This window comes from Alosa sapidissima, chromosome 7 (assembly GCF_018492685.1).
Source record: "Alosa sapidissima isolate fAloSap1 chromosome 7, fAloSap1.pri, whole genome shotgun sequence".
In the NCBI taxonomy this organism is placed as follows: domain Eukaryota; kingdom Metazoa; phylum Chordata; class Actinopteri; order Clupeiformes; family Clupeidae; genus Alosa; species Alosa sapidissima.
In genome coordinates, this window is record NC_055963.1 from 19,083,607 (window position 1) to 19,227,785 (window position 144,179).

The 144,179-nt window shown below is 43.1% G+C and overlaps 6 protein-coding genes across 22 annotated transcripts in view; 3 read left to right on the forward strand and 3 right to left on the reverse strand.

Annotated features, from left to right (window-relative positions):
* Positions 1-6,305, reverse strand: part of eif4g3b (eukaryotic translation initiation factor 4 gamma, 3b) — a 44,908-nt gene extending 38,603 nt beyond the window's left edge. For 13 of the 14 annotated variants that reach the window (XM_042096692.1, XM_042096685.1, XM_042096693.1 and 10 more), the window contains exon 1: positions 5,515-6,304. In XM_042096692.1, coding sequence (XP_041952626.1) covers positions 5,515-5,675 — 161 coding nt within the window. In that variant the 5' untranslated portion in view covers positions 5,676-6,304. Of the gene's footprint in view, positions 1-5,514 lie in introns of all 14 variants that reach the window. The other variant, XM_042096683.1, reaches the window with a different exon arrangement.
* A 23,756-nt stretch (positions 6,306-30,061) lies between these two features.
* Positions 30,062-31,085, reverse strand: LOC121712757 (guanylin-like). 2 transcript variants are annotated; one of them, XM_042096703.1, is made up of 3 exons: positions 30,985-31,085; positions 30,676-30,868; positions 30,062-30,392 (listed from the first exon to the last, which is right to left on the reverse strand). In XM_042096703.1, the coding sequence occupies exons 1-3, from the start codon at positions 31,054-31,056 to the stop codon at positions 30,385-30,387; spliced, it is 273 nt and encodes a 90-aa protein (XP_041952637.1). In that variant the 5' UTR covers positions 31,057-31,085; the 3' UTR covers positions 30,062-30,384. The 2 variants fall into 2 exon arrangements, with proteins under 2 accessions (XP_041952637.1, XP_041952636.1); XM_042096702.1 differs by having other exon boundaries at positions 30,062-30,449.
* Positions 31,086-38,267: 7,182 nt separating this feature from the next.
* lactbl1a (lactamase, beta-like 1a) lies at positions 38,268-43,876 on the reverse strand. Its single transcript, XM_042097876.1, has 7 exons — positions 43,820-43,876; positions 42,687-42,828; positions 41,768-41,877; positions 41,394-41,551; positions 40,816-41,057; positions 39,583-39,688; positions 38,268-39,246 (listed from the first exon to the last, which is right to left on the reverse strand). Exons 1-7 carry the CDS (start codon positions 43,820-43,822, stop codon positions 38,268-38,270), a joined length of 1,740 nt encoding a protein of 579 aa, XP_041953810.1. The 5' UTR covers positions 43,823-43,876.
* Positions 43,877-50,553: 6,677 nt separating this feature from the next.
* On the forward strand, positions 50,554-103,515 carry ephb2a (eph receptor B2a). Of its 2 annotated transcripts, none has more exons than XM_042099124.1 (16): positions 50,554-50,684; positions 63,092-63,156; positions 63,432-64,116; positions 85,709-85,864; positions 87,680-88,015; positions 91,389-91,513; positions 91,729-91,891; positions 93,266-93,374; positions 93,724-93,788; positions 94,893-95,015; positions 95,379-95,626; positions 96,833-97,048; positions 97,256-97,405; positions 97,765-97,958; positions 99,165-99,320; positions 103,357-103,515. In XM_042099124.1, the coding sequence occupies exons 1-16, from the start codon at positions 50,585-50,587 to the stop codon at positions 103,463-103,465; spliced, it is 3,000 nt and encodes a 999-aa protein (XP_041955058.1). In that variant the 5' UTR covers positions 50,554-50,584; the 3' UTR covers positions 103,466-103,515. The 2 variants fall into 2 exon arrangements, with proteins under 2 accessions (XP_041955058.1, XP_041955059.1); XM_042099125.1 differs by having other exon boundaries at positions 94,902-95,015.
* An 8,648-nt stretch (positions 103,516-112,163) lies between these two features.
* Positions 112,164-123,220, forward strand: lrrc38a (leucine rich repeat containing 38a). Of its 2 annotated transcripts, XR_006032825.1 has the most exons (3): positions 112,164-113,166; positions 120,692-121,149; positions 122,553-123,220. XR_006032825.1 is itself a non-coding variant. In XM_042098033.1 (2 exons), the coding sequence occupies exons 1-2, from the start codon at positions 112,533-112,535 to the stop codon at positions 120,937-120,939; spliced, it is 882 nt and encodes a 293-aa protein (XP_041953967.1). In that variant the 5' UTR covers positions 112,164-112,532; the 3' UTR covers positions 120,940-123,220. The 2 variants fall into 2 exon arrangements, 1 of the variants encoding a protein (XP_041953967.1); XM_042098033.1 differs by having other exon boundaries at positions 120,692-123,220.
* Positions 123,221-126,927: 3,707 nt separating this feature from the next.
* Positions 126,928-144,179, forward strand: part of vps13d (vacuolar protein sorting 13 homolog D) — a gene marked incomplete at its 3' end in the record, with an annotated part of 60,594 nt that continues 43,342 nt past the window's right edge. Inside the window, 26 exon segments of the mRNA XM_042097882.1 lie at positions 126,928-127,566; positions 128,468-128,633; positions 128,727-128,804; positions 129,271-129,461; positions 129,831-129,911; positions 130,324-130,440; positions 130,560-130,664; positions 131,243-131,413; positions 131,551-131,651; positions 131,864-132,032; positions 132,544-132,645; positions 133,279-133,492; positions 133,877-134,059; positions 134,158-134,288; positions 134,463-134,520; positions 134,753-134,932; positions 135,032-135,162; positions 135,271-135,403; positions 135,525-137,801; positions 138,011-138,162; positions 138,276-139,370; positions 139,530-139,620; positions 139,842-139,968; positions 140,262-140,442; positions 142,738-142,962; positions 143,567-143,614. Of these exon segments, the coding sequence (XP_041953816.1) occupies positions 128,537-128,633; positions 128,727-128,804; positions 129,271-129,461; positions 129,831-129,911; positions 130,324-130,440; positions 130,560-130,664; positions 131,243-131,413; positions 131,551-131,651; positions 131,864-132,032; positions 132,544-132,645; positions 133,279-133,492; positions 133,877-134,059; positions 134,158-134,288; positions 134,463-134,520; positions 134,753-134,932; positions 135,032-135,162; positions 135,271-135,403; positions 135,525-137,801; positions 138,011-138,162; positions 138,276-139,370; positions 139,530-139,620; positions 139,842-139,968; positions 140,262-140,442; positions 142,738-142,962; positions 143,567-143,614 (6,438 nt within the window).

A 144,179-nucleotide genomic window follows, 5' to 3' on the forward strand; every position in this document is an offset into this window, starting at 1 on the left:
TTCCTTCCTCAGCTCCAACAACAAAACATCCCCGTCAGCTAATACTGTATTCCACCGGTGATCCAATCCATGTGCAGTACTTGAAAATGAGTCCTAAAAGCCCCCTTACTCACCAAATAACTGCTAGACTACTACTGACCCAGAGCAGAATGGAGAGGAAGGAAACATAACATGTTGATTGTCACTATATGAGAATCAATACATTATCAGCACTTGCCGGATTTCACCTTGTATTTCCTGAACATAGTGCAGCATGCCTGTTATCAAGCTGGACCTGTTAATGTCTAGAGGAAATTGTTGCACAGTGAAATGTTCCTGTTTCTGTAACACATCATCAGTCTACCTGACATGAACATGTTGCCCTAAAGCAAAGCCTGCCAGGCACTACCCAGCTTTGTTTCCTGGTCTCATAGGAAACAGCAAAGACTTCTGTGCCCAGTGTCAAGAATGGCAAACATTAGGGGTTCACTTCACAGCAAATATTGGAATGTACTTCCGCGGTTCATTTAAAGACAATAGTGGCTGCCGCATTAGGCTGTCTACCTAAGCAAACAGACCGGGAGAAGGAAAAGCTGGAACCACTGCACACAGGCATCAACACCGAGGGGTCAAGGAGCACTGGAGTGCTTAAGTCATCAACCCTCAAAAGTGGAAACTTTGGCTTTTCTCTTCGCCACTTTTTCCACATGGCCTTTCTCTGACTCCATCACTCACCCCAGTCTCCTACACACACACTCTCTCTCTCGCTCTCTCTCACACACACACCGTCTCACATACACACACACACACACAAAGCTGCAGCAATGATGGAGGCAGCTGTGTGTGCTGAATGGGCAGGAATTCACAATGTTGTCAAGACATGCCTGCTCCCATTAATACATATAAACTGGGCCAAACCACAGCACTGGCTACAGCCACAGTACACCAAAATGGAATGCTTCTGCAGTGGGCATCATTCTTCTTCAATTCCCCTTTAAGTCAGGATTTAGTTCATAGGTATATATACACCTATATATCGGCCCAACATCAGCATTGGTTGATATCGGCCTTGTTGACTTATATCGGCCATTGGCCAAATTTTTTATGACATAGGCAACGGCTGATGCTTATCTGTTAAGCATCAATTCTGCACTAGGTAAACATTGTGTAATGTGTAAACTGGTACATCCAGAAATGATGCTATGGAGGCCTGAAAGACTTGAAAATGAATATACTGAAGTTATTTTTAATGGATATTTTTGTTTCCATGCTACCACAGGGTATAATTAACAACAAAAAAATAAGTAAACCAAAAACAAAAGAAAGAAAATATTTTGGTATCTGCATTGGTTATAGGCCAAATTGTTATTTTAAACATTATTTCCACATCTGCCCTGAACTTCACAGTTGGTGCATCCCTAGTAGTTAATTATGATTGGATAAAGGGCGAAGTCATCTAGAAAGCAGGTTTCACCTCATGAGCACCCATTCTGCCACGCCAGTGCAAGTGTTTATCTATCAAATTATCTATCTCTTGCCAAAGGTGAACTGTTAGTAAATGGATAAACTGAAATGGCCAATATTATCCCACTCAGTTTTGGGCTGCTAACTTTCCTTGTCACCGCAGAGGGCAGAGGGGAACAGGAGATGCCTCTGCCATCTCCAATTGAGGGTGCGCCTGGTCCTCCACCCCCTCAGTCTTCAGGACAGACCAGCCTTCACAACCGGGTCATTGTTGTGCAGGGAGAAAGCAGAAACCCTTCCTTCCCTGCGGGACTAGCATTCCTGACTCCTGGGGAACACTGTGAACTGAGGAGAAGGAGGAACGAATGAACGTACGTACAGTGCGTATGGCACAGCTGAGCTTGGACCAAGGCCAGAAATAAGAACCGAGATTATTGGATTTGGGATTTGCATTTTTTTTAGCACAGGTTGCTGAGCTATGACTCTCCCTACCTCTCTCTCTCTCTCTCTCTCTCTCTCTTACTCGCCTTCACTCGGTCACTCACTCACTCTTCCTCCCTCTGCCATTTAAGACTGAGCCAAAGATAGGTATATGGGTTAATGGTTCAGATATACTTAGGCCATACAAGCACACTGTGTCTATCAGAATATGATCTCTATCTACACAGAGGCTGCGGCATGACGCAGCACCAAGCAGTTAGATAAGATCAGGTGAGGAGGCTATCATTCCTTGATTGTGTACAGAGCTTCCACACTTTTGCCATATATTTATCTGCACAATACAGGCTTACATTATCCAACTGCCTCCATTACCAATTCAATGTACCTGGATTACAAATAGATTGAAATTAACTGGAATAGATATGGAATGATCACATGGAAAGACACACTTGTGTGAGTATCAAACTTGCAATGTTTCTAGCAACTTCCTCATGTTCCCACACACGCAAGCTGTTCAAGTCACGGTCTTGGAGTCCAAATCTGAACTGAAACTTTCAGCGGTGGCCCCGGCCACTGAAAGATGGCATTCGACAAAAAAAATCGCTCCCAAATCTCAGCCCTGCATGCAAAGAGGCCCAGCCTTTTGTCTCGCACACACACACAGACTGCCGGATGCAGAGGAGCTCACCACTGACGCAGTGAAAAAAGGCAAGACTCCCAACCAACACACTGTACACTTCAACTAACCTTCTCACACATAGCTAGTAGCTACTGAAGAGAAACACACAGCTAAGAAACGCCAAAGGCTAAATAGTCATTTTCCAACTATTAGCCGCAGCTTATACATTGATTTTGCTAAATTTCTTCAGCTATGAGGTTAATACACAGGTTAATACGGTATTAATATGGTTTCATTTTTTTAACATAAAACACTGTCCTACGGTTTATACAAAATGCGGCTAATACACAGGAAATGACTGTAGTAATTTCCCCCCAATTCTAATTACTCTAATTCTTCAAAGGTTCGTGACTTGTGTTTTTTACCTAACGGGCTCCTGATGTGCATGATGGGAACCATTCACATTATTCCTGATAAACTTGCTCAGTTCTAACTCCACTGACAGAGCAAGGTGCCAACAAATGTCTGACTCCTTGGAAGTGATACATACATTATGCAAATATCATATACCTGGTCTGTAAATGGCTTTGGATAAATGCCTCTGCTATAACGATGATTACGTTTAAGCATGTACATCTGACACTTAATAAGATAATTTGAACCTTCTCACCAACCAAGAATACAATGGTTAAGGATTAGTTCTGCCAGATCCAGTGTTTTAAAATCATTCATCTAGAGCAGTGTTTCTCAAACTTTTTTAGATGAAGGACCACTAAACGCACGGACCACCTAGCTAAAAAAAAAAAAGATTAGACCTACTTCAACAGTATATTAGCCTACACAATAGGCCTACTTGCTTATTGTCTTTGCACTTTGCTTATTGTGTCAGAGGATTCATATGATTTAAACTGGCATATCTTATAGACAGTGTTGCAGAACTGTTTGGATTTACATACAAGTTGGTTCAATATGCAAACAACTCATCTATATTATATTGTACCACGTCTGCTCGCGGACCACTTGGGATAGCTTGCGGACCATCAGTGGTCCCCGGACCACACTTTGAGAAACACTGATCTAGAGCCACAGGTACGTCAGTGGTAAACTGACATGGCTTGGGACAACATTCAACTTCCTCTAACAAGTACAGAGCTTCCCAGGAAAACGAAAAACAGACGCAGCACAAGTTCAGTGCCAGTTAACAGAAAGCTTTAAGGTGCTCAAATATTACCAGTAAGACTAAAGGGGAATCCCCTGCAGTTGCCAAGGAGAAAAGGCACATACACAGGGACTAACTCAGACAGATCGTTGCCTTCCATAAAACAGCTGGTGCACTCACTACTCGCACCCCTTTCCGCTGAGTCTGAAATAAAAGTTCCAAGTTCCAATACAAGTTCCAAGTTTCAAACGACTTCTCTTCACTATGAAAACAATTTAGTATTTCCCCCCTAATATTGCTGTATATTTGACAAGTATGTATATTCCTCTATACTTGTTTCTCAATCCTAGATTGCTTTTGAATCCTTTCCAAATCATTGTAAACATCTTACAAAGCTGCTTGAGGCAAATGCCACTGAATGTCACTAATCTGCTTTCCCCACTCATGAAACTTGCCAATAAAGGTTGCAGGTCAAGTTAAATTCTTTTGTGCAATTCGATCTCTGATAGGGATTTATCTTTGTCTGGAAAGGGAGCCATTTGCATCACAGGTTCAAGATGCCAGCCACCTTCTCTACCTGAATGTAATGGCATCAGCTCTGTTCAGTTTATGTGAGACCCTACTGAATAATTAAAAGAGATTTAGGATAGTAGTTGGTTTCATGTTAAGGCATCTAAACTAATAACTACTTGATGAGGCTTAAACACAAGAGATAGATGTAGGATCAACACATTTGTATGATTGCACATTTTCTATGAAAGTGTTTAAGACAGACACCTTAATGTCACATTCTCAATGCATAGATGTTATAGAAAAATACTGAAGACCACTGATTGCATAACTGCTTAATTACTGCAGAGCCAATCGCAACGTGAGTGCTGAACTGACTTAATTGTAAGTGTCAAGGTACAATTTGGCGACGAATCTGTAGAAACATTACAGCCACATCATGCCCTAAAATGTAGAGCTTTACGCGTTGTGTGTTGACAGGGTCGCAGCCGGACAACATTATTTTAACACAGGCGGGGGGTGGGTGGCTGTTGCGTTTATGGCAGCTAGCATTCAACCATACCGGCGAAAAAAACAAACTACTTGTTTATTTAAAAATGTAAATGTAGAAAACGCCAAGCTAAACCTACACGTTTGTTGAGTTTAATCACAGTATTAGGCATTAAGTATCTTTGCTCACCGAACGCTACTTTCGCTTGCACATGCCTGTCTGAAACAACGTAGCTAGTGAGCTCCCAGGATAGCTAGCGGATAGTTCTATTTAGCAAGGTGGATTTTCACCGCAATGATTGGCAGCCGGCTAATCATGCCTCAATGACAGACTCCACGTAGACTAGCAAACTGCCAGGCGCAAGCCTGCATCTTTTTCCTTACCACTGCCCCAAAGCAAAGATCCATTGCAATACTGTGGCCAGATTGAAAATGTTAGTTGAACTGACACAGAGGGTAACGTTACAGTAGTTGTGTGCAGTGTTGTGAAGCAAGACTTATTGAGGCTATCCTGGCTTAACCTATTGCCAGCAAGTTAACCAACGCTCCCCTCCACAACTGACGGGCATCTTAAAACATAGGTATTATGATCACTTAGTCAAGTGTGACAGCTCCTTATGCTGCGCCAAGTCTAAATGTTCACACAACAGTCTGCTAGCCAACATCAAAGACATGTGATGTATTAGAGAGAACGCCGTAGCTAACGCTCACTGGCTAACCAACAGTAAGCTCAAAACACATCCAACACTTCCCTTCATTCCTGTGAGTTATCCCTCTGATTTCGTATCCAAAAAGTGAAATAGACAGCTTCTCCATTTTCAATAGAGGGGGGGGTGTTGTCACTGAAGGATACTGCGTCGGTGGTACTGCAGGCGGCTGCTGAGCGACCGGGGGCCCTGGAAGCGGTACGGTGGTCAGGGTAGCCCGCAGCTGACTCGAGGGAGACGGCCCGGTTCCAGGTCCACTTCCTACAGCAGCGGCTGATTTCGGTACCGCTTTCGGCGGCAAACTCATTGCAAATCGTTACAAAATAAAAAAAAATACAGTAATAAATAGCTAACTAGTTACTTATCTAGTTTAAAAATAATACACATAAAAACTAGCTAGCGAGTTACGCCAATGCCGGGCCTTTTCTTGTACAAGCAGGTTGCCGGTGGCTAAATGGGATAGAAAAAGCCTTGAAAACTAGCTTAGCTATAGTTTAGCGAGCAAATGCTAGCTAGCGAGCGATTATTGTGGTTTATCTTCATTTCGGATGGTAGGGGGCTGTTCCCCCTCCCCGGTCGGGGTTCCCGAGGATCCAGTTCGTTTCCCTTTGCCAGGGTATTCTTGACGGTTTCCTTTATGAAAACTGAGCAGAAACGTTTTCCCCGAATGTTATTTTACGAGCCCCTTTCCACTGTTAAGGGAGATTTCGTTCAACATGGCGCTGTGGCCGCCTCCAGCAGTCCGACAGGACAGACCATTCGTATAATATCGTGCCGTTTCGGAAGAGCTCGGTCAACGAACGTATGTGACCCCAAGCTATGATGTTTTTTGCTGAGATTAAATACGATATCAAATAAATTTGTATAAGCACACATCCAGTTCAAAACGACTCAATTGAAATATATTGCATGTTTGCATGTTATATGTTTCTTTTTTCAATCGCCACGGGGCGGAGGATGTAGCCTAGCCCGCTGTCTTGGCTAAAAAGAAAAGTGAAAGAGCTGACATCTAGTGGATATATAGGCCTACTAGAACTACTCCTGATGTTGGTGCTTGGACTGAATATTGAGTTTGAATAGCCTCCTATCAACATGACTGGACTATGTTGCCTATGTGGATTGCTGGATGAAATGACAACATTTTAGGAGGATCAGCCAATCCACTTGGATGACTTTTTATGACCATCCATAATGTGGCACCTAATAGACCTCTCACACCTTTTACCTATGGGGAAAGATTAGATTAGAGGTCTTTATTGTCCACTACTGTGGAAATTCGTCTTTGGCCCCACCAAACATGTAACACACTCAAGCAAGACTACACAACAGGTACAACATAAAGCAGACACAAACAAAGACTACACAGCAGGTACAACAATAACAACATAATGCAAACACACACAAAGACTATACAGCAGATACAACATATAGCAAGCACAAACAAGACTACACAGCAGGTACAACATATGGAGACATGGAAATGTGCAAAAGAAGTTGATGTCAATAAAATGCAGTAAATAATATAAGTTAATCTGTTAATCATAAAACTCCTAAATTATATTGATTTAGCAAATTAATAGATGATGGTATAAAATATTTCTTAAAAATGTTTCTGCTTGATGTAGGTGTAGGTAGCATGGGGTTTTTGAATAATCGCACACTCTCGCAGTGATGAAGTCTGAAATGCAGACATTTTGCCCTACTCACTTTTGTCATCTGACTTTGAGTGGGTTTTGTGACCTTCTGGTGAACTTTAATTTTTGCTATATGGGAGCTAACTGAAGCTAACTATATGCAAGCAGAGACTTTATAATGAGGAGAGACAACACTCAAAGAAACCTTCAAATGTATGTGGTTAGTTTGCAATGCCAATAGATCTCACCTACAAAAAGGACCCAAAGCTGTCATCTTTGACCACATAAGGAGTTCGGATCATCTTATTAGGGGTTTGCAAAGACGTCACGTTCTGGGCGGTAACCCAGCTGCATGGCCATGTTGGAGGCACTCGGCGTAAATAACTGAATGAAGTACAATGGAGTATGCACTTTGGATACCTTAAGTAAGGGATAATGGACGACACTCCATTAGATTATCCGAAAATAAACACACGTTCGAGGTTGTAATGCTGCCACTAAGCGCAGCGGTGTAGTGCGTTTATTTTTCGGATAATCTAATGAAGTGAAGTCCATTACCCCGCTTATTCTACTGTTAACAACATGTTAAATATTAAGTTAATTTTACATTTTTTGTTATCTCATTTGGATAGTTAAAGCTGTTAAATAAGTATTTATTTCAAACTGTTACTTTAGTCCCGCATGAATAGTTGCTACGCTGGAACACTAACCAGCGGGTCTACCACCTAGGCTACATATAAAACAGTCAAAACATTGATGGAATAAAAATAAGGCATTTTTATTTTTGTAAATTGAACTGCACGTTCCCATTGATGGTGAAGTTTGATCTGCCGGCTCTCCAGTCCAGCCTCGGACAAGTATCTCCAATATGGCCGATCTGATGGCACGCCGTGCAAACCCATAATATGTGTAAAGATGGGAGCTTGTGAGAGTTGTCTAGTGTCTACATATATCCTGCCCCTTCCTGTAATGTAAATAGACCTCTGAAGTTTGCATACAATAAAGAACCAAAGCTTCCATCTTTGCCCATATATGGAGATCCAGGTGTTAATTGAGGGTAAGTTGCATTGCAAGTTAGCTCTGGGGTAGCAAAAATCAAGTTTTCTGTCTTAATGTACAGAAGATACCACTTGAATGCAGAGCAACAAAAGTGTGTTGAGCAGAACGTCTCCATTTCAGACTTCTTTGTCCCTGTGAGACTTTAACATGTGCAAACCCCCATGTTGTGAAAAATCGCAAGATACCGGATCTCAAAGATGGCATCTTTTTTTGTAGGCGAACTTCTGAGGTCTATACGTAGTGGGAGCCTGGTGGAGGACTTTGTGCAATGGTGCAAACTCAATCATCTCCAACTCAACACTTCAAAGACCAAGGAGATGGTGGTGGATTTCCGCAGGTCTAAGCCCACTCTGCTACCAGTCTCTACTGATGGGGTCAATGTCGATGTGGTAAGCACCTGGGTCTCCACTTGGACAATAAACTGGACTGGTCAGCCAACACTGACACACTCTACAAGAAAGGGCAGAGCAGGCTGTACTTCGTGAGGAGGCTGCGCTCCTTCAATGTGTGCAGCAAGCTCCTCAGGATGTTCTACCAGTCTGTTGTTGCCAGCGTCCTCTTCTATGCAGTGGTATGTTGGGGAGGAAGCACAAAGAAGAAGGATGCGGGGCGACTTGACAGGCTGGTAAGGAAAGCTGGCTCTGTAGTGGGAGCTGAAGGGAATAATTTTATATGACCGTTTCTTGCCCCAGACTAGGTGGAGGCTTAGCCACATTTACATTTAGAGGATATTCTCTTTCTCCCTTTGATCTATTAAATGCAGATGTAGGTGTGAAATGCTCCCCACTGGCTCCTACCAGCTGTCACAATCTCCTCTTTGGGTTAAACAAAGACCTGGGTTAAACTTTAGCTGAATTATATGTTTGTGTCATTAACTGTAAATGTATTCATGTTTGGTATCATTTTTATAGTCTCAGTACAAGGAGTACAATGAATTAAGTGTAAGAATCTTTAGAACATCCTGTATAACATTTCTACCTGAGGAGCCTTCCTAATATGTTAAATAGTAAGTGGGTGTGTGTAGGTGAAACGGCGGGAAGAGAAAGCCAATCAGAGGACGTTGTACCTATGATCACCACGTGAACCACACCCTTGCAAATTGAGCATAAAAGGCCAGCCTCTTCCGGTAGTCTTTAGAAGAGAATATTGAGAATCTGGTGAAATCCATGATGGGCTGACACAAACATGTACTTTTCTCCCTTGAGGGGCACTGGCCCCTCATTGAAAAGAATAAAGCCTGGATCCTGATCTTGCATCGTCCTGATTGAGTCTCAAGAGAAATATGGTAGTAAAAATATACTATCAGAGCTGAACTGGAGTGCATCACGGGACCCTGAACAAGGACCCTGAACAAACTGATCAACATCTTGGACAATGAGTGTCATCCACTCCACAGCACTATTGTTAAGCAGAAGAGCCTGATCAGCTGGAGACTTCGCTTACTGCCTTGCACAACAGACAGACTGAGGAAGTCATTCATCCCCAGGGCCATTGAACTGTTCAATGCATCACTTAAGGGAAGAGGAGAAATAGACTTCTCCACATAGTCTGGCTGCCTCTTCACCACCTCCATGTCTTGAACTGTCTGTCCACTAGCCACTTTACCATTGTCTTCTGCCTCACTGTTTGCGTGCTTTATTAGCACATATGCACAACCCCTCCCTCCATGCCACAGCCGAACTGTGACCACACTTATACCTTTCTTAATATAGTTATTTATGGGGCGCTGCTGAGCATGGATAGCGAGTAGACGTGTCCCAAACCAGCTCCTGAAACATTCGACAATAATGTAATGTAAACTTGATAGTTAGCAGCTGTAAACCTGCCAATATAAACCTCAGTGACACATTTTACTATCAAAATGTCAGGAAGGGGAAAGACCAAGGGAAAAAGCCAAGCTTCGACTCCAAACAGGGACGAAACGGCTGACAACGTGAACGCTAATGGCACTGAGCCGACATTGGCTAACGTGATGAGTCTTTTGTAAAAGTTCAGGGAAGAAACGCATACCTCGATTGCAGCGGTACAAACAACTGTAATGTCTTTTGGGGACGCTTGACGGATGTCGAAAACTCATTACAACTGGAGAGTCTGTGTGCTCAGCTAGCTAAAGAAAATGCTGCCCTTAGCGTTAGGCTAGAGGACCTGGAATCTCGCAGTCGCCGTCAAAACTTAAGAGTGATAGGCATCCCGGAGGATACGGAGGGACCAAGGATCACAGAGTTTATGGAGGAATTTTTCAGCGAGACTTTAGACATGCCCAAGCAACAAAATCAGTTGCCTATCTGTGACAGGGCGCACAGAAGCCTCGTAGCGAAAAGACCCCAAACGCCCCCCTCGACCGATCATTGTACGGGTGCATCACGACCAGGTGAGACAAGAAATACTTCGGCGATCAAGGGAGAAGGGTGTGCTGACTTTCCGAGACAACAGAGTTCACATCTTCCCGGATTGGCCCCCAGACGTTGCGAAAAAGAGAGCTGCATTCAAGGATGTGAAAGCCAAGATGAAAGATCTCCCTGGTTTGCGGTATAGTCTGATTTCCCCAGCAAAGTTGCAGATCACCTTCCGAGGTAAGCGACAAGTGTTTGTCAAACCAGAGGAGGCGGAGATTTGCTTTGCCAGCACTATCACCCCTGCCCTAGAGACAATTATGAATGAAGCAGCTGGGACCGACCATGACAGTGAAACTACTGACTGATGCATAATCAAAACAATAGTGTTACGCACGTCATGTCGGCTGCTGTCTAAGATGTGTCAAGGGAAGATTTAAAAAAAATACCACTTTTGGGCACTAGATGTCACGTTGTTACTGTGGTTTGGCAGGGCTCCAGGTGTTTGCAGATCAATAATGCTGTGTTAAGGAGCAATGGTTTTAGTGCTAAATGCACCAACTTGTGCACTTCGACGGGGAGAATGGAAGTGTCGGGGGGGAGGTGGGTTTTGTTTCTAAGGGTTTAGTTTGTGTTTGTTTATTGATTTTTTTTTTTTTTTTTTTTCTTGTTTGGACAGAACAATTTCATGTTATGTATATCTACAGTAGAAATGGCAGATTACAGGGTACAAATGCTTCTTTTCAGTGCACCACAAGTATTTACTACTTACATTTCAATACATCAGTATTGCTATAACAGCCCTTAAAGTGTGCTCATGGAATGTACATGGCATTCATAACCCAATTAAACGAAAAAAAATCTTAAGTTATCTCAAAAAAGAAAAGATTCAGATAGCTATGTTACAGTAAACACATTTAACTGACTCAGAACACCTCAAATAAAAAAAAAGACTGGGTAGGTCAAGTATATCATGCATCTTTTAACAGTAGGAGTAGAGGTGTTGCCATTCTGATACACAAGTCCCTTCCACTAACTGAAGTGGAGATTAGGACAGATAAATGGGGTCGATATTTAATCAAAGGCCTTTTGTATGGAGAATATACATCTTTTTTGAATATTTATGCACCTCCAAACCATCCAATAACATTCCAAACGCATGTATTCTCTATTCTCTCAGACTGGTTGTTTCCCTCCTCAGTGGTGGGTGGAGATTTCAACTGCTGTCTACATCGCCTAGATAAGTCCCATAAGCTGCAACTTAATTCTAGCTTCAGTCAATCTATCTTGCAATGCCTTTCTGAATTAGGTCTGCTTGACACCTGGAGAACATTACACCCCAATGCTAAAGAGTATACATTTTATTCAAATTTACACAAGACCTCCTCTAGAATTGATTATTTCTTTACACCCAAAGTGTCAATGGGGAATGTTATTTCATGCTCAATTGGAAATATTTTGATATCTGACCATGCACCAATATTTCTTGAAATTTCATGTTCTGCTGAGAGACAATATGGCGGATGGAGATTTAAAAATTATCTGTTGAAAAACCCTTATTTCAAAATATTTGTCAGGGCACAGTTCCAATATTTTATGGCAGTCAATAAAACACCTGAGGTAAGACCTCAACTGTTATGGGACACAGCTAAAGCGTTCATACGAGGGGGCATTATCTCATACATGGCACACCAAAAAAAGACTCAAGCCAATAAGCGACTAGAGCTGGAAAATCAGTTATCAGATTTACAGAGAAAGTTCAATGTCAGTCCATCACCTGAAATACGGTTACAGCTTGACGCAACTAAAACAGCCCTTGAGACTATTCTTACTTCAGAAGCTGAGAAATCTTTACTTTTTTGTAAGCAGAGGATGTATGAGCATGGGAACAAGCCTAGTAGATACCTTGCAAACTTAGTACGAGAAAAAAGACAAACACAGGCTATACCAGCTATAAAAGACAAACACGGCAATAGACAATATCATAACAAGGACATTAATGCTATCTTTTACGAGAATTTATATAAATCTGAGACAACACACGAGTCCAGACAACATATGCTGCGCTTTCTGTCTACCATTGAGTTGCCCTGTCTTTCCTCAGACGAGAGCAAATCACTCAACGACCCAATTAGTAAGGAAGAACTCCTTATTGCAATAGGCCAGCTCAGTAATAATAAGGCTCCAGGGCCTGATGGCCTAACAGCAAATAAAATTCGGCAAGCAGAATTTTATAAAGAAGACTGCTTGGTAGAGCCACTACTCTCTGCACTGGGACAGTCCTTTGAAGATGGTACTTTACCAAGCTCTGCATATGAGGCTTGCATCTCTCTGATTCACAAGAAGGGTAGACCAGCAGATGAATGTGCATCTTTCCGCCCAATTTCCCTGCTAAATTTAGATAGGAAACTGTTAGCTAAAATATTAGCAATGCGACTTGAGACTGTGATGCCACAGCTAGTGTCTGCTGACCAGACAGGGTTTATAAAGGGTCGCAACTCTTGTAATAATGTGAGGAGGCTTTTAAATTTAATACAGTATGGTAGTAGGATGACGGACAAAGCATTGGTAGTGTCACTAGACGCAGAAAAGGCCTTCGACAGAATAGAAATGCCTTATTTATTTCATATTCTAGAGAGTTTTGGGCTTGGGAATAATTTTCTACAATGGGTAAAAGTATATACCAAAAAAAAGTATCTGTATGCTGCGCCAAAAGCATGTGTGCTAACTAACGGCAAACGTTTTAATGTCTTTCCACTTGGGCGGGGTACTACTCAAGGATGCCAATTGTCTCCCCTCCTCTTCGCACTAGCCATAGAGCCATTAGCAGAGGCTATCCGCACAGACGATTGCATTAAAGGTATCCAGACACAAATGAAACAGCATAAAATTTCACTCTATGCTGATGACATTTTATTATATATAAGCAAACCTGTAAACTCCATCCGTCGCATTATTGAACTCATCGATTTGTTTTCTACATTTTCTGGATATAAGATCAACTACCTCAAATCAGAGGCAATGTCTCTTTCCAAGCAGAATCCCTGTGTATCTGCTGATGCCTCCCCGTTTAGACTGTAGAGTCTGAGAAGACATCCCCTATACCTTTAAAGAACATTCTATACACGTCAAAGAAATGGGCAAGTTCAGCTGTAAAGGGAGATTTTCTTTTACAAAACACACTTAAAGTTTGGAGGTTGATAAGGAAAATAGAAGGCCAGGATAAAGTCACATCTTTACTGACCCCACTGCATTTCAATCCAGGTTTCCCTCCCAGTCTTGTTTTTTATATACTTTTAATTACTTTTTCTGCTGTTAGTGAATGTGTGTGTGTATGTCTGTATGCTACTGTGACCTTGAATTTCCCCTAGGGATCAATAAAGTATCTATCTATCTATCTATCTATCTAGTGAATAAGTAGTAAAATAGCTGCCCAAAATAACTGGTCAAAGCCGTTACCAAGGTGGCCACTGTGGTATTATGGAATAATGGTGTAAGGAATGCTTTTATTTTGAAGCAACTGGAGGTGATGTCAGTACCGGGGTTAAGGGAAACTTTGTTCATGCACTGGAGGTCGGTTGCTGTACTGAATTGCTAAATAAAGACAGACTCGTCAGACACGTCATGGTGCGAACTTCTTTATGGGAATAACTTGACATGGTGTCAGAAGTGAGCGACTTGTAAGCGGAGAAAGGGAAAAAAAGTGTGTCGTTTTGGCGGAGGAATGGGAGACTAGGCAGAGATGGCTGTACCAACTGCTATGTTCACAATACAACCTCCAGAGCCATTAGATTTCTCCAAACCTCAAGACTGGGAGCGTTGGATTAGGAGATTCGACCGCTTTCGGCTTGCAAGCAATTTAAATGCAACGTCGGAAGAAAACTAGGTAAACACGTTAGTGTATTGCATGGCCGATGAAGCCGAAGATGTATTAAAGGGGCTAACGCTAACTGCAGATGAAAGGAAGAAGTACACGGATGCTAAGGCGGGCTTTGATGCATTTTTTGTGCCTAAAAAGAATGTAATCTATGAAAGAGCCAAGTTCAATCAGCGTGTGCAACTGCTGGGAGAAACGGTGGATTCCTTTATCACTGCTCTATACGGATTAGCTGAATATTGTAACTATGGACAATTACAGAAGGAGGTGATACAGACTGGTTAGTGGTCGGACTGAGAAACGTCTCATTATCTGAAAAGCTACAGCTAGACAGAGACCTAACCCTTGAAACTGCTATAACAAAGACAAGGCAGTCTGAAGAAGTTAGACGACAGCAGTGTGACTTAAGAGGAGAAAATGGCGGTGCTAGCAAGTGCTCCAATGTTGATGCTGTACGCTAAAAGCTACAGAAAACCCAGATTTCCCTCAAAGCCTCAGCCACAAGCACAAACACCAGGCAAATATAAACCTAATGTACGGCCGCAGCAAGGTTCAAAGGCCTGTTATAGATGTGGGAAAATGCCCTCACATGGAAAATCAGAATGCCCTGCTACAGATGCTGTGTGTCACAACTGTGGCAAAATGGGACATTATGGCAAAGTGTGCAGAAACAGTGCAAAATCTCTGAATGCTGTCACTACAGAAGAATAGAGCTTTTTCCTGGGAGCCGTGGATGCTGGAAAACACCCATGGACAGTGCAGCTACAAGTGAGACAAAAAAAAGTGTGTTTTAAAATGGCGTTTTACAAACGTTAGTTCGGGAGGAGCGTGACGGAATTTGCCACGCCTCCTTCTTCAATCAGTCAGGTTATTTATTCGCAGTCTACCTGCCGAAGTTGCAGCATCGGTGTTACTCCGCTCGCAACCCACCACCTCCCCTTACGTCTCCCGTCTTCCATAAATTAAAGAATAAGGGGGTGTATGGCGGAATCCTGCCTGCGCAGTCGACTCCGGCACGATTCCGCGAAGCCCTTCAGGACCATGGCCAGAGACCTCGCCAAACATGCTTTTCTATTATGCTTTCATGTATTATGCTTTTATGTCTTTATGCAAATTCAGGAATGTGAACTAGTGAAATAGACACTGGTGCTGATGTCACCGCCCTGCCAGCCAAGGTGTACCATGACATTACAGGGGGATCTGATGTGAAGCGCCTGGCAGTGGCGACACGCCCATTGTTTGGGCCAGGTGGCAATGTACTCTCTGTCCTAAGTGTAGCCAGAGAAACACTGCACAGAGGCAAAAAGAGAACCACAGAGGACTCATTTCACAAGAATGAATGAATCAGTTTGCAGAGAAAAGTTTATCCTGCCTTCTGTTGAGCACACTCTGGGCATGCTAGCCGGTGCAACAGTATTCAGCAAATTAGATGCCAATATGGGCTTTTGGCAGGTACCATTAACAAAAGATTCTGCCAAATACACCACCTTCATCACGCCTTTTGGGCGCTACTATTTTAACCGGCTACCATTTGGCATAGCTTCCGCCCCCGAACACTTTCAAAGGATGATGATAACGGAGGTGACTGGTGGCCTGGAGTGGGGTACTGTGCCACATGGATGACATCCTGGTCTGGGGACAGATGCAGGATGAGCATGATATGCGGCTACAGGGTTTCCCGCAGGAAATGTGTTAGTCAAGGCGGTATGTCGAAGGTGGTCCCGGGGGGTGGGGGGTCTGGTATCGGTTGCCATCCTCAAAATAACAGTTAACAAAGAACAAAGTAACAACACCAAACAAACTATACAACAGTATACAAATATTTCAAAATATTTATGTAATTTGTGCAATTTTAACAAGGACTATTACAAACTATAGAACAAGTGCAAAAGAAAGTGCAAAACAACCAAATGTGCAAATGTGATCAGTCACTACTTATGGCAGAGCTGACAACTAGCATTGTTACAAGCCATCCTCCTTGGCTTTAAAAAGATAATTTCAAGGGCCCTTTGGTAATTGCACTGTTTTACTACTGGACCATTAATGCTTATCTTCATGCAGGCTGTCAGACTGTTGACCTGCAGCCTGTTCCGCAAGTCTGTCCTGATCTATACACCGAGAGTGAATAAAGTTTAGATCATTTTATAGTTTTGTGTAATATGGATGGAATTTGAGCGTGGAGCGCTTTTTAATTTAGAGGCCGGAGTGGCCGCTCTGTTCCGCTCCCATACCGCTCACACCACAAGTCTGAGGCATGCCCACTAATAAAACCAAGACCGTTAAATTTCAGAGATATTGGCCATATAGCCTAAGTTCGTTAATGGGGATGGAGTTAGCTAAATAATTTAGAAAGCATACGCGTAGGCACTATTGTCAGTCTTGCGCGTCCGATTAGACGCACAAGTCAACACTGTGCTGAGAGCAGGTGGCTGTTTACTCGGCCGCTTCTCTGGTCAAATTCGCGTCAGGTCAATTTAGCTCCCCGGTCCCAAAGAACTAAGAGCAACGGCAATATATTTCACTCAGAACATTTATTTTAAAAGACTGCAACACTGATAGTGCAACAACAAACAAGCTTGGCAGTAAATTCATACTTAGGTTAGATATATTTGTCATTTTTTCTTTTTTTTTTTTTCTTTTTCGCATGCCCAAATTTCCGTCAATGATTCCCGGGACACTGAAAGACCGGGGTACACGAAACTTGGTGGACATGTAACCCCACATGGATAGCATGGAACCATCGTTTTTCGTTTTGATCTGTAGCCCCCCCGCTGAATTGGACCCCCCGAAAGGAGGGTAGGGCAGACACAGTTTTCTGTGAATATCTCGAAAACCGTAGGGTTTAGGAGGACCATTCTTTTTTTGTATGTTGATCTCAAGGGGCCATGTCAACCCATTCCATAACCACTCATTTCATGTATAGCGCCACCTAGTTAAACACAAAAAAGTAAAAATGAGGTGGTGTAATTGAAGGTATCTGTGACCTAACATAGTCAAAACTACACGAAATTGGAAGTGTAGGATCATTATGACACCCTCTGTATGCACGCCAAGTTTTGTGGAATTCCGTTCATGGAGGGCCACACAATAAATTAATTTATGTTACTATACACCAACTGGCCTGTAGGTGGCCGGAGACAGTTTTCTGTGAATATCTCGAGAACCGTAGGGCCTAGGAGGTCCACCTTTTTTTTGTATGTTGGTCTTAAGGGGGCATGTCAACCCATCCCATTACCACTTATTTCATGTATAGCGCCACCTAGTTAAAAATTAAAAAGCAAAAAATTAGGTGTTTTCATCTCAATATCTCTGGCTGACAAGGTCAAAACTGCACGAAATTAAAAGTGTAGGATCATTATGACACCCTCTGAATGCATGCCAAGTTTTGTGTACTTTCGTTCATGGGGGGCCTTACAATAAAATAATTTATGTGTACATTTAGTGACGTACACCAACAAGGATTCCCGGGACACTGAAAGACCGGGGTACACAAAACTTGGTGGGCATGTACCCCCACATGGATAGCATGGAACCGTCATTTTTCGTTTTCATCTGCAGCCCCCCCGCTGGACTGGACCCCCCGAAAGGAGGGTAGGGCAGACACAGTTCTCTGTGAATCTTTTATGGTATGTTGGTCTCAAGGGCCCACATCAACCTGGCTCATAATCACTCATTTGTGATTTGCCGCCCCCCGGTAAAAAATGAAAATGCAATATTATTCTGCTTTAATCGCCCCTATCTTCAGTTAAGATGTTCAGAACTGCACCAAATTTTATGTGTATGATTGACCTGGCATTCTCTGGGGGTATGCCAAGTTTCGTAGAATTTCATCCATGGGGGGGGGGGCTAAAAAAATTAGGTTATGTGTACATTTAGTGACTGTACACTCATTGGCCTGTAAATGGCAGTGCACACATATAAACATGCACACATATAAACATGCACACACACAGGCACCCACATACTATCGGTATTAGAACGGCCGATACATAATTACAAATTCAATAGGATCAAAAGAAAGCCAAAATATTCATCATCATCATCATGGCTGCATTTTCAGTATTGGCGATAAGTAGTCGTTTGTCCACTAGATGGCGCATCGTTGCAGTGAGACGTAATTTTGTTGGAAGTTAAAAGTGGGTTGAAAAAATAATGGACACTTCCTACAAGGACTGTAATTTACCGCAGCGAACATCTAATAAGGACAGGACGATGTTCACATGAAGTGTAAGTGAGGATGAAGTGAGGATGTTTATCGGACATGCTTGGTTTTTACTGCAGGTACGTTAATCTTGTAATATCAATAAGGACCTAGGTAATGTTACCGTTAGCGTTGGTTGAGTGATGGAGGCCCATTTGATTGATTGCATTTGTAGAAAACTATAAATGCGGTTATACCAAGCAAATTGATAGCAGCACTGTTTGTATCTTTCGACTGTCATTTATTGCACGTGCTACAAAATCATTCTGTGCAATGGAAGATTTACCAACGTTACACCGGTCTGATACAGTTTTGCCTATACATGCGTGAGACTGAGACGCCTGTTTATTTTGTTTTAAGTGCGTGCAGGGTGTGAGAGGGGAATCGATGTGCTTTGATTCCAGCTTGGTAGTTGTAGTCTGTGAAATTAAAAAGCACGTGTGTGTGAAGTATCCAAACAATGACACCTTCATTTCATTATGGCTGCTTTAGCAACACACCATAAGCTACTGTGTAGTGGGTCCCATTTAGAAGTGGCTACTTCATTCGCGCTTTCCTTGACTCATGGAGCTGCGTGAATGTTATTACAACTTTTCGCCACGATATGGCAGTTTAAGTCCGCTTGATACTGTAAATCGTAAGCCATTGGTTTCCAAAGGAGATTTTATTTGTGTCGCCAGCATAGCCTATTGACAATTTATGTTGTAAATAGGCCTACCTTATAATCCTACCTGTAGCTTAGGGAAGCTAACAGCTTTCTATTAGGATCTAGTTTGTTAGTTACAGTTTTGTCATAACTCCCTAATGCATTTTTGCATTTAGAATAGCCAGAGCGTGTATATCTCAATCTGAAAATTAAACAATATCGGGTGCCTATGGACTAGGCTGGGTGAACCCAGCCTGATCTGCCCGCTATTTATTTTTTGATTTCTTAAAAGATTGAGCTTGGTCTGATGAAAGCCAGACTAGCCATGGACCTCAGTTACACAATGCAAGGGAACATGAATCAGCCTATATTTGCACGAACAATAACGGACAAAAGCTCTTCAACTTTGGCCCGTTAAAATGTGTATGAACAGTCTAGCGACGCATTTCATCAAGGCCCATTTGGACATGTCAGTTATTTGCACCACTGGTTAGATGTAAAACAGAATTTCGTTTCAGACTACTGTTTGTGCATTGACAATAAAGTATTACATGAACTAAAGATGACTAAAATCTTATGTAGAAGAAGAAACATTCACAAAAAATCCATCCATCCAAAAATGACCTTTGTTTTTGATAGCTGTTGAAAACGGCATGGAACTGACAGAGATGTTTTTGTTTAAAAATACATAAAAAAATAAATAAATAAATAAATAACATTATGCTGATACCTTTTGCTTTTCCCAAATACAATGTAGCCTACAGGTGTAAGTGACCTTTCATCAATCCAGTTGCAATGGATGAACTGTGATGACCTGCCCTACTTGTGATTGTTTAGAGATTTTAAAGGTTTTATAACAATGCTACATCTTCTTTGGCTATTCTACAATCTATTCACCTTTTCAGCACCAGTAGGCTACTTTCTGTGCAGCCGCACACACACACTCAGGCATGCCAAACAAGCATACACAAAAGTTTCAAGAGTGGGGGATGGAGTAAAAGATGGAGACAAATTGAAGTGTGATTTATTTTCGCGGAATGGATGTACAGGACCGAGCGGCGGTCATATTTTGTACCGCTATGCGGTACATCTAGTTATACAATGCATGAACAAAACTGGCATGAACTTTGCATGGTAGTTTGTGATAATTCCAGGATGTAAAGGTCCTTTTTTGGTCTATCAAAAGTTTATTGATGTTTATTGATGCAAATAAATCCCTGAAGTTGTTTGAAACCGAAAGTTGACAGACAGGAGGGAACCTTTCACCTTGGCAGCTTGGACCAATGATCGCACAATTCCGACTGAAAGCGCTCCCGCGTAGGGTACTCTTGTGTTTCCTCGCATATCGGACCTTCCACCTCCCTCCTCCTCAGTCTTGCCTCCTCTGGTAGCAATTAGATGAATGAGATGTCCTTGATGACGTCGGGCTTTGAACAATTTGCGAGGGTCAAGCTGGAGAGGTTTGAAAAAAAAACCATTGTTTTCTAGCCTGGATGCCAGCCGAACTTAGCCCTGCCCACAACATTTGAGGTCGGGAAAGTTCAGTCTGCACTTGTTCTGTTGTGGAGCAATTACCGGTATGCCCAAACCAGAGCTGTTCGGAGTCACGGTTCGAACCAGAACTCCTGAACGGTTTTGTTCAGAGCTGAAAATGCAACTGTATTTGACAGAAGACAGATGTAGGTTGCTAGTGACAAAATTAGCTTTCAGTATGGTCTTTGTAAGTGGTGAGGGAGTCACCGGAGGATCAGCCTACAGAGATTCTTGAGGCTGACCGGAGTACACCTCTCCACCAGGAGTTAAGGGAGCCTGGCGGCTGCGCTCCCACCGCAGCTACCCCACTCCCCCGCGCACTCCTGGAGCAGCACGCCACGAGGTTGCAGTGGAGTTGCCTCCAGAATTCTCCGACCAGCCGTTGCCAGATTTGGACTTCGGGCTGGATTCGGGTAGCCTACCAGATGTCTACAGTGACGGGGAGGTGTCGGAGCTAGACACCGACCCAGATGTTGACATGGAAGAACCGCGGGCACCCTCTCCCCCGGTGTCTTCCAGAACCTTGGGCACACAGCTACACGAGGTAGCCCTGAGGGCGGCTAGCAAGCTAGGCCTTCCCCTCCCCACCCACCACAGAGAGCTCGCTGCTGGATGGGGAGTACTACAGTGGGCCCAAGGTGCCTCCTCCCAGCCCCATTCCCCTCTTCCCAGAGGTTCATAGGGAGCTGGTAAAATCATGGACCAACCCCTTCTCAGCCCGCTCTCCAGTCCCGGGCTTCGCAGCCTACATGCACCTGGACCAGGCGAAGGAGGTTGGATACCTCTCCTTCCCACCGGTGGAGGATGCTGTAGCGGGCTACCTGTCCCCATCTTCACCCACTATGCGCCTGGGCCGTAGGCCCCTCCTCCCCACCCCGTTGGGAAGACACCAAGCCGCCCTGGCGGAGAAGGGCTACCTGGCGGCTGGGCAGGCAGCATGCTCCATCAACACAGCGGCACTGCTGCAGAGATACCAGGCAAAACTGCTCACTGAGCTGTCATCTGCCCTGGGCGATGACAGTGAAGTGGTGGTGGAGCTGCGCAGGGCAACGGACCTCTCTCTTCGGCTCACCCGCTGCTCCTCACAGGCTGTGGGGCGTGCAATGGCAGCATCAGTGGCGACACAGCACTTGCTGTGGCTCTCACTGGCTCAGCTCTCAGATTGAGAGAAGACCCCACTCCTTGATGCCCCGGTGAGTGTGGATGGGGTGTTTAGGGACGCAGTCGGGATGATGACTGCGAAGTTTGAGGCAGAACAGAAAAGCCGTGTGGCCTTTCAAGCCTGGATGCCACGCAGCGGCAAGGCCAAACCCCGTGGCTCAGCAGGGTCGACAGCGACGGGGGGCATGAAAAGGGGGAGTGGTTTTCGCTCTCCGACCCCACCGGCGAAGTTCCAGGCACGTAGGGGGTGGCAGAGGCATCCCTTCAGACCGCCGGCACAGCCGCAACCTCAGCCTCAGCAGCCGGCAGCTCAGAGCCAGAGCACGCCCCTGGCTCCACACCACACGGTGGCCCGCCGCGGGGGTATGAATAGGCCTCAGCGGACCTGATGGCAGAGGCCTGAAGAGAGGGGGCGGGGAGGAGAAATCCCCACCGCGAAAAAAGACAGCCTGTTGCTCACATGCAAAAATAATGTCAAGCACGTTGTGCCAGTCTACACAAGCACTACACACTCATGTTCAAAACACTGTCCCTGTTGGCGCAGAAATAAATCATGTTTGTGCAATGTCCCCCTCTATACATCCACTAGTAGTTCAGCAGCCAGTCACCCATGTTTATCTAGACAATGTGAGGAGCTGCCCTCTGAGCTCGGGTGGGGATGAGGTTGAAAACAGACATATTGGCCATGAGCGGGCTAGCCCCCGACCAAATATTCAGCAGCTGGCAATGCAGGAGACCCACTTAGTGTTGTCACATCTGCATCGCCTGGGCTTTCAGTCAACATGAAAAAGAGTGTTCTCAGACCCAGTCAGACGTCACGCTATCTGGGCATGGTGTTGAGCTCTGTGACCATGACCGCCACCCTCTCTCAGGAGAGGAGGAAAGCATAATGTTGTGCGCTGCCCAATTCAGGCTTGGTCAGAGGGTCACTTCTCTTCTCTGCCAGAGGCTTTTGGGCATGATGGCGTCCGCAGCTGCACAGGCCAAATTGCACATAAATGTATTAGAGCTACAGACGATTTTGCTGGCGCTGCGCCATTTTCTTCCCATGTTGAGGGGTCACCATGTGCTGTTCAGGACAGACAACACAACGGCCATGGGATATATAAATCGCCAGGGAGGTGTGCGCTCCCTGTCTCTACATCTCCTAGCGAACCGCTTACTGTTATGGGCTGCGGAACCTCTCTCTCAGGGCGGTGCATGTGCCAGGCCATCTCAACTATGGCGCGGACCTGACATTGGGTGTCATATTAGAATTTCTACAGCAGATATTTAATGAGGGCAAAGCCGCTTTGACCCTTAAGGTTTATCTGGCGGCCATTTCCACATGCCACGTGGGCATTGATGGGAAAACCCCGGGGAGCCATCCGTTGGCATCACGCTGGCTGGTGTGAGGCGCCTTAGGGTGCCTCATAAATCTCTGGTGCCCATGTGGGATCTGTTGGTGGTGTTGCGTGCGCTTACAGGGCCTCCCTTTGAGCCCCTGGGAGAGGTAGACATAAAATGTGTTTCATTAAAAGCAGCGCTCCTACTGGCGCTGGTGTCAGCAAAGCGTGTAAGTGACATGCAAGCCCTGTCTATCAGCCCTTCATGTCTTCAGTTCTCTGGGGATGGAGATAGGGTGATTTTGCGCCCCAATGCTGCTTATACACCTAAGGTGATCACGACACCTTTCCATAATCAGGTGATTGAGCTTTCAGCTTTCTCACCGCCCCCCTTTGCATCAGCGGAAGATGAGCAGATGAGTAAACCGTGCCCTGTGTGTGCCATCCGGTTTTACATGGAGCGCACAAAGGGGTTCAGACAGTCAGATCAGCTGTTTGTGTGCTTTGGCTCGCAGGCTAAAGGCAGAGCTTTGACCAAACCAAGTCTATCGTGTTGGATTGTTGAAGCTATTGTATTATCCTACAGGAGTCTGTCTTTAGAACCTCCTGAGGGGCTACGTGCTCACTCTACTCGGGGGGTGTCTTCCTCCTGGGCTCTCTTAAAGGGAGTCACAGTGGAAAAAAATTGCTGTTCTGCATGCTGGAATTCTCACCACACATTCATTCGTTATTACATGTTGGATGTGGCTGGGCCTAGTTTTTTACAGGAGGTATTGGGGGTGGGGACTCAAACGTCACCTTCAAAAAAAGGGAGGGACACTGTGCATAAGCGAACCACACTGTGTATAATAATCTCGCCAGGCATGCTGCCGGAGGAGGGCTAGCCCTGTGGGTTAGTGCTCTTGATCTCCACTGTAATCCACACGTGAGGGAATACGGTCCCATGTGTTAGATCGCAGTCTCTGCGATAGGAAACGTCTGGGTTACATATGTAACCTCGGTTCCCTTAGCAGGGACCAGATCTAACACAACGTGGGGTTTACAGTGTCTTCCTGAGCTTCTGCGCTCAGTATTGTAAGAGGCGGAGGCGGCGTCCGTCATTTATATTTGTAGCCCTGGGGGCGGGCTCAGGGATTGACTGACGCCTTCTCAGCCTATCGGCGTGAGTGAAAAGTGCTTCGATTGGATCCGTGCCTACGTCACGTCCTATGTGTTCTGGTCCCTGCTAAGGGAACCGAGGTTACATATGTAACCCAGACGATTTCTAGGCTAGCTGTTCATTGGAACAAATGCGTCAATCGAGACGCCATCTTGCCGTGGTGATCCACTCCTCTATAATGGATTAGCGTCAATCTAGGCAAAGATCTAACGAAAATAAAATCACCAAAAATCGTCAAAATCTCAAGCAATTATCTAGTTTTTTGGGTTGTTCCAACTGACAGGCATGTATTTATGGTCGAGTCTAGAGAAAACTAAGCTTTTGACGATTTGACGCTTTTAAAGATACATTTTACCCGTCTAGCCCCATAGAGTCCCATTCATTCTGCACTAGCTAGCGGCGGCCCCTAGAAGAACAATGAGTGAACTGCAACCAGGTTCGATACAATGAAAGCATACAGGCTCTCCGTAGACAGGCTCTAGTTGAGGCCACATACCTCTCGTCTCGTTGACTCATGTAAATTGTGATCTCACCAGACGTTGCTGTAGATCTGTAGAACATTTACTTCCGTGCTTTAACATGGTCTGCTACTACATACGCCAGTCGTTACTTTTATAATCATGGGTCAATGCTTTGGGCAAACGAGATGTAGCTTAATTCACAAATGAAAAAGCCATGAGAAAGGTGATTCGAAACCGAGTTTGCCAACATTTTGAGAAGTTCCCAAATTTGTCGCTAATTGCTAAAAAGGTTTTCTATCGCTGGGGATGGCCAAACGTCGCTAAATAGGTAACACTGACAATACGGGAGACCTAGTTTAGAGCTTCAGATCCCCGCTCCAAGATGGCGGCGGTGCTGACGCATGCTTTTCCAAGACACAAATTGTCCTGGTTTTTGGTGGAAATTAACTTATTCTTGGTTGTGTTTTACGGACCTATTCTGATGATTGGCAGCAGAAATACGGTTTACCAATTACCAGCAACTGCTGCGCAACCAAACCTACCCTGACCGCAATTAGATCTGAACCGGACCAGCACCGGATGCACTCCGAAATCCGATCTGAATACAGCAAACAGATCAGTCCCATATAACTTTTGCTCTCCGCCCCCTATCCGGACTAGATCCCCTTAATGGCTCTCCGAAATCCGGTCTGAATACAGCAAACGGATCAGTCCCATAGTCGCCCTAGTCCAGAGTGTAACTCCCAAAAGTATGTGTTGACGTCAGCTGATGTATGCCCGCGAGGAAATAAAACCTGCATGAAATGAAGTTGGTCGTCAGCCTTTGTTATAAGTAATATTAGGCCAGAGGGCAAAACATTACAACAATAAGTTGTTGTTGCTGTTTATGTTTAAGGCATTTCAGTATTTGGAGCAAATGTCCAAATGCTGAAATGAAGACATAAATAAACAAACTTCAACACTTATTTTCTGTAAAGTTATCCTATGTAAACTGAAATGACATGTTTGTAAAAAGCATCCAATCTCAAATCAACCAATATAGGGACAAGGTCTGCTCAGCTCTCTTAAGACAGGCCTGTACCAAATAAATACTTCAGACACGTTGAAAAAGAACATTAGGCTACAACTAAGACTAAATTAATTGTTAACCGTAGCCTATTTCGCCTTGGAGTTTTCCTGCCTGGTAGAACTAGTGGGATATGAGGTAGCCTGTTTAGACTACTTCACGAGTGTTGTAGCCTACCATCATCCTATGGAGAAAGAAAACTCACTCGGCTCGTCAGCTGTGTTGTGTAGCCTACAGGATCACTAGCACACGCAAACTCAAGCAAAAGATAATGTTGACTAACAAGTTAAACGAGAATAGGCCTCCTGGTAAACACAAAGGCTAGCCTAGCCCATGGACGAATTATGAACTTTCAGGCCCCTGGGCCCAGATGTTTTAATGGCCCCCCACTAATTGTCGCATATGTGGGAGGGGGTCCTCCCCCAGAATTTGTTTAATTTGTTTGATGTGATTTCCTAGCCTAGAAATCTAGACGCACCCTAGCGGCAGCAAATTACATTTGCTTCCAGGGCTAGTCTAGCAACTCTCCGTTGGCTTGTGAGCTCGAAAAATTAAACTTCAGGCCAATCAAATCGTGTATAGAGTCGTTAGGCGGGCTTAACATAATGATTGATGGCAGAGTTGCAACGGTTTGGCTTGAATTCCCTGCTACTTGAAAACAAAGAAGATGGATGTTGCTGTTGGCCAACTGTGTGACACGAGTTAAGCTTGTTTTAAGATGGCAAAAGTTTGAACTAGCCAACTAGCTCCGCTGGTGGGAAAACGCATGGGACTAAGCGCTGTCCTATTGCGTGCAGAGGGAATTTGAAAGACAACCGATTATCCCGCCCCTCGGACTGAGCACTGTGAACGGTGAGTGCCCAGACCCTACATTTTAATGTGGGTCTGGCTCGTCAGGCTAGTGATTTCCTGTATTCTGGTGCGTTTTGGGGATGGCCAATACTAAATTCAATCAGATTCATAGCCTACATTCTGATTTGTTTCAAAGGCTTGGGCTTCAGGGGCCCCTGACCTGGGCCCGGTAGGCCCGTGCAGTAATCCATCCCTGGCCTAGCCTGCTGCTAAACCATACCAACCTCAACAACAACAAACACTGCTAGCCAACTGCTAGCCATACCAGCTGGCGTGCGTGCTAGGAGTGTGATGCGAGTTATGAATAAATGTTCCCTGCAACATTAGGACCTACCTCAAAACGAAGTACCAAAACAAAGGTGAATGCAAGTCAAAAGGCATTTCTTCACAATGGAAAATTATTGAAACCTCAATTCATGTAAAAAGTAGCCTAGGCCTTAGTCTTAGGTGTGCCTTAGTTCAGCCACCACCACCTGGATAACAGTGTAGCCTACTCCGTTAGCTGCCACACCTCCTAGTTGGAAGAGCACAATAACGTTAGAGCCTGTCAAGGCCTACGCTACGCCTACTCAGAACAGGTTGCTATTGGAGTAGCTAAAGCAAAATAGCGATGCTGCTAGGCCTGCCCCAAAACGCTACTTTAGCCTGTTTTCTTCTAGCAACACTTTCATTTACTATGTTAGTCATGCCGTTATCTCAATGAGCAGTGCAGTCCTACTGTAATAGGCTACTTATCATAGGCCTATCATATCGTAACATAACATATCATAACATAAAATAACGTATCATAGGCTAATATATAATATATTATAACATAAAAAACAAAACGTGTCTAAAACCAAAATCACTTACCAAGACATCCGCTGTGCAGATCTTTTTCCTCTGTGTGTGAGAGACTCCGAAGCGATGAAGTTGCACGAGACTTGAAAAGAGCGTGTTTGGCCTGCAGTCCGCAATGCGTGTGTTCTTAAAGGGGTGGTTCAGGATTTTGGACATAGGACCTCATTTCCAAGTAAGCAAGTGTGATATTTATCAGTGGAGACTGTTTTCAACACGTTTCATCCAGTCGTTCTAATTGCAGAGTTTGCAAGTGCTAGGCTAGCGCAAGTCAACGGTATGTGCTAGCCTGCCACTAAAAACAGTCTTACCTACTCCAAAGGACACTCGAGGCAAATTCCAGACAATCGATGTAAATGTCTGTGTTGATAGAATAGTGTAAGAAATACAACTACCCTCGCATCGCGTTGCAATAGTTATACTTTGTTCCCTGAAGTTGGTAGTAGTCATTTTGCATCTCAGCGGCGGACTGATATTACCAAGGCTACTACTAGGTATCCCCATTGGAGTGCGCTTTACTGTTTACTTTTTGGCGCAGTACTACTAACTGGAGCAAGTATAATTCCGCCGCTACTAAGACACTAGTGTAATGCGATCGTTGAAATGCAAGGATAGAATAATGTTAGAAATAAAACTATCAATACAGACATTTACATCGATAGTCTGGCGTTATAATTTATTTGCCTGTTTTTAGTGGCAGGCTAGCACATACCGTTGACTTGCGCTAGCCTAGCACCTGCGAACTCTGCAATTAGAAGGACTGGATGAAACGTGTTGAAAATGGTCTCCACTGATAAATATCACACTTGCTTACTTGGAAATGAGGTCCTATGTCCAAAATCCTGAACCACCCCTTTAACCTATCTGTGTGAGTATCAATCTTTATGATGCTCCACGCACCTGGCGCAGATAGGGGAACAGGTATATCCACCATACGGAAAACCAAATATTCATCATCATTTGGCTGCATTTCCAGTTCCAGATGTTACGTAGTCGTTTGTCCACCAGATGGCGCATCGTTGCAGTGAGACTGTAGGATGATTTTCGTTGCAGAATTTTGTAGGATGATTTTCACATGAAATGTAATTCCCCTTTCTTCTTGAAGCCGAAATAAATCTGAGAATGTTTATCGGACATGCTTGGTTTTAACTGCAGGTACGTTAATCTTATACAAGTTGTATAGGCCTACCTACGACCTAGGTAAAATAATGTTAGGCCTACCGTTAGCATTGGTTGAGTGATGGAGGCCAATTTGATTATTGACCAGTGTATTTGTAGAAAACCATAAATGCGGTTACCAAGCACATGATATCAGCGCTGTAATGTATCTTTTGCCTGTCATCTTCTTTTCTGACCATTATAGCCAGTCACAACGCGTTTGCTAACGTGGTTTTCTAATGGAAAATATAGGCCTAGCCTACCTGAAAGATAACCTGTCTATGAAGCATCCTAAACAGGCTGGGACATTTCTGCTTGCTAAATAGGTTTTTCTGCCGTTGATTCGCTCACAGTCCTTGGTGACCCTGTCAGTGCTTTGTGAAATGTTGCATTAGCCTATAGTAAGACCACAAAAAGTCTCAAAAAGCATCTGAGCTAACGTTCATTCCCAAACAATCCTCTATTTTCAAAGGTGTTTCAAGTCTTCAAGTGTTACAAGTCAAATTTGTGTCAACTCGTCACAATGTAGATGTATTAACGCACCAGTGATGATCTAGACAATGGCATATTATTTGCAGATAATAATTAATTTGTTTTCAAAAAATATTTTTAGACCAATTAGGTGAAAATGGATAATTTTCCACGGCACACCTGACGATCACTCACGGCACACTGGTTGAAAAACACTGTTTTAAGGCCATGAAGAGATTTTTTTCATGAAAAACTTGAATATGTAGGCTATCTTTCAGATACTAAGATGAGTCTTCAGGGGTTAATCAGTGACTGCAGTGCATCTTTAACAAGAGAGCTTTTGACATTTTGACAGTTATTTTGAATTTAGGACAATCTATGCCATCCTAATTTAGGATTCCTCACTTGGGAAATACCTTAATGGATGGTTTTGCCCCCCCCATATGTTTTGTAATACCAACAATCCTGAAGATAAGATTTCAGATTTAGGGTATTTCTGTAATGAGCCCCCTTTACATGCGCATCCTCCATGCACATTTTTCAGCCCAAGATATCACCAGCACCAATGATAACCTCTGGTGTGGCGTGATTCTAAATTGCATGTGGAAATCATATAGGCTATTTATAACAACATATCTGCTTCAAATGCTTCCTCAGTGTTCAATGACAGAGACAGGTTAGCAGCAGTTAAGGACATGAAAACATTTTTTTGTCATAGTGAATGTTGAATTATAAATTGCTTCATTGAAAATCATTTTAAAATTTCCTAATTTGCCTTATCTAAACAATCAATATGCTGTAAATCTTAATTGCTTCTAGACATCCCCATTCCTGGGAAACAGTGAGTCATAGAGTCATATACATCTATTGTTTAACGGTTCATTAAAGGGCAGTCTTAGTTCACATTTGCTTAGTTTTTATTTTTTTAAGAGACAAAAAAAAACACGTACAACTAAAATGATAGAAAACAAAAGGTGACAATATCAAGTTTCACATAGATATTTACACACAGAATAGGGAATGGGAATGGAGAACAGGAGGAAATAAAACACATATTTAAATGATTACTCCTTTAAGGAGTAATCAAGGGATCAGATAAATATACTTAACACTTGGTAAGAACCATATAGTAACCATAATATGTAAGGAAGTTAGCAATACTTTGCAGTTTGGCAAAAGGTAAATGGAAGGATTTTATAAGAGATCAAAACAGCAGTCTGTAGACATGTCCAGTGTCAGCCAATCAGCAGCCTGTGCAGGCAACATAAGCACAAATCTCACAGATATCCATGTGGGTTGTGACCAGTGCTGTCAACAAACAATCAGTCAAATTAATCAGTGAAAGTAATAGTCAGTCACCCTGTTTTTAGAGTGTTGCAGTACTCTTGAGTTCCTTGCACACTATCGTTATATGGACAGGTTTATAAGCAGATGATGATTAGCTATGGACTTTCATTAGTTTTATATCTTTCCCGATAAAAACAGGTAAACTTCCCAGAGCGGCCCAATAGATTTTCGATATGGTGTGTCTTACCCAGTCTGGTGAGGGAAGCCTTTGCGTCTTTGCTTTGGCACAAGGGTTTGAATTCTTCGGGGAAGCCAGGGCTGTTACACATGGTTGCTGTGTTGATAAGGCCGATACGGGATTTCTGTTTAACTGCTGGCTCCTGGTCCAGAAAATCCTTCAGTTTCTTTACCACTTCCAGGGGAAAAGAGAATCCGCCCTCCTAAATATTGTAAATGGATAAACCCAGTTTAGACACGATACAGATAAAATTCTTATCCCAAGATTTTATTATTAGCATTATTAATACATTATAGTGGCAAATCACAATAACATTACCTTGACTATAACATTTTCAGCTGGCTGATAGAAAGCCATTAAGACCAGAGCGAAAGGTATGAAAGTCTTCATGTTGGTGTGGTTGATCCTTCTCTGAGATGTGTCCCTGTTATGTGCTGTTGCTCTGCCCTCTTGCTTGCCTTTTATATGATTTACTCCACTAATAAGTGGCACGTTATTAGGACAGAGTAAAGGTTCCTCTGGTTAATCATTGTTAAGTATAATTTACAACATGTTGAAAAGCATGTACAGTGTTTCTATAAAAAGAAAAGAGATAAAAACTATTTGTGCACAGTGTACAACATGACTATTGTCTTAAGATTATTTGGTTGTACAGATAGTTAATCCATCTTCTGCCCTTATATCTCTCTCACTGTCCTCTACTCTACTGCAGACTGGGGAAGATTGTCATATTTAGATCAACACACCTTCAGAATTTCAGCATTTCAGTTCCCTATCTTTTTGTTTGAAAATATGAATTCAATTCTGTATATAAATTGTATATAAAAATATCAATATAGTTCATCTTCAGTATTGCTTAATTATACATCTTCATAATTAACTGTATTAAAGAAAACAAATGCTAAAGTAATTTTAATCTTAATGATCAATTAACTCAATAATTCTTTATATTTCTGCAAAAAAGTTTCTTTTCACAAAAGCCTGTCATTATAAGTTTATGAAGTTCATCATCATAAATAATAATCATCACCATTTAATTATTAATGACAGGTTTCATTGGAACTTCCTGTCTTAACATCCAGAGATTGTGTTGTGTTACCTTGCCTCATTACTGCTAAAGGATGAGAATGTGAAGACACTGTTGTCTGTGAAGCACTCAGGGTAAAGCTGGTTATGTGATTAGAAGTATGTTTAAATTGTCTGGACAAGACCTTTTAAATCCTCAAATGTCAGGTGTCAGGCCATGGATATGTTTCAGCAGGTGTGTATACACTATAAAAGGTAAGAGGTTTTGACAAGATATATGATTGTCAATATACACAATGCAAACATAACACGAAGACCTAGTCAAAATTAGTTCCGATTTAAACTGTTTTAATGTGCGCACTGAGGGCCAGATGTGCTTTTGCACCCACTTCAGGCGTATTTGTTTCGCAACGTGCGTGTAAAATCATTGCGAGGTGATGTACAAACAGGCCGCAAAGATGTCAAAGCTCAGACGGTGACCGTGATTTGTTCAAGTAAGAGTTGTTCCTGGACCAACATTCTAATGACGGTCCTGGACCAACAACTCTTTAACCAATCACAGCCTTGTGATGTCATCAATGTGAGCCTTCTGCTTCTCCCATTGCCATTTTGAAATTTCCCTCCAGAAACAACCAGTGGATCACCAACTTGTATCTCAATACAGGTAGGTCCTTGCATATTTGTGTGTAAATTAGTTGTAAAATAAAATAATTCTGAGTGGAATCTGAATATATGCACCTTAGATTTTTTTTATTTTCGTTTTAGCTGACTTGGTTCCATGTTTGTCTAATGTTAGCTGCCAGGCTAGGGACCATACATTTACTGTAATACATTAGCTTCCTAATAGGTAATTCAGTGGCTATGCATCTTTTAAAGAACTTATTTCGATGGGATACAGTAGTTGAAGTAGCTTTGAAGCTCATTTAGCAATCTTGGTGCCGCTGTTATTATGGTACTAGGCTAGGCTAGGGAACATACATTTATGCTACCAAATTAGCTTGCTAATAGGTAGGTGCAGCATGCAACTATGTGAAGTGCCAAGCCGGTGTTATGTTAGTTCACTGGCTAAGGAGCACACTTTTGGACTACTAATGTAGCTTGGTAATAGGCTAAAGCAGTAGCTTTTGTTTGTACATGGTCCTGGAGCGACGTTGCCATGTTGGTCTTGGACCCACATTGTCATGTTTGTCCAGGACCGTCATTACATTGTTAGTCCAGGACCCACATTATCATGTTTGTCCAAGACCATCATTACAATGTTGGTCCAGGACCGTCTACAATGTTGGTTCAGGACCCACATTTTCACGTTTGTCCAGGACCGTCATTACAATGTTGGTCCAGGACCCACATTGTCATGTTTGTCCAGGACCGTCTTTACAATGTTGGTCCAGGACCAACATTGTCATGTTTTTCCAGGACCGTCATTACAATGTTGGTCCAGGACCGACTTTACAATGTTGTCTTCACCAAATGTTGGTCCAGGACCGTCTTTACAATGTTGGTCAGGGACCGTCTTTAGAATTTTGGTCCAGCACGGCTTTTACAATGTTAATCCTGGACCAACATCGCCATGTTGATCCTGGACCAACAACATGGTGATGTCACTCCTGGAAGATGAACAACAAACAAAAGTCACTGCTTTAGCCTATAACCAAGAAGAGACCCAATAGTTGATATAGCTTTGAAGCTGATTTAGCAATCTTGTTGCCATGGTAATTCATGCTAATGTTAGCTGCTAGGCTAGATAAAATACAAAAAAATAGCTTGCTAATAGGCAATACATATCTGTCAGTTGTCGTTAGACAGATTTTTTTCTTGTTACATTTCTGAGAAACTTGCCATGTTTATACCTTTATACAATAAGCTGCAAAATATTTTTTATGCTTTCTTTATTCCAGGAAAATAACAAATGGTCGCACTCCAAAAATCTTTTCTTGCTTTTTAATTCATTTAAGCAAAGGGGTTAATTGACAAACGTTTTGGCCTGATGGCCTTCGTCAGTTTGTTTCATCCCTATGGCTACTTCCTAGTTTTAAATAGACAAGTTTATTCAATTAGTGACACCTGTCCTCATTAGCTCCGTATGAATTCAACAGGCGCTCCGACACATCAGGCCTCACCGGGCGTTCATGAGTCGGAGCGCTTGGTGTCTTCGAAGTGCAACACAATCATTTACATTTAAACAACACACCACCACATATCGTATAGTCAGACAATGATAAATACATAAGACAATAACATGTAAGTTACACTACAATCACAGAATTGACGACAGGTCAAAGTCTTTATTTATTCCCTCTGGTGACATAGAACGTAGGCGATACATCCAGAAAGACTCCCTCTGAAGGAGCTTTTTGTCTGTATCTCCTCCTCTGCGAGGTCTTTGTACGTGCTCTATACCAGTGCATTTCAGATCTTCTAAAGTGTGATTCTTTTCTATGAAGTGTCTTGCTACAGGTGAAGTTATATCATTCCTACTAATGGCTGATTTATGTTCATTCAGTCTTGTTCTTAATTGTTGCGATGTTTTCCCAACATATAATAACTGGCAAGGGCATTGCAAAAGATAAATTACGTTTTTCGTAGAACAATTTATTAATGAATCTATTTTGTACAATTCTCCCGTGTGAAAGCAGCTGAACGTATTGGTTTTTAGCATGTGTGGACAAGCAGCACAATTTCTGCAAGGGAAGCACCCCTTGATAAAGGAGGGCTTCCCTGTGCGAATGACGTCCGACCTTACCAATAGATTATATTTTCTATTCTATTTTTAATTATCTACAAGAGGCCAGACAACATCACAGACTATGAAAACAGACTGCCCACCTGCACCAACACCGCAATATTTCCAGATGGAAATTATCCATGTGGGCACTGTGCATAGGACAATTTCACACACAAATGTCACTCCTTCAATCACCCTATAACAGGAAAAGAACTATGGGTTAAAGGAAAAATCTCATGCAGCACTACTAATTAGGTATATTTGATGTCCCTGTGGGAAAGCATATGTAGGAAAAACATGCAGGATGTGAACACAGAAGCAACATCAGACACAATCATGATAAGAGTCCCCTGGCTGTTCATTTTAGGCAGCCGTGGCCTACTGGTTAGCGCTTCGGACTGGACCAAAATTCAGACAGTCCTGGGCAAACATGACAATGTGGGTACTGGACCAACATTGTAAAGACAGTCCTGGACGACCAACATTGTAATGACGATCCTGGACAAACATGACAATGTGGGTCCGGGACCAACATTCTAAAGATGGTCCTGGACCAACATTGTAAAGACAGTCCTGGACAAACATGACAATGTGGGTCCTGGACCAACATTGTAAAGACGGTGCTGGACCAACATTGTAATGACGATCCTGGACAAACATGACAATGTGGTTTCGGAACCAACATTCTAAAGATGGTCCTGGACCAACATTGTAATGATGGTCCTGGACAAACATGACAATGTGGGTCCTGGACCAACATGGTAAAGACGGTCCTGGACCAACATTGTAATGGCGGTCCAGGACAAACATGACAATGTGGGTCCTGGACCAACATTGTAGACGGTCCTGGACTAACATGACAATGTGGGTCCTGGACCAACATTGTAATGACGGTCCTGGACAAACATGACAATGTGGGTCCTGGATCAACATTGTAATGATGGTCCTTGACAAACATGACAATGTGGGTCCTGGACCAACATTGTAGAGACAGTCCTGGACCATCATGACAATGTGGGTCCTGGACCAACATTGTAAAGACGGTCCTGGACCAACATTCTAAAGGTGGTCCTGGACCAACATGGCAACGTTGCTTCAAGACCATGTATAAACAAAAGCGACTGCTTTAGCCTATTACCAAGCTACATTAGTAGTCCAAAAGTGTGTTCCTTAGCCAGTGAACTAACATTACACCGGCTTGGCACTTCGTTGCATGCTGCGCCTACCTATTAGCAAGCTAATTTGGTAGCATAAATGTATGTCCCTTAGCCTAGCCTCTAACATTTGCAAGAATAACAGCGGCACCAAGATTGCTAAATAAGCTTCAAAGCTACTTCACTTACTGTATCCCTTCGAAATAAGTTATTTAAAAGATGCATAGCCACTGAATTACCTATTAGGAAGCTAATGTATTACAGTAAATGTATGGTCCCTAGCCTGGCAGCTAACATTAAACAAACATAGAACCAAGTCAGCTAAAACGAAAATAAAAACAATCTAAGGTGCATATGTTCAGATTCCACTCAGAATTATTTTATTCTACAACTATTTTACACACAAATATGCAAGGACCTACCCGTATTGAGATACAAGTTATGGTGACCCACTGGTTGTTTCTGGAGGGAAATTTCAAAATGGCAATGGGAGAAGCAGAAGGCTCACATTGATGACATCACAAGGCTGTGATTGGTTAAAGAGTTGTTGGTCCAGGACCGTCTTTAGAATGTTGGTCCAGGAACAACTCTTACTTGAACAAATCACGGTCACCAAGCTGGGACTGCCTGTCGCGGGAACTGAAAGGGGCACATTGCGTTTTTCGTGTCATGCATATGCATTCATGGGAGGATCCAGAGGAAAGTGGGAGTTTAGCGTGAAGAGATGGGAGGGGAAGCGTAAATAGCGCCTAATTATGTATTCCGCGGTATGTACAAAGACTGCTCCTGAAAGCGCACGTGTATTCTGCGCCTAAATACATCCGCCTTGTAAAAGCAGTGTTAATCCAAATTGCAGTTCAATGGGTCAATAAGAGAACCTTTCAAAGACAACAGAATCGCTATTTAGAACACCAGTTTTGTAAGTATTTGTACTAAAAAGCAACCTTAACTTTCGTTGGCCTTTCGAATGTCTTACTTTCACTTTCACGTCATTCACTTAAACTTTCCTACTTGCTAGATTTGACCAATTTTCCATAGCCTATGTGCACAAGTAGTTTGAGTAAAACTACTGATCTTCATTATCTTCCTGCTTGTTGACATCTTATCATGTATGGTATTATGTCATGATCGCTAAACGTTTGATTCTTTTTAATGTTGTCATCAGTTAACTTCATTCATCTGCGCTTGTGTGTAGGCTCTCCCGTTCAGTTGTGGACGTTCGTAAATTGCGTTTATGGGCGGAGAAAGACAGAGATAGGCGCAGTCTGCAGTCTATACTATGGATTGAAGGTTTGATAAATACGACGGAAACTTGCGTCACAATGACAGCGTTCACAATCTGCAGTTTGTAAATGACGCTGATAACGCTACGTTCGCAAATGTGCGTACATCTGGCCCTGAGAGCTTTATGATGAATTTCCGAGGCAAAGGAAAAATATATTCTCCTTTTGAAGAGAGCGGTCTAGTGATAACGAAAACAGATCTACTTGACCTTTGCCCTTCAGGGCCAACATCAGACCGTTTTTCTAAACAAAGCCAACACATTAATCACTCTGGAAGGGCCTCCTGATATACACAAAAACAATGAAACTTCCTGGATGGTTGTGTGTGTGTGTGAGAGAGAGAGAGAGAGAGAGAGATTGTGTGTGTGTGTGTGTGTTTATTTTAACCTGAAAGGTGCACAAGGAGGATGTGTCTTTGTATCATGATAATATGCAGCATATTCATATCAAACTCAAACCTGAGAAAGGGGCAACTATACACATAAAGTATATTCTTCTTTATTATATACACACGTTATAATACATTTATTTACATAATCACTCTCAATCTTACCCATTTATTGTGTTTCAATGGCAAGTTTCTCTTACTTGTATGTGTGTGTGTGTGTGTGTCACTGCAGTGGCCAGGTGGCCAGTAAAACAATCAAACTTCCTGAATGGTTGGGTGTGTGTGTGTGTGACAGAAATTGTGGTCACCCTGTTCACTTAACATTTTGTATAACTATATTGATGTATAGTTCAGAGAACGTGTGTTTGTCTTTATCCTTTTTTATATGCTGATAATAATAGGTTTCTGACTGATTGCTATAAAATATATATTTCCTCCAAACAGGGTTCCATAACTCAAGGTTCTTATTGACATGTCCTCCAATGAAAGGCACTTTCTCTGACTTAAGAAATCTTTCATACAAGAGTGATAATTGAATAAGGCCATGTACTGCAAAATACCAGTGTTTGCATGACACAAAAAATGGGCATTGAAATTCTACCTTCAGTAATAATCAAAAAAAGACCAAAAAGGCAGGTAATGAGATCTAGAAAAAAATATGGGGTAGCAATGCCAATTTCTGTTCATATATTTCTTTAGGTTCAATTAACATTGACAGCAATATCTTAAGCAAAATGATGCATATTGGTGCAAACCCATTCACAAAGAATGCCTTTTCATTAGTTTCCAGTTCCAACCATAGTAAGATAAATGAAGTTGCATAGAAAAATGTTCCTCAGTTGTTCAATATTTGAGGCATTTATCGAAAGGTTCTTCTTCCCCTGTGTTAAGTGCTTTGCAAACATTTCTCAGAGACATGAAAGGTTTACGAGGACTGCTGATAACAATCGACCTGCCAATAATTTGACACATTTATCATGGAGAGGTCCCTCTTTCCCACTGTCAAGTTCTGCCCTGTGCAAACGTTATTTCGAGAAAAATGGTTTACGAGGAATCCTGACAACCCTGTAGGTGTTGAGTCCAGGGGCATCAAAGCCAGGCGAGAGACCCTTTCTGTTAAAATAATAAAAATTGAAAAGTTGCCTGTCTTGGTTCTCCAGGGAGACTGAGGCCGAATTGACTCTCAGAACACAGGGGTACTCCTTCTCAAACACAACCCTAAACACCCTGTCCTCCAGGTAACTGAGCCTGATAGTCCTGTACTTCGCTGGGACCATGGTGTCCAGCTGTGGGCCAAACTGCTGCATGATCAGAACACCATCCTCCCCGGCCCTTATCTCGTAGAACGTCATATTGCCATAAGTGAAGAAGCCCTCGTACGGGCTCGCTTCGGGGGGAGGGATGAGGACGCGGGGGGCCTCCCGGAAGGCACTCTCCAGGGCGGGGATGAGGAAGCTGTAGGTTTTGGCAACAAAGTCCTCGTCCTTCGGCTTGGCGCCTGCCATCAGGATGACCAGGCCCAGCTTGAGGCGCGGCACCAGGGAAAAGGAGGCCGAGTAGCCGTCCAGCTCGCCGGCCTTCTGCACCACCTCGTAGCCCAGCAGCTCGTTCACCTCCCACGGCGTGCCCGTCTGGTTGGCAAAGTAGCCCTTGTCGCAGCGGAACATGGGCGTCAGCATGGTCTTGAGTGTGTCGGCCGACAGCAGCGGCCGCGTGTACGAGCCCAGTAGCGCCATGCCCAGCTTGGCCATGTCTGCCGCCGTGGAGTACATCTGGCCCGAAGGACGGTACCAGCCCAGGTCATAAAGTGGTGCTGTCTGACCGCTCGCGTAGACCCCCACGGCCATTTGGCTCTGCACCTCTGGCGTGATGTCGAAGCCCGTGTCCTCCATGCCCAACAGGTTCAGGATATTCTCTGTGGCCCAGTGCTGGTACTTGGTGCCCGCTACCTTCTCTGCCAAGACATGCGCCAGCAGAGAGAAGGCCAGGTTGCTGTAATGGCATCTGCAGAGGTGGCAGAACAGGGCATTGGCATCAAATGTGCTAATGTGTAAATTATTGCCATGAGAGACTTATCTGTGTGATGACAGTCCATGCCAGCTTGCAAAATTGTGAATGCAAATCTGTACTAAAAGCTATTAAATATTCCCAGTTTCTTTACTTTTACATTTCAACATACCCTAGGACGTCGCAATGGAGTTGGTGAAGGACACCCTGTAAAATGGTTCCTCTTACTCTCTCTCTCTCACTCTCACTCTCACTCATTTGTCTGCTCTTCATTGTCCTGTCCATTACAGGCTAAAAATCCAAAGAACTAGAACATAAAATGGTTCCTCTCACTTGGTTCCTGGGTCTGCCACGAGGACGTCATCTTGAAGTAACCCGATGGCAGCCTGAGTGCTTCCTCGCCAGAGTAGGGTGGTTGACCTGAGACGCCTGGGTAATCCTGTGGGTTATGGGACACATTGAGTTATACAAAAACTTTCTCTTTCAGCCTTATTTTTTTGGCCACAACCTTTCGAATAAGGTAATGTTGGTACAGTGTTATACAACTAGTTTTTCTTTGAATAAAAATCAGTTTTAATAACATTATATTCACAGGAAACGTCCTGAAAACGTGATATCTTCAAATTATCATTTTATCAAATTCCTTGTTTTTAATTTGATCAAAACCCATCCTCAAAAATTTGATTCCATCAGACATGAGTATCATCATACTTTTCCAACACAGGATATTCTGTATGTACGGTATATCCCAAGTTGCCTTTGGGGCAACCCTAGGCTCTCTAAAAGGCTATAGGATTTCCCTGTGGGTTATTTAAGGACAGACTACATCCGAAATAAGCTGACTGAGGTCTGGTAAGGCTGTTTTCAGTTCTAATCTTCTGGCAAGACCCCAGGCCCTGTAAGGTGTGTTCAGGTAATGGAGCTAAGGTATCACAGGTATTTTTGACATCAACACTGAGCCATATTACTGACGGCAAAAACATATTTTAATGATACTACCATAACAGGTTGAAGCAATAGGTTCCATATGTGCTAATATTGGATGAAATACTGTATATGTTACTTAAATCAATGCAATATCCACAAAGAACAGTATTCATGATCATGAAGGGTTATCCAATATTCATAATAATGATGTACACAATGTACAATGAATACATACAAACAATGTATACATATGGCTGCACTCAAAAGTGTTACACTGTTATGCAGCATATAGCTATTCCTGCTTGAAGTGAATGCATGATAAAGCCTCTTCCTCTTAATGATAGCACTGATGATCTCTGTGCCTTATGTCAAATGAAGTTTACTCAGCAGTGGTCTTCATGAAGCCCTTTGAGAGTCCAGCCAAGCTTTCATAACAATAGTGTAGTCGTCTATTGAGAAATAGTTATGTAGACATATGTCCGTCGTTACGATGCATTGTGAATACATTTATCAAACATTTATGAATATGTTTATACGTTTCTATGAATACTGACTTTAAGTAAAGTGTTAACTAAAATGACAATAGTAAAAACTCTACAGGGCTTTAGGACTTTTTGTGTGCTGCAAGCTCTTCCTTACCAGAAAGCTGGCTGGCCATCCTCCGCAGGGTCACTGAGGAGGTGCTGGCCTTCCCCTCCAGGTTGTTAGTGGATCCATCTGCTTTGGACTTGGGGTCGGAGTCTCCGGTCTTTCCCAGTGGATTCTTTATGGTAAAATTATCCACATACTTCTCAAGCGGGTCGTCAAGAGAGGCCACCTTGCCATCTTCCCATAACTTGTACAGCATTATTGTAGGGAATATCTTCGACAGGCTTGCAATTCTGTAAACCAAGGAAGGCGGACAACTTCTTTAACGGCAAATAATGAGCTTTGTCTAATTAGACATATACATAAGCATATCCATATCCATATCCCTATATGTGCATATGCACATACACAAACACGTACACATACACATAAATACATACACAAACACACATACATATACACATACACGTACACAAACACGTACACATACACATACATACACGTACACAAACACATAAACACGTACACATACACAAACACACACACACATACACATACAGTACACATACACAAGCACAAACACATACACATACATAAAACATATACAGCTTCATTTAAACTGCTCTTACCTGTACATTGTGTACTCATTTGGTGGTGGGGAGAATGGATCACTTGCATTTTTTCTCCCAAAGTGCCCATTCCACAACACCGAGTCATTGAAGATGACTATGGCAGAAATGGCTGGCAGGCGGGTGGCATTAATATTTTGTCTCAGGAGTCCATCCACCTGTTTTGGTAAGTTAGAACCTCACATTATGAAATTGTGAAGATACAATCTGAATTTCATCAACGCTGTCAGCTATGTGTATTACTGCTGAAATTCAGTCATAAATTTTAGATGGCATAGAGAAGTGTTCAAAGCATCCTTTTTAATTACGACAAATATCTACAACTTAAATTGTGACAATATCATCAGGGTCTCTGCAGTGCTGCAGCTTCCCACCTTCTCTAGGGCTTCTTTGAGGATGGGGATGGGGTGCTGCAGGGGAACAGGCTCGGGGAAGCGAGGACACATCTCTTCCTCTGGGGCATCGCTCACCATGATCTCCTCTTCTGGGAAGGAGAAACCACAAGCGCAGCCAGAGGTAAGAACTTTATGTTAAACTGTAATAACTCTTCCACTGGAATCCCATTTATTATCAACAGGTAGCTCTAGTAGGTGAAGTATTGTAGCACTTTCATCACACATTGAAGTTATTTCCTACAAGCTGAAAGAGTTGTGTGTGTAGCATCGAGTTTGCTTTGTATTTGGTGTGATTAGAAGACATCAAACAGCTTTTTGTCCCCGGAGATCATATAGCCTAGGCTGGATTTGATTTTTAATACCACATAGTATTACTATAGATATCATCTTAATGTAATCGCAATGTAATCATCATAATTGCTTCCCCTGGTAATGTCCCGGCGGCATATACTGTAAGCGGCCATCACATATCAATCAAGGAAGTAACTGGTGAGCTCCTTTTCTGTCGGAAACGATGATCAGTGCTTTTGATCTGATCATACTTTCCACCGTGGTGTCTCTTACAGTAAGTTCTAGTCGGGCTCTCCCACCCCCTGCTGATAATCAGGCTTTGCTCTGCGCTGTAAGCTGTGAGCCACTATGTCTAGCTTTGTGTAATCCCCAGCCATCCCCCGCAAATGATCAATTAAGCATAAGGAGATCAAAATACTAAATGTACAAAAGTGGAACCTGTGCCCAAAAGGAACTCTAAACTTACTTTAAATGTACATATTTACAAATGTATATAATCTGTACCTTCACTAAGCATTGCTTGTGGCTTGTAGAGATTTGTGAGAGCAGTGCTGTGTGTTGTGAGTTATTTTAAGCCATCCTAGTGTTCACAGTTCATGACTCTTACCCGTGCTGAGCTTGGGCTGTCTGTACTGCCAGATGAAGCAGGCTGTCATGACGACAGAGAGCAGCAGGAAGAAGACCAGACCCAGCTTGGTCCATTTCACTTTCATCTTCTCAGTTTGGCACTCCCAACCGGCTACAGGTGGCTTTCGGGAGAACACAGAACAAACAGGAAATCATTTTCATCATAGAGGATGGTGTAGGCTATATTACACATATTACTTGAGTGTGTGGTTGGATATTCTCAAACACAGACATCTTGTAATGCTTATTCTGGCCTTTTTCTCTCTATAGGTTAATGCAAAATATCAGTAATTGTGAACCCTTATCCATTACATTAACCCTCATGTTATCCTTGGGGTCAATTTGACCCCAAGCAACGTTTAACATCATAAAATATATGGTTCACTTTTTTTTTTTGCTTCATGTTTCATGACTTTTCCTCAATTGAAGGGTACAACAGAGTTAGCATGAAATTTGTACAATAATTTGTTTTCAATGTCCTGTACAAATATTTTGTACATTGATGTTCCTTGGGGTCAGTTTGACCCCAGCTGTATGAAACATAGGATACATGAATATTTGACACATTATGGATATTATTATTTTAATAGTATGAGAACATATTGTTATTATCATTATTACATACACAAGTACATATTACATATAAGTCATTTTGGCAGGACTGTATAAGTCAAAAGGGGAAGCAACAGCAAGCCTTTGGGCTGCTGACACTGGATGGGCAATATTGCCAGCCTGGGTTCCAAGGTTCATAAAGGGGTGTGGGGGGGTGGGATTGTTTTGTAGGGCTTTTGATGGTGGTTATTACACTCTTGTTAAGTACCTGTCACAAAAAAACTGGGTAACAATATGAATTATAATCATTTTCTGAGGGTTTATTTAGCTGGGGTCAAATTGACGCCAAGGATAAAGAGTGTCGGTAAGATTTGAGGATAACACAAGGGTTATAAACACACTGAGATACAACTTAAAAACAATGAAGATCACTGGCAAGAACATTTGCAAACTAAAAAAAAAACATCACTGCAACAAAAACTATGTTTGGCATCACAGAGAACAATATACCACAAAATGAAAGTGCCATTTACTAAAACTAAATTTACTGAGCTAACTTACCATTAAGTACTAAAAGAGGCTGATCAGATAGCCCCACTGTTCCACGCACATCATAGTGTCCTCCTCTTGTCTTACTTCAGCAAAGTGTATATCTCCTCTCCTCCTTATCTTACACCTATTTTATTTTCATTTGAAAATAAATAAAATAATGAAACTGAAGAAATGCTGCCTGTCAAAAGAGCATTACAAGAGCTTGTGGAGGTTGAAAGTTGTGAAGGAAGAGTCTCCAGCCATTCAGTCCCTTGCCATGGTTTAATCTCTGTGTTGACCTCTCCACTGACATCTACTTCTATTTCCTCTCGGCCAACTGTGGCCCGTCACGTCATAATCTGAGGATATCCTCGACTAAAGCCCAGAGGCCCACACTCAGACGAGGGAATCCTGATGGCGATGCGGGGGAGGCATTAGAAATCAATTCACTTCATTCGCCTTGCATGCCGCATGTGCAAATGAACAAAGCTTCAATTACTCTTAAAGCTTTATTTAGACGGGATCTTTCTCTTTTTTCCTTCATTTCGTTCAGCAACAATAATGCACTGGGTGGTGGCTGGCAATACTGCTACACATTTGTTTAATATGGAGTATTATGTTTGTAGAAGGGATTTAGACCAGCAGTTATCAGTTTTTTACATTTATATATAATGATGTACTCAACAGAGACACACTAGTGGTATGTACATGCCCATGTGGAAATGAAAGAAAAAAAAAATAATAATATATATATATATATATACAGTAGAGGCCAAACGTTTGGACACACCTTCTCATTTCAATGTGTTTTCTTTATTTTCATGACTATTTACATTGTAGATTCAACAAAACTATTAATGAACACATGTGGAATTGTACTTAACAAAAAAGTATGAAATAACTGAAAACATGTCTTATGTTCTAGTTTCTTCAAAGTTGCTATTTCTTTTTTTTTTAAAATACCATATTCACCAAGCCATAACTTGACAAATATTCATCTGTGGGCCAAATAACTTTGCATTCATTCATAGTTTTGATGCCTTCAGTGATAATCTACAATGTAAATAGTCATGAAAATAAAGAAAACACATTGAAATGAGAAGGTGTGTCCAAACTTTTGGCCTGTACTGTATTTATACATAATATATATATCAAAATATATTTTTATATACATTTGTCTGAAATATAATGCAAACACTGATGCTCTTGCACATTGCAATGTCAAATAATGTTAAAGCTCATGTTATACAGTACATGTCACTACATTAACTTGTTAGGCAAATCTTTTTTCAGCAAAAATAATAAATAAATAAATAAATCAATGAAAATCTTTACAAACATGGATCTCCTTTTTATGGTTTTAAATGGCCATATAGTACTGAATGTTCAGCAGTTACAAAATGTGATTGGAACCACTGTTCTGATCCCCACTGATTCCCACAATCCTAACCCATGTGAAAGATAAGTCTACATCAATATATACTTCAAATGTCCGGCTTGAGCTTGGGTCCCATACAGTAATTCATTGATGCCTATACTGTACTGCGGATTTATGACTCTTATTGTGGTTTAACATATAGCACATTGGTTCTTTCCCATGCTGTGCTCAGCCTGCAGTAAAGGCTTGTAAATGTGTCAGGATTGATGTACAGCTCTGTCAGTTCCACTATCTCATCGAGGCCCAGCACTGCTCTCACGCCTACCACCTGCTTAAAAGAGAGACTCTAGGTCATTACACCACAAGACGCGTCGACAGCGCCTCTGTCTGCCTGCCCCACATATGGTGGTTCTTAAATATTTACTTTGGAGCACCAGAACTCGGTTATTTGTGCCACTGTGCTCTGAGAGAATGATAATGTATGAAAATGCATGCTCTCGGCAGCCCTGTTTACATAGGCCCTAATCATAAAATGAATTAGAAAAAAAGTTAACATTTGTTCTTGCAGGCGGCTAGCCAAAAACTAGATAAGATGCTCAGATAAATATTAGCCATTGTGAACAGTTAATAATGACATTCAGCCTAATACATTGTCATACATTTTATGGTTATGGCTTATGGTTATGGGATTTGGCAGACACTTTTGTTCAAAGTGACTTACAAATAAAACAATACAATAGTTAAAATTAACAGTGAACTATAATATACAAACCATTAACATTTTAAAAAGGTGGACATGTCACCTTTTTGCTGCTAACTTGAAACTCACTGCATTATTCTGAGGTATTGTGTCAAAGCAGCACCCATAGGGGGCAGCAGATTCATATCTCCCTTCCCTAGTATTTCCCTTTCTTTTTTTACTGTTGGACAGATAGCTAAAGCCAGTCAATCAATTGCAGTAAGCTACAATACTCCTATGGTAGCACGATAGCTGTAAGTCACATTGCATATTTATCCCTCATGTCAGTTTGTCCTCCTGCCAAATGACAGCTGCCATTCTCTGTCGTCAGCAGTTTCCTCTGGACCCTTAAAGAGGGTCCGGCGTATATCAATGCTAACTCAACATGTGTTCAGCTGACCTCTGCATCTGATACCGCGGTATTCCCGGTTTTCCATCCGTTGACTTAGGAGTCACTCATTTTTTTGTATGTTAGTGAAATTTTGCTCTTTGCTCAGTGCTCTTGACCAGTTCTTAAACAAGGTAGCCTAAACAATGAGTTTAGATTTTATTTATCAGATTCTTCAGATGTTTAGTAGGCCTAATGTTGACCATTTTATTATGACACCGACACTGCTTGGAATTGGATCTCACAAACTTGTATCTAAAAACAAAAAAAAACACAACAAAATCAGTTTACATTAAGTCTGCATAACTTGAAGAACAATACACAAACAATACATGCAGTCTGCACATCTTACAAAACACAAAGTCTGCAAATTAAGTGTACACATCTTGAACAATACACGATGGTGTATTGACGTCTGTTTGTGAATGAATCTAAATGTGTCTGACGTTTCAGCGATTCTGAACTGGCAGGTTATTGAGCTTGTCTAGAGATGACATTGAACGTCAACTTGAGAGCAGTCACTTCAAGCTATAGCTGAAGCTACAGTGGAAACTGTATTGGTGCCTCACTCTCCTCCTACCACCTGCTGCCATTCATAGTTGCTTGGCAGGTGTTCTATTCCCAGAGTCTCTTGGCGACCTTATAACATCCTCGTCCCTTTCTATTTACAGCGTACAATTACGATAGGGCCATGCCCATGATCTAGATATTAAATTACTCGTGAAATATTTGCTAGTCCTCAAGGCTTTCTGGTATTCTCAGCAGACAACAAATCTCCCCAAGTGTCTCGAAGAGCAAATCGCGTGTCACCTCTGGGGGCAAGGTCAATTTTTTCAATTTAGAACAGCAGCATTAGTGAGCCAGACACACTTCACTGTGTGTTACAATCAAACTTCCTGGATGGTTGGGTTGGGTGTACTGGTATAGTGGTGTGTGCGTGAGTGTGTGTGTGTGTGTGTGATTGAGTGTGTGCGATTGGTGTGTGTGTGTGTGTGCAATTGAGTGTGTATTTGTGTGTGTTTGAGTGTGTGCATGTGTGAATCTAATTGAATGTGTGAATGTATGAGTGTGTGTGTGTGTGTCTGTGTGTCTGTGTCTGTGTCTGTGTGTCTGTGTGTGAATGTTTGTGTAGGGTGGGGCAGACTGATAATGTGTGTCTATATGAGACAGACTGGGTTCTCTATTTGTGCCTAATTCATCTCCAATGTCAACCGTGCACCACATGTGCACAACAGGAGAGCAACGGCAAATGATTTTCCACAAGATGCAACACAGCTGCTAGCTTAATCCGATTACACTCAAAAACAATATCACATTTGGCCAGGAAGTTTGTTGTGGTTTATCAGATAGTGATAGAGTGACTCATCTGTAGATCATGTACCTCAGGGACAGACAATAGTGAGCTATGCCATGCCCTGCGGGCAATCACTGCCACATGAAAGAGGATCCTATATGGTAGGTATTGGCAACACAAGATTTATTCATTTGATTGGCTCCATGCGCTCTTACACCAATCAAATGAGTGAGGGTTGGCAGCTCTGACAGTGCTGTCAAATTGAGAGTGTCAATGCTACCTATTAAAGTATTAATAAATAATTATTATATGCCATATTGCCAATAAGCACATTTCACATACAGTAGTTACATGCTCATTCTGTCAAATGTTGAGTTTTTGATTGACTCTTCGATTGAGTGTTACTTAGATAAACAACTGATTTGGCTGAAGCACTCCAAAGGTCTTATCAAGACCTAATTGATATAGTCACATGCTCATGCACGCCTTAACATTCACAAAAGCAGGCTCATACACGTGTGTGCACACGCACGCACGCACGCACACGCACGCTGGCACGCACGCATACGCAAACATACACACACACACACACACACGCAAACACATACTAAGCTCTTGACACATTACTTTTGTGTGGAGTAATCAATATGAACTAATGATTGGCCAACTGATCAATACCTCTCCTCTCCTCACGTCTAAGTCCACTTCGACATGCAGCCTGTCTATTAACAAATCTGAGCGTCGGTGATACGAGCCAGAACAGAAACCAGTTTCATGGTTCAATTCATGACCCGCAAGTCAAGACAGATTAGACCTGATTGGGTTGTTGGTGCCATATGTGACCTACAATCTGTGCTCTGCTTGCATTAGCAGACAGGAGGGTCGCCGATCTCCCTGGGCAAAGGTTTCCATGGGAACGACCCCTGGATCCTGTGGTCTGCCGTTTTTCAGCCCTCACTCATCTTGAGGCTGAATTATCCTAGATTCCTTTATGTCAGTTCCATATTCTTCTGCTCTATTTCCTCTCTCTCGCGCTCCTCTCTCTCTCTCTCTCTCTCCCTTCCTCTCTCCCCCCCTTTCCCTGTGGTTTAACCCCCCTCCTTATCCGCAGTATCTTGCTCACTGCAATGGCTTCTAAAAAGATCAGTGTATTTTGCTCTACTTTTACAGTGAGTCATCATGTTTTTTTTGTTTTGTTTTACAACCCATCTGTTGTACTTCCACATAATTAAATGTGCAAAATGAGCAGGGCTGATGTGTGGTCAAGTAGGCCTATGTCTGAATTATTTTAATTTAAGAAGAAAAAAAAACATATCAGACTACTTAGGCTACTATAGTGAATGAGTAGTAACACAAGTTAAAGTGTCTGGTTTTGACTTGGTTTTGAAGTCTTGGTCAGACAAAAGAGACAAAATTCCCTTTACAAATGAATTCATACTCAAAGTCAACCAGAACAAAGCAAACTCTTTCACCACGCTAAGTAGGTGGCCGCTGGCTTTTCAGCAGGATGTTAATAGTTAGGGGTTAATTCGCGCATTATAAGCCACTCAGACCGAAATGCTGAGTGGATTTTCTCAGGTTGAGGTCAGAGATCATGTGTACACTTGTGAAAAAGCAGGCCAGTTTTCTCTGTCTGAACGTCTTAAACGGTCTGTCAGTAATGGTCGTCCGCGGCTGTCAAAGCTGGACGAAGATAATTTGATTTACATTGATTTGTTGTGTGATTTAGGGTGAGCGACCAACACGAGTAGCTGCCAATTCCACTTTAGCTTTCTAACTCAAGATGGCAGTATTGACACAAAAGAGTGGCTGTTAGCCTGATTTGGTTAGAACATTGGTTCCCAAAGTCTGGGTCGCGACCCACAGGTGGGTCGTAGGAGATTTTATTTGGGTCGCCAGCATAGCCTAGTGACAATTTATGTTGTGTAATACCCCTATCTTATACCTTATTTAGCTTAGGAAAGCTAACAGCTTTCTGTTAGGATCTAGTTTGTTAACTACCACAGTCATGAGTTGGGTCGCGATAGTCTGTCATTTTTAAAAAGTGGGTCCCCAGAAAAAAGTTTGGGAAACACTGGATTAGAAGGCGCAAGAGATCCACGTAGCCTATGTTTGAAATTAAGTGGATGGCTGCTTCGTATTTCTGTTCTTATTAGTTTGGGATTATTCGTTCCGTCCTTATTTGTTTACTAACAACTATCTTAAATGTGTAGCCTATTATGAATAAACATTATGCTGTAACCAATCCACTGCTCCGTTTCTGAAATTGGCACGTTCTGATGTGGAACTCTGAAGAACTCACTGCGCAGACAGTTTCGTAATGAGTTATGATCATACTTTTCACATTTGATGAGTTATGAGTTGATCAGTTATAATCATACTTATTCTAGTTGATGATTTATTGAGCCATTTTACGTTTAACTCTTCAGAATGATGGTCTCCTTGTTCAGTTCTATAACCTCCTATCTATTTATTTCCTTTCCAGGCTTTTTAATTATTATTTATATATATAGCGCAACTCTATTTTATTGCATAGTTATAACAATATAATAGAATGAAAATGCTTCAACGTTGCAGTTTATTTTCAACCGAAAAAGTAATTTCAGGTTTAGTACTTCTTACTTTTATTTATTTACCCAATCATCACAGTCATTATTATCATCTCCAGCATCATCATCTCACCGTCATCACTACTACCATTACCCCATTACCACCATGCAATTGAAATAGAATAAGACCAGCCGAACACTCAATCCAGTTTTTTATATTATCTCTCGTTTATAGCAATCCAAGGGTTTGTATGCTATTTGTGAAGTTGATCATGGTGCAACATATTTCTGGTGCAACACATTGCCCTCCCCCTCTTGTCTGATTGCATGGTTTCGTCCAAACTTGGCGTAGTCTACAGTAGATGTGTATTCATCCCACAAAATGTGGTTTATTCTGTTGGCTGTGAGGACTGTGTTTCTTCAGATGGCCCACTGGACGAATATCTAATGAATGACCGTTTTTTTTATATTCACTTTTTAAGAAATCCACTAGTTATGGATATCTTATATTTTTTATGGATATTACCTACTGTAATGGGTGTCGAAGGTAAGAGTGGAAGTATTTTGTTGAACATGTGAATGTGTCTTTTGAACTATCATGAAGTGGGCTAATTCATAGATTGTTATGGGATGTTGACCATCACCATTCAGCCTGTGCGAGCATTTTATATGCGCCCAAGTTTTTTTTTTTAACCCTTATTCATTAATGCATTATGCCGGGTTATTATCATTCTTTCCTCGAATTCCAGAGGACAAGTGTAACGTTACTCTTCTCTGACTTACATCATTTTCATCACTATGCATATTCATTTAGAATCACTAGATATACTGCTTAGAATGCCTCCTAAAAACGCTAAATATGCACGAAAGCTTGGGGTTGTCCTATTCAAGCTTAGTGACACCAAGGACCAAGTCATGATTCCAATATCACAGCAAAAAGTTGCATTCGGTTGGCATATTCACTTTTTTAAATTGTTGGTGCATCTAAAAAGTACGAGAGATCTCGGTCCGTGTGTATTTGTAATTGGTAACTTCAGAAATCTTTTGGTTAGTTTTCTTTTGCGATATTGCATCTCGACTCAGAAGTAGTCTAGACTCACTACGGTTATCCACACTTCTTCGAAAATGCTGGCAAGCTTAGGCATAGTAACAGATAATGGACTGTGCGTCTCCATTATCATCCAAGCACTTTATTTCAGAAGTAGGATATTTACGATTAAGAATTGTGTGTAGTTTGTGGTAAACGTTTGTTAGACATTTGTTTGTGAATACATTCACATCATTGACTGCACCTGCCGGTAGTCTACGGGGCCATTGTCTATCATGCGTATTTCGTTACTGTTATGAACGGAAATGCACGAAGGTGGCTTGATGATAATGGTGACCCATGATGTCAGTCCTCTATCAATCAACCATCACTTGTTTGATGAGACATCATAAGAAATGTACACATAGCCTAACGCAAAACTGAGTGGTAGCCTAGCTATTCCATATGCCGTGACAGAAGTCTATTGGACTACCTCTGCCTATAATAGCCTACATAGGCATAGTTATTCTGCACAGTTGTAAAGAACAGATCTCATTTAATAGATAAACGTGTTGCTTCCTGGCTCCTGCAAATGCCTTACTGCTAGGTGAGACATTCATTTATGAACGACTTGATATTGTAATAGCTGTATTTTTCAACATTCGATTAAAAAAACAAGGTATTTGCAGTTATATCTATAGTATCAATGGCTCTTGGCTTTTATATTTCTGCTCACATTTCCATGACCCTTAATTCACATGTAACAGGTATGGAAATAGTGACAGGCCTATGTCCAATTTTGCAACAGCTGTAACCTACCTGTATGGTGTTGCTGACCTGGAACATAGGACTATTAGTATTCTTCAAAGACCTGTGAATGAAGCCAGAAGGAGACTGAAGTTCTGAATAAGTTTGATCTGCTGCTCAGGTGTGGTAATGCCCAGACTTTGTTCTTTGCATAGTACATGCAACCTTTGCTTGGTTCATGAGACCTTAAAGTTACATCCAACAAAACAAGATAAAGAGTGAAATATATTTTCACTGATTTTCAGGACCACATTTCACTCTATGTCCTTTTGACTGACAGTGTTGTGATTGAGTCATATCTTCCTCATAAATTATTGAGGCAACATCACAGGTGCATAAGCTGCTGCACTTCCACTTGGATTGAGATGCTGATCAGCCTCTTTGCTTTGTTAAGTCTGTGTTATGGATTTCAAGAGGCCTGCAATTAAAGCCACTTATACCATTGTAATTGCCGAATAGAGGATTTCTGGTTGAAGTGGTGCAATTTGGTTATACTCCGGCAGAAGGCCCACATCCCCAAAATATGTGGCAAATTACCCGTCATCAGCCAGACTGTATGACTAATTAGAAGGGCTCTTTTGTTTGTGTGTTGGTGGACATTTCTGTGAGCCAAATGCATAATCATGTTACCTGAAGAACCTTAATGACGCTGTCATTAATCCACAAGTGGAGGCCCACTTGATTTACAGCGTCTGCAGCAATTGGTGGCACATGCTGTGAGTGACAGATCTTTGCAGGAGCTCTCATAATGAGGTGCACTGGCTTAACAATGTATTGACTAGATGCACTCCTACACCTACAGCATGAGAGAAGAGCCCATGTTGAGGACCCATTAGAGCTATTTGTTAGAGTGATATCGTGTTGGAGCAATTGTTTACAGTAATCATACTCCCATACTCCTCCTTTAAGACATTTAACTCATGTCCAGTTGCCCTTCACCTTCCTCTCGTCTTATTTTGCATCACCTTGTCCTTCATGCAACACGTATGGTGGACCTTCACTGACTAACTAATAGTGAAGATGGATAGGGTTTTTTTTTTCTTTCGTCCAGCCATATCCATAGTCAGTGAGTATAAAGTATGAAAAACACGAGGGCCCTAGACCTCTATGTCTCCGTGGCATGCAAACTAGCATACTCAGACATAAACACTAGGGCTCACGCACATCATCACAATTCTCTGTTCCCCATGGCATTACAGTCCGTCGTTTGTGGTGGCGTCCATTCACATAGACGCACACACCAACGCATAAACACAATTCTCTGTAGTGATCCCCAACACGTAACCATCTTTTTATCGGGTGTCCATTCATCTCCTAAATGTGCAGTGACTTTACAGAGGTGCCTGGGTCAGGTTTCTCAATAATGTTCAACATTTTGAAATATACCTGTCATTGTGTGGAGGTTTACTTATTTTCTAGCTAATTCTGCTAATTTTTTTTTTATTAAATTAAGCACACAATGTAATGAAACACATATGGCAAGTAAATGCATATGACTTGTCACTAACAGTGCATTCTTAGGTTTTTAGCTTCTTTTTTTTATCTAAAAACTGTGTTAATGTAGCCTAGAGCTTATGGTTGTTCCAGACCAACCGTGCAAAGATATGACTGATGGCAAATGATAGAAGGTATGGCAGAGGGTATTCTCAGCTACAACCTTTTTAGGGAACATGTCAAAACCTTATGGTAGAACTTATGGAGAACTAACTCAAGAACAACGTAGCGTTAAGAAGGTTTGGGGAAACCCAACCCTGGTGTGTAGTGTATGATGGTGGTGATGGTAGTTGTGGTGGTGGTGATGGTGGTGGTGGTGGCATGTGAACATGTAGTGTGTGGGCGAGCGCGCTGGGCACATGTGACGTCTGTCAGCCCTGTCTGGCCGCCGCTCCCTCTCCCGTCCCTCTCGATTAGGAGCAGGACCTTCCCCCCTCTGGCTCCTCTGCCATCTTTCCAAGACTTTATGTAAGCAGGGCAGACCCTGACCGATTTCAGGCCGGTCCGACTGCACCGATTGTCCCCTTGTTCAGCTCTGCAGAACATTATAGCATGGTGAACAGAGGATGTGTGTGTGTGTGGTATGTATATGTGTATGTTTGTGTGTGTGTGTGTGTGTGTGTGTGTGTGTGTGTGTGTGTGTGTGCATATGTGTACGTGTGCATGTGCGTGTGCGTTTGTGTGTGTGCATGTGTATACATGAGTGTGTGTGCGTGCGTGCGCGTGTGTGTGCGTGTGTGTGTGTGTGTGTGCGTGTGTGTGTGTGTAAGCCCCAGGTGTAGACTTCAGGGTAATTACTGCTGAGTGTCTCATTAGTCCAATGCTTCATAATACCTGTCCATTTGGAGATGAGAAGAAGATCCTAATCACTCTCTATTTACACTGTAGAAAACACACCGAAAGCAGGAGTGTATTTTAGCAAACAAATTCATCCTCAAACAATGTAATGGTGCAGTTAGCTGTGTGGTGAGTAGGAAAATAACATAATGGGATTTTCAAACAGGGAAACTGAGGGGGAGATAGTGAAAAAGTGTGTGCCCAGAAATTTTTTTTTTTTTTTTTTTCAGGAATGAAAAAATGTCTGACAACTATCGCACGTTGTCAATTCATATACAGAGGGGGTTTATATGAGTCATTTCTTGAGGAAACTGTCTCACATTGTGGCATTTCACTTCTTTGCTTCTGGGGAAAAACTAGCCTATTGTATTTTTATATGCCAATTAGAAGTTGATGGCCTTTTGTGACATGAACAATTTGTCAAATGTTCCCACAAATTGGTTCCAAACTCAGTCTTCTAGAGCAACAAAAGAAGAATACTTCAAAGCTCTTAATTTTCACTGTTTAAAAGCCCTAGGAACCATTGTAAACACAGACTTTGTTGAAATCATTGTAATAAAATGAGAGAAACGATACATCCTGCAAGAGCTAGCATCATTGTAAAGTGCTGATTTGTCTTTCAAACCGCACTTCAAAAATGCCACTACGTTTATGTGTGTGATGCACTTGTTGGATCAACCTTTGAAACTAAAACAAAAAAGAGCACCAAAATAGCCCATAATACCCATTAAACAGAAAATATCTTTTTTAAAACCATGTCAGCTTTTCACACATGGGTCACTTTCGGGCAGATTTATTCAGGGCTGTAGTGAAACCATTACATAAATCTGTCCAAAAATCTGGCATGATATCACTGGGAAGCTGGGTGAAAAATACTACAAATTTAATATCCAGAATTAGTTTTTTCCCTGTAGGAACAGAATGTGGGTCATTTGCACACTGTGTACACAGTAAACCAAACCACAGCTTTCCAACCAGCGCCTACAGTGTGACATAAATTTAGGCTGGGTTTGATCTCAATTTGACCCATCAGATACTGCCTGCATAGGGGTGAATGGTATCAGTCTCCAATCCAATCAATAACCAGTGATGCAGCTGCCAGCACAGTACTGCTGCCCAATTGGGGATAGCCATATTAAATATTGAGTATTAAATAAGTGACCTACTTCCACTTTGCCCCATGGTGAGATCTGCAGTATGTATCTTCAGTGTCAGTAACATTATAACCTAAGAGCATACCATCATTGACAGATACATCTATTTTCAGTCTTTTTCTTTTTTACCAAATCTATTTATCACCAGAGGAAAATGAGAGGTCACATATATTTCTATACTTTATTTCTATTGAGCACTCAGAAGGAATTGATATGTAGTTCCATTATAGGTTCCATACGGGAATTAAATGTCAGAATTATTTTTTGTATTGTTGGAATTTGTGGTTATGTATCACCATCAAAAGGGTTTGGTCCAAGTAGCTGTTCTATAATATCAGAAAACTTTGCATGTGTTGCTTATGACAAACACACAGAACTTTACTGTATACTGCATTTGCTAAAGGTATTGTCTGGACTGTAGTAATTTATGTGTAGAGGTTATTACTTCACAATATATGCTGTTTCTTTCATTATTATTATTATTATTATTATTATTATTATTATGATAGGTCAATCTTGATGTGTTATGTAGAGAGTAGGTTTCTTTGGAACTGGGAACACTCAGTTTCACTCAGTTCTCCATTCTATATACGCTGTTAAGGGCCGTTCACACCAAGAACGATAACTATAACGATAACAGCAAGCTCATATGAATAACGACGTCCACACATAAACTATAACTATAATAACATGAAGAACGATTTTAAGAACGATATAAGCTGACAGCCAACCAGAATCCATCAAATATTAGCCATCACATTCATCAACACTAAGAGAGACTTTCCTTATCGTTGGTCAGTGTGGACGCTTTTATTGTTATAGTTAAAGTCATTGTTCCTGGTGTGAACGGCCCTTTAGAATATATTTTGCATTAGTGTAGAGAGTATTCATGGAAAGTCTGGGCTTCTAAGCTTATGAACAGGAAAAGAAGGCATTTTCCCCCAACCGGTGCCATATCCGGTGCCATAACCCTATATGAAATGTAGGAGATAGAGTAGGAGTGAGAGTATATTAAGTGTAAGATAGGAGGTAGAGACTTTATACTGAAGTTTTTAGGAAAGGAAATGACATCCTGAAATATTCTAATGTTCTAACATTGGTCTGCATTGCATATTGCATTACAGTACATCTGAGTAGCCATCTTCTCAGTTGTTTATCCTGCCTGGTCTCAATGCTGTGACCTTAATCACTAGATAGTGGATAGTATTACCTATAGTTTTAAATCCCTGATAAGAATGTTTCTGTATAGTGTAAGCTGATTTGAGACTTTCACAAATCGTGACCAAAGCCAGTGCTGATGTGGGTTTGTGTTGTTCCCTGTTTATAGACCCTTTCAACGGCATAAACAAACAGGTGCGTTCCTAAGGCATTTCTGGAGGCACAGGAAACAACATTGAGTTAATGGTAACTTGGGGACAAACAAAAAAAAAAAACAAGTTTTAAAGTCAACATTTTGTAGAGTATTAAGCTAAAGTCTGATTCATTTTAATTTCAAAGTATCTGCGTTGGTTTTAAATGTTTCAACTGGAAACCCTCTAGAAACAGATTGAAAGGTTTTATACAGTTAACCAATAGAAGACCCTAACAATGGCAATAGTTTACCTCTTTTTTCTAGACGTACTGACACAAAACCCATAACACTCATTGTGGCCATGCAGCCCTTAGTGCTCCTGCATGTGGATGTGCTGCTGAATGCGGTGGACAGGTTGTGCCGGGCAGACGAAGTCACCCAGTGTGGCTTCCTCAGCCCCTCGGCCCACATCGACATGGTAATGAGAGTCATGGATTGGGTTCTGTGGGGATTAGGCCAGGACATGTGCTTTCTGACTAGATGGGTCGAGCTTCCTCTGTGCACTGATACCACAGTAGTGCACAATGCAAAGTCAGGGCTCAGGGTTGGCATTGAGACACTGAGATGTCTGGTGCAATGTTGACGTTACAATCTTGTTACATTTCTTTGACAAGTCACAATGGCAGCCTTCTTTGCCACACACCTCTTATTGTTTACAGTGGGGCTTTAGTTTGTAATATAAAAATAGTACTGCATTAAACAAGTCTGAAGTACAAACAAGTAAGAGGTATATATTGTTATACTTGTTTAATTCAGTACATTTTTTATATTAATTCAGTACTATTTCATTCATTCATTCATTCATTCATTCAACCATTGATTTCATTCTTTGGAGTATAATTGAGAGTAGCTGTCATTTTTAAAGTAGCGGAGATACAACAGTAAACATATAATACAGAGAGCCAAGCATGACCTATTATACAGTCAACTAACAAATAATAAATAAAATGAAATACATAATTAATGGTAATGAATAAATCAGGTGAATCTAAAAGCAGTTGAAATAATCAGTTAAAACAGGTACAGTTCAAGAGGCGAGTGTTAGTGATTAGAGATTTGAACTGCCAGCAGGACACAAAAAATAATAATTTTAAGAGTGTGTTGAATGTTATGCCCGGAAGTGGGGACCTTAAAACAAAAAGCTGATTTCCCTAACTCTTTTTAAGCTACCTTAAGCGTAAGGTAATTAATTATTGGAGCGAGGGTGGTGAGGTAGGGTGGAACTTCTCAAATGTTGGCCTTAGAAATAAACAGCAGCTAGTGTCCACTTCGTCTCTCTGTTAAAGATAGCCAACCAACTAGACCATAAAGTGCACAGTGGTGAGTAGCTGGCACTGGTAATGAATTGTATGGCAGAATGATAGACTGAGTCTAATACCTAAAGAGAGGAGAGAGCAGTGTTTCTATAGATCATATCACCATAGTCTAACATAGGCACAAAGACGCCTCAACAATCCTTTTTCTGTAGAACATTGGTGAGCTTGATTTATTTCTGTATAAGAAACCAATTTAGATTACTATTTAACTTACACTGTGAAGTTGGGCTGGCTCTGAGTCTCAAGAATTCCATTAGTATAAATGATGTTGCATCTTTATCAAGTACGTGACAATGAACTTGAAACTTGAAAGGTATTACCTCACCATATCACACCTGTGGCCAGTTGATGTTACTGCTATTTATAGAATGTCATTGCAATGTGTTTGTTAGTCTTTCAGTCTCATTTTGCTTATTAAACTTGGAATATGAACTTGCCTTATGTGCTTTTTACAGCATGTAGGCTATTGGTAAGCAGCACACACATTGTGAAAATCATTGCATCACTATCTGTGGACTGAGGACTGGTGGATCCTAAGTGACACAACTAGAGCAATAGAAATCAATTAGTTTCCGTTATTGTCATCAAGTTGTGTGTTGAGTTTATGGAGCAATCAGTACATGCATACGTCAGGCCTATAGAGTGGAACATACGGACCCGCTCATCACATACTGTAACCTTCATGTTGGTCAATCTCATTGTGAGGCACAACAGCACACACACACACACACACACACACACACACACACACACACACACACACACACACACACACACACACACACACAGACAAAACAGAAACTAATACACACAAATAGAGACATACACACACAATGCATTTTTCAGTATATTAATGAAAATCATATGACCCAAAAACCCCCCCCCCCCAGAACTGAACAATTGTTTTGCACTTTTCTTCCACAAATAGAATTTTGCCAGAAAGAGGACATAGTTTGTGAGGGGTGTGTTACTTGCTTCTTCATGTCATGTTTGATCAAAGCATGGAGTGAATTAATTAACTCCACATGAATTATTCAACATGTTTCAAGTGTAATCTATGAGGTTTTGCTATGCCTGCTTTCCTCAGAAGCTAAACAGCTACACTAATGTTGAATGATGTTAAACTAGTTTTCTTTTTGATTGACTGACACTGTGACTTAAATGAGATCTTTGCAAGGAATGTTGTACCTTAGCAAGACCTTAGCAGGAAAAAAACATGTGCTTCTAAAATTCTTTTTTATCTTTGTTTTTCTAGAATTTGAATAATAACAAATTTTAATACCCTGAACATAGAGAAGGGCTTATTTCTGAAATCTGTTCAAAATATTAAGTATGTTTGGCAAGTTTGTTTTACAAGATTATTTACCAATGACTTCCTTCTGTTGAATAATAGTTAAGATTGTGTGATTTGACAGTTCATCAATTCCAGTTCAACACATAACATCCCTGTTCATGTCATTGTTAGTTTTAGCAATGAAGATCAAATTTGTTTACCCTATGTAGGAAACCAATGCAATTGGACGACATTGCATTATAGATATTGCTTACTTCAGTGTGCTGTTGACAATATGTTTCCAACGATCTCATTTGGTCATCTTGGTCATCTTTAATTTCATAATTTCATCGTGTGTGTCCAGTTGTCTGTGTTCATTAAGCATGTGTCCCCGTGTGTGTGTGTGTGTGTGTGTGTGTGTGTGTATTTGGTCATGTTCATTTCATCATTTCATCATGTGTGTCCAGTTGCCTGAGTGTTCCCATTTGTGTGTTTATGTGTCCCCATGTGCACTTGGGTGATGGAGGGCAGCAAGCCAGAAAAGCTCTCCCATCTCAGGCCATTTGTGTGTGTGTGTTTGAGTGAGTGGGTCTGTGAGAGAAAATGACTGTACATATATGACAATCTGTTAGGATGTGTGTGTGTGTGTAGGTCTGTACGTGTGTGTGTGTGTGTGTGTGTGTGTGTGTGTGTGTGTGTGTGTGTGTGTTCATGTCTGTGTGTGTGTGTGTGTGTGTGTGTGTTCATGTCTGTGTGTGTGTGTGTGTGTGTGTATGTGTGTGTGTGTGTGTGTGTGTGTGTGTGTGTGTGTTAGTGTGTAGCACTCTGCAGTAGCTGAGTGTCCAGCCTCAGCTGCTCCAGAGGAGCCCAGCTCAGCCTCGGTCCGCATCCCAGCTTGGGCATCCTTCCCCAGCCAGTCTCCCACCCTCTCTCCATCCCCTCCTCTCTCTCCCGCCCCTCCATGTATCAGAATCACTCACAACATGGGTGACACATAGCACAAACAAAAGCTGGAATGACAAATAAAAATGTAGGTGTGTGTGTGTGTGAGAGAGAGAGAGAGAGAGAATGAGTGAGTGTGTGTGTGTGTGTGTGTGTGTGAGAGAGAGAGAGTGAAAGAGAGAGAGAGAGAGAGAGAGAGAGAAGTTGCGTCTTGGCACGCTGACCTAAAATCCAGAGGAGACTAGCACAAACGTTTCCCCCGTGGGATTAATCCAATGTGGCGCTCAGAGCGTGGCGCAGCCTGTAAGGATTATATGAGCTGGACTTGGGCTCCCGTTGGCCTACTTTTCATTCCGAATATCGAGAGAATGAGGGGAGAGAATGAGCGAGCAAGGAAGGGAGTGAGAAAGTGCAAGTGAGGGAGAAGGACCCAGAGTGCATGTGTGTGAGTGTGTGACAGAGAGAGGGAGAGGGAGGTAGAGATGAGAAAGGGAAGAGAAGGTCTGATAGAGGTGCAGATAGAGAAAGAGAGGAAGAGTGTCCTGTCTGTTTTGCAGGAATGCATGGACAGATGGAGTGGGGGTTAGTTCAGTTTCTCAGTCATTAGATCCACGATGAAAAGGGAGGAGGAGGAGGTATAGCCACAACTCTTCCCGTTCAAACAGCAAACATCCACATTTAAAGGTACAGTCTGCTATTCTGGTGCAAGGTTGTCGATGTTTGACATTCACAGCCAATCATATGGAGCCTCTTTCTCTTGTGATCCTGAAGGGAAGTGTTGATTGGCTTCAATAGTGTACGTATGTCTCAAACTGAGACACTTTATTTGTGTTCCAACCAGGACGGGGTACAATATCAAAGTCTTTTAAACAGACAAGCAGAACAGACAGCTATAAAACCTTGCAGAGCAATTTGCTGAATTTGACAGAAATGTGTTGTATTACAAATCACAGACTGAACCTTTAATTCATTAATCAGATTGGTACGGAATAACTTTGTTCCTCTAAACTCACGTTACCTACCCACAATCCATAACCTATTCCACATTGTTTCATAACCACCCCCCCCCACACACACACACCACGACAACGCAATGCTGTTTGACTCACATACACACACAGCCACTCCACTGTCACCGCTGGGTAGGGCCACGCTTTTTCTGCTAGCTGCAGAAGCTCCTGAAATATAAATGAGACACTTAAGAGCTGGGCCTGTGTGGAGCCAGTGTTTAACATGGATCTCAGGGCCAGCTTGGCACACGGGCTGCCTTCCATTGGCGGAAGCCTCCTCTCTACACTCCCAGATCCCTGGGACGTAAGGGCCACATTTGTGCCCACAGCCACGTTCTCGGGCTGTTTGTCTCTTATGACAGTGTACTGCACAAGCCCTTGTAGTCATCTTTTACTGTTGAGTCTGTTAAGAGTAATGTGTGAGTGTATGATAATCACTTCAATTCAAAAGGTCACACATTGGTGCCTTCATTTATAGGGAAAGACATGATTTGTGAAATGGTGTCACTAGCTTTCTACATCAACTCAAAATCTTCCCTCCGGATATTTTATGCAAGCGTTCTTTGCAATATTTAAAATGAAGCTGGGAGAATTATGGTAGTTCCTTTCTATTATTGTTCTACATGTGACTGTGACTGAGCCTGCGGTTGAGCACATTAAGTCATAAGAAGGGGCCATAGTTATGTATGTATTTATTTATTTATCCTTTGTTTAACCAGGGTAGTTACATTGAGACACACGTCTCTATTCCATGTGAGCCGTGGCCACAAAAGGCAGCACCTAGTTGACTCATCTAGAAGGACAACAGCTGATGTAGATGATAATGACCAAGCAGGTGTACTCATACATCTCCTCCCAGGTCTTCTCCTCCTCCCGTTCCAACTCGATCCACCCCCCCCCTTTAGTCATGCACACTCATACATCTCCTTATCTTCGAAAGCTGCACCAGATCTTATCTTCGAAAGTTACAACTCGATTCAACACTCCTGACTGAAAGCCTCATGGCTTCAGCTCCCAACCAACTTTCAGCTGCCCAACCAACTTACAGCTGCACTCCCCCCCCGCCCCCCACCCCCATCACCGACTCATCAAGTCCGCCTTAGTACTCGAATATGGCCGGCTGAATAATTGAATACGTGTCGGACGACATGGGCGTTTTTAGAGGGATCCTTGTCCTACTTGCTCGTGGAGGGAGGCGGTGGCGGGGGACTCTGTGAGGGAGGGTGCGGCGGTGGCGGCACCAGTGGCCCTCGTCTGGACACTGGGCAGTTATAAATGGCCATGGCTGTGGCTGAGAGGGAGAAACAGATGTCAGGAGACAGGGCGATCCATCATCCCCACAGTGGCACACCTCTGATCTACAGAGGGCCCCGCTTACTGCCGCATATTAATAACAGCCAGAAGAAGGAGGAAGGCACAGCATGTTTCCTTATCGACCCATTAAAGCGACCCAATATTATTCCACACGGTGCTTTTCTCCGAGCTGTAATCACCATTTTATTTTGCCGCCTGACCAGCTGATAATAGACCATAATCACTCTTCAGGTCTGGAATGACATCAGTTCTTTTTATGTATTTAATTAAAGCTGAATTGTAATGATATAAATGACAGGGGCCAAGCAGTTGACGTAAAGGGGGGAAGGGGGGGGGTCACATTACAGCAGACTGATTGATCGGTGTTGGTGTAGCATATCAATTTATTTGTGTAACCTAATGATTTTTTTGTTCCTCTCCTCTCTGCAGAGATTTTAATGGACTCAACAACAGCCACAGCAGAGTTGGGCTGGACTATATACCCGTCGTTAGGGGTGAGTCATATTGGGATTAGGGCAAGGATTATACCCATCAGTGATCATGTGAGATCATCAGAGGGGATCATTAGATCCCCATCAACTGTAGATATGTTGCCGATTTTTTAAAAGATATGAACGCACAATACAGAGTGCTGTACTAAATCCATATTTCCTCCCAGTGCCTGTCAGACAAATCCTTAGTGTTTTTACCATGTGTGTGTTATGCATGATGATTATGCCCCATCTGTTGAGTATAACCGAGGGCTCTGCTTGCTTTCCTTCCTCGGCAGTGGGAGGAGGTGAGCGGCTACGACGAGAACCTGAACACGATCCGCACCTACCAGGTGTGCAACGTCTTCGACACCCACCAGAACAACTGGGTGCGTACCAAGTTCATCCTGAGGGGGGGAGCCCAGCGCATCCACGTGGAGATCAAGTTCTCTGTGCGCGACTGCAGCAGCATCCCCAACGTCCCCGGCTCCTGCAAGGAGACGTTCAACCTCTACTACTACGAGGCCGACTCGGACATCGCCACTAAGGTGTCACCGGCCTGGATGGAAAACCCCTGGATCAAGGTGGACACCATCGCCGCCGACGAGAGCTTCTCGCAGGTGGACCTGGGCGGCCGTGTCATGAAGATCAACACGGAGGTGCGCAGCTTTGGCCCCGTCTCGCGCAAGGGCTACTATCTGGCCTTCCAGGACTATGGCGCCTGCATGTCCATCATTGCCGTGCGCGTCTTCTACCGCAAGTGCCCGCGCGTGGTTCGCAACGGCGCCGTGTTCCAGGAGACGCTGTCCGGCGCTGAGAGCACCTCGCTGGTGGCGGCCAGGGGCACGTGCATACCTAACGGAGAGGAAGTGGATGTGCCCATCAAGCTCTACTGCAACGGCGACGGCGAGTGGATGGTGCCTATTGGCCGCTGCATGTGCAAGTCGGGCCACGAGTCGGTGGGGAATGGCACGGTCTGCAAAGGTAACGCTGCTTCATCTCATATCATATTCAGTAGGGCAAAATTGCACCTTCCCTCTATTATGTACCAAACCCCAAACAGGGGCACATGCATTCACTATCATTTTAACTTGATTGAGTTGAATGGCAGGTTTTAACAGGCAAATAGAACTATTACACCATTGACACAGCAAATATTCAGTTAATAACCACATGTAAAATCCATAATTATAGTCATGTATTAGATGTAGTAGTAGTAGTATTAGTAGCAGTTTCTGCATCTTCCTGATGAGCGGAGTGAATGGCAAAGAAGCGAGCTAATATTTTACTTTTGTGGGTGATCATGTGTAGATGAGTGTGAATAATCAGCAGCATGGATGTTTTAATGAAGGCCTAGGCCTCAGTAGGGAGCTTATTTTGGATTTGTTGATGATACTGATCTTGATTAGGAGATCAGCAGTCAGTGCTTATACACTGCCGTGGCTTTATAAATTATGACTGAGAGTATAAAAATAGCATCACATTTTCTATTCTAAAAAAAAGCAAACCTTGAATAACATGTGTTTAATTAAATATGACATTGCCATTCTGGTTCTGCCATCCATATATTAAATAATACAGACCCTTAGTATGTGAGAGAGATGGATATAGGCAGGGGTTCATGTCACAATGTTTGGAATGTCCAGCACATTAGATATGTAAGGTTAACATGGTTTCCACTGGCCACTAATGTGACGATATCTGATCCATATGCCTTTTCCCAGACTAATTGGATAGAAGGGACACAGTGTCCTGTCTTTGTAAACACCAGGATGTGTCACGCCGCCGTGCCAGGGTAAAGACAGGCCCCGCAGACATGCAGCATTCACTCGCTCACACTGAAAAGAATTCAGTGGGCATCTGGCCATGATATTTCTCTTTCTTTTCCTCTGTTTCTCTCTCTTTCTATAAGTCTCTCTCTTTCTTTCTCTCTCTCATTTTCTCACACAGTCTCCCTCTCTCTCTCTTTCTCTCTCTTTCTATCAGTCTCTCTCTCTCTTTCTCTCTCTTTCTATCAGTCTCTCTCTCTCTTTCTCTCTCTCATTTTCTCACACAGTCTCCCTCTCTCTCTCTTTCTCTCGCTTGCTCTCTCTCACAGTCTCTCTCTCTCTCGCTCTCGCTCTCTCTCATACACACACACACACACACATTCTCTTTTTGCTCTCTCTCTTTCTTTCTCTCTCCCCTGTCTATTTTTTTGCCCTTGTCTGTTCATGTAATGCTCATAGTTCACTTCCTTTGTCCATTTGATTTGGAGTAATGAATGCAGTGCCACATGCACACCCCAATGCATGCACGCACATGCACACACACGCACATGGGTACACACACACACAGCACACACACACACACACACACACAGCACACACACAGCACACACACACACACAGCACACACACGCACACAGCACACACACACACACGCACACAGCACACACACACGAGAGGGAGAGGGAGAGAGAGGGTGAGATTGAAAGTGAGGGGGAGACAGATCCCATGAATGCTAAAAAAAAAAATACTGTTGTATACACAGTATACAAAGCAACATGCTCAGAATATAAAAAAATGAGGAGGTTAGAAATATGCCAAAGGGACCTTTGACAGCGTGATGAAAAGACCCCCCTCCTCTGTCAGTTTCTATACTGGCCAGGTAGGTGGGAATGAAAGGAGGGCTTTTTTGTGAAAAAATGTTTTGTTTTTTCGCCTTTTTTCACCCTTTTCTTCTCTGGTGACAGGCAGATATGATTACACTCCTGGAAAAGCAAGCTGAAACGCGGAAATGATTTGGGCAGTGTTCTCCAGAGCTCTGTTGACAGAATATAAATTACTAATGTCTCCCCATCTGGGGGGGATGGAGGGGGGGTCGTGCGGCAGCAGGGGGGTTTGGGGGGGGGGGGGGGGGGGGGGTTGAAGGATGGAAATCGGCAATATCCTGAGCGAACACGCGGCAGATTGTCTCTTTTATTTCCCCTGGTGTTAAGCCCCCGCACTGCCACCACTTTAATGACAGTACTAATTGCCTAATTTGGAGTGTGGACGGAAGCAGACTGGATGGGCACACACACGCACTCTCCCTAGCGGTTTGATTGAAATATCACACACTCTCTCTCACACACACACACACACACACATAGACAGTTACAGACACACACACAGACACGTAAGCACACAAAAAAAAATCTAATGAATCTACTTGTGGCTTGTTATGGAGGATTTGCATGCGGACAAAGGGATTTGCAGATCAGACCGTAGGCGGAGAGATAGAGCCAGGCCTGATGATATCACAATGGCTTAATCGACCAGGAGCCGATCATGTGACCCTAATGGGGGAATATTTTAGGAGTAGGTCAGTGGCACAATTGCTGTCATTGTTGGCAGTCAATGAGACAGTGAGAACAAAACCCATGGATGGATGGATGCACCTCCTGGAGAAAAGCACATCGTTGCCTTGGGACTGCCTATATTTAGGAATAGTAATAGAAATAAATTAGATTTCAGTTATATGAGCATATGAATCAGGCAATTGTCAGACAATTTTCCTATTTTATTTTTGTGGAAGAGGAGGAGGGTAGTGGGTGGTTTGTCAAAAAGAAAGATCATGGTCACAAGCTAGCTTTCCTCCACCTAAACAAAATCTTTTCAGAATGACTCAGTTTGATTATAGCACCATTGTCAACTAGCATTGGCTCAACACTCTGTGTGAAGATGCCAAGGCCTCAACACCTAAGTGGAGGCTTAAGGTGGCAGTGTGGGGTGGGGGGCTCCCTTCAAAACAAAAAAGGCAGCTTTTCAAAGATACAGAGATCCAAAGGATTCAAGGGATTCAATGAGTTTTGTTTGTCACACACATACTTAGAGATACAATGTAGTGAGTCTGGGGACAAAAGGAGCTCCCCACCTGCCCTATGATGGCTAGGTGAAAAAAGGAGACAGGATGAAAAGACATGATGCGGCGCAAGGACCTCTAATTTAGTGCAAGCGTCTCTGTTTCCACTCTCATCGAGATTAGTGTATAATTAGAACTCAGCCCTTTGGCCTTCATACAGTGTCTGTCTAGGGAGAGGAGGGGGCTGCCAAATTTACGATTTCCGCACACAGCTAAGCATCAAACTCCTCCTCAGCAACCCCCACTACTGGTCTTGGTTGTGTTTTTATCACTAAAGATAAATTATGGTGTTTTGAAATAAACAACACCAGATTCTTGTGTTGCACCGTTGCCAGGGTTGCATATCATCGTAGGTGGGGGTTTGTTTTTCATCTTCAGGATGTGGAGGCGGGATGTAGTGTAGCCTAGCATTAGCCCCTTTCTAAATTACTCAGCAGGAGGTCTGTGCAGGTCTCATTGTGTAACGTCTCCTGTTCCCATTTGTGTGTTGTGAGGGCAAGGCGTCCGAGTCTCTAATCCCTGAAGTGCTCTTATGGCCTATGCAGATTCAGTTCAGATGCAGTCTTTCACAATGGTCTTTTACGATTGATCATGTCAGACTAGGCGATCAGAGAACCATAAATTCTTACTGCGTCTTGGTCGGGAGATTGGCCATATTACAAGATCATGCCATATTACAAGCTTATCATAGCCTACTCGTCGTGTGTCGTCTCTCAGCGGGAGTCGTCGGAGATTCCTCAAAAATTGTAACATGCTAGACTTTAAGTCGTTGAGTCGTGGATCGATAAATTGCCGGTCGTTGAATATGTTACATTACAAGTCGCATTCCTCCTTCGGCATCGTTCCTGACCTTTTATATTCGGGCACGACACTGAGAATTTGTCAGCTACAACAAAATCGGGCTGAAATCGTGTAATCTGCACAGGCCATTAGCTGGCCACCCGTGCCTGCAGTAGCCGCTCCACAGAGTGTAGTGGTGTTTACTATGCGCACCTGGGCGGCCTGGTACACCACTGAGCGAGCATTGCAGGGCCTCTTAATAGCTCCCTGGGCAGCCATCAACTGGTTAATGGACAAACACGGGCGCAGGGCACAGCTCGTCCGCAGACAAATCAAACACCTCAGCAGGCCGCTGCAGAACTCCCTCAGCACAGGCCTGGATACACGACTCTCAAGTGACCGATATTGGCTCTTAGGGATGTGGTGTGCTTTGGGGTTTCCATGAGTACACACTAAGGTCCACTAAGTGACGTACATTTGATCATGAGAAGGTGTATGTGTGGCCCTGTGCAAAGGTTATCCGTGTAATTTTCTGTAATTTTTTGTGATGGTGTTGTGTTAAAGGAGAACTCTGGCCATTTTTCACATAGATCTCAGTTTCTTTAGGTCACTGAGTACTGTCGGTACGAAAAAAAAAAAAAACACTCTGGGGGCATTTTTAAAATAATGCTGGAGTTTTCCTTTTATACTGATGGTATGTATTATGTTGGCTTTGCAATTCAAAATTCCCTAACTGAACATAAAGTGTGATTGGAAAAAATGCAGACCTACACAAACCCACCCTCATCTCAAAAAGAAAGGGTTGTTTGAGTTATTGCTCTCGTTAGAACATCAGGTAAGCTAGGCTTGAGGCTTGCAGGAGACCCGGGGAAAAAAAAGTAAGATTCATTCATCATCGTGATGTCATGGGTAGACAGTGTGGTCTGGAATTTCCCAGAGATAAACACTGTTATTTACCACAGCTTTGATTGAGATGTTTGGCAAGAACATAATAACATAACAGGTGCTGCTGCCAAGCCCAGGATCCCCCTGCGCACCATTAGAACACCTCAGTTCCCATTACATTCAAGATTTATTGGTCAGTTGCATTATTTATGGGGGTTAAGTCATTACCGAAATGAATGAAACAATGACGTACAGTCAAAATAATTATAATCCAAATGGATGCTATGACTCTTCTTCCAGTGATGTGGAGAATAGAACGCCCTCCTTCCTCAGCCCTTCTCCAACACACACACTCATCCAGCGGTTCTCATGATGCAGAGAAAAACAACATGTCTGTGTAACGGTGACAGGCCCCATAAAAGGCAGGTCACATTGAGATTAGCGAGGCATGAGGTTTAAAACAACACCTTGCTTATGCAGCATGTAACCTCTCAGTGTGCAGATGGCTGTGAAGAGCCTAGGTCACTCACTGTCGAATATTCTGAGCACAGCACATAAATAATCTCTTAACAGCAAGTTATCTGTCCAAACTGGGTTATCTTGTCATTAGTTAAGCTGTAAATATCTGTAAATACAATTTCCCACAATAATAAACTACACAAAAGTAGAACGGGTTGAATCTTTTTCTGAGAGTTTTTTTTTTTTTACAGTTTTCCAACTAGAGAGCGTTAAAAAGGGAAATGTAAGTCAGAGGGGATGTTTTTTCTCAAAGGATAAGACAGTCTTATATCCTTTCATGCTTTCAGTTATTTTCAAAAACAGAAAGTCTGCTGGAAACATCTGCTCAGACCCACAAACAATCAAATATGTATCATGATACTGAAAGGCTTAATGTGAATTAAGAGCAGCAAATGTTTTTTTTCCTTATTCTTTTTACTCAATCCATCTCCCTCGCAAAGCCTGTCATCGAAGACCAGAGGCAGAGAACATTTAAGGGGGACGTGAAGTGTCCTGACATTTTAGGGCCCATTTTGAATGTGACGTGATTTTAAAGGTTAATGTTCCAGTTAACAGCTCCACACAGTGCTGTAATATATATTTTATGATGGTAACCAAAGAACTTCCTCTCCTTCAGTGTGTCTCTTATTTACAAGCAGTCAAAGAGGAAGACTCCCTTTATGTTCGTCAGTGTTTGAGTCTTTGGCTATTTCAAGGACCACAGCCCCTGATTTGTGTGTGTGTGTTCATGTGTGTGTGTGTGTGTGTGTGTGTGTGTGAGTGTCTGTCTGTGAGTGTATGTGTACAGTATCTGTGTGTGTCTGTGTGTCTGTCTTTGTGTGTGTCTGTGTGTCTGTCTTTGTGTGTCTTGTGTGTGTGTGTGTGTGTGTGTGTGTGTGTGTGTGTGTGTGTGTGTGTGTGTGTGTGTGTGTGTGTGTGTGTGTGGACAGAGGGTTTCTGTGTGTCCCTGTTTTTGGTCTTATTTCCCCTGACTGCCTATCAGTGGGGCTGAAAGGATGGCATGACAGCGATATCAGTGATGCTCGCTGCTCCAGCTTTTGTCCGCAGCAGGCCAAACAAGCGCTGTCCTTTGCCTCCGCATCCTTCTGTGATGCCCATCACGCCATTTCCTCCGTGCTTCCGATGAGGACAGCATGTGAAGACCCTGAGAAAAAAAGAGAGATTTTTTTTTTTATCATGGATATCTTATCACAGTGCTCTTGATGTGTGTATTTTTATTGTATCACAATATATCAGAATACACACACACATACACACACACACGCACATATATATATATATATATATATATATATATATATATATATATATATATATATATATATATATATATATATATATATATATATATATATTATATATCAGCTCCGCAAACTCTGTACTTTTTGAACACAGTTAAGATTTCTTGGCAATAACCATGCTTGTAAATCACCAGTGTTAGGATGCTGTGGTGTTTGATTGAATTTCTGCCAGGAAGTTGCACCTCTTTTCTGCTGACCTTTTCCTCAGTCCCCTGCTGTTTACTCCGTGATAAGGCCAAGGTCAAATAACATCTTCAAAGATGAGAGAATATTTTGTTGTTTTTTTCCTGTTGGCAGATGACATGTTCCTGTCATGTCAACCATGCCAAGAAATGTTGAATATACAGAATAAGATATTTATAAGCAAAAAATAAATATTTACTTCATTATTTATAGATAATAAATATTTACTTTAAGGTTTAATAAAGAACTCACTCTTAATTGTGTCTTCTTTAGCAACTGGGACAAAAATAATTCTTCCATGATCATACAAAAACAAACTTCCATGGAACCAATGGGAAAATCAAAATCAGGACTGCTTGATGGGGATACTGCTGCCTTATTGACCCCAGTGACAGATTGATTGAAGTCCCGTTGTCCATGAGCCTGTAGCAGGCTGGATGATATCAGATGCTGAACTGCTTGGCTCTGTCGACACTGTGTCACTCCTTAGAAGGATTCTGTACATGAAGATAAAAGAGACTGGGTCTGGAAGTAATACTATCAAAGACAACACACACACACACATATTCACATGCACAGACAGACATGCATGGATGAATATGCGCATAAAAGCATACAGACATAGGTGCACACACGTACACACACACTCACACTCACACACACACTCACTCATACATGCCCATACACATCCAGGCACATATACCCACCTACCTCGTATGTTTTGTGGCATAGTACATGTTTGGGATTGAGATCTCACCCTTCCCATTTGTTCACACTTTTGAGCCAGTCCCATTAAAACTCTGATCTGATTAAAGTTACATGGGGCACCGGCGTGTTAATAATTCAGCCTTTGACTAGTAACTGACCAACAGCATGTGGGAAAATGGCGCTTTAAAAGGAATGCATTGAATCATTGAATGGGCTCCCATCATAGCCCATATCCGCTCAAGCTGGTAACCCAAGGGCTATGTGGTTGGAGGGAGGAGAAGGGTTGGTGTGTGTGTGTGTGTGTGTGTGTGTGTGTGTGTGTTGGGGGGGGGTTGAGGCCGGGTGGAGAGTATGTATGCAGCCAGCAGCTACACCATTGCCACAGCTGTGAGATTGGCAAAAAAAAAGAAAAGAAAACTTAGCCGGTTTCTTTTCAGTTTGACAGAGAAGGTCACAGTTGTCGGGATTGTTTTAGTCCTGTGATGGAAACGTATTATAATGCAACCCTGCATACAGTACATACTGCAGGAAACCTCCTGTTATGTGTAGTGCAGAGTATCACAATTGTTAGGATGATATGCTGCCCATAAGGCAGTTAGCCGCATGTGTGGCTGCCTACAAATGTGATTTGCCGTGGGCAATGGCCAAGCTGCATGTAGCTGGGTTAATGTAGCTGGGTTAATGTAGCTGGGTTAATGTGCCCTCAGTCATATGTAGTACACAGAGGGGTTAATGCACCCTCATGTTCTCATAGTGCATAATTTAGATACACACATAACCCAACATTTGGGTCATGAACAATATAAAACTGATCTAAACTATTAACCGATTTATTTTGTTTAGTGTTTCTTTCTTTTCTCCCTTGGATTGAGCTACCTCTTTCTGTAACAACAATTAGCACCAACATTGTTGTGTGGCAATAACGTTTTCTTATCTTATCATATCTTATCTTATCTTATCTTATCTTATCTTCTGCATTCTGCTGCCTCATGCTGACTTAATGAAGGTGCACTATGATGCAACACATCTTACACTGGCCAAGAAGAGAGAGTATGAAATAAATTCCCCTGCCACCCTGTGATGATGGATGACTTTTTTGCTATGGTTTCCACTCCACAACCACTGTCTGTGATGAGGTTTGGATAAGCTCCTATATGGCAGTACATTTCTGTCCTGTTCCAGTTAAGCATGATGGGATTTCTTTTTTCTTTTTCTTTTTCTTTTTTTTGTCGTGTGGTGAATTGTGCTGGATCCATAATGATTAGCTGTACAGGTCAGATTTTTCTTCATAAATAGAGATAGTACCCAGCTGACTCTGAGGTCAGGTCTGTGGTTCCACATCATGGTTGAATTCTCCATAATTAGCCACAGAGTGCAGTATGCAGCAGCAACCTCTTTTTTCTGCATAGTTTCATTCAGGATGAATGCCCTATTGTGAGTGTGTGTGTGTGTGTGTGTGTGTGTGTGTGTGTGTGTGTGTGTGTGTGTGTGTGTGTGTGTGTGTGTGCACGCGTGTGTTCGTGCGTGTGTGTGTGTGTGTATGTGTGTGTGTGTGTGTGTGACTCAGAGAAAGAACGGGACATCCAGGGTCGTGATAGTTATTCTTTCATCTGACTGCACAGCTTTAACACTCATCCAACTTGACACAGCCAGTTATGACTTATGCTGTGATTTTGCCTTAGCCGGAGTGTGCGTTGGATTCGGGCTGCTTCCGCAACGCAGTAGTGGTACTGGTACACTCCCTCTTTTCACCATTAGCTCCCAATGTGACAACTGTTTAGGACAGGACGCTAAAGCCTAGCTTTGCTGTTGTTGAAGTGGCGACGCTTTGATTAATGGGTTTCAGGTGGAGGCGAGAGCCTAATTAGCATTATCGATCGTCGCAAACGATTTACAAACGTCCCGCGGGTGCTGTGTGCGTGGAGTTCATCTTCATCCATTTAAAAGTCTGTCTGTGCTTGTTGAGTTGGTGTGCAGGAGCACAGGCTCAATTGTTCCCCTGTCTTAGTGTTGGGGAGGTGCGGAGTAATCACTCCACTGCTATCAGCAGCAGCACTCCCTCAGGGGGAGTTCTCTCTTCTTCTGCACGGGGGTTTGGAGCCCCCTGATTCTCTCTCTCAGTCTGTCTCTGTCACTCTCTCTCTCTCTCTCTCTCTCTCTCTCTGTCTCTCTCACTCTCTCTCACTGTCGATGTCGCCAGGTCTGTGGATGAACAAAAAGGGCAGCCACAGGGCTGGTTGCATCTTATTTGTGCATGGATAATCACAGCGTTCTTTATACAGTACACACACACACACACACACACACACACACACACACACACCATACCACACCACACACACTGGCATATAGATGTGTGTATGTATAGAGCTGGAAATAGCAGCAGACTTTTTCCCATCTTGTCAGATCATGTGGCACAAGAGAGCAGTGTTATGACAATTTCACATGCAATCATGTCGTCCTTTGAACAGCATATTGTGAAGGAGTCCCATTAATTATCCCATATGCTATGTCATGAGGCCTGTTTTGTGAATGTTGCATTCCAGTTTTTATATTATATGCCTCTATGATTTGTAAAGCTGTCATTTCTTTTTGTAATTAGCAGAACTCACACTTGCATTGTGTCCAGCCGACTCTTGACAGTCCTCAGGGCAAGCTCCACTCTTCCATGGTTATTACTAGCCAGTGGGAGTCGCCTTCTCATTAATATTTACAGGCTTTTAAATGAATCGAATGCTTTAAACTGTCAGTTTTGGAACAAGGGGGGCCTCTCTGCCTTTAGAGGGTTCCCAGAGTAGTTTTCTCACACGCCTACAACTCATAAAATATTTACATAAGCCATTGACAGTAAATAAATAACACTGTTTCACTTGGATGGAAAGAAATGGTCCAATTTGTGGGTCAGAATGATTTGACACTCTGGGCACTTGCATGGAAAAGAGAAAAAGCATTTTACTTTCTCTCTCTCTCTCATCTCACTCACTGGATCAAATCCTGGGACCTCCATCTCCTTGGCTAGTGAAAAAAAAAGAGCTTTCACAACTGACTACAACAAAATGCACTCTGGTGTAGAGCCAGGAATACACTATCATTTTTTAAAGAGTTAAGAGTTGTTGCAGAATGAATAGGTACAGAGAAACCCAAGGAGAGAAGGTTTTCAGTCACTCATCATTTGGCTTGAGCCCATATCTCCCAAACAGGAACAGGAGATCTCGCAAGCGAAATAGGAACAGGAGATCTCACAAGCGAACAAGGCCGGGGAATGTCTAAGGCTGGACCTGAGCCTTGACATCTCCAAATCATCGTGCCTTATGGTGTCAGTGTCAACAGGAGCGTAGTAAAGCACAGCCACAAAGGAGGATCTGTGGCTCTCGCCCAGCCCCGCGGACGTATCAGTTGTGCTGTGGGGCCCGACCTGTCAGGCCTGCTGTTTAAGCACCGGTAAATTGAGCTGTGCTCCACGGATTCTGCGTGTCCTTGATACAAATCAAATATTTGAAGCCGCAGCATGTGTGCTGAACTCTCACATTTCCGCATGTGATCTCGATCCAAAATGTCCACACACACACACACACGCACACACGCACACGCACACGCACACGCACGCACACACACACACACACACACACACACACACACACACACACACACACACACACACACACACACACACATACAAAGCAAAAAAGACTGAGAGGTGCCATCAGAGGCAGAGTCTCAGTTGGGCCTGGCTATGTGAGAGTGCGTGAGTTTTGTGGTGGTAACCTTGTGTAGTCAGTAGACGTGGTTTTAAAAAAAGTGAGGTCGGGTTTTTGTTTTTGAAATGGAGCTGACTCCAGGAAAGGACATATTTCTCCCGAGTGTAGACCACACATCTGAATTTTCCCAGCTCCGACTTGTTAAGCCCTGTGATTATACAAATTCCAGGGAGCCAGTGGCGAAATAAAAGGCTCCGTGAAGTATTTTGGTGTGTGTGTGTGTGTGTGTGTGTGTGTGTGTGTGTGTGTGTGTGTGTGTGTGTGTGTGTGTCTTTGTGCGTGTGTGTGTCTTTGTGTCTGTGTGTGTGTGTGTGTGTGTGCGGGTGTGTGTGTGTGTGTGTGTGTGTGTGTGTGTGTGTGTGTGTGTGTGTGGGTGTGTGTGTGAGCAAAAGAGTATGTGTGTATGACTTCACTTTCTAGAGATTCCCCTCCTTTCACTCTCCTTTCCTCACCGCTGGGTGTTGAAGGCTGTGTCCGGCATGGGCCACTCATTACACCTTCTCATTCTTGTTGTTGTTCCCTCTGGCTCCTTCACACTCAGAAACAAGATCTCACTCTCGCTCTCTCTCTCTCTCTCTCTCTCTCTCACTCTCTCACTACACTCGTCATCTCTCTCTTATTCTCTGTCACTCTCTCTCTATCTATCTTTTTCTCTCTCTCTCTCTCACTCTCTCATGGATGTCTTGCTCTTTCTCTTTCTCTCACTCTCTCTCTCTGTCCCTCTCTCCGTCTGCTAGTTTGCCACCGTGGCTCCTGCCCGTCCCACTGGATTATCTGTCCGTCTCGAGGAACTCGGGGGATTAATCCTCACCCGCTGCTCTCCCCCCTCGTCCACCGCCGCCGCTACTGCTGCCGTGGCGATAAGATCGAGCCGAGCTCCCTTACACGCCGATCCCGCATTTAATGACCCTCAGCCTCACATTTGGCTGAAAAACAAGACGCGGGCATCGAGGACCTGCCAGCACTTAGCTTGGGCCTCCGCTAAACAGATGACAACTGCCCTCGGAGCGCTTGCTACCTCTCTTCAGCTTGCTGTCAGATATTTATGAAGCCCATAATAATCTCTGTCTTTAGCCCCCGCTAATGAAAATATAACATCTACCTTTAAGGTATGAAAGGAGTGCTAAATCTGTCAGATTGTGCTTTGCAGTGGTCATTAATCATGGTGCGCGAGGCAGCCTTTAGAAACAGGGTCATGTAACAACACATAAGGCCACTGTTCTCGACGCAACTACAGTTGCATTCATTATGGGGTGATGGCTACAGGGGAAAGTATGTCATATGTATAATACTCATAATGCTCATGAAGTAACTTTTTTTTTACATTTATTTCCTACTTTTATAGACTGGACTGACAGTGTGTGGCATATGTTATGCTTATATGAGTGCAGGCAGTGTGTGTGTGTGTGTGTGTGTGTGTGTGCATGCCCTGATGTTTGTGCATGAGTGCACATTTGCCTATGAGCGTGCATGTGTGAGTGTGTGTGTGTGTGTGTGTGTGTGTGTGTGTGTGTGTGTGTGTGTGTGTGTGTGTGTGTGTGTGTGCGTGTGTGTACGCTTGCATACTCTTGCACAAGTGTGTGTTACTATGAGACCCAGCTGGTCCATAAACTCTTAAAAAAATCTCTCACCCAGCATATCCAAGAGACAGAACGCCTGCGTTTAAAGGAGTGAGAAGATTAGTAAAACACAGCCTGCGTTTGCTTTTTGGGGGCTGACTGTAGACGATGAGCTTCTATCAGAGGTTCCCAACCTTTTTTGGCAGGTGACCCCATTTTGATGTCACAAAATGTTGGCGACCCCAATCATTCACAACATGTTGAGAGAGAGAGCGCCTGGTTGTTTTGGTACTTAGTTTGGAACGTTGATCAAGCATTATTATCCATGATGATCTCATGCGGGATGTCTACGTTTATTTTTGCATAGATAGATTGTAATGAAGAATCCGATTAGTTCATTAACTTGGATATCATGAGGGTTTTCATTTTTTCTTTTAATTTAATGTATATATATTTGAATGTAATGTTCTGGTCAATTGTAAGATACCCAATATCATAGGCGACCCCATTTGAACAAATGAGGTCGGCTGAGATATTGGGTATCTTACACAACGCCTGCGATTGAAAGGGTGAGAGGATTAGTAAAACACAGCCAGTGTTTGCTTATTGTGGGCTGACGGTAGACGATGAGCTTCTATCTTTCTCTGGGTTGATCACTGACTGACACCGAGGCTTCTGTCAGGTGGTTTTAGCTCCGTTTCAGCACACGGCTACAGGTTCAGTCGAAGCAGGAGGAACAGCAGCAGCAGCAGGATAAGTCTTTCTGCGGTGCAGTGCCCTTGATGACCCGCTGCAGTGGCTGCCAAGCGGCATCCTGCAGCGGGCCTGGACACTGGAGAAAAGCGAAGGTGGCAGCCCGCTGACCCTGTCTGTCTGTGGGTTCCACGGGTCTGTCTGCGCAGATACCTTGAAGTCTGTAGTCGCTGCCCTTTACATTTGGTCGAGGTGTGTGGACATACAGTAACAAATTATGCTGATTAGCAGTGGTATTTCTGCATGGTTGGCAAATTCACAGGCAATTTTATCTGAGTATGCTAAACACAGTGAAGATACCCTTTTGTGCCTGCAGTGGTACGAAATAAATGTCCTATGTAAAATAATATCACATCATTTTGCCATACTGTAGTCTAACATTTACGTCCCATATTGAATTATAATTTATGTGTGAAAAATAGCATATTGTATTTACTGGTCTATATTTGTTTCCGTTTTATGACTGTCATAGATTGTCATAGTTAATATGGTGAGAATGATGTAACATTGCACTTGAAGTATCAGATAAAGACCATGTTTGTTTTCATTTTAGCTTCAAAAAACATCTTATCTTTCAAGAAAACCCATGGCATGGCCAGATCAGAATCAGATCCTTGCTCCAAATCAATTTAATCATGTTCCCTAAGAGAAATAGACAGATACGGTATGTAGAGAGGAAGAGAGAGAGAGAGAGAGGGAGAGAGAGAGAGGGAGAGAGAGAGGGAGAGAGAGAGAGGCCATGTGCAGAGCGCAGTAGCGTATTGCCTCTGGTGATATTCACACCGTCGTCAGTGGCAGTGGTGGCTCCATGTCGTGTGGGGTTTATGGTGGGATCCAAGGCTATAGATTTGGATTGAGGAGCAGCTGCTGCTGCCTGCCCTGCCCCACACTCCACTCCTCTCCTCTCCTATCCCCTTCTCTTCTCTCCTCCCCTCCTCTCCTCCCCTCTCCCCTTTCCTATCCTCTCCCCTCCTCTTCTCTCCTCTCCTCTCCCCTCCTCCCCTCCTCTCCTCTCCTCCTCTCCTCCCCTCCTCCTCTCCTCCCCTCCTCCCCTCCTCCTCCCTGCTCTGTGCCGCTCCATCCCCCATCACCCCCATTATGCTGCTGTCAGCCCAGCCCTTTATCTGGCCCCTCCACTAGTCAAGCCCAGTCAGCCTGCCCACTGGGCCAGTGCTGGGGATCTCCAGGGGGACTGCGCTCAATAGAGCCTGTGTTGTGTTGTCCTATGATGATGATGATAATGATAATGAGTGTGTGTGTGTGTGTGTGTGTGTGTTGGGGGGGGGGGGGGCGTGTTTTTTGTGTGTGTGAGTGTGTGTGTGTGTGTGTCGGATTGTGCGTATGTGTGTGTTTTTGTCAGATTGTGTGTATGTGTGTGTCTTTGTCTGTGTGTGTGTGTGTGTGTGTGTGTGTGTGTGTGTTTGTGTGTGTGTGTGTGTCGGATTGTGTGTGTTTGTGTGTGTTTGCCGGAATGTGTGTTTGCCGGATTGTGTGTGTGTATGTGTGCGTGCATGCGTGCGTGTGTGTGTGTGTGCGTGTCTCTGCATCCTTTTCAGAGCTCACCTGCTCTCATATATTCTTGATATCATCCACTGTGGCTTAGCTGGATGTTATGTTTTTGTTTTTGTTTTTTTCAAGAGCATCTGTGAAAAACTTGTCACATGTATGTGTATGTAAAAGAGAAGGAACACTTCTTTCGAGGTTCATAAATACTGCACGTGGCGGGAATACGCCAGCACAGTTATCCCTTTTCGGGTATTAATCTTTCATCCTTGCAGTCGGCAATCTGCTAGCCCATTTGAAATTCGGAAGATGCATTTTTCAGTGTTTACATCAAGATCACACCCAATAATTTATGCCCTCCTGGCTCACAGATGAATTAGAAGTCATAATGCACAAGCCTCTAAAATGTATTGATTCTTACAAAATTTCTGGCCTTGCTGTTGTTGACCTACATGTAACATGTCAGTAGCTAACCTAATAGTCATATCAAATGAGCTGATAAACCCTGAAGTTACAAAAAGCATCTTTTTATTCTATAGGGCACAAAATGTTGAAGTGTACTACTAATCCTTTCTGATGTTTCTCCCTTGTATCAAGCAACTAAAAATACTCTAAAAGCCCAAGAGATCTGATCTCTGTGAGCAGACCCCTTTTGCCTTGCTCTCGTTTGCCTCAGCGGACACGTTCTATGACATCTCATTTAGCCAATGTAGGGCTGCATGATATTCTCACCAAAAAATAACTAGCATAGCTGCTGTCTCGTTTATTTATGGGTGGTTTGTTGCTGAATTTCGCCTCATTTGGATGGATTTGGATTTGCTTTTAGTTCACTCTCATTTCTGATTATTTCTTTGGATGACACGTGACATGAGCTGTGCTAAAACAACATTATAATGTGTGCGGCCGAATCTGCACCAAAATGAATATGCTGTAGTTACAGGGGTTGTCAATCTAAGAGGTAGGGCTAGTCTGTGTGTAGAGTTGGCAGTTGTCTTTCTTGACAAATTTACTAAACAAAATGCTCCCATCTGACAAGTAGTTGAGCGCATTAATCCTTAGATAAGAACATCAGGTTGAGAGGGCACATCTAATGGATAGTGTTTTGGTGTCTGTGGTCTCTCTGCCTTGACTAGAACAGGCAGCAACTGAAATGGTTGTTTTTTTATCATCCTCAGAAAGGTTGGGAAACTCATATGCTGTTCATGCTTTCCCATCAGATAGTCATACTTTTGCCATGGGTTTTAGTCATTCTGCAAACGTATGTGGAGGAAATAGAAATGATTTAGTGCCGGCATTGGCTGGAAATTGGTTTTCTTCCCACTGTAATATCCCTTAGCGTCAATCACAACCCTCACAAATAAAAACTACCAGGAGCCCGAATGGTGTAGGAGTACTGGTATGTCATGAAACCCAGCTTTCTCGCTTTCTCTCTCTCTTTCTCTCTCTCTCTCTTTCTCTCGCTCTCTCTCTCTCTCTCGGTCATGTCATTTTCATTTATTTGCGGTTATGTACCATGGGTGCAGGTTCACGACTTCTTCCAGGCATTAGGTTATGCTCAGCCATAGGCGTCTGACCTGTGGGGTTATTTCTTATCCATTATACATGTTCACTTATGATCCCTACTGTTTTTATATCCTTGTCTAGAGTGCAATTATTCTCATTCTCTGTTCCTATCCCATAGATTGATACACATTTATATATATATATATAAATATAAGGATTCATCCCACTCCTCTGGTTCCAGAGATCAAACAACGCACTGCTTGCTTTAACCGCAGTTCCACAGTCTGTTTATACGAGCTGATTTGGAGGTCTATTACCTAATTAGACCACAACTGTGTTTGTATTGGATTATCCAGTTGATCTGTTTCAGTAGTGACCATGAGAAAAGATTAAGCATATAAGTGGGAAATTCTTTCTCTCAGAAGCGATGAGGGGTAACTCACCCTTTATGTAGTGGAGGACAAAAAATACCCCTTCACATTTCACATGGTTATATATAAGTTATACAGAAAAAGTAATAGATATTTTTTCCATCTTTTTTCCCCAATATGTGGTCTTTAATAACAGCCATAAAGACCTCATAACAAACCTCACACGTCTCAGTATCTGACATGAGTAGTACGTTCCGGCAATATACTTCCCAGAGGGAAAAAAACAACATGGGAGCATATTTTTGCCAAGTGTGGTGTGACATTCATAAGCAGTGTTCCCCTACTGTATGTTATTACAGTAAAATAAGCCAGGCTCTCCCGCAGCTGTTGTAATAAGCCCATCACAGGAGCACATTAACTTGGCCATCAGAGGAGCTATGACAGCTCTGGCTGGTTCCACCCCTCCACCGTCACGGCTCAATCATCCATCAGCAGCACACACACAGAAGATTGTAGTCTTCCCAGGATTGGGATCTCCGCTTTCTTTCACACACACACACACACACACACACACACACACACACACACACACACACACACACACACACACAGAGACACGCACACACACACACACTCACTCACTCATACACACACTTCTCTCTTTTCTGGTGCCTCTCCACGGTGCCATAGCTATTAAATTCCATTCCCTCGCACCTCAGAGGGCTGCCACTGATGATTCAATCCCGCGCCGCCGTAACTGGAACCAACGCCTCATACAGCACCGGGCTCTGCACACTGTCATTGACTCTGAGACCAGAGACATGCGCCGCAAGCCTCACGCTACCGCTGATGGAGTGGCTACGACTTTTCCGTTATTACTTCTCCACCGCGAAGAGACAGCCAAGACAAATATTAGGTCGTCACGGCGATGATGGGCGACTGCTGTGTGTACATATGCATATACTGTGTATTTAATGAAAATACGTGTTTCATTTTAGCACTGTCCTATCTTAAGACGAGGTGTGTGCGCTACCGCCGCCACCGCCACTGCTGCTTTGGCACACCTGCTGAATGAAACGCGACACGCCACATTTACCGCTAGAGCTCCGGAAGAAATGCTCTAGAAATGTACCCTATCCTCTCCTCTCCTTCTCCTTTTCTCTCCTCTCCTCTCCTCTCCTCTCCTCTCCTATCCTTTCCTATCCTTTCCTCTCCTCTCCTCTCCTCACTCTCCTTCTCCTCCCAATGGAGAGATTATTTCCTAAATGGATGTGTCCACGTGACACACAGTGTAGAGTAGAGTTTGAGGGCCAAATAGGAGGCTGTGTGTGTGTGTGTGTGTGTGTGTGTGTTTGTGTGTATGTGTGTGTGTGTGTGTGTGTGTGTAGGGGAGCTTCTTTTGATGGGAAGATATGCTTGTGTCTGTGTGTGTGTTGGTGGCGGGTGAGGGCTGGGGAGACAGTAATTCACCTCTCCTCATATGATTTCCTGTCCATTACAGAAAGCCTGGCCTTCTCTCATGGGCAGATTACATGCAATCACCCGAGCAACACTTTGACAAGCACTTCACACCTGTCATCTTTACTGGGGTGTGATGGCCCTCAGTATGGATGGGCGGCTTTTTACCCTCACCCAGAGTGGAGGTGTGACAGCGCCGTAAATGTGTGCGCGTATGTGTGTGTGTTCAAATGTGTGTGTCTGTCTGTCTGTCTGTCTGTCTGTATGTCTGTCTGTCTCTCTGTGTGTGCGTGTTCGCGTTCATATGTGTGTATCTCTGTGTGTGTGTGTGTGTGTGTGTGTGTGTGTGTGTGTGTGTGTGTGTGTGTGTGTGTGTGTGTGTGGAGAGTGTGGTGGTGGTGGTTTGATGAGCTAATTCGTCTCGTCTTTGAAGAGCAACAGCTACTGGATTTGCAATTTCATTTGTTTGTGCACCTGTGGTTCCTCCTGCATTTGTGCCTGGCAGGCATAGACACTCACTCACACACACACTCTCTCTCTCCCTCTCACACACACACACACACACGCACACACACACATCCACACTCACACACAGCCTTATCAGTCGAAAACACTAAAAAAAACAATTTACTTCGAATTTGCAGGGAAATTGTCATTACCAATTGCACACCGGAGATGCATGCCTTCTCCTCACAGCGTCCCCCACCGAGTACATCTGCACTGCCTCACTCAGCGGATGTGCTCTGTGTCCTCCGGGGGTTCAACTGCTGTGGGGCCATGCTGTACAACAGCAGGAAAGAATCCAAATCCATGGGTGTTTCACCAGGTCTTTGGTTGTCATTGGAATGCTGAAACAACTTGACCATGTTGAGATAAACTACTTGTCGACTGATTTATTGCGTCAAAAGTTGATGTATGCCGACCACAACCGCGGGATGCCGTGAGCACTGCCAGACCCACGGCCTTTTTGACAGTGTTAATTGCATCTAAAAATGTTTTCTATGGAAATGATCCCTGCTTAAACTGCGTCACTCCGTAGATATGGACCTAGCACAATTACAGGCCACTGTGGTGGTTCGGTGGATGTTGGGGTTTGGAATTTTGTCTGAAAGTTGACTTTTTTCCACATCTTCATTCAAGCATAAAACCTCATTGAATTACAGTAATGTATGCCAACAGCAACTGCATCAAAACAGTAACTATAAAACCAATATTTGTAATAAAAAAATATATTGTTGATGTTGCTGTTGTTGCTGTTTTTGGTGCTCCTTTTGTTGTTTGTGCTGTTGCTGGTTGTGTTGGCGTTGGTGTAATTAATTATTACTATTAATATAGAGTGCATGTGCATATTATGCATTGCTGTGACACATTAGGATGTTCTAATATTTATCAATTTTGTTGTTTTGGCCGCCTGAGGAGGGTGAGTTAGCAGTTAGCTACCAGTCATGTTAACGCGCCGGTGTGATTATTAGATGATGTACACACACTAATTAGTGATGACGAGATCTCAGTGTGGCACGGCGGAAGGTGCTGTGGCACCGGTTGGTGGAAGCGTAAGGCCAGCCTGCCATCTCAACTAAGAGCAAACGGAAAAATGAGGACAACTGGGTTCCCATGGGCCAGCAGACAGACGGCAACAGTGGCACAGTTTACAGGGAAGTCAGTGATCCGAGCACAAGAGAGAGAGAGAGAGAGAGAGAGAGAGAGAGAGAGAGAGAGAGAAAGAGAGGATGAGAGAGAGAGATACAAGGAGGGAGAGAGGATGAGAGAGATAGAGAGAGAGAGGATGAGAGAGAGATACAAAGACAGAGAGAGGAAGAGAGAGAGAGATACAAAGAGAGAGTGAACAAAAAAAGAGACATGCAAAGAGAAAGACCATAAGAGAGAGAGATACAGAGAGAGCGAGAGAGAGAGAGAAAGACAGAGCGAGTAAGTGAGCGCATCAGTGGTAACAGAACATTGCATGTTTGGCGTAGGAGGTAGACACTAGGCAGAGCCATTTCACGGTTGGTCTAGCCCCATTGACTATCTCAGTGTGCTCTGGCACGTCATGTTATTGTGCGTGGTGTGACCTCTACAGTTCTCCTTCTCCATATCTGCCGGTTCCACTCTGCACATGTCGTGCATGAAACTTAAATGAGTTTTGCCAGGTTTACTCCGAATGTGTTTCCCCACTAAGTAGTGAATTCCATTCAGCTCCGCAGTAGAGTAGTCAAGTTGGCATAAAGTCCAAATTACGGCTTCAAGAGAGATACAGGTGAGCAGCACTTAACTGATAGAACAAGTGTAAAACAAAGGACAGAAAAGGAAACAACTTTCCAGGTGAAGCGTGAATAACACGCAGGCAATGCTGTTATGATATTGCTCAATTGACTAATGTCCATTTTATTACATAATTAGACCTTCCAAATTATGACCAGTACCGTGCAAGCAATTGACTATCAGTGTATGGGTTGTATTGTAATATGATCCTATAAAGACAGAAATATTCCACTGCTAGGCTGATATCAGTAGCATATGCTCAACACCTTGTAGCCCTCAGGGTAAGCATACGATGACGAGCATATGGACGAGCTGTGAGAATGACTAAACCTTAAACCTGCTGACATCAGTCTCCATGACTCACGATACACTGCAGTTGTCATTAGCTAGCAGATGTGTTTTTGTCATTGTAGTTCTTAGTTACACTTAAGCCTTAACTTATGGTTTGTCAGAATTACTGCCTCAGACCCCTGGAGATTGTAATAGATAGTTAGACTATAGACAGTAGCACAAATACTTTACAAGATGGTCAGCTTTAGCTTGAGAATTGGCTCCTCACGGCCTGCGTGCTATTCGGCTCAGTGCATCAATTCAGATCTAAGAGGTCACTCACGCTCCGTATCCATTAACACAGAGTGCTATTCTAAAGGTATAAATAAGCACTGAATGGTGTTTTGCTTTCTTTTGCATGTCTGACAGGAACACTGATTTGTGATAATTAAAATAGAGTTGTCCTGTTGTGTTGTTTATGTGCTCTGACTCACAAGAACCCTCTCTGTCTCTTTCTGTGTGTGTGTCTGTGTGTGTGTGTGTGTGTGTGTGTGTGTCTGTGTGTGTGTGTGTGTGTGTCTGTGTGCGTGTGTCTGTGTGCGTGTGTGTGTGTGCGTGTGTCTGTGTGTGTGTGTGTGTGTGTGTGTGTGTGTCTGTGTGCGTGTGTCTGTGTGCGTGTGTGTGTGTGCGTGTGTCTGTGTGCGTGTGTCTGTGTGTGTGTCTGTGTGTCTGTGTCTGTGTGTGTGTGTGTGTGTGCGTGTGTCTGTGTGTGTGTGTGTGTGCGTGTGTCTGTGTGTGTGTGTGTGTGTGTGTGTGTGTGTGCGTGTGTCTGTGTGTGTGTGTGTGTGTGTGTGTGTGTTTTCCCTGGTGTGTTGCAGCCTGTCCCTTTGGCTCCTTTAAAGCGGCCCAAGGGGACCACTTGTGTCTGAAGTGCCCCATCAACAGCCGTACCACCACCGAGGGGGCGACCAACTGCGTCTGCCTAAACGGCTACTACCGCACGGACACCGACCCAGTGCAGATGCCCTGCACCAGTGAGTCTAACCCTCCACCTTGTTTACCTCCAGTTTACATCTCCTTGTACCTCTAAGCTCTTATCACTGACCTGCAGTCCATTGATCCACACACATCATCATCAACAACAACAACAACAACAACAACCAGTGCCATCGACACAATCCACACAAGAGCCCATTTACGGCTGTTTCATGCATAATTATCCGCAAAGATTAGCTTTTTAAATCAAAACCTTTGAATCGACTAAAGGTATTTATGCCCCCCCCCCCCCCCCCACCCCACACCCCTCCCAAAAGCAGATGATGAACCATGTCAAGGAGCTGTGTTTCATCTCCAGAGATGCTTGTCCTCCCTTCTTTTCTGATTTTGAAGTTTGGTAGACCAAAAGAACATTCTTTTCTTCTTCCTTTTATGCAGCACAATGTGAATAAAAAAAGGATGCAGGGAAGAATGCCTGGAATAAGATTTGCATAAGCCCCCTCACTCTCTCTTTGGTCGATGACCGGGACGCTCTGCCAGTAGTGGCATTGATGCTGTGCTGAGTGGCCTTGGCGCTCTTGGAGAGAGGAGCTCTTGGTGGCATTGTTCGGCTTGTGCTTAATGGGCCAGGGCCGCACTGCTCTTTTCATTTTAATTCCCATTAAAGAATTGTTAATTAGCCGCAGTGTTGTGCAAAACCCATAAGCCCCCACATCCCTGGGAATAAATGTCACTAATGGACTGATGATAACTGGCTCTAGCGCAAATGAAATTGTTCGGATTGCTTGGAGACAATCAACCTCTCTCCCTCTCTCTCTCTCTGGAGACAGACAGGCTATGCAGACAGACTATACAGTATAATTGTGTTCCTTCAATTATATCACAGCGAGTGAGGTTCTCGATATTGTCTTTCTATTTCCCCCGTTCGAATTAAATGTCCCATTTGGTTAAAAATGTCTGTTTCCCCCATTGTTTGAGACATCATGAGATCTCTCTTCTAGGGAATATGAGACTGCTGAACAAAGCACAGAACTTCTCTTTTTAATGCAGCGCACTATCACACAGTCAGTCTTAATGTAACTTAACCGCACACTAAACTGATTGTTTCAATGTGAACTGGAATATTCTTGGTCAACCATCACTGTGTGTTGTGAGAGAAGTGAGATGTTTGCAATGCCTTGGTCATAAACTGCACTTGCACACAGTCATAAAATGTGTCTCACCGACAATATCAGCACTAACTCAATATCAAATGTTATGCCTGAGGTGGTTGGAATCTTAAATTTGAAAATGAAGGATGTTTTTCCCCCCCTGCATCTTCATTTGGGCTGTCTATTGTGAAAAAAAGAGTCTTCCTGTTCTTCAAGTGGAGGAATATGACCCTGACCATGGCATTGCTATGAATTTCATTCTCTAAAAGGACTCAATCTCATAAAACATGTCTCCTCCTGCCGCTGTACCTTCACACATAATAAAAGTCTCTGCTAAATATGTAAATAAGACCGGCGTTGCAGTGACATTTGTGAGGAAGAGACGCCAACCGTGAACTTACAAGATAATGCTCAGGTTTGTGGGGGAGGCAACTTGATTACGCCTCAGTATAAAGTGCTTAAGACTGTGAGCCACGTCCAGCGAGTTAATGTCCTCCCTGGGCACCACTGTAACGGGATCTCTGAGTGTATCTGGCTGCCCATAACTGGAATTGTAATCTGTCAGAATGTAGTACGTCTCCAGTGTGAAATACGAGGTATGAAATGCCTGCTAGACATCACTGTAACTAATGCTTGTTCTCCTGTTTCTCTGTGCTGCTTCTTTTTCTTTTTCTTTCTTTCTTTCTTCTTTTTCCCCGTCAGCAATCCCCTCTGCACCCCAGAACGTGATCTCTAGTGTCAATGAGACGTCCCTGCAGCTGGAGTGGGGGTCGCCGCGGGAGACGGGCGGCCGAGACGACGTCGTGTACAACATCATTTGCAAGAGTTGCGGCGCCGGGCGCGGGGCCTGCACGCGCTGCGGCGACAACGTCCAGTTCACGCCGCGGCAGCTGGGCCTCACCGAGCCGCGCGTGCACATCAGCGACCTGCTCGCGCACACGCAGTACACCTTCGAGATCCAGGCGGTCAACGGCGTGTCCGACCAGAGCGTCTACTCACCACACTTCTCCTCCGTCAACATCACCACCAATCAAGCTGGTAAGTGACCAGGCCTGTTAGTGATCAAGAAGCAGTCCCATCCCCAGGCCACAAGTGGATAGCTACATCAGTATCTAATAGAATAAGAGATGATCCACACACCACATAGCTCCCATTCAAGTTTCCAAGATTTATTGACGTTTTCCTGTTAGTGATCAGAATTTTTTCAGAGCTTCACGGCACGGTACATCAATCAAGGCCTCACTTTATGTGCTTGACTAGTTGTTCACAAACTGAGTGATGAATAGGGGTATCTGAAAATAAGACGGATGAAAATATCCAGAAACAATCATTGCGCATAAACAGGCTTTACTAATGGCAAAGTACAGTGGTGGGCACCTTCTTTTGATTTAAGTCGATTTTTTGGGGTGGAATGAGGGGGGTTTATATGTGTGCTGAGTGCACACATTTTCTTCTCAGCAGCACTTTTCTGTCCCAGCATGACTCCATCATTAGACGATCTGGGCTGTATGTGCAACTCCTCAGAGCCCTGTTTGGAATTAGGCCCGCTGCTCTATTATTCCTGCTGCCACGGCCACCGCTGCCGCCGCCACTGCCCCTCACTCCGCTCCGCTCCACCCGACTCTGTTAGGCCCACTGCTGCACTTCTGAGCACAGCACTCCAAACCCACACGGAGCTGAAGCCCGAGCCACCGACGCTTGGGTGCTCTGAACCCTAACGCTGAGGTTGTGATATGGAAATGGTATAAAAGTTATCTTGCTATGAGGCATTTTTCTTTACAAAAACTAAAAAACACACACAGTTGAGAGCTGGTTGGGAGATTTGTGGGGGGGGGGGGGTTGGCTGGGTGGGGTGAGTTGGGTGAGCGGGTGGAGGGGGGGGTTAGGGGTTCGTGGAGCATTTTAATGAGGGCTCTGCCCAGGGCATTTCCACTCTGAACTCACTGGCCCTGCCAACGGAGGCTCTGTCTCCACCGGTGTTTCTGTCAGCCCGTATTACCGCCTGACCGCTGCTGAGCGCAGACAAAAAGTGCAGTTCACACCATTAACACCCGTGGAAGTTGGCGTGGGGGGAGAGCGCGAGAGAGAGAGAGAAAGAAAGAGAAGCCGCCCCAGCCAGCCCCAGCGAGAATATAAAAAAATGAATTTAAAAAATGAAGGAAGGATTGGGGAGATGGGCGAGAGCAAGGGATACTATATGGAAGAGAGAAAGAAAGAGAGAGAGAGAGAGAGAGAGAGAGAGAGAGGCAAATAGCATTGCCTTGCTGAGTTGGCTAGCAGCGGATTTATTCCCAAATCCACAGTTAGAAGGTTTGCTGTTGTGCCACAAATGGGGACTTTAGAGTTCAGAGGTTTGATGGTGTTGCCAAAATACTAAATAAGCCTGATTTGCAAAAATAAGATTATGTTAGCAGGGCAAGCGCCATTAGGGGGATGAATGTTTTAATGTTTATTTCGTTTTTTAAAGAACCACTGTTGGGTGCGTGAAAGAGAAACATCTGTCTATGACTTCCTTGGGTTGCATCAACCCTGTAAAAGATCACGTTTAATCACAAGCACTGCGATGTCTGTCATATACCACTAGCAAAGCCCAGGATATGCCCACTTTGAAATTGAAGATGATGTCTTGACACAGACACTCACGTTGAAGTCCTCTGTGTTGCAGATGCTTTAAAACACCATTAAAGAGGGTATTACTTTGTAATTTACCACTTGGGGGAAATACCATTGGAGAAAAGAGAGAGAAAGAGAGAGAGAGAAGATGAGAGAGAGAGAAATCCCCAAAATCCTTTGCAGATGTAGAGTATCATAATTGCCTGTCTGATTTGCTTCCAGTGTGCCACAAGGACATATGATTTTTTTATGCCAGCTTCAAGAGCACTGCTTGTGCCTCATAAATCCTACTCCAAACAGGGCGGGTTGCATGATAAAGTAGCCATTACCGTAATGTATGTGCTGCTCTGATGGCTTCAGCAGTGAAGAGGAGTGGCTCTAATGAGGAGAGCATCTGAATTTATTTGCTTGTACCTGTCGCTGGGACTGCAATCTCTGTGCGCAGTGCGCATACGTCGTGTGAGCTTTTTAGCAGGCACGTTGCGTGAGCTATTGTAGTGCCCATTACTTAGACAAATGACATGCGAAAACCATTCCGAAATGTATCCGAACAAAAGCCGAACTGCCCACACATCATTTCCCATGGAGGAAATATTGACATCTGGCCATTAACATTCCTCAGGTCCGCACACAGTGTGTTAAACATATATAATACATAATGCTGTATTAGGGTAAGAGTAACATTAAGGTTAACTTTAACATTAAATAATATGAAAGATACTTACAAATTACAGCAACAATTTGAGCCAGTGCACTGAGTGCACAGAAATTGATAGGTCAGTCAGTTTCTGTTTCATGCTGCCGTCATAGTCTGTGGTCTTGGCACAGCATATGTGTAGTCTATGGTGTAATCACAACAGTGAATATTGGTGTGCTAACATTAACATAACTATAAATAATATGAAAGATATTTATATTTTATGGAAATCATTTCAAATACAGTGCGTAAGAGACGGGCCCCCGTGCATGTCTTTTTCATTCGGCTATTATAGTCTATGGTCTCACCAGAGCAGGCTCACTCCCCCTGTGCCTCAGTGATGTGCCATTCTCTACTGCCCACTACTGGGTGCAATGGAAAAGCCCCTCCGACATCACGGCTGTCTGTCGCCCCGTGCTGTTTTATGAACTTCATAATCTTTTTAACCTGTTTTGAAATCTCGCCCTCGCTATTTTTAGAAACCTTTCTCTCTGTCTCTCTCTCTCTCTCTCTCTCTCTCTCTTTTTTCTTTACGAGGCTGGCTCCTGTGGGACGGCGTTCTTAAAAATTAAGTCGCTCTGATTTCCCAAGCTTTTATATCTCCCACAGTAAGCACAGAGGCGCCCTGCAGTTCGCTCTTTATGGAGATACTTGCAGCTCTGTTTCAGCCAAATGGCTGTGTGCATTGACAGAGAGCCAGTTAATATAAAACCCTCACTGGAGAAGGCCAAAGGCGTAGCTTGCCGTCCTCGACTGAGAGTTTCTATGGGCCATGTGCTACATCCTCAGGCATTTTATGAATTCCAATTAAATTTACAGCGCCACTGAATGACGGCCTTGGTTTCCAATACATCACTTTGGCTAAAAGGGAGCTGGGACCTCACGGCTGCAGTTGTTAGTTTGCTCATTTCGTGACAAAACATGCTGTGGTTATTACCAGTGCTGATGAATTAAACATCCTGTAAACAAATTACTGATGGAGAACGACTCTCTCTCTCTTTTCTCTCTCTCTCTCTTGCTCTCCTCCTTTTCTGTCTCTTAACTCTCTCATTCTCTTTCTGGCTGTCAATGTTTCTTGATTCTCTCTCTCTCTCTCTCTAGCCCCATCAGCTGTGTCCATTATTCATCAAGTCAGCAGGTCTGTGGACAGCATAACACTGTCCTGGTCTCAACCTGACCAACCCAACGGGGTTATCCTCGACTACGAGCTCCAGTACTACGAGAAGGTACACACACACACACACACACACACACATACACACATACACACACACACACACACACACACACACACACACACACACACACACATACACATGCACAGCTTTTCCCCCTAAGTCTGAATCTCATAATTTTCTTTATTAACAACACTACTGGCACCTGTGTATTTGTGTACATAACCTGAGGTATATTAGCAGTAACAGTAACACTGTTCCCTCAGAACCTGGCCGAGGTGAACTCCTCCACCATGAGGAGTCAGACGAACACGGCAGTCATCCGCGGCCTGAAGTCCGCCACCATCTACGTGTTTCAGGTGCGGGCCAGGACCGTGGCCGGCTTCGGACGCTTCAGTGGAAAAATGTACTTCCAGACCATGACCGAAGGTTTGAGAACTTCTCCAGAAACTCTCTCTTTTATTAGCCTCAATAATACAGTATGTGCACTGTGAAAGACCAATACAGTGTAATGGTCCTTGACAAAGTAGTTAAGTTGCCAAATGTTGCTGGAGAAGAAATGAAAAAATAATTGTTTAAACTAATGACGCATTGTAAGTGCACATGGAAGGGAAGTGCACAGTCAGACACCAACTGCAGGCAGAGCCCACAGCTTGACCAGACATTAGCCACTGATCCTCTGCCAGACATCAGTGAGTCACTCAGATGGAGAGAGGGTCGATAGATCAGGTTGCCAAACCCACAGCTCAACACCAGAACCCATGCCAGCCCCAGACCCATATGCCCATCTCTTTTCCTGCTCCACTCAAAGCCTGTGACAGGGCACTGGTGCAGTGTTTGGCATTCAGGTTGCTGTATTCAGGAGTCTAGGCAGAGGTGTTGATATGTAAAAAGGAGAAAGAGGCTTTTGTATGCACTTGTCATACTCTCCTGATGCATTTGGCGTGATTCATAAATATGACATTGACTGTGTGTGTGTGTGTGTGTGTGTGTGTGTGTGTGGGTGTGATGTTTCTTTTACCCTTGAAACTGTCAAACCCATGAACGATTGCTTAACTGCTTAAAGGGGAACTATGCAGTTTTTTTTTTTTATCTTAATTCACCTTAACTTAACAGCTTCGGGGTCATTGGAATGGTTATGACTTTTTTCGGGTTTAAAGGTGGCGGTCTCGCTTCCCCCTAGCGTCTGTGAACGGAAAAACCAGCCATGCCACTTTCGTCCGGAGTGTTGTAAAATATATACTCTGAAGCTGTAGGGGGAGCTCTGTAGAGAAAACTGCGGGCAAAAAGCGAGCGAAGAAATTGCCTAAACTGCATAATTCCCCTTTAAAGGAACCGTATGTAAGAAAAATATTTCAATTAATCATAAAATGGCCCTGATATGTCACTAGACATTAAGAAATCATGTTCATTTCAAATACTTATATCACTGACAACAGTAGTCCGGCCAGGATATTGTCATTTAAAAAGTGAAGTTGCAGCCCTCAACTGATGTTGATGTTTTGTTTTGTAATTGTCATGTTGTGTTTTGGCCTGATGCGCCACCCTCCACCTATCTACTAATCACGAAGTCAGTAGTGTTTCGCCATCAGGGTTGGCAACCTCGAGTCAGGGGGGAGGGGGAGGGGATACATCGCTCTTCAGTATTTTGAAAGTGATTGCAGTACCAGTTTTGGCCACAATCTTACATATGGTTCCTTTAAATCTGTTTGACTATTCCGAAAATGGGATCGGTAATGAAACCTGACGAGACCATAATGTGCAATCAAATAAAGTATTGAAAATACGTGTGCACTTCCACAGAGGAGTACAACACTAGTCTGCAAGAGAAGTTGCCTCTCATCATCGGGTCGGCGGCCGCAGGCGTCGTTTTTCTCATAGCCATCGTTGTTGTCATCATTGTGTGCAATAGGTGAGTCAATGTTGTCTCTCTCTTTCTTTCTCTGTTTCTGTTTCTTTCTCTCTCTCTCTCTCTCTCTAGCCTCCCCCTCACTCATATAAAAAATGTAGCCCACATGCATTTTTAAGGCCTGCCTAAGATGCTGGCATGCTGAATCACACCTTACCACCACAAATGATAGTGTGCCTTCCTCCAGCCGTGGATGGCTGCTCAACATGTTGTGTTTGTGTGTGTGTGTGTGTTTGTGTGTGTGTGTGTGTGTGTGTGTGTGTGTGTGTGTGTGTGTGTGTGTGTGTGTGTGTGTGTGTGTGTGTGTGTGTGTGTGTGTGTGTGCGTGTGTGTGTGTTTCTCCCTTCTCCAGGAGGAGCAGTGACAGGACTGAGTCGGAGTACACAGACAAACTACAGCACTACACCAGTGGCCACAGTGAGTAATCAGGCCTGTGGCCACCTCTGCCTACTCTTCCCCTCTCCTCTCCTCTCCACTCCCCTCCACTCCCCTCCTCTCCTCTCCTCTCCTCTCCTCTCCTCTCCCCTCCCCTCCCCTCCTCTCCCCTCTCCTCTCCTCTCCTCTCCTCTCCTCTCCTCTCCTCTCCCCTCCCCTCCCCTACTCTCCTCTCCTCTCCTGTCTTGTCCTCCTCTTCCCTCTCCTCCTCTCCTCTCCTCTCCTCTCCTCTCCTCTCCTCTCCTCTCCACTCCCCTCCTCTCCCCTCCTCTCCTCTCCTCTCCTCTCCTCTCCTCTCCCCTACTCTCCTCTCCTCTCCTGTCTTGTCCTCCTCTCCCCTCCCCTCCTCTCCTGTCCTCTCCTGTCTTGTCCTCCTCTTCCCTCTCCTCCTCTCCTCCTCTCCTCCCCTCACCTCCTCTCGTTTCCTCTGGCTTTTCCTCTCCTCTTTCCTTGTCTTGTCTTTTCTCCTCTCCTACTCTCCTAATTTCCTCCTTTCTCCTCTCCTCCTCTCTCCTCCTCTCTCCTCTGTCCTCCTCTCTCCTCCTCTCCTTCCATCTCCTCTCCTCTCCTTCCGTCTCCTCTTCGTCCCCTCACCCTGTGACATGCCAGACGGCTCCATGTGACGTCCTCGTCCCCAGCGGGCTCCAGGCACAGAGATGTCGAAGAGTAGCTGACCCTGAGATTTCAGAACAGATTTCACAGCAGGGAATCAGCATGAAGGGTGGCCATCGAGTGTAGTCAGTTGGGCCATTTTTAACACACAGGGTGTTACTGAAAGCAAGTTTGAAAGAAACCTTGAGAATATTAAGGCATATGTGTGGTTCCCTATTCTACAATATATTTTTTGTATGTGATGATTTACAATTCAAAAACACAATTAAAACCATGTAACATAGCAAAAGTAACGCAATTTGTAAAGTGACAAGCTGTGTCATGATGGAATGGGATATGATCATGGAATGCAATATAAAAGCAAATGTCAAAACATTAAAAGTCAGTTGAGGAGCCAAGCCAAGCCAAGCAGATGCTAACAGATTGCTCACTGTGGACTTGGCAAGAACTGCATCTTGTGCTTTGCTTTCCAAGTGTCTCCAGGAATGAAGATCTACATCGACCCGTTTACTTACGAAGACCCCAATGAGGCAGTGCGCGAGTTTGCCAAAGAGATCGAGATGTCCTGTGTGAAGATTGAGGAGGTCATTGGTGCAGGTGGGGATCCCTTTACTGGAATAACATAGACATGTAGTCTTTGCATTTCTTATCCAATGTCTCAAATGAAATAAAAAATAAGAGAATATGAGAGATAGCATATTTTGTGTTTTTGTGATACAATCATATATCATATATTTAAATGTGTGTGCCACGGCAGAAATCTTAGCACCACCAAAATAAATTGAAATACCACCATCTGGCACTCTCACCATAAATAATGTCTGAATGTCCTGTCTCATTATCTCCAATGGACTGTCTCATTATCTCAGTGATAGCACATGTGGTGGCCATCAAGAAGGTAATGTCTGTTATCCATCTCTTTCTTTCTCCCTCCTCCTTTGCTCTTTCCCTCTCCTGCAGGTGAGTTTGGAGAGGTGTGCAGCGGGAACCTGAAGCTCCCGGGGAAGAGGGAGATCCTGGTGGCCATCAAGACGCTCAAGTCGGGCTACACGGACAAGCAGAGGCGGGACTTCCTGTCGGAGGCGAGCATCATGGGCCAGTTTGACCACCCCAACATCATCCACCTGGAGGGGGTGGTCACCAAGAGCAACCCTGTGATGATCATCACCGAGTTCATGGAGAACGGCTCCTTAGACTCCTTCCTCAGGGTGAGGATCTTTTTTTCTGACCTATCAGCGCCCCCTCATGGTGAAAGGCAGAAATAACCCCAATGGCATGATTATCCATCATGAAAACAAATATACACTTTCTCTGTAGCTGCTTTTAAATACTCAGATGTTCAAAGCCTCTAATTACCAAAGTTCCCTAATAGTATATGTTAGCTATACAATTAACAATGTAGAATTTAGTGTTGCTGCAGTATAGTACAATTTGAACGTGTGTTTCTCCTTTAAACAGACACAGCAGAGCACAGCTGTGTGCATCAGCAGAAATGCCAAATACAGCAGGAGTACTAACCAGTCTATATCTGGGTACTTGAGCTGCATTTTCAAGCAGTCATCACTCCAGCAACTCCATGTATGGAACCCTGTGTGTGTACATGTTGTGTAGCAGGCTGTGTGAGTGTGTGTGTGTATGTGTGTGTGTGTGTGTGTGTGTGTGTGTGTGTGTGTGTGTGTGTGTGTGTGTGTGTGTGTGTGTGTGTGTGTGTGTGTGTGTGTGTGTGAGTGTGTCTGCGCCTGTGGCTTGGGCCCAGCTGTGTGCAGCTGGAAGCAAAGCTGGATCAGAGGAGTGTGTGCGTCCAGATGAGCAGCCCGAAAGGGGTGTGAATGAATTCACACCACGGCGCTCGGCTCCTCACGGCGCGAGTATAGGGCCAATGCCAGGAGAGCTGTAAATGACTTAGCTCCTGGGTCTTTTCAAAGGATATGTTGTAAATGTGTTCCACATTTTCCATATCCCCTTTGAACAACACCAACTGTGGGTGGGAATGCAGCTCTGAGGGCATTTTTTCATAGGAATGAATATCCTATAATTTACTTCATGAAACCCTTTTTTTAGCAGAGCTACTGAATATAAATTGTAGGTCAGAATGCGATGAATATTGGAGCTTTAAATGGACGTCTTCAAGGACATGGCAATAATGTTGTTTTATATCACACATATCTCCACTTTATGTAGCCACACAGCAGATAGGAACAGTTTGGCACTGTACACTGTAGGGAATGACCTAGTTCTTTGTCGATTTGTCTTTATATTAGTATTGAGCTTATGAATCTTTTCCAAGCTCAATACTAATATATGAATACCAGCTTGCAGATTGGCACCAAGCTGTGCTGTTCTCACTCAGTGAGGGTTACGGTGTAATTACAGAATATTGCCTGGTAAACTCTTATGAAAATGGCTCTTTTCAGCAAAACGATGGGCAATTCACCGTGATCCAGCTCGTGGGCATGATGCGTGGCATTGCGGCGGGCATGAAGTACCTGTGCGACATGAACTACGTGCACCGGGACCTGGCCGCCCGCAACATCCTGGTCAACAGCAACCTGGTGTGCAAGGTGTCCGACTTCGGACTCTCGCGGTTCCTGGAGGACGACACGTCTGACCCGACCTACACGAGTGCGCTGGTGAGTTGGGTGGTGGCGGTGGTGGCATGGATGGTGTTCTATGTGTACAGCAGTGCTGTATGCGGGGTGGTAATTATATAAACAGCCCCTGGGGCAGAATTCATCTCCTCCTCCTGCTGCCCAGTGTGTGTGTGTGCGTGTTGTGTGTGTGTGTGTGTGTGTGTGTGTCGTCCTTCCCCTCGGCTGACCATGTCTCTCTCCTCGCAGGGAGGGAAAATCCCCATCAGATGGACAGCCCCCGAGGCCATCCAGTACAGGAAGTTCACCTCCTCCAGTGATGTGTGGAGCTACGGCATCGTCATGTGGGAAGTGATGTCATATGGAGAGAGGCCTTACTGGGACATGAGCAATCAAGATGTAGGTTCCTCTCCATCATATCATCCTACTGACTATATGGATTCACTAGATTTAATACAATATATCACCTTAATATCCCTACAATGCTGAAAAGCCAAAGCCACAAATACTGTTTGTTATTATACTAATTTACAATGCATTCATATTCCCTAATATATTTTATATTAATCTCTATGAATCTCAATATAATATCTTTATTCAATATTTAATCTGCTTCTGAATACACTACTATTTTCATGGTTGTGTCATAGTGTGTGCCGCTGCTATATGTTACACTGCCATAATATCAAAGCCAATACAACAGTTTATTACAGACGTTAAAAGCATTACAACCTCCAATCCTTCGGTGACCCGTTTAGGTCATCAATGCCATTGAGCAAGACTACAGGTTACCGCCCCCTATGGACTGTCCCACGGCATTGCACCAGCTCATGCTGGACTGCTGGCAGAAGGACCGCAACAACCGGCCCAAGTTCAGCCAGATCGTCAACACCTTGGACAAGATGATTCGTAACCCCAACAGCCTGAAAGCCATGACTCCACTCTCGTCAGGGTAAGACGTGCATCCCTCACACAGGAGAGAGAGGCATTGATGGCCAAAAACACCACAAACACCAAAGTGTTTCAAGCAAGTGCAATTTTGTTTGGAGTGTGCTTGAAAATGTCTTAATGTGGGCATATGGCCCCAAAGGCCTCTGTGAGGCAGACTCGTTGAGGTGCCAAGTTAGGCAGGATTACAGATGGTCTCAATTCAAGATGGGCATCAATGCTTATGTTCCCATTTAGAGATGGACAGTCTTACAGATGTTCCCATTTGAAGTTTTAAAGTGGGCCTCTAGTTTGTCACTAGTTAGAAGCTGAAGTAAGGGATCTGATCAGTAGGTCTTGCTTAATAAGGAACTTTTAATAAGGAAAATAATACTATAACTCATTTATCGTATTGTACATAGAGGGCATAAGGCATTGTAGTTATTCTACATTCTATATATTCTATATGTTTCATATACTGTACATGTCTTTATTGAAAACAAGTTGGCGCGACTGGCTGGGGCACCTGCACCACACACCGGCGACTCGGGTTCGATTCCCACCCTGTGGTCCTTTCTCTGTGTGGACTCTCTCTCCCACTCTTCCTGTCATTCTCCACTGTCCTATCTGATTAAAGCCATAAAAAGCCCAAATATATATATACATATAAAAGAAAGAAAACAAGTTGAAACCATTACTGATGAATAGGCCAGGCCACATAACCTGCCTTTTTCTGCTTTTTACTCACTGGTCAGCTTCTATATGAAGTGAAAGTGTGAAGTGAAATGCTGAATCATTATTCTCATAACTTCAGTTTTTATTGATTCCTTTCAAGCTTATCAGATCTCAAGCGCATGCCCTTTTGTCCTCACGCCATATTTTGCTGTCCCGACGCTGCAAGTTTTCTAATGTGAAATCTTGGCCCTTCTCTGTGGTGATTCATCTTGTTACATCTCTCTCTCTCTCTCTCTCTCTCTCTCTCTCTCTCTCTCTCTCTCTCTATCTCTCTCTCTCTCTTTCGCTCTCTCTGTCTGTCTTTCCCTCCCTCTCTTGTTTTCTTGGTGTTTATCCATTTCTCTCTCTCTGTCTCTATCTCTTTCTCTCTCTCTCTCTCTTGGTCTACCTCTCTATCTCTGTCTTTCTCTCCCTGTTTTACATCTATCTATCCTTTTTGTCTCTCCCTCTTCATCTCCCCCTCTTCATCTCTCTCTCTCTCTCTGGCCCGATGCAGTGCCCATCTACCTCTGCTGGACCGCTCCATGCCAGACTTCTCCAGCTTCAGCACCGTGGATGAGTGGCTGGACGCCATCAAGATGGGCCAGTACAAAGAGAGCTTTGTCAACGCGGACTATATCACCTTCGAGGCCGTCTCCCAAATGACCATGGAGTAAGAAACACTCGCTGCTTGTGACCTTCACAACACTGTCACTGGACGCTGTCAGGCAACACTGTAGCAGACATTATATCAGGCAACTTCCTACCATTAGATTGTATTGAATAGCCATGCTTTATATAGCTTGATATAGGTTAGGGTTAGACCATATAACTTGCCTTTTGTATATTACAACTACAAAATGAAGTTTATAGCAATATATATACTAATAGCAACAGTAGATAACAGAAAATACTTTGGACAGACACAAACAAGGGTTAGGGTTAGGAGGACCGAGAATAGGGTTAGGTCAGGAGGAGCTTTGAGTTTCAATGTTCTGTCAAAAACTGAGCATCAGTGTGTTACACAGTACTTAGTGTATAATTACAATAGTACAGGGGTGTATAAAGTGTATCTAAAGTCACTTATTTAAGATAGAGATAGAAGGGGTGTATAAAGTGATATCTAAAGTCATATCTCTATCTTAAACATAAACCAAAACAGCAGACTTTTTTCTTGAATTTGTCATGTCATGTAAATGATACATATTTACTCTCTTTTGACTAACACTGAATACTAATTTGATTTATTAGTCATTTGATCCATAACCATTTCTTAATTTCTTGTCAACAACCCCAAGCCTTTTTACTTGTAGAATCTACAAAATCTACAGCACAGATGCATGCTTTCATTTTGGCTGAAATATTTGTCGCTACTGTTTGCTAATAGTAGGGGGGCCTATGTGTCTAATTTGGGGGCTTGTGGGATTCGCATGTTCATTTTTGGAGAGTATTATATCTTTGTTCTAGGGGTTCTTAAGAGTAACAAAAAACATGTCTCCATTTTTTTTGAAGGTTTTGAAGGACCCAAATCAAAGAACAAATTCAGAAAAGGTCAAATTTGGTGTTTTGTCCATAAACCTCACATTGCTGGTATTATAGCATAGGGTTTGGTGCCAAAAAGCAAAGATATTCTACAAGGTAGTGTGCAAAAGTGGACCACATAAACAATACAACATTATAAAACATTTTTTCAGCTAAAGTCTGTAAGGCCTTCCGAAGCCTATGTAAGTGTGAAGAAAATAAAGGGTAAAGGATCAGCTAGACAAACAGACAGGTGTGTGTGTGTGTGTAAGAGAGAGAAAGAGAAAGAGAGACACTACCAGCATGGACGGATTATGAACTTTCAGGCCCCTGGGCCCAGATGTATTAAGGGCCCCCCACTAATTGTTGCGGGGGACATTTTTTGCATTTATTTGATGTGATTTCCTGTATTCTGGTGCATTTTGGGGATGGCCAATACTTTATTTCAATCAGATTCATAGCCTATGTGTTGATATGATGTGTTGATATTGAGGCAATGATTCCATGCAATGGCTATGCCCTCTGACTCCTTGGGCCTCTGGGTTTGGGCCCGGTAGGCCCGTGCAGTAATCCATCCCTGACTACCAGTGACAGTTGGCTGTTGATAGCTGGCAGTGATAGAATTTAGAATATCGAATAACTTGAAGCACATAGTGCTCTGTTCTTCATGGTTGGTGATATTAGTGACCTTCTAGCCTTCTACATTTGAGCAAGCACATTTTCATAGTTCATGATGGCACAGTCTAGTTTCTGAGGTGTGTCTTTCTGTTAGTCAGGTGATGGCACACATATTCTAAAAGAAACAGATTTTGGGCTATGTATCCAGTGGCAGATATGTGTGGACTGGTGAATAACCCATCACTAGAGACATGCCAAATTTCTTGTTTTTGTCCATGAGAGAGTATGGAAATGGGTATCACAGATCAGCCAACGATTACATTGTTACAGTGCAGTTATTTTACAACAGAACAAAGCAGTTTGGCACAGGAACTGCTACAAATCCACCTGTAACAGTGAGCATCTGCAGCATGCTAAGATTCACTACTAGAAATCATGTGAAGCAGGCCGGACTCAGTGTCTTCAGAAAAGACACGGTAGACCATCTTCTGAACCTGCAGCAACACCTGCAACTGCATCAAGTCCATCTAGAGGGACACTTGTTCAGCAGCAGCTGCTGCCAGCATAGATAAGTGCTTCTTCTGTCAGAAGCAGACAACAGAACGTCTTCATGAGGTGTCCTCTTTCAATGCAGGCAACCAACCAAGAACTATAAGTACTATTTTGAAGTCAATGACTTTTAACAGGTAGCCAGTGTAAAGATGCTAGGATGGGGGAAATATGTTCATATATTGTGTGTGTGTGAGCAGCTGCATTTTGTATAAGCTGTAAGCTCTTTAGACAGGTATTATTACAGCCAGCATAATAGCATTGCAATAGCATTGCAATAGTCTATCCTTGAGATGACAAAACATTAATTTCTCGGCATCTGGTAAGGATAAGGACTTCCTTATCTTTGAAATGTTCCTTAAATGGTAAAATTAAGTTTTGGTGATCTGTTCTATGTGATTACTTAGTGCTAGGTCCTGGTCAATTATAACTCCTAGGTTTTTAACACTTGTGGATGAGGTCAGTGGAAGATCACTATATGTAGCCTGTGATGTGGATAGGATATCCCTCATCTTTTTAGAACCTAAAACTGACTTCTGTTTTATCTGAGTTCAAAAGCAGGAAATTATTTGTCATCCATGTCTTTATATCTCTTATAAGTTTGGCTAACGGTGTTAAGTCATCAGGTTTTATGGAGAGGTATAGTTATGTATCATCTGCTAAACAACAGGGGGCTCAGTACTGAGCCTTGAGGCACTCCACATTTTACCATAATCTGGGTAGATGGTTTATTATGGACCTGTACAAATTGTTGCCGCTTAGGAAGGTATAATCTAAACCAGTGTTTTTCGACCTTTTTTGTGCCACGGCACACTTTTGACACTTAAAATGTCCCACGGCACACTAACACACTAATCCTGTGTGAAGAAAAAATAAACATACCAAAATTTCAAATAATACACAGAAACCTTATTATGGCTTCTATGCAAGACCTGCTCAATATAACAAGCACCCTCTGTTTCAGTTGTAGGTGACTATATCTAATTTAATTGTTGTTTTGAACTGGATATGTGATGATTCTGTGAATACTGGATATGGGGCCCCCGTTGTACAATGCCTGCATACCACAAATAGTGCAATCATGCAATCAATGAGAGTATGTGGTTATAAATTATTTGATGCAACAGTTGTTTTCTGGACCAGTGAGTGACATTTGGGTAATTTTCTGCGGCACACCTGATGATCTCTCACGGCACACTAGTGTGCCCCGGCACAGTGGTTGAAAAACACTGATCTAAACCAAGCGAGTGCTGAGTCTTTGATGCCTATCAAATTTTCAAGCCTAAGTAGTATGTCATTGTCTATGGTGTCAAAGGCAGCGCTGAGGTCCAGGAAGAGCAGTATCGATACAAGGCTAGGTTTTTTGAGGGAGGGCTTAATAACAGATGTCTTAAACGACTGCGGTACATGCCCTGATAGCATTGAATTATTTATAATCTAGAGCAAAACATTATCCAGGAAGGGGAGAGCAGTCTTAAGAAGGTGAGTAGGAATAGGGTCTAGTAGACTAGTTGTAGATTTTGATGAGGACATTGTGGAGGTGAGATCTAATATGTTGTGTATATGTAAATGAATTAAATGTTGTTTGAGGTCTCATCTGTGATTCTGTGATTTTGCTATCTTTCAGCAATGGAGTATGTGTATTTGGTGAAACTGATTGGTTATTGATCTTATCTCTAATTGTTTGACATACAATCATAATACTGACATACAATCATACTGTTAAAAATAAGAAAATAACTGTTTTGTGAACTTTATTCAACATAACCAGTGATTTAGGCGAAATGTATGGTGTTAATTATAGTGAAATATACAAATTCACAAAAATAGGGTTAAAACAGGTAAAAAAAATGGAGACATAATTTTTCTCCATGTTCAATAACCTCTAAAGACAGTCCAAACACTCTCCAAAAATTAATATTTCAATCCCACAGAAACCACATAGGCCCCCTGACTATAAGTGCTTTTGTTGGATGGGAACATCTGTCAGTATCTGATTCCCCAATCTCTCTCTCTCTCAGTGACATCACAAGAATCGGTGTGACGCTGGCTGGTCACCAGAAGAAGATCTTCAACAGTGTCCAGATGATGCGAGCACAGATGAACCAGATCCAGTCAGTGGAAGTCTAATGCACACACAGACAGACACACACTCACACTCTCTCTCTCTCTCTCTCTCTTCCTCTGTCTCTCTTGCTCTCTCTTTTTCTCTCTGTCTCCCTCTCTCTCTCACACACATACACAACACACACACACATACTCGTATAGGAAGGATGGAAGGACACCAGGTTTGTGCCCTCTGGATGGCTCTTCCTCCTCTTCTTCCTCCTCCACCCCTCTTTCTCTCAGACTGGCCTCCCGAGCCTCCCATTCCTGCAGTCCCCTGGACACTGCTCCTGTTAGGAGCTCCTTCACACCCCACCTGGCCTTCTCCATTTTCTCCACCAGCACCCTGTCCTACTTCCCCAACCTTGAGCTCCACAGCCACCAGCACAGACCAGACCAGACCAGGCGGACCACTCCGAGTCTGCCATACCCAGCGGCCAAATCAGTGACTGTCAACAAACAACAAAAGTCCTCAGAACTGTGAACCAGCTCACTGTCATAATTATTATTATTATTATTATTATTATTATTATTATTATTATTATTATTGGGTGTTACATGGAATCCCTCCTGGACAAGAAGAGCTAACTGTTTAAGAGACAATTGCACATTTTATGCGGAATTTGAACGTGAGTTACATTTGGTAATTTACCGGTAAATCTTATTCAAAATATGCATCTAAACTATTGTTTTTTCTTAAAGCACTTACATTTTTGTTTTCACATTTTCCTTTAGAACTTTTTAGAACATCCATCTAAATATGACACAGTCTTACACATATCAGAGGCACTTTGATTTCTCATGTCAGACATGCCTGCCAGTGCTTTGCAGTTTGAAAAATGTCTTTGGTTATTTTCATACTTTTCCTCCTTTCTCTTGACCCCTCTGATGTGACCATGTGTACCTTAATGGAGAAAGATGGCTGTTGCCACATCACCCCCCGTGGCTGTTTTTTGTCAAAAACGTTTAAACGGTCCCTTTATTTTATTTTTTTTATTTATTTTTGTTTTGTTTATGTTTTTGTGATGTTTGGGATAGTGCCATAGTGTGCGTAATATTCCCTCCATGACGGCGACTTTTGTCTTTCTTGTTAAGTAAGGGTGCTGTCAGTCTGGTACTAGATGCTAACGGCAGCTTGTGACGTTAAGGAGCAGGTGAGAAGGTGAAGAGTGACGTGAAGACACTTTATGAATCTTTTCTCGTTATTGTTTTGCTTTTTTGTTTGTTTTTCAAATCATCTTTTGATAACGACGCTTTGTGATTTTTAATACTGGAACCTGTCACATGATAAAAAAAAAAACAATGTCTTTTCTGGAGGTGTAGTTTAGAACAGTTGATCTGTACAGTTGCAAGACATGTCCGTTGTCTTGGTGTTATGTATTTAGCCTACAGTAATCTGTTTGTTATATTTGCTACAGCTCTTGTGCACACTATCCCTAGATGTGCATTTTGATGGCGTTTTATGGATCGAAGAATTTTTTTTTTTTTCCTTTTTTTTTGTCCTTGTTGTTTCAGCCGGTCCTCTTGGTTGAGCTTTTCAGAGTAGTCATGAGATGTGTGTGAATCGATCCAGTCTCCAAAACTGACTGGAATTAGAGGAACTTTAAAAACAAAACAAAAACCTGGTGTCCCAGTTTCTAATGAGTGTTAGCGTTGTTGGTCGCTCAGCCTCCCCAGCCTGCTGAGTCACGTTGCATACGAGTTGCATACTTCTTTTGAGTCACACACCATCACATGGGGCTAGCTGAAGCTCCACTGCTCCACCGAATCGTAACCCTCTCTGTGTGTCCCATCGTGAAACCTCCCCTCTCAATTGCCTGTCTTTGCCTATCTGGATGACTCAAATGAAAAAGACCTACTATAGCTTAGTAGAGCTATAACATCCACAAACTTGGAGTAGTGGAGAGGCCATTGTCTGTCAGAGCACTGCCCTCCAGTGGATTATCTTGGAAGCTCACAGCTGCACACTCTAAAATGTCTCTCTCATGACCTAAATAGACCTGGGCTGTGGACCAAATAACTCATGGTTCTCTGCGTCCATCCATCCAGCCATCCGTCACCACTGATCAGTCGTACGTCTCTGGCATCCTCTATTCATAGCGTACGTATGCCACTGACACAGACAACTCCTCAGATGAATGTGCTGGAGACGTTTCGTGCACTTAGATAGATAGATAGATAGATAGATAGATAGATAGATAGATACTTTATTGATCCCCAAGGGGAAATTCAAGAAAAGGAAATATGTGTCAAAGAAAGATTTGTATTTTTTTCCATTGATTAGGAAATGTTTATTTGGTCTGATGGCACCAAATACAGGTGCTCCTAGCCATCCACACTGTAATGGAGGACTGAGTGCTGAGAAAAAAATCACTGTGGTACCTTTTCATGATATTTGTAATAATCAGTACTAGTCTGCTGGCCATATTGTTTTGACATGCTTCCAAGAATTGATCTGATTTTGATGACTGATAAATTGAGTTGCAGTATTTTTGGGGTTGCAAGTCTTACCAGCGAAAATGAGCATCTTTGGCCAAGATGTTGATGAGAAGCTGAAAATGAACTTCGCCATTCTGTTTTCAGTTGAAGGGATTTTTGTCCATGTGGGCAGTTTGGTGCATTCGCATGGTGCATTTGCAATATCTAAAATATGCTTATGTGCAGTTTGTCCTTTTCACCCAACAACTGGAACACTAATGTAATATTACTTTTGCCATTGTGTTTATATTTATTATGTGTTGCTGTGTTCAACGTCTCATTGGCATTTTTGGGATACAAATACCTCTGACTGTCAGTTTGACCATTGTTTTTGTAGCCCACAAGCATTCACACTTGAAAAGTTGTTAGAATGCTTGCTAGAATGACTTTGGGTTCTGTTTGCTTTGTATTTTGCTACCACAAACACAATTTTACATGAACAAATATGTTGGGAATTGCATGCAAAGATCTCAAGTCATTGCACCTCAGACCCATAGGTTACTGCGAGATAAATGTGCATTTGGAATTAAATGTGTTCATTCAAATGTGGAAATCACATGACATGTCTCCATTTGGGAACATTTCCAGATTATTTTTGTTTCATTTTTATGAGGGAATGTAAAATAGTTCAGATTTCTGAAAGCCCTTTACAAAAAAGTTGACCTTTTTAATTTGTTAAATATCAGAGAGACATTGTGTTTGGTTTGTACATTCAGGAACTGCATACTGTATGAGTCTGAGAATGCAGTGATAATCCAATGACAAACAAACTTCCTGGAAATGTTTACGGACTTCTTATTTTCATGTTTCTTCTCCGGGAATGATGTGTTGTGCTATGCCTGTAAGATAGAGGTCTGATGCAGTTTTGGCATCCTGATGGTGAATAACAAAAAATCCACCTTTCTGGTTTGATATGTGAACTATCTATGTTTAATCCACAGCAAAATAGGGTTATTGTTTCTTGTAATGTAGCATACATCTTTCATTTTGTTGCTGTACAAAAAAAAGAAAGAAGAAAAAAAAAAACAACACACCCAGAGGTGTCTCAATAGCTCTGTGAGCTAATGAACTTAACGAAACCAGTCTGAAAACATTGTGCCATATGTGCAACATGGACTCTGACACACAGTCATCCTGCGAATAGTATAACGCCTGCGATCATGGTTCTGAGGGACAGGTGTGTTTTTAGGGCCAGTGTCACTGGGCATACATCTCACGCTGTTCTACGTGATTAATCTGCACCGTGTCTTTAGCCTACTCCCCTCCATGAACTCCCGGTTCTAATCGGTCTTTCTCTCTCGCTAGCTACGCCACGCCCGTTGACTGTGCACGTGCAGCGTAGGCTGTTCAGACCACTGGGGTGCCGGCGAGACGTCCTGTATTCTGTATAAATGTACATTTGCTGTAACCCTGTGAATGATGTTACAATCAAAATTATTTGTAATATTGTTATTGGTTTATTTTCTAAAAAAAAGAAAGGAAGAGGAATGAAAGAAAAAGAAAGCCTGTTATGACTGTCCTCAATAAAAAGGAAACATTGAAGGTCATTTTGTCAACATTGAAGGTCATTTTGTCATTGAAGGCTTTTGATGTCTCAAAAGGACACTGTGAACCTCATCACCTGGTAATGTAACCAAATGAGGTAACAGTGGATTTCTAATGCACCCCACTTGGGGGCAGCACAAGCCAACATCCATTTGCCAAGGAGGCCAGCTTGTGATTTGCAAAATACATGTGAGACAGATGATGTTATTTAATAATGTAATATAGTTATGGAGACGGAATGAATGGGAATATTTAGACACTGCTTTCAGACACCATGGGTACTGAGGCTGATGAGGTGGATCCATTCTCCCCAGCTTTCATCAATAAACCTGTCAGTTTTTACTGCACAGCTCCCACTACACTGAACACATTTTTCTCTAAGGAATGAGAGGAAAAGAAAAGAGTCTGCACACTGGGCTGAATAACCAGAAGCAATAATGTGATGAATTTTAGATGCACTCTGGATGTAGGTTAGTTTGTCCTAGATGTCACATCAAAGATCAAATGTCACATTAAAATGTTGCAGCAGCGACTACTTAAGTGAGTGACATTTTTTCTCCTCGCATGAATATTTTCTCAGGGTGAACAAGTTTAGGTCTTAAAAAATGAGGACACAGGATTGGTATGAGGGCTGGCTTCTGATATGATTATAATGATGAGGGAAATCCAACTCAAAATCCTGTTATTCTATACATGAGTGTGTGAATGTGATGCTTATGTAAACACAAAAGCTTATATATAGATAGATAGATAGATAGATAAGCTTTTGTGTTTACAAAAGCATCACATTCACACACTCATGTATAGAATAACAGGATTATATGTATATATATATATATATATATATATAAAAATACAAATACACCTCTGGCTAGCCTGACCCAAAGCACGATACTGTGGTGCATGATTAAAAGGCCTTAAATTTGTTATGTCACAGTGACATTCACTTACTACTCGACTACCACTGCAAGTGGAATGTTGTCCACAATAATAATATGTGTTCTATGAGATGATGATTGAACTGCTCTGAATGGCAACATGTGAGCCTGTCTGAGAAGTTAGTTGGACAGAACAGATGTTTCTTTTAACTGTCCCCGGTGTGCGTGAGCAGGAGGAGGCTGGCAATCAAGGTTTTATTTGCAGGTTGTTTACTCCTCAATCATAATCTGTCTGTCTGGAATCTCTGCTTATATATCTGCTGTCTCCTCGAAAGTAAACAGGATGACCATGCATTTGGTAAAACAACCTCCACCGTCTGGCAACTTACAATGATGTCTGGTTAAATTATACCAAATATCTCTTACTTTTATCTTGTTAATCTCTCTTTCAATCTTTCTTCTTTCTCATATTCCTCCTCCTCTAACCTCATCCTCCTCTCTCTCTCTCTCTCTCTCTCTCTCTCTCTCTCTCTCTCTCTCTCATGTACTCTGTGCATTTGTTTCCATGCTGCTTGTCCCTTCATCCACTAGAACTGAGGTAAGTTTGGAGAGCAGGTGGAGGTAGGAACACATTGCATACATGTTGACTACTGTCACAATCTGCCTAATGCATTGTATTGGGAACTTTGGTTCTCCTCCAATTTTTTGGTGATTTAACAAAAAAACAAAAAAAGTTGAATATTATGCTCTTTATTTAATTTCTTTGTGCAATATACTGTTGGTTCACTATAGGGAAAGGGTTAGGGCTAGAAACCTCAACCTAGAAGAGGTTTTGACTCAAATATCACTGTTATGGCATTGTTACAACAGTCACTATATATTTCATTGGAAGAATCTTTATAAATACATGTATATTAAAAAGATACTGATAGCTCACTCCATTAACAAGTTCTGTTGCCTTTCTTTCTTTCTAATGGTCACACCACCAACAGGTCTAGGACAGCAGACATGCTTCCAAGCATGTTTTATTGCCTTCATAAATCATTGCTATTTTGGACTGAGTGCAGGCTAATAATACCATTTAATGTATTTTCTACAGTGTGTTGACTTTATATTCTTTTCTAAGCACCTAGCATCTAGCATCTATTATGTGCCCATCACCGACAGTCATTCAGCTCTTGTATGTTTCAATCCACTGCTAAGTACTACATGCCGAGTTCTTGCAGTTCTACCTGGTACAGTCTATTACTTTGCAGGCAAACATTAATCTCCAGCTTTACCAGGAGAACTCAGCCCACTATGCACTTTTTACTTTTTGCAACAAAGTCATAAGAGAAAAAGACATGTTCCTGTGGAAGCTTAGAGGAGTTAGCTCATGTTGGATGAGGAAGATTCAGGTGAGTGAGGTCATGTTGGATGAGGAAGATTCAGGTGAGTGACGTAATGTTGGATGAGGAAGAGTCAGTGGTTTGGCAGTGCTGTGCCAGGTCCCATGAGGTCAGCTTTAAGATGGGACTGTAGGACAGGTGCAGAGCAAAGCTGCGGACGGTTTCTGTGGTGTGAAAGTGCTGTTGCCAGCGTGGTTTCCTGGTTCCTGTTGACAGGTGTACTGTTTTAGGACATTGGCACAGACTCACACATACTCTCTGCTTTTCATTCTCTCTCTCTTGGCCCTCTTTCACACATCACCGTATCATGACCACACACTCAAACAACAATAACACAGAACACATTTTCATTCTCGTTCACTCTCTTACCAGTGCTCTTTCACTCTCTTTGTTTGTTTATTTATTTCTCTCTCTCTCTCACACACACACACACACACACACACACACACACACACACACACACACACACACACACACAGAGGGATAGAGAGAGAGACAGACCAGAGACACAGACATAAACATGTGAATGCTCCAGCACCACAGGCACTTGCTGAGGTTATCTCAGGTTTCTTCTCTCTGAAGCCCCAATGAGGATCCCGAGGGTTGGCAGCGCCTAACCTTCATCTCCTGCCCTTGACTTGCAGCCCGGGGGTTGGCACAGCGTGTGCGTTGGGCCTGGGGGCAAGCTGAGCAGGCGGGCGGTTGGGCATGCTCACACCTGCTTCCACTCGGCTAAAGACCTGACAGCTGCCTCCTCTGTCTTAGATCTCTGCAGCATTCGGAGACCGTTTTTTAAAATAGGTGAGGTGACATTTGCGGTGTGGTGCCTCCTCTTCTTTATCACCACCACCAACACTGCCGCCATGTTGGAGGACCTTCACATATCAGCTGAGGTCTCAGCTGTCTTGGAGCCACACACAGCCTCACCATGCTGCTGAATTCTCACTCTGCACTTGACATTTATCATTTTAGCTACTGACTTTCAATTATGCGTGGCAAATCAGCTTGCCTCTCTGACACCACTTGCCTCCCTTGCCCTGCACCACGCCTACTGGAGAGACTCGAGACTTCATGTCCTGTCAAAAAAAACGTTGTGGCTTTTGGATGGGCGGTCAAGCTTGCCGGAGTTGGGTTTATGTTGTTTTTTCTTTTTTTTTTTATTATGTCATGATTGTATAACAAATCCGACTAAAAGTTGTGACGTGCTTTGTGGACAGAGACACAGAAACAGGTCTTGTTTTAATTTCAGAATTCAGGATTTTCATTTTTATTTATTTTGTTTTTATTTTTATTTTTTTCGTATGTAAAAGGTTAAGACAGCATATGAAAGCATGGCTAAATCTCATTGGTCTGTGTCAAGGCTATCCTCAGGCGTATGTGATGTAACAGGAAAAGCCATTTTTGGGCAAGGCACACTTTCCGATTCATCGGAGATTTACGACATCACAGGGGGTAAGCACGAATTCAGCCCATTGTGGATTTGAAATAAACAACTACTGGGGAAGCTTTGGAGCAGCAGCCACGGAAAACATGGAGAGAGGGAAAGAAAGAGAGAGAGAGGGGGGGGGGGGCTTAAGTGATGTCGCCTGCACAGATTTTTAAGGTTATTTGTTCTGACACAGCAATTGAATGAATAAAAAAAAAATGGATGCTGCACTGAGGGATTGCTTCTGATGGATTACAGATTGGTTATTACAATCATTTCAAAGGTGAACAGCTGTGTCATTGTTTGTCATGACAAGGCAACATCCCCTTCGATGTTAAAGCAATGAAAGTTGCCATTGGGGGACGTTCACCATGAAATCCTGTTATTACAGCAGTACTCTGCTTTGTCTTGCTCATGTTTTCTCTTGTTCTAAAACAGTGAGAGGTTGACTCAGGCTATCTTTTCCTCTGTCCAGGTTTCTTCTTGTGAAGGACGAAGGACACATGGTGTGTGTGTGTGTGTGCGAGCACCATGCCACACATGTGCCAGCTGTGCCTGAGTATGGCTCTCAGGCGTGATGCAGAGAGGCCGTATAGAGTGTGTGTGTGTGTGTGTGTGTGTGTGTGTGTGTGTGTGTGTGTGTGTGTGTGTGTGTGTCTGTGTGTGTCTGTGTGTGTGTCTGTGTGTGTGTGGGGAATCTCACGCGATGTGCGTTGGAGTGCTTCGGACGCTCCCCGTCTTTACCACTGAGAGGCTCCCTGGTGGAGGCGGACACTGTGGCCAGCCAGCCGACTAACTAACTCTCCTGACAACACCCCCTTTTCCCCTCAGGGCTGCCAGCCTGCTCCCTAACACACCCCCCTCCACACACACTTCTGTGGTTGCTCGCTTCTATTTACCTCTGTTCTAATCCCCCCTTTCTCCCCCTCCCTCCCTCCCTCTCTCTTTCTCTCCCCCCCCCCTTAGCGTCTCTCTCTCTCTCTCTCTCTCTCTCACTCACTCGCTCTCGCTCCCTCAATCTCGGTCTCTCCTCCTCTTACTCGCTCAGAGCCAACGGGCTGCTACTTGATCCACACCGCCTGCTACATGATCTCCTGGAAAACGGCACTCAACGGCGTCTCCGGTCCTGCTCGCCGCCCGAGCTCTGTCAGATTGCCATCGGAGAGAACAAAGATGCCTTCGCGGGGACATTGATTCCGTTTTTCCTTCCGTTTTGCTCCCCCCTCCCTCTCCCTCCTTCTCCTCCTCCTCCTCCCCCTCTCCTGACCTCCTTCCCTCTGACCCCCCAGCCCCTGTCTCTTGCCCCCCTCACCTTGCCCCCGTTGCCTCCTCAGTAAACCCTCCCATTCTTCCCCATCACCTCTCACCTCTTGACAATGTTGTCATGTGTCCACTGGCTGCAGCCTCTCCTTGCCTTGCTCTCCTCCTTGCTCGCCTTGGTGTCTTGTGGTAATAGCTGCCCACCCAGCTGCCTCTGCCCGGACCACCATACCGTGGACTGCACGGGCCAAGGACTGACCCGCCTGCCCGAGTCCATCCCGCTGGACGTCCGACGGCTGCTGCTCTCGGACAACTGGATCCCCTGGATCCCCTCGGACTTCCTGGTGCTCTACAGCGACCTGGTCTACCTGGACCTGCGGAACAACTCCCTCTCCCGGGTAGAGCCGGGGACGCTGAGCACCTCGTCCCGCCTCGTCTTCCTGGACCTGGGCAGCAACAACCTGACGGAGATCCCCTCGGGGACCTTCCGGGACTCGCGCAGCCTCATCAAGCTGCGTCTGGGGAACAACCCGTACCTGAGCGCGGTCAGCGCGGACGCCTTCTCGGGCCTGACCTCGCTGCGGGAGCTGGAGCTGGAGAGGAACGCGCTGTCGGGGCTGGACGTCGAGGTGCTGAGCCAGCTGCCGTCCCTGCGGGCGCTCCGCCTGGAGGGCAACCCCTGGGTGTGCAATTGCAACTTTGCCAAACTCTTCCTATGGCTCATGGAGAACCAGCACAAGCTCCCAACTGGTAAGCCGCTTAAGCCTGTTTTTTTTTTTCATGCTGTGTTCTGTTCTGCGTGCATTCTGCCCCTGGGATTCCGTACATACTGTACTGTAATAACACAGATAATGCAAATACATCAAGCCCACCACCATGTGATCGCCTGCCTCAAACATGCGTGATAGTCGCACGTCAATAGTCGAGTGATGCACTCAGGAGACCCAGATGGATGGTCTCTAAAGTCACTTGGAACTTCCTCTGGAGAGCCATCTTCCAATGTGTCCATCTAGGAATGATTAAGAAAGAGAGAGGGAGCTGGGGAACACATAAAAGAAGGCACGCACCTTTTTAGCACATTTAACATAACGTGACATCTGCTAACACAGAGATGCCCTCCGGGGCATACCATGAAATATTTCTCATTGTATGCCAGAGACTGGATAATATACAAACAAGTAGAACAGGGGGGGTTTCATAAATCAGAAACACTCCTAGAAAAAAAACATCTTGGAAATGATATTGTGTAGTTTGGCTCAGTGCTGTTGTGTCTGGAGGAAGGTTTAATTAATTCCTCTTTCCTCACTGAGGATACCACTCAGCAGGAGCACCCAACAATTTGGCCAAATTTGTTTACACATGCATAATTCATTAGCATTATGCCCACAGGTATTGTGTCTCAATTTTGTCAACCAATCCTTGCATCACATCACAAATCATATCAATTATTAACTCTGTCCTCAACAGCGTATTAGTTGGCTTTGTAAACAACAAGATGATCTCTTTGTGAGCAAGCAAAGAAAGCCTGTCCTTAAATATAATGGTCTGTCCTATATTTTGAAGAGGTGACCAATTTATTGTTTTCCTCTTATATTCCTACTAGACTTTGTTATGCCTTACTGCCACACCAGAATGTTACAGAGAAGTAGAATCTCTAAACACTCTTCTACTGTGGTGTTGTTATTGCAGACTGTTTTAGCATAATTCTATCACCAATTTGATGTTACTAGTGAATTGAAATGCTGAATAATCCAATCAAGGGTTTGACACACAGGTTGACTTTCTGAAGACATAATTTAGCTCAGATGACCAAAGAAAACAATGACTGGGCTTTCATTCCCAAACACGTTATCTCAGATTCAATAGACTTGCACTTGCAATCGGTTTGCAATGACACGTTATCATCTGTCACTTTAATACAGTAACTAATCTGAGACCATGTAAGGACCACAAAATATGAATATGAATGATTGGATTAAATAGAGGCTCCTGCAGCCAGATTCCATCCAATTCTCTGCTTCTGTGCTTTACAACCGTGTCAAGTTTCTACCTCATTCCAGCCGCAACAGACTGAAGAGCACCTCATAAACCTCCCTCTCTCCTCCATCCTGGCACACAACAGTGGAAATTAGAAAGCGTGAACAAGCAGACATATCCCATAAGTGGATGCCATGGAAACTGCTCACACCCAGCGCACACTCCAGAGTGTGAAGTCACGATGCATAGGCGTGAAGCAGACACAGATGCTGGGCTGGGATTGTCTCAATCACATGCACGATATGGACACTGGCGGCCCGGGATGCACAAATGCTCACCTGGCCGTGAAAATAAATGTGAGCGTGCGCTGTGCTCTGTTGTGCACTGGCCGAGGCTGACAAGACAAAGAGAGCACATGTGGGGAAGAGTGCGGAGAGGAGCACTAGAATGTGGCATTTCACCAGGATGATTTAACATGTAGCTTACGTTTAAAAATGTATTATTACATAGGAATAATAATAATAATAATAATAATACGCTTTATTTGTATAGCACATTTCATACACAGAATGAAGCTCAAAATGCTTTACATTTGGAGCATTTAACAATAGAGAAAAAAGAAGTAATAATACAAACAAATAAACAAACAAAACAATAAATAAAACATGAGAGATTTAGAATTGAGTAAAAATGAGAATTCAGAAGATGGTAAGGAGGTAGATACAACAACACATACAATACAACTAATGCAGTGAGAATTATTCTTGTCCCTTGTGTTGTCACTTGTGAAATCTATCGAGTCTTTTAACTTTACACTCTGGCAGTTGCACACCGACCAACATATAGTCTCATAGAAGTATTATTTTCTCGACCATTTGGAATCACTATTGATTTGACATTTTCATTGTCATGTGTAAATGAATGCAGGGATGCATTCTGGAACAAGTTAGTGGCCTTGGATGGATTGGAAATTCTAGAGTGTAGTTACTTTGTTCTCTCCAGTGCACTTGGACTAATGATGAGCATCCGCACATGTATAATTAAATGTGACACCAAATAGGACACCGCCGACAACACACCTACTGAGTGTCAGGACCGCGTGTTGCCACTACAGGGGTTTCAACATCCCTAAAAGGTGAGAACCAGCAGGCCTTTACAGGACACACGGCTTTGTTCTGAGGTGTTTTGCAGGCGGCCATTCAATGTCCCCATGGTACATTTGTGTGCCCGGCTGAATTCATGAGGCGAGAGAACAACAGCAACAAAAAGAAACACGCCATGGTCTTCCAGCAATGCTTTGCTTTTGTGCTTTTTTGGGGGGGCTTTGATGTAGTTCCAGTGTAAAGCACTTTGGTTTTCTGGCATGGTGCAAGCGACTGGCCTGACCGTGCTGAGCTGGGGGGACGTCCACGTGACTCTGACAACAAAGGAGGCTGAGGTCGCCGAGTCCCCTCGCATGTGGAAAACCCCTTCTGGTCTGAGTGACTCATCCGGCCAATCACAGCCCTGCGTTTGGCTGATAGTGATGTCAACTGATGTTTGCCAATGACAGCACAGTGAGAGAGCAAACATTTCACAGGGGACTCTTTCCTGTATTGTTTTCATTTCTTCTTCTTTTTTAAATAATCATTATAGATAATGTGACACTATTAAAGCCATTAGAGATTAATCAGAGGCTTGTTCCAGGGCAAACAAACATGGGACTAATGGAGATATAACAGACAAACAGGACAACAACACACACCTCTCGTTGTGCAACCAACCTACAGAGAGCTGTGAATTAGATAGCACTGTGACTGACTCCTGACCTCAATGCACTTCCAGGCGTGTGAAAGACGAGAGAGTGTCTCATTTCATGAATATTCAAGAGATGCCCACACAGCCACATCATACAATCTTAGAAAACTAATATGCAAAGCCCACTGAGTCTTGAGCAAGGTGTCCCTTGTACTGGCAGAGGTAGTGTTTGAAAAAAAAAACAAAAAAAAACAAAAGTGTGTGCTTCCATTGTGTTGCAAAGAAATTCTTCGGCTGGCTACAGAGTTTGTTCTGTCCGAGGGTGATTAATGAGCACCCGGCGTCGCTACAGCTGCGTCTGTCAGTGGAATACTGTTATCACGTCGGGGATGTTCCCCTTTAAATCTGTCATCTGGTGTCCGATGACCACGCTCTGGTAAAAGCAGATTAAATTCGGCTTCCGTGAAAACCAAGGCGGAGACCAAATGGGGGAGGAGAAAAAAAAACTCACAAATGATTGTTTGGCTCAAAGAGCACAGGCACAAATTGGAGACAATCCCAGCCCACTTCTCTGCTGGCGTTATATAATTTTTGGTCTCTAAATGATGCCCAGGCCTAGATACTGCGAGACTAGACCCACCATTGCCAGTGGGCAGCACAGAGTCCAACAAAGAGCTCTCTTTCTGTCAGTACAGAATCACTGTTTATAGGCTTTGATAGGTTTGGGCACAAACACTTGCGCTTCCTAAGAATAAGCTTTGCAGTGGGATCACAAAAAGGAGCTTAGTCCAGTTTGTAAAGGCCATATAGTATTTTGTTAGAGGTCAGACAAGCAGGCATGTTTTCAGGCAGGCCTTGAACAGTGATCTGAAAAGTTCACTCACAGTAGTTTTGTGTTTCACCTGACCTCGCAATAGACATGTCAAATCGCATGAATGTTCAGCGCCCCGTGTTACATCTCTAACCAAGCTTCAGCAATGTGCTGTTGGCCCCGTTCCAGATCACCAGCACCATCTGAGGCATGCTTGATTTCAGGAATATTAACATCCTCAACAAGAACAGAGCAACAAAACATCAGTAGAATTTTAACATTCTATGATCTTATAAATACACCTGCAATAACAACAACAACAACAACAATACTAGTTGTTGTCATAGAATTCTTTCTATGGGGTTTGTATACTGAATAAAGCTATTCCACAAGAAATACTGAGAAGTTGAAGTAGAAAAAAACTACTGTAGACAAGTAACTGACTATTAAAACAGAAAAATAAACATGGGCAGGTGCATCACTCTCAGAAAATCAAATGCAACAAATGCACAACTTCTCTACACTATTCAAACGTTGTTGTTTTATGTACTGTAATGTCATGAATGTACTGTATGTAATGTCAAGTGATGTTGTGCGGGTCTCCAAAGAATTCACAGAAGCAGTAGAAGCAGTAGCCTAACTCTTTTAGATGTGTGGTTTTTTTTCGTTTTAAGGATCTGATTGAGTAGGCTTTCTGGCACTCTGTGTCAGAGCATCACACGATACTGATTCAGGCCAGTAAATCTCTCTAAACTCATCACCAGAGGAAAAAACATTTTATCGGCTCATACCATGCAAGTGTGGCCCTGTTCTAAGAGGACACGGAAAGATGTGCACATTGTCACCAGGGGCCTGATCTGGAAATATAAAAGCCTCTCATTCTTAACCATATATATATATATATATATATATATATATATATATATATATATATATATATATATATATATATATATATATATATATATATATATATATATTATGTTCTTAACTCTCCATCATTCTTTACTCCATGTCCATCACACCATTTGCTGGGCCATGTTAACGTGTGAAATGAAATTTTGCTTTATAAAATCACAAGTATTCCTCTGATTTGTATGACATTCTGAATCATGTACTGTACCAATAACTTATTCTTGACATTGCAGTATATTCTAACTGGCTTCTTCTACAAGCAACACTTTATTATTGATATGCCTACACAGTTTTATGTTTGCCTTGATGACACAAGAAATAAATATCTAAATATACAAAAGATTTTCTTATGTAAAAAAAGATATTAAAAGGAAAAATATGTCCCATATGACTCAATTACAAAATGGAGATAAATATTATGACTCTCATGTTAAGATATAATCCCCAGCTCACCTAGTAGTTAGTATAATAACTTGCACAACATTTCTGGGAAGCATAAACTTTGCACATGTTTTTGCACATGTTTCTGTGCATGCCAAACTTTATTAAATCAGGTCCGTAAGAGTTTATTGTACTCCGTACACGGTGTACTTTGGCATATTTCAATCAAGTAATTGAGTGCCAGTGCAGATCATTTTGTACATCTGTCACATTCTCTTCCACAGAGCTCAGCATTAGCATAAGCTATCGCAATATTGTTATTATTGTGCTTTTGTCCAAATACTAAAAAAAAAGAAAAAATAATAATAATAATAATAATAGTACAGGAGTCATCACACTGATTTTGAAACACAAATCTCTATTTGCTGCAATGCAAAGCAGATGACAGCCAACCTTGGACAGGAAACCTGTCACCGTTAAGAGGCTTGTACATACAGTATTTTAATATCTCAAGCATATTCAACCAAAAGGTGAAGGTACAGAACAGATGGGACAGGCCACGGCACTGCTACCTGGGGCTCCAGTGTTAAGCTTCAGTCCCCTGGAGACTACAGTTAGCACCTGATGTGCCATGTTTTCTTTTGCCCTTGGAAAACCTCTGAACCTTTAACACAACAATGCGTGTGTGTGTACCTACAGTACATTTCTTCCACTTTTTGGTTCATTAATGCAGCCTGTATTAGCTACAGTACACTGCATTTGGCACTGAAGCACTGCGGGACATAAAACATACAGTATCTGGAATGCATGAGGATGAAGATGTTTCAGAAACAGGACACTCCTGTGAGACTAATGTGACAACTGACCTTTTCGTATACCACAAGACTCATTTGGACTAGCAACATCCACACTATTTCAAAGGACTTTTGAGGAAGGCAGCTGCTTCTACAGGACAAATGAGCAGCTAGGCACAATCCATCTGTGGCCATTTAGTCATGTTGCCTTTGAACAAACATAAGGGAGAAAATCCTAAAAAGGGCAAGGCAAATACAGCCAAGCTTTCATGACAGCTTTATCAGATCTTAGTCAGATTGGATCAGTACATTTCCATAAGTGACCCAGGCCATTGCTCATGCTAAAGGGGTTTGTGGATTGTAAACGGAGGGGCATTGCGTCTACCGAGGGCATCAAGTATGCTGGGGCCACCACAGAATTCAGTGCCAACATATAGCAAGAGGGACTGGGGGGCATAAACAAGTACCCATGGTGTTGGTAAAAGAGATGGCATGGAGTGGACAGTGACATACCAAGTTAATGACCTTGCCCTCATCTCTCTCTGTCTCTCTCTCTCTCTCTCTCTCTCTCTCTCTCTCTCTCTCTCTCTCTCTCTCCCTCTAACACTAACACACACACACACACACACACACACACACTACCATGTAGCGGTTGCCTTGACAGAAATGGATGAGGATATTCATCAGTTGCTTATTACCTCAAATGATAAATTACTTGATAAGTTGAAAAGATGCGTCTGAACAAGAGAAATTTGGTATGAACATAATGTATGATTCTTGATTGTGCATACAGCGAACATCAACCATTTTCCACTTAGGCTAATGCTTGTTTAATGTTACTGTATCTGACTGTGTTTGTTGTAAGTGCCCTGCTGAGAGAGACTGCAAATGCACTGAAATGAATAGGCTATCTACAGTACATTATTTACACATTTAAATGTATCCAAACAATGTGTCCCATCACACAGACCATAGTCTTCACATTGAGATGAGGTTGATCAGAAAATGGCATCATTTTTAAACTATTTTCTGTGCATGTGCTGGATGCACTGAATCACACACCCTATTCATGTTTCTGCCATCTAAGTTGACCTCGGTATTGCTTGTTAAAGTAGTATTCCTAAAAAAATACTGTAATTTCAAATGTGAAACTCAGCTTGAGTATCACTGATCATTGTATCACTACATCATTGTGTATCACTGTATAAACTCTATAGCATTGAAGCATGGACGGATTATGAACTTTCGGGCCCCTGGGCCCAGATGTAGTAAGGGCCCCCCACTAATTGTTGCATATGTGTATGTGTATGTGTGTGTGTGTCGGGGAGGGGGGGGGGGGGGGGATTTTTCATTTGTTTGATGTGATTTCCTGTATTCTGCATTTGCATTTTTTTTTTTTGCATTTTGGGGATGGTCAATACTTTAATTCAATCAGATTCATAGCCTACATCCTGATTTGTTGATATTGAGGCAATGATTCCATGCAATGGCTTGGGCTTCAGGGCCCTCTGACCCCTTGGGCCCCTGGGCATGGGCCCGGCAAGCCCGTGCAGTAATCCATCCCTGCATTGAAGCAATGTAACAATGTAGCAGTGTTTTGTTGTTGTTGTTGATATCTGATATCAATGTTATGAAGTTGACCTGTGTCTTCCCACTGTAGGCCTGGAGGGGATGGAGTGCTCCTTACCGGTGGATGGGCGCCAGGTGCCTCTCAGCATGCTCTCGGAGGACAGCTTCCGGGAGTGCCGCGGAATCCTCACGGTCACAGACTATCTCATCGTCATCTTCTCCGGGATTTGTGTCTCGGTGGCGGCCATCATGGCCAGCTTCTTCCTGGCCTGCACTGTCCACTGCTTCCAGCGTTGGATCAAGTTCACCAAGTCAGACAAGGTAGACGTGGAGGAGTGAGGAGAGGGAGAGAGAGATTGAGAGAGAGAGAAGGAGAACTGAAGACAATCCACACTTTGATCTTACCCCAACAAACACTCGGCTACCCATGCTGCACCTCTGCTTGGAGGCTCACAGTGAGGCGGACTGGAAAAAAGGTCCGAAACACGAACACCACATACTTCCCATGCTGCTTGTCTACGTCCAAGGTCAAATTATCCAATAGTAAAGGTAATTTAACGTGAGACTCTACAGACTGTATGAATGAAAGTTTGACTGATGCAAAAAGTTTTAAGGGTCTGACGGCTAGACTGACGATCCACTCATTTGAACCAAGCCTTAAGACTAAAACTGTTTGAAACACGGAGCATTTGGAGTCCCTATCTTTCGCACAATCAGAGAGCGAAGCACGTGAATACTGATGAGGGAGATCAGATGTATTCAATGTCATAGAGGTTTTCCAAATTCTGCCACAAGCACTTTACAATACATGCACAAGATACAACAGACGACAGAAGTCCCTGACACGGTTACACCACCAAAGATAGCATCTACTGTAGTAGGCTAACAGCTGACATTACTACTTATCTCCATCCAATTAGAGGCCAATTCTTTGATAGCTCTAGTTCTAATCTGATGTACGCAATGACTGTAAAAAAAATCTGTGGACAGCATAGGCCTATGCTCAGTCAAATGTGGAAACACCTGAAGGAACTAAAATAAGGTGACCAAATAAGGTCAAGTCTGGTTCCTATATGTACTGGTGCAAAAAGCACTTACTGTGCAGACACATGGCTCCAATTTGACCAGCATGGCCAAGTTGAAGAGCATGGCGCATTTGTTTTTTACATTCATTGGGTGGACAAGGGAGAGATCAGGGACAGATTCTGTCCACAGTCCAACTGGACATACTTTACAAGCACATCATTCTTAATTGAACACACTGTTGCCACTGTTTCAATGTGGTGCAAATCAGAAAACATCTTCAGCATGTATCATGACCTGATTGGCTAAACCATGGGCATACATACCTTATACCTAGATGGTTGCTGAAACAGGTCTGGTCCTGACACAAGAGAGCTATGCAAGGTGAGAGCCATATCTGTTCCATCCCTGCTAAGGGCATTTGTTTAGGTTTAGCTCATTTCATTTTGAATATGTGCGTGTCTCATTAAGGTTTGTTTTTTATTATGTGTAAAACTGAAAAAGGATGTGGAAAGCTGAACTGTGCTGAGTAACAAAATGAAAGATTTGACTTGGCAATCTGAAGCTTCATTATTAGCGGACCAACAGCTTGTTTCTGCTGGCACAACAATACAAATATTTTTTTTTTATGAAATGACAAATTGATAATTCAAAGGTTTATGCCTGTTTGAAACATATCTATATGTGTCCAAATGTCTTATTAGCATTTGTATTACAAAATTTATATTTTGAGATATCCGTCATGTTCTGGACATATGTTGTGTTTATGTTTACAAATTTGGTTTTGGAAAATACCATTAGAGAATTGAGAGAGAAACACATTGAGATAAAAGTTTGAAATCACATTTTAGGTCAATCCAATTATTGCGAGGCCAGATTAATGACTTAATTCAAATATATGTAAATGTATGTATTTGTTTGTTTAACAGTGATTTTTTGTGGAGGTTTGGACAGCACAACTGAACACTTTGAGGGTCCCCATGTGTAGGCCTAACTACACGAATGCTCCAAAAGCATAACAGAGAGATTTCTTATGTCTGAATCCAAATCTAGAGGACACTATTTCTTTAAATAAACATTAACATAAACATTAGCAAAGAAAAGCTAATGCAACATTCACTTTATAAGAGCTCTTATTTTCCTAACTGAATGTCTGCCCAGGCCATTGTCTAGAAACTGGGCACCTTTTGTAATATTTCATGCAAAAATGTTTGAAAATAGACTATATGTAGCAAATAATTTCTTCCACTCTCACAAGAACAGTGCATACAAGTTGGTTTCAGAGTTCTGGCCCACTTGTTGTAATGTAGTCATTTTTGACTGTATGGTTTCCTGATTGTCTGGCCTGGATTGTCTGATTGTCATGTTTGCACAACAATTTAAATATGATATGCAATACCATCACCATTACTAATGTGGAATAATCAGCTATTATTCATTAATGAATAATTGAAACATTCATATGCTACAGTTGTGATGAATATTAAAATGTCCTATTTTCCAACCGAGAGGCTACTATTCCAGAGAAAATCTTCTCTGTCCACACAGCAAAGAAAAGAAGAAAAAGAGAGAATAAATTGTATATGTACAGTCTTGACTTGAGTGTATAATTTCATTGTTCTTATGGTATTGATTCCATGTTGTTTATATTTTTGATACATCAATAATAAATAATTACTATGAATAAAAGAACATAGCAACTTGACAGAAGGAATTTTTTCACTCTGTATCATAAAACAGTTTGTTGCAGCTTAATCTCTCAGGAAAATGCTAAAAGGTGGTTATGACTACACAAAATACTGTGATAATGCAATTTTGACTAGTTTTGTTTAGCAAAAGGTTTCAAATTAACACATTGTCATGCTTCATAGACATTGATGTAAAAATCATGTCAACAGGTCAAACATTCAACACCATCATATTTTAAAGCAGATCATTTAACCTGTGCCAATCAACAGTGATAAAATATTGGTCAAACATCAACTGAAAGACTGACCTGTCCACACATTTTTCATGTGAGAGTATAGCCTTGACCTGTGACTACACAGTATTACCTATTATATTTATTAATCTAACAGCAAACAACCAAATTGGGAGATACGGTTTGTGAGTGACGGAGCTGTTTTCCTCTTAGCTCTCTGCCGTTAAAAGGCTTGCTGTGTTTTGCTCAGCGTTGAGAGTGTCGAGGATGGGGGATGTCCCTGACTGAGCAACAGTGACTCGTGTGTTTATAAAGCAACCTGACAGCATACAGTTGCTCCTCCCGGGCATCATGCAACAAACAAGCAAACAGTGCATCAGTGTATCCTCTGTTGTCAGCATAGGAGAAAACGCGCCTTCAAAACGAGCAAGACACACAGAAAAGAGAAAGATGTTACCACTATTTGTGAATCGTGTTTTCTCATCGTCTGTGGAAGAGTATGAGAGGTGACAGGGAAAGGGAAAAAAGGGGAGGGGGGATGAGGATTCTCCAGCATCCCCTGAATTCGTATTGTTACCATGGTAACGTGGCTGTGGGCCAATTGTGTTGGAAGCAGAGACAGCGCTGAGGAAGAGAGGCTTTTGGATTTGCCATGTCACTACTGTCTTTCTCTCCCTCACTCTTTCTCTCCCTCACTCTCTTTCTCTCCCTCACTCTCTTTCATATCTTTCTCTCACTTCCTCTCTTTCTCTCTCTCTCTCTTTCTCTACATCGCCTTCTTTCTGTTACACACTCTGCCCGTTTTCTCACGTGCACTGTTTGCCATCTTGTCATCCATGTTTAGATATGCAATACATTTCACATTCAAAATTGGTGCAAATTGAATTAGAATTATTTCATGCATTATTTTGATTACTAAAATGCAGATTTGTGTGTGTTCTGTTCTGTGTGTTCAAGCTCTTGGATTTCATTCCATGCTAGCAAGTCTCTGACCTACTGTCAACCTCATCTACAGATCAAAGAAATTTGCAGTAAACAGGGGCTGTTAAGCCCTGAAATAGAGTGCTTTGTAGAGGGTCTTATTTTTTAGTGTGAAAAAGAGTGAATAGAAATGCAAGCGCAAATGCATACTTTATCATTTTGTCACAGTTATGCTCTATTTTTAGTTTAGATGTCACAAGACTCACACCTGAGTATAATTTAGATGTAGCAAGACTGACTAAGTTGGAAGGGAGGACATTGGCATTAAAAGAGATGGAGGGCAAGCTAAACCTTGACAAAGTTCACCAACATAAATAATTGTGCGACTCCTACTTCTTCCATCTACAAAAAAAAAGAGAGCAACGATTAGTAATTAGTATAAAAACTGCCATCCCATGCCTGACCACTACAGCATCATCCATTTCGGATCATCTGTGTTTAACCCACATTCCAGGTTAACATTCAATCCCACTACGATGACATACGATCCCACTCGTTAACAATTTACGCGTTCAAGCATGAGAGCGAAACCTGGCTCCCAAACAACGTGATGGACACACACAACCTGCTCCAAGCACATCTCTATACTGTTTCTGCAACCAATGCTGCTTTATTTACACTGATACTGAAGACTGTGTACCCTTCCACTGGAGGCTGTAATTACTTGGCTCAAATGACATCCCATTTTGTTCTCTAGAACAGCCTCTGTACTAGTTTGTGTGAGAGCACTTTTATGCAGCTGACAAATGTGAGACACCGCATGATATAATATTGTAATGTCACATTTAGTGATATCATGAGAGAATGAAAGAGAGAGAACTTGTGTGTGTGTGTGAGAGAGAGAGAGAGAGAGAGAGAGAGAGAAACACAACACAACACAACAACCCCCCACATCCATTGTGATGAGAGCAGATGTGGAGGTTTGTGGAGCTGTGAGCTGGAACAGATGGCTGTCTTTGCCACTGTGGACATGCTCTGGATTATGGCATGGCATAAAACCAGCCAGGGGGGTGTGGACATCCACATCTGGCCAGATTATGGAAATGTGCTGCGCTGCTCCGTGTGCCCCACTGTAGAGCTGGGAGTTTAACTCCCAAAGATATGTGGCCGGCATAGACAGACCTATTGTCTGGTAGCCAGGAGAGTGTGCATGCGTGAGGAGAGAGTTCACCAGCCCTTTTTACCCTGTGGCAGGCCTGCATGGACCAGGGATTACTTAGTGGGGTCTGTGTGGATTACTGCATCCATCCAGTGCATTTGAAAGAGCTGATGAACTTGTGGGGATCAGTCAGTCCTGTAATTAGAGATGAGAGTTTCAGATCATATCAAGGCCAGTAGTCCGAGTCATTACAGTGAATGAATCAACAAACAGTGTTAAGAGTGATTGCACGCATCTGATGCACGTTATGAGTAAATGAGTAGGCTACTGTACACTCCATTCTAGCTATGAATCATGAGCAGCTATCAATCTCTCTTACTATACATGAACCCGTGATTCTTCTGTAAAGAGTTATTCATTAATGCAATTAATGTCAAGGAAATGTTATTTGCAGCTCATACTCCAATAGCAGACTCAAGTTCATTTCACTGAAAGATCAGCCCACTGTGAAACATGCTTAGACTAGATTATAGGACAACACAAACACTGCGTATGGACTATTGCATATTGATTTCACTGTCAATTAAATTGTATACAGGCTTTCACTACAACTGATTGAAATAAACTTGATGACATCCTCTCAGATGTTCCACACACACTCACACACACACATAGAGAGAGAGAGAGAGAGAGAATCAAAGATTTTCCATGGATTTTTTTTTTCCGTTTTTTTTCGCAGTTGTAACCCTCTGAATAATAATCTTTAATCCTTTATGCTTTTTGCATCCTTTTTTGACATGTATGCCTACTGCAGAGCTTTAAGCTATAGGCTATGTCAGTGGTTAAACCTTGAGGTTCTACACCTTTTACCATTACAAAAACAGCTTTGGTACACGGGTTCAAATCGATGCTTTAAAATGTATCTTACCTAATCAAAAATTGTCACACGATCATTTAGGGTTACACGTAAAGCTTCTGTTTTACAATCAAACATTGAGTCAGGTGCTTTGTTCTCTCTCAGTGTGTGCAAATGTGCCCCCATGCGATTGATATTGAGATTGCAGAACTAGTAGGCTAGCTAGTACTCTTTGGCGTGTCTTTCAATTATGTGAGTAATTTTGTAACTTTCTAAACAAATGGAAAGGTATTTTTGTGTGGAACTCGCAGATGTGGCGCTCCAAATCGGACCTATAAAATCGAATCAATCTGACATCCGGACGCTAGATGTCCGCAGTGTTCAGAATTTCATGCTGGCTGCTGCCTGTATGTTTTTGTCACGTGACAGGAAAAACACTGTTGGAACTGCTATCATATCAGGAAGCGTTGTCTTATTATTTTTGTGTGACTTTGGAGAAGAAAGAGAAAGCAAGCAGTCTCATACTGACAGGAGACATTATTTGTTTTGTTTGTAGTTTTAGCGATAGCAACTCTGCGGCGTATTTTAGCAAAGACTACCAAATTGTTCAGTAGCCTATACTTTGATGCATCGTGAGCTGGTCAGTTTAGTATCACAGCTAGCTGCGCCAGTGAGTTTCACAACAGAAGTACACACAGCTAGCTAGCATAGCTGGCTGCGCTATTATGAGAGCTGCCAAAAGCTAGCTAGCATCTCATGTTGACGTTATCTATCTACCCAGTCACAACCTTGTCTCCAGTGCATTGTGCACTCTAGTGACCACAATGGCATTTTGACAACTACTTTTGTTTTTTTGAATCGTTGTGTTTTGATGCTGCTGATGGGGAGGACTGTCCGACACCAGTGTCAGCCCGGGGAACTATTATGTTAGGTTTTGAATAACAAGCCAAGTTGAAGTTACTGTTTATATTTTGTTGACAAGGACACTTTCAGTTGTCAGCTAACAGACTGGTTAGCTGGAGTGTTTGAAAATGGAATTTGATTATCAGAACGACTAAAAGACACATTGATATATGCAGCAAAATGGTAAGTTGTCACATTTTGATAATGCCTTGTTAGTATTTTAGAATGACAGGACCAATTCTCCCAGTGCTACCTAACATTAGACATCTCAGTAAGCGAAACTGTCTCATCGATTGTTTAGTCTCACATGACTTTCATCTTAACGTTACAACTTACAAGGGGGGAAAGTTACATTTGAGATGAGAAAGTTTTCAGTATGTTATGAAACATTGGGGCACACAACACATTTCACGCTCTAGTTGTTCTTTAGCTAACTTAGCTAACGTTACTAGGTGTTGCACCAGATAGTGACTAGCATAGCTAGCTTACTATGAACTGAAAGTCACCACGTCAAAGTGGTGGTCTATCAACGTTTAGTTCCCCTTTCAAGGAGATATTTAACAAGAAATGAGGTTCGTTTTTGCAACTCAGTGCTGGTTTGATCACAGTTACATGCTAAACTTATTGTCATAACGCTCATTTTGTTGGCAAGCTATGGTAAGTTCGAGTAACATGATGTTAGCTTAGCTGTGCAGCTAGCTACATTTTAGTATGTCAAATTCAAGCTTATTCAACGCGTATCTAATTTGATGTTCCGATGTGCTTAAATTGGTCTTTCATTTGTATCAGTGATTTATTTTATTCATTTTCCTACCCATATACGACAGAACATGCTAGGCATTGACTGCTTTGTCTAACGTCTATAATGCTATCGATAACTGTTACTTTGCTTCAAAAGTGTTTGTGTTCATTGCATCCTGTCTGTTGCCAGCGTCGTCTCATATTTTACTGTTGTGCACATGAACTGCAGGCCAATCCGGGCATATTAACTTGTCTATGGTTTGTCCGATATCTTTACAAAGATCAGGTGAAATCTACAAATGCTAAGCAATGTCTTGTTTGCTGTTTGTGTTGCTCAACTCAGACTCCAGACTCATGGTGTGAACGCTGACCCCTCCACTCTCTAACTCTCCCCTTCCAACAACAACTCATAATGTTGGAGGGACTTGTTGCCTGGGTACTGAATACATACCTTGGCAAATATGTCAGTAACTTGAACACTGACCAGCTCTCCATCGCCCTTCTGAAAGGTATGGTACCTAAATAATGGGACTTGGTCAGTAGTTCTTTTTCAGCCTCCAGTGTTACTAGGCCGGCCCTCACTATGTTGTTGCTTTTTGCAGGGGCGGTGGAGCTGGAAAATCTACCCTTGCGGAAGGATGCTCTGAGGGAGTTTGATTTGCCCTTTGAGGTCAAAGCAGGTCTGTGAGATTTATTTTCCCACAATGGTTGCACACCTGCTTCTTTGTCTCTGTAGTCCTTATGGCATATTGATATGTTGGAATTAATGAGTTAATGATTCTGGGTTTTGATTCTCAATATATTAGGCATAAAAATTGACACCATACAAACTCATCTGCTGAATATTCAAACTGTAACTATAGAATTGCTGTTATCAGTACAGCTTGATTACACTTTGTGCATCTCTACATGATTCATTTTGCAGTCACCACATGAAGATAAGTTGACTTCAGTCATGAGAATTAGTGTCTGCATAGATGCATTACAGTTGAATGTAAACATTCTTGTTTGGCAAGAAAAGAATATGACGTTCTTGTTTTGCCTTATCTCACATGCAGTATTTGACTAGCTTCTCTCTAGCACAGACTATCACCAGAGCATTCAATGCGACATATTATTTATCACTGGACTCTGTGCTTGTAATAGGCTTCATTGGGAAGATCACCCTGCAGATCCCATTCTACCGGCCGCACAGTGAGCCATGGGTCATCTCCATGTCGCAGCTGAACCTGATTATTGGGCCCGCCCGCCCTCAGGAATTTGACGAGGAAGAGGAGAAGGAGGTGGAGCGTGAGCGCAAGAAACAGCTGCTCAAGGCACTGGAGGACAAGTGGAAGGTGGGAGGAAAACTGGCTCGACCCGTCAATTAGAAGAAAAGCACAAGCATAAAATGCTGTTTGCGCTATGGCAGTGAGCCATGATGTTTCTGTCTGGGGAGATTTGTGTTACTGCTAAGTGTCACAATAAATCTGCAAACTCATAATTGCACAGTACTACCACATGCCACATTTGTTGATAATGATAATGATGATGAATCTCTTTAATAACAATGATGAATCTCTGTAATAATAATGCATCTTTCCTGAATTTGTCAATTATGTTTTGCTATTATATATGCACTGTTACATTGAAATGGGGTGGCATGACCTGGTAAACGGGTTTCATTATTTCATTTGAGGCTATTTGAAATGTGTTCTTTACTGCAGAGCGAGTGTGAGCAGAAAGGGGAATCATACTGGTACTCGGTCACTGCCTCGGTGGTCACCAGAATAGTGGAAAACATTGAGGTAAGCCATGCATTTGCAGCAAGATGGATTACGTACCCACTAGTGTATTGCAGTGTTTACTGTTTGGAGTTGATCTCCATAAATCTCTTAAATACTGTTTTTTTTTATTTGGGATTTATAGTTTGGGGCAAATAATTAACATGATAGATATAATCCTCAAATACTGACCCCACACAGATGATACAGAATCCACTGCACAGCGCTACACATTTTTAGTCCACGGATGCTGATCCTTGACCCAGAAACTCCTTATGTGTCTACTGCCAAGAATTCTGCTTTTCTTAAATTGTCTTAAAAAGCAAAATCACTTATTTTTTATCTTCTTAGTGGGGATATTCAGTGTACATTGTGAAAGTGTGTAGCATGTCCAAAGTTGCTCTTCTGTGTTGCTGACAACTTTGTTTCTTTTTAGCTAAACATTCAAGGTGTTCATCTAAGATTTGAAGATAACTATTCCAACCCAGAGAAACCATTTGCATTTGGAGTGTGCATCAAGAATGTCTCTGCTCAGAATTCACCCTCAGAACGGGTGAGCCTCCAGTCTTGCCTCAGAAATAATGCACATAAGTCTGAAACTTAAGTCATCTTTGAGCACCAGCATTTGTTATGTATTCCTGAAGAGTTGAATGGAGATTGTTCTGTCCACAGGCTCAGAAGCTCATGCGACAGAAGCAGCTGGAGATCGAGGACTTCAGCGTCTACTGGGATACCAGCAGCACCATGCTAGGTGACCTGCCCACTACTGAGATTCAGGTATGCATCTGTACAGTTGGAGGAACGGATTTGTTTTGTGTCGTCATGCTGTTTGCTTGATTGACTTGTGAATGGATTTGATATATCCCCTGAAATAGAGCCTACCCCTTTTGTAGGTTAGTGTTATTCATTTATACTACCGGTAACTATACTATAGGGCAATTCTGCGCCAAACTGTCACATCCATAATGCCAACACAATGCCGTGGTATTTAGTTGGCGTTATGGATGTGGCAGTTTTTGCGTGGAATTGCCCTATAGTAAAGTTAAACTAATTTATACTATTTTCTTTTTTACTTATTGATCAGATGTACTTCCCTATTATGAAACTGTGTTGTAATTCTCCGAGCATAATGCTTTAATAATTATAGTATTACAATATCTTTCTGCCCTGAAAATAACTCTTATTTCTGATTATATGCATGCAAACGTTTGTACGTAGCTGTAGTTTTGATATTTGTGCTCTTGGTCATTTTTGTCTATATGCTTTCAAGTGTTGTGTAAATCAGCATTATCAGGCCTGATCGTGGCAGTCGCCTCTATCCTCCCCCATCATGTTGTCTCCTCGCACCCACGCAGGAGACCATGACCGAATGCATGCAGAGCCGAGAGCACCAGTACATCTTCGAGCCTGTGTGTGCCTCCGTGCTGCTGCGGAGGAACGCGTCCAAAGAACCGCTCCGCTCCCGCCACACCCCTCGCATCCACGGCCAAGTGCAGCTAGAGCCCCTGGCTCTCAAGCTGTCCCAGGTACAACACCTAACAGACGGGATTGATTCATGTCTAAATCATGTTATGAATAATGCTTATGAGGTGGATTTAGTTCTGAATTGAATAGTACTAGAAATACTGAAGGTGCTGAGAGATTGTGTCCTCCACAACCACAGGTTCAGTACCAGCAGATCATGGCCTTCTTGAAGGAGCTGGACCGCAGGGAGAGGGAAATGCTGTTTCGCAAATGGAGGCCTAAAGTCCCCATCACAGGAAAGTGAGTTGATTTTGTTATATGAATAGAGATTCCAAAAAGATGCATCAGTTCAGCTCCTCAGTCTGAGATGGCTCTTAGCCTAATTATTGTCCTCATCACAGAAAGTATTGAATTGTTGTAAAGGACTGACAGACTTTTAGACACCACTTACACTATGTCAGTAAATGGTCTTGTTCCTCACCCCAAAGTGCTTTTAACCTCCGTCTCTCCAGCTGCCGACAGTGGTGGATGTTTGCCATCAACGCCAACCTGAGCACCATCCGGGAGCAGAGACGGCGCCATAACTGGAACTTCGCTCTGCATAGGGCACGGGATGCCCTACTCTACACTACTCTTTATGTCCAGCGGCTTAAGGGCCTCCCTCTGAGCCCGCAGCAGGAGGTAGGAGCCTTTACTTCCAAACACACTCGCCTTCAGGAGTAGGGTTTAACACTTCTAATAACAGGTTTAACATTTCTAGAACCAAAATAGAAAAACAGACCTTATTTCTTCATTCATTCATTCATTCATTCATTCATTCATTCTTTATGTATTCTCAGAAGTTCATTGAGGGTAGTCCTCATTTTCACTGATGCCAAGTTTGCAATCACAATTAAACTACAACAAAAGAAATAGTACACAATAGTTGGAGTGAAATGTACAAATAAGCCAAAACAAAATAAGCAATAAAAATACATAACATTTTAAAGGGGGATGGGAAACACAATTATTTAAAATAGTTACAAAATAATGGAAGGTTTTTGCAAGGTTTACAGACATATGTGCAAATTATTATTGTATGTTTGTTTATGTTTATAGAAACATGTTGCATGCAAATGACTATGTTTTTATGTGGTTGAACATTATTTCATGTCTTTGGGTCCCTATTCATATTCATTTCCTCTTTGTCCAGGACGAACTAGACAGGATGGAGGAGGAGCAGACCCTGGAGGAGCTGCAGAGCCTGAGAGAGATCGTCCACGACCGGTTCCGTAAACAGGAGGAGATTGCAGAGGCAAGCCAAGAAGACTTTAAAGAGCATTAGCATAAATGGCCTTAAGGCCACAGACAGCTTTCAAATGTTAAAGAGAGAACTGCCCGACTATCACAGGGAATGTCCTGAAATACTGCAGTTGTCCAAGTATTACATGAGTGTCCGGTTTTCTACACCTCTAGCAATCGTTCCCTTTAGAATTATAAGGTTCTATCTGACATTTTTGTCAAAATTGAGTTATTGACATTCTTATTATGTGACCATTTAAGAAGGTGAGGTGAAGTGTTTCTTGTAGTTACATTTTTGGACATTATATCTAAAGAGGTTTGTTCCACTTATTAGTATAACTCTATGGAACTCTAAAACTTTCAAGCACAATATCTCAGAACTACTCAGAATATGGATATAACCTTATAATTCCAAGGGGAAGAGTTGTGTTGTTATCATTATTCTCAGTTATATATATAGTATGTGAAAATATGCAGAAATTACTTTCGTGCAACCACTGCAATTGCATTGCCACAAGCCTGATACTGATAATATGGATCATTGTTAGGTAGATCTGAAAATTTGCCCCAAATGGTGTGTATTGATTTATATATTAAATATATTCTGTGTTGTTCCTCTCCATTTCATCTGCCCCATCCAAAACAGAGTTTAAGAGAGCCCATCTCAGATCCGGGTTGCTCATCTCCGACGGGCTCCATACCCAAGAGTGGGAGCTCTGGGATGATCCAGTACCTGCAGTCCTGGTTCCCTGGCTGGGGAGGCTGGTACGGAGACTCGCAGGGCCCAGAAAGCGGGCCAGACGGCCAGGGAATAGCTCCAGATGACCTTCTGCCAGGCCCTGGCTCATGGGATATACTAGGTCAGCCTGTTTAATGGCAGCTCTGGTTAATTTATGAGGTCTACAGTATGTCTGTCTAGCTCATTTGGTGGAACTCAGAAAGGATTTTAAGGAGGAGTTCTGTCACTACTTTGGCTAAAGATGCCAACAGCTGATGGCCTTCCAGTTTATAATGTTGAACCCCTGCTGTGGATGAATAAATAAATAAATGACTGCATAGAAAGCTTTTTGGGAAGCCCAAAGGCCGTCAAATGTATTTCACATCTTCAGGGATTCCACTGAGCTTACTGTTTGTCAATAATAGATGTAAAGCTAAGCTATACCACATCACTTTTAATTATGGAAGAAAATGTTCACAAGCAAGAATGAATGTGTGGAAACTAAAATATCTGTTTTTTTTTGCAGCTGACCCAGATGAGCTGTTTGACCCATTGGAAGATTCCCAGACTCTCAACACTTTCACAAGGAGGGATCATCTCTTTGCCCGGCTGGACTTTTTGCTCGAGAAGGCCTCTGTGACACTCTTACATCAAGAAAAGACCGCTTTGGCATCTAAAGAGAGTGGTGTCATTCAACTGGAATTTTCAGGTATTAGAGTCTGTTGTTATGCTTACAAGAAGAGTTCTTAGTCTGTAATTACTGTGTTTGTAGGGTTGTGGATTTGAGCTGTGTTGTTGGTTTTACAGGTGTCAAGATTGGTGTGGAGTCTCTTCCCCGCTCTGAGTCCTCCTGTCTCACTGTCAAGCTGGGAGGCCTGTTTCTGAGAGACCTGACCACCCATGACACAATCTTCCCTGTCCTTGTCTCTCCTAAAACAGTAAGAGCTTAGAAGTTGCAAGTATTGTTTCATATTATTTAAGGGAATGTCTTTTATATAGATATAGTCAATAGTGTACTACCTCATATGGACTTTTTTGTACTGCCATAAAAATGGTTATGGCTTCTCTACACGTTTTTTGTGGTTTTTAATATATAGTTATTTCTCCTCAAGGATAAAGTTGTTGTGGCTATAAATCAACCTTTTGGACAGCCTTCAAGTACAGATTCAGGTTAGTGCTTCAGGAAAAAATGGAGTTGCTTCTATATTGTATGATGAAAGAGTATTGACTTTGCAGACTTCGAAGGCAAATGATTCTGCAAACTCAATGTCTTAATGGGATGTCTTATTTGACTGTCTACCCTCTTTGTCACAGGCTTGTATGTTTGCCCTATATTTTAGACAAATGGAACATTGTGGTTTAAAAAAGCACATTGTATCTTGTTTCATGCTGTTACATATAGCTCCCAGCGCGGAGTCCTCGGCTGCTCCTGTCTTTGAGATGATCTATGAACGCAACCCCGTCAGATGTAAATATGAGCGTCGGTTAGAGGTCAACACCAGCCCTCTAAACATCATTTATAACCCCCAGGCCATTAAAAAGGTGGCTGACTTCTTCTACAAGGGCAGGGTACATACCTCAGGTACTGTATGATTAAATCCTACATTAACACCATACTCCTGATGTCTATTTCTAGTCTTGGCCATGGGAGTGATTGTGCTACTGTTTTTTTTTGGCTCAGGGTTTGGATACCAGTCAGAGTTGGAGCTGAGAGTAGCAGAGGCTGCCAGACGGCAGTACAACAAGCTGAAGATGCAAACCAAAGCAGAAATCAGGCAGACTATTGATCAGCTGCTTGTCGGCGAGTTCATTGTACGTAGGGATCTATACATAAATATTTGTGTGAAATGAGTATGAATAGGTGAAAAATGGGCTTTTTGCTTATTTGCATCTCTCAAACGTTTGACCTTGCCTTTACAGGAGAACGGCAAACGATGGACAATGAAGCTGGATATATGTGCCCCACAAGTGATCTTTCCTGATGACTTTCAGTCAGGAGATCCCATGTTGGTGGTTGTTGATCTTGGTCGCATCCTCCTGACTAATTCACAAGGTATGTGGTCAATTTACAGAACTGAGAGCACTCATATTGTGTGACAATAGCTATGCTGTGTGACTGTAATGTACTTTCAGCTTCTCAGCTTCTTATTTAAGTTCCTCCTTCTTCCTAACAGAGGATTCAAAACCAAAAGTGAAGATTACACAGTCAGATGGAGATGACTTGAGTGATGAGGAGTATCAGACGCCGCTAGCGACGCCACCAGAGTCCCCTCCCCCAGAACCAGAAGCTGAGTTCAAAGACCGCGTCAAGAGCCCAGAACTGCCCAGTTTCTCGTCACCCGAAGCTGCCCAGGCCTACAGCAGGAAACTGTACGAAAAGTACTCCCTGTCCTTCAAAGACCTTCAGATCATGGTGGGCCGCTACAAGGACAACTGGAAGCACCTGCAGGAGAACGAAGTCGGCCCGACACACGTGGTGGAGAAGTTCAACGTGCTGCTGCAGCTTGAGCAGAGGCTCCGCTACACCTCGGACCCCCAGCTACCCGGAGCGGTTCTCTCAGGGACCCTCCCTGACCTCAAGGTGCACATCAACCTGGAGAAGATGACCGCACTGAGGAGCTGCCTGACTCGCCTGGGCAGCACGACAGCCGAGGAGGAGAAGGGCTACAGCAAGGGAGAGAGCCTCAAATCTCCTGACCCTTTGACACTGCGTCATGAGAAGATCTTTCAGAGGGAGGACAGCTCCTGGAAACTGCAGGGGTCTGCCAAAAACCTCACTCAGAGTGTAATGACCCTGGAGCAGCATACGAGGGAAGTATTGGTGGAATCCAGGCTGCTTTTAGCAGAGTTCAACATCAACTATATGCAGCTGGGTGTTGAGAGTGGTGGGCGGTATATCTCTGTGCTGAAAGTCTTTGGCACAAACGCCCATTTTGTAAAACGGCCTTACGATGCTGAGGTGTCCCTCACGGTTCACGGGCTCCTTCTGGTGGACACCCTACAAACCTATGGGTCGGACTTTGACCTTTTGGTGGCCTCCCACAAGCATCTAAGTTTTGATGTGCCTACCGGTAGTCTCCGAGAGAGCCAGCCGACGTCCCCTGTCTCTCCTGATGGAAGGTCCCCCGAGCCTTCAGACCTCCATCGGGAGTCATCGGGATTGCCTTTTGAGAAAGTGTCTCCCATGAGTTCCTTTTTCAAGGACCAGGAGGCGCTCATAAAACTGGAGTACCAGTTTGTTAGCTCAGACTGCCCCTCTATGAACCTGGACAGCTCCCTTCAGGTGACCTCCATGCAGGTGAATAACTTGGATATCATTCTCAATCCAGAAACCATGGTGGAATTGCTCAAGTTCCTCCAGCAGTCATTCCCAAAGGAAGAAAGCACATGTTCGCCCTCGACACAACAAATATCACCACTGCCTAATGGAGAGGGCCAAGACGAAACCTTTCAGTCCACTTATGAGCAAAACATCGAGTTCACCGTGGAGATTCACCGATTGAACCTATTGCTGCTACGGACAGTCTCTACAGGTACTGTTCTGGGTGGAGAAAAGAAAGGCATGAAAATAGCAACTGCCAGTATCAATGAAACTAAAGTCAACGTTTCCATGGGAAGCAGATTGGATGTCAATGGTTCCCTTGGGTGCATTCAATTGGTGGACCTAACTCAGGAAGGTGGTAGAGGCCAGTTTGTGGTCAGTATTGGGAATGTAGAAGAGATTCCTACTTCCGAGAGTATGGCTTTCTTCTCCAATCCAGGAATGGCGCCATCAGAAGCTCTAAATTTCCGTCTTCTGGAGAAGTCTCAAGGGGAGTGCTCCTTACAGCTCCAGATGGCTTCCTTGCACTACAACCACTCAGCTAAATTCCTGAAAGAGCTCAGTCTATCAGCCAATGAGGTGGAGGACAACTTCCGCTCTATGCTGAAGACCGCTGCTTCTAAAGTATCCACGGTGCTCGCAAACAAAACTGCTGAGTATACTGGAATGGTGTCACTCTTTGAAACCCCATCCAGGAGATCCAGAACTCAAAGTCAGAGTAACTGGCAGCTGGATCTCTTTGATGATGAGGAAGATTTAACACTGCCAGAGGAAGAGCCAAGCTTGGATTCTTTTTTGGTGAAGCTAACATTAAACATCAGCATTGAGTCACCTGTTGTGTCCATTCCCAGAAAACCTGGTCACTCAGAGCTTCTTGTCGGACATCTTGGGAGTATAACAATCCAGAATTTCATAGCAGGACAGGACTCCGAAGGGGAACGATTACAAGTGGAAGTGAAAGACATCAGGCTGTACTCGCTCAACACCTGTCACCTGATGCAACGAAAGGGACTGCGAAGTGATGTCTGCTCCAACTCTAGTTTCTCTCCATCACATAACGAAAGTCTCAATCAGGATGAGCCCCAGTTCACTCGACATGACTTCTTTGAGGTACTAAGTAGGGGAAAAGGTGAGTTTGTTTAATGATTACCTAACATTCAGATTGTTGATTTGCAAAGGATTGCACATAGTGCATTAGCACTGAGGGCATCTGTGAGAGAATAAACTAGGCTGCCAGTGCGTTAAAAAAAATAATTCACATATTTAATTAAACTTGTGTTGATCCTAGCCCTGACATTCCATTACTGGTGACATTCCATTCCTTGATATTTTTTTTAGCATTCCATATTTTGAAAGACACCACCATACAGTTCACCCTGGAGAAGGTCCCCATAGACGTAGACAGCCAGTTCACCTATCTGTCTTGTGATGACTCATTTCATAGCACTGGATTACTCAGAGTGGAGGGCAAATTTGTCAACGCTGTCCAGGTATGGTTGCTTTTAGTACTTAAATCAGTTTTGCATGATTTCAGTAATGTTTAATAAACATATTTTCATGAAACATTTTTCATTTCATTTGTATTCTCTCTGTTACTCTACAGGTTTGTCTGTGCAAGCCAGTTTATGAGCAGGTTCTCCAGACTCTGGATAACCTCTCACTTATCGAAGACCAGCGGGCAACACCGAGCCAGCCACCAACCCCACCCCCTCCTACCCCATCTTCCACCAAGCCACACCGCTTCCCAGACCCCCAGGGGGGGCTTTTTGCACGTGACCCTCCCCACATGAACCTGTCTTACTCCTCTTTGTCCTCCTCCCTCTCCACCCCGCTCCCTCTCCAGAACCACAGTCCTCCACTACAGCCGCCTTCGTTCACCCAGGTGAGGGCCACCTTCTGCGTGGCCGAGCTCCAGGTGCAGCTCAGCGCTGACCTCTCCCAAGGCTCCCAGGGTTTGGTCAGCCTCCGGTTCCAGGACCTGGAGGGGGAGTTCACCAAAGACCACCCTCACGTGCTTTCAGTCCAGCTCGCTCTGCGCTCCTTGCTCATGGAGGATCTGCTAGAACAGAACCCCGAATCCAAGCACAAGCACCTCATCGTGTCCCGAGGGGCCCCCAAACCTTCCACCTTCACCCCCAAGGAGTACCTCTCCCAGTCCTGCCCCTCCTCGTCCAACGCTCTGTACCCCGAAATGCCCCGCTCACTGCCAGCCCACATGGAGGAGGCTCAAAATGTCTTCCAGTTCTACCAGAGGCACCCCAGCGCACCTTCGCCCGCCACCCGCAAGAAGAAGGACCCCACCTGCCCCAGCACACCCCCACCCTCCCCGTCGCGGAACACCCCCTCTCCGCACCCTCCGCCAGATTTCGACGAATCGCTGGTGCACATCAACGTGCTGATGGTGGACAAGCGTCACCCGGAGTTCCAGACTCGCTACGGGAGCATCGGGCGCAGCATTGACGTCGACTTCAACTGCCTGGACGTGCTCATCACCCTGCAGACCTGGGTGGTGATCTTGGACTTCTTTGGGATTGGCTCCACAGCTAACAACCACGCTGTGAAGCTGCCGCCCAACTCTCCCCAGCCGATGCCAGGGCACCCCTTGGACAATGACTCCCCCAGTGACCTGACGGATATCTACCCTGAGATTAATGAAGAGGAACTGGAGGATAGGGTGAACACCAAGCTTGATCTTAAGGTAACTGTGGATTTGTATGTGAAAAAAAAGTGTTATTTTACAACAAATGTGTTTGAATTTAACATAAGTAGCTAGGTGGGCTGATATGTTTGTTACTCAGAAAGACTCCTATTTTTGTTATTCTTTACTGAAAATATTCTTCTGTGTCTTCCTGGACAGGTCCACGCATTGTCTCTTGTGCTCAACAAGAAAACGACTGAGCTTGCAAAAGCCAGTGTCTCCAAATTGTTCACTCACATGGAAATGATTGGTTAGTATTGCTATATTTTGCTTATAATTGCTATTGCTACATGATGCTTAGGTCTTTAATACAGCAGATGAATGTAAGCATAATGGATACTTTGGATGAAATATGATATGATAAAATATTATAACCATAATGCAACCTTGTTGGTTGTAATCTGTGTGTATGTGAATGTGATGTGGCTTTGTTCTCACTCCTTTGGGTGGAATGTGATGTGTGCTCTACAGATGGAGATCTGGCCCTGCAGGGCAGTCTGGGCAGCCTGTCTCTGAGTGACTTAACCCCTCATGGAGATCTCTACAGAGAGCGTTTCACAACGCGGGGCGGAGAGGCTCTCGTCTACAACATCCACAAGTACTTCCTGTCCTCTTGTTTTTGTTCTTACTGGAGTCCATTATCTTAATGGGGAAATAAATGGGTTTCCTCAGAATGGCTTTCAGGGTCATATAAAAAGAATGGTGTGGTTCACTGGACTCATCTTGTACAAACAGAATGACGTTTGGACCCACTGTGATTATTAACAAGATTATTTTTAATTCATACTCATACGTTGTATTTTATACGTATGTATTTTTTATTATTATACGTATGTATTTATTATGTATTTTGTGTGGTATCTTATTCTCTGAACTGCCTGTCTCCTAAAGGTATGGTGAGCCTGATCCATATCTGCATCGGGAGTGCGACATCAAGGTGTCTCTCCAGATGGCCTCGGTGCAGTACGTTCACACCCAGCGCTTCCAGGCAGAAGTGGTGGCCTTCATCCAGCACTTCACCCAGCTCCAGGACGTCCTGGGCAGGCAGAGGGCTGCGGTCGAGGGCCAGGCGGTGAGTAGACTCCTGGGGGTAGGGACAGGAAGTTTCTTGAGTGTGTATCTTTTCTTAGCCACTAGGGGATGCATGCAGAATCATTTTATGTCTGTATATGAAGCTGTGTTTTGTTTTTATTTTTATTAAATGATTTAGCCGGTGTGTTCACCTTGAGTCATTGTAAGCCTACAGTATGACAAGACACTGGAAAGTTTTGACCTTGTGACAAAGGCATTAGCCTATAGCAGGAACCTTTTATGCTAATTATAATTATATGATAACACATTCTTTGTTTTCTTTGTGACCTCGCAGACAGGCATGTTGGTAATCTCTATTGGGGCAGCTTTGTTCTCTTTGTACAGACAGACAGACACAAAGACATTCCTATTTGTCTGACTTTGTTATTAGTGTCGCAGAGACCAGCTAAAAATGTGCTACTGTCAGAATTTATTTATATTGTAGGACTTTTGTGATGTAGGCTGTCTTTACTCTATTGTAGACTGCTGACTCTTTCTTCATACAGTTTAAGCCCCTCAATCATAAAATTAGGGAATATGGACATATCAGTCATATGACTGATTATACAGTCATATGAAATTATACAGTGGACAATCCCACTAATGGTACGTTCGTGTTTGTTTAATCATTTGCTTATATTTACCTATTGTAGAGAGCAAGAGCTTCCTGTGGTCCAAGCGCTTGTTGTGAGCTTCCTGTGGTCAGAGTGCTTGTTGTTTAAAAATAGCCAGCACTGGTCCAGGTGCTTTTCAGACTATTATAGCCCCCACCCGCTGTGAAGGCATAGTTTGACCTGAGAAGTTGTCAGCTCCCATTTCCTCTGACCGACGGGGGTGGTTCTTTGAATGTGTGAAAGTGTCCTTGAGGCATGATGGGGAGGGACACTGAGCTGGCCTGTCCAACTGGTCCCCTAATCTCAAGATACCGGCCTCTAGGGCGAGTGAGTGGTTCGGTAGCGGCACATTACAAAGGCTTAATGCCCCCTTTGCTCTCGATTGATTTCACTTTTGAGTTTCAACTTTGATCGCATCGAAAAGGGCAACGGTAATCTACTTATGCAGCCTTCTCTCTCTGCTCAATCCTGCAGCCTTCCAGTACTGTGCAATCTCTAAACTGCTTAGTGAGTCACTGCACAGCTCCTCGCAGGTGTCTGTCTCTTTGCATTGTTATTAGATCGGTAGTGCGATGCAACGCTTAGAGCACTTGATTTTCATCTACACACTTCAGACATCTCTCAGCAAACAGTGTTGCCGATAGATAGATGGATAGATAAATAGATAGATAGATGAATGGATGAATGGATGGATGGATGGATGGATGGATGAATGGATACTTTGTTGATCCCCAAGGGGAAATTCAAGGTCTCAGTCGCATACAGACATCACACACAACATGCACTTACAGCAGAAATGGTAAATATAAGTATAAACATATAACAAAACTCCACTGTACAATAGAGACAGGAGGAGATAAGAAAAACTAAATACTAAATATACTATATAAATTAAATAAAAAAATCCACAGTGTGCTTGAGGGTGATCAAGCATGAGATGCTTGCAGTGACAGGACCGGGACTGGCCTGTAGTTCTGTGCATGGTAAGGTGCTCAAGAGAGTGAGTGTCATGGTGAAGGTGCAAAAAGTAGTCCAACAGTAGTCCTATAGTTCTGTGTGCATGGTAAGGTGCTCAAGAGAGTGAGTGTCATGGTGAAGGTGCAAAAAGTAGTCCAACAGTAGTGCAACAGTGCAATAATAAGGTCATGGGCATGCTCACTGGGGACGAGCTCGCGAGCATGAGCTTGTTTCAAATTTCCCACTAGAGAAATTTTGCAGTGTTGGAGTCTAAAACCCTGTTATCAAACTTGGAGAGAAACAAGAAACTTTCCCTCTTACCCTCTTTTTCCACCGATTCTAAAATACACTTACAAGTGTTATCTCTACCTACCCTGTTAACACCTCCCTACCTGACCAAAAGTGCACTTGCTGTCAGTTTCATGAAAGTTCCTCCTGATAGTTGTGGTACAAGCAGCAGCAGCAGCAGCAGCATCCGATACCACATACCGGGGTCTAGTACCCACGAGGACCCAGGTTTGAGTCAGGCCTGAGGTCATTCTTGATCCCACACTCCATCTCTCTCCCATTAATTTCCTGTCTACTCTTTACTGTCCTGGCAGTAACGGCTTGAGAAGCCCCAAAATATATATTTTTTGTTTGTTTTTTTTAAAAACCACCTCAGTACAGGCCCTGACCCCTGAACTCTAACCTGACCTCTTCCCTCCCCTCCCTCTCCCTGACAGGTGCGTGAGCGTCCCCAGCGAGCATCGCGCGTGCTGCTGGACATCGAGGCAGGCGCGCCGGTGCTGCTGATCCCCGAGAGCTCGCGCTCGCCCCGCCTGATCGTGGCCAACCTGGGCCAGCTGCGCGTGCACAACAGCTTCCTGTCCGCGGGCACCCATGGCACCTTCTCTCTCAGAGACAAGGTAGAGAAACTTACCATGGCACATGCCTTTTTCCCCTCTCTGGTGAGTCCTGCCCATCCAAGCCGCTATGCTACGCTATGCCACGCACCACACCACACCACAGCACTGCACTGCACTGCACTGCACTGCACCACGCTCGTGCAAACCCGCCAGAGATTGGCATTCATGGAGCAGTTTCTTTTTAGTTTTAATATGTACTAAAGAAATGAGTACATATATGCAACATATGGTTCATTACCAAGGTATGGGAAATGGGAACAAAATGGCGGGAATAAACCGGCATCAATAAACAGGACACAGTTGCTGTAAGCATTCCTGTTTTCCTGACATTTGTATACTATGTATGATATCAGAAGGAAAGTGCTTCATGGATGCAGCCCGTCGTTATTTTCTGACTGGGGCATGGCCTCGTAACAGCCACACTGGTGTGGTGTGGTGTGGTGTGAAGGAGGTTTGTAATTCACTCACCAATTATGTGCTATTCTTAGCATGCATGCCACTCATTTAGTCCATCATTTTAATCCTGCTAGTTCTATTTTTGTCGTCCAGTAATTATCCAGTGTATAATATTGTTGCTATGTGTGTGTGTCCATATATAGTGTTGTTAACATTCATAATAGTTGTATTTTTGTTTTTTTTTGTGAAGAATTTGATATTGCATGCAAATTCATACAAGGACCCAGCCTACTATAAGGTATCAGGGTGTGTCCACTTTTGTTGGTTGACCTGGACTGTTTCTTTCTCTCTTCTGATTGGTCATTAATCTCTTCTCTTCTCTGCATGCTTCTCTTTCTATGACTTAACTATACATGTAAGTTCATAATTGTATTGTATTGTATGAGGGTACACTGGTTCATCTGTATATGACTAGGATGAGCAATTTGGGGAAATTATGTAATTCTTTTTTAAGATCGCAATTTGATTTGTGATATACTGTAAGTTAAGCTCAAGATTCACTATATAATACATTTAAAACATGATTTGAAGCATTACCAATTAAGGTAACAATGACATTTGAACTGCTCTATCTGTAAATCCGAGGATGAAAACAAAAACATTGAAATTACTTCCAAATATAGCTTTATGATTGGCCACATCTGATTAGTTAGCATGTGCCTCAGGGTACCTCAGACTGATGAGCGTGACTGTCTGTCACACAAAGACGGCATTCATTTAAAAACATAACACGTGACACTATTGACCATGGGGTCAGAGTTAGTGGCACAATTAATTGCATCTTTTGTGATTTGCTAATTTGA

What these genes read in the sequence shown, in the direction of transcription:
- LOC121712757 (XM_042096702.1), bottom strand. Translation starts at nt 31,056, where the DNA reads ATGAAGACTTTCATACCTTTCGCTCTGGTCTTAATGGCTTTCTATCAG. An exon ending in CTGAAAATGTTATAGTCAAG is followed by an intron (nt 30,869 to 30,984) that starts GTAATGTTATTG and finishes TACAATATTTAG; the next exon opens with GAGGGCGGATTCTCTTTTCC. An exon ending in GGCTTCCCTCACCAGACTGG is followed by an intron (nt 30,450 to 30,675) that starts GTAAGACACACC and finishes GTTTGTTGACAG; the next exon opens with CACTGGTCACAACCCACATG.
- lactbl1a (XM_042097876.1), bottom strand. An exon ending in GATGGCCAGCCAGCTTTCTG is followed by an intron (nt 39,689 to 40,815) that starts GTAAGGAAGAGC and finishes CATAACCCACAG; the next exon opens with GATTACCCAGGCGTCTCAGG. An exon ending in GTGGCAGACCCAGGAACCAA is followed by an intron (nt 39,247 to 39,582) that starts GTGAGAGGAACC and finishes CCACCTCTGCAG; the next exon opens with ATGCCATTACAGCAACCTGG.
- lrrc38a (XM_042098033.1), top strand. Translation starts at nt 112,533, where the DNA reads ATGTTGTCATGTGTCCACTGGCTGCAGCCTCTCCTTGCCTTGCTCTCC. An exon ending in CCAGCACAAGCTCCCAACTG is followed by an intron (nt 113,167 to 120,691) that starts GTAAGCCGCTTA and finishes TTCCCACTGTAG; the next exon opens with GCCTGGAGGGGATGGAGTGC.
- ephb2a (XM_042099124.1), top strand. Translation starts at nt 50,585, where the DNA reads ATGAATGACCGTTTTTTTTATATTCACTTTTTAAGAAATCCACTAGTT. An exon ending in AGTGCAGATGCCCTGCACCA is followed by an intron (nt 85,865 to 87,679) that starts GTGAGTCTAACC and finishes TTTCCCCGTCAG; the next exon opens with CAATCCCCTCTGCACCCCAG. An exon ending in GGGACATGAGCAATCAAGAT is followed by an intron (nt 97,406 to 97,764) that starts GTAGGTTCCTCT and finishes TGACCCGTTTAG; the next exon opens with GTCATCAATGCCATTGAGCA.